The 127,949-nt window shown below is 50.5% G+C and overlaps 1 protein-coding gene across 5 annotated transcripts; it reads right to left on the bottom strand.

Moving 5' to 3' along the window:
- Positions 1–11,533: 11,533 nt before the first annotated feature.
- On the bottom strand, positions 11,534–103,400 carry PPFIA1 (PTPRF interacting protein alpha 1). 5 transcript variants are annotated; one of them, XM_035013490.1, is made up of 30 exons: positions 103,235–103,400; positions 101,739–102,002; positions 66,990–67,091; positions 66,469–66,633; positions 65,575–65,649; positions 65,113–65,214; positions 64,725–64,946; positions 63,149–63,295; positions 61,690–61,824; positions 60,640–60,714; positions 60,181–60,264; positions 57,318–57,449; positions 55,933–55,995; positions 48,154–48,233; positions 45,095–45,230; positions 42,686–42,909; positions 41,727–41,958; positions 35,961–36,112; positions 34,892–35,064; positions 34,617–34,710; positions 28,785–28,866; positions 28,478–28,678; positions 26,773–26,835; positions 20,949–21,124; positions 20,759–20,856; positions 18,600–18,775; positions 17,855–17,923; positions 16,263–16,428; positions 14,085–14,155; positions 11,534–12,888 (listed from the first exon to the last, which is right to left on the bottom strand). In XM_035013490.1, the coding sequence occupies exons 2-29, from the start codon at positions 102,000–102,002 to the stop codon at positions 14,097–14,099; spliced, it is 3,747 nt and encodes a 1,248-aa protein (XP_034869381.1). In that variant the 5' UTR covers positions 103,235–103,400; the 3' UTR covers positions 11,534–12,888; positions 14,085–14,096. The 5 variants fall into 5 exon arrangements, with proteins under 5 accessions (XP_034869381.1, XP_034869377.1, XP_034869378.1 ...); XM_035013486.1 differs by lacking the exon at positions 60,640–60,714 and having other exon boundaries at positions 103,235–103,399; XM_035013487.1 differs by lacking the exons at positions 14,085–14,155; positions 60,640–60,714.
- Positions 103,401–127,949: the final 24,549 nt, after the last annotated feature.

Here is a 127,949-nt window from a genome sequence, read left to right as displayed (position 1 = left end):
TTACGGAGTGAAGTGCGGGGGGCGCCCGCTCGGCCTGTGCTCCAGGGCAGCTGCTCCCAGGGGTGCTCCAGGATTCCTAGAACTGCCCCGGGTGAGAAAGGGAACATGAGCTAGGCAAGGTGGACTCGCAGGAGGTGGCTGTAATGGTCAGTCAGCTAGGGTGCTAGCCTCTTCATCATCCACCCATGCGACCATCGCTCCACCCACGCTCCATTCTTCCACCCACCCATCCACGCATCATCCATCCATCCATCCATCCATCTGCCCAACCTTCATCCATCACCCACATCTTCCATCCGTCCACCCATCGCTGCATCATCCACCCGTCTCCCTCCATCCATCCGCTCTTCATGCATCTACCCATCCATCAGACATCTCTCATCCATCCATCCACCATCTATCCATCCAGAGAAGGCCATATATGTATCAAGAATAGATGGTCAGCAAAATAAATATGGACCTTGTTCTCAGGGACCTTCCAGCCTAGAAGGGAAGTCAGGCATAATCACACAGATAATGTAATTAGGAAACAAGATGAATGCTGTAAAGAAGTAAAAAGTGTTGTGAGGGGCGCCTGGGTGGCTCAGTCTGTTAAGCGACTGCCTTCGGCTCAGGTCATGATCTCGGGGTCCTGGGATCGAGTCCCACATCGGGCTCCCTGCTCTGCAGGGAGCCTGCTTCTCCTTCTCCCACTCCCCCTGCTTGTGTTCCCTCTCTCGCTGTGTCTCTCTCTGTCAAATAAATAAATAAAATCTTAAAAAAAAAAAAAAGTGTTGTGAAATTGTACCGGGGAGAATGTGGGACCTTAACTCACCAGAGAAGGATTCTATGGGCAATTAACATTTGCACCAAGATCTGAAGGCCAAGTAGGAGTAAGGAGGTCAGGCGGGAAGAATTCTCCAGGCAGAGAAAACAGCATGTGCAAAGGCCCTGAGGCAGAAGAACTGAAGAAAGTTGGGTAGCAGAAGTAGGGTGATGAAGCAGGGCAGTGGGGGAAGATGGGGCCAGGTCATGTAGAGGTTGGCAGGGCACAGCAAGGACCTTGATCTTTATTCTAAAATAAATGGGAGGTCCTTAGAGGAAGTTAAGCAGAGAAGAGACATCATAAAGTTTGAATTATAATGAGATCCCTCTGGCTGCTGTGTGGGGAATAGATGGGAAGACAGCCAGGTAGGAGCCTAGGACAGCCAGTTCAGGCAAACCTGTGGTAGCAGGTAAGATGGAGAGAAGCGAGTAGATACAAGAGACATTTAGAAAGTTAAATTGTCAGGTCTGAGGATGGATTAGGGATGGGGAAGGAGATGTCAGGTGTCAAAGGATAATTTAAAAAAATAAAGTGATTTTCATACGCATATACTGGTAAAGTGAATGCATGTCAAAGATTTTATGTAACCTAATAATGAACGAAGCAATAAGATGTTGCAGCTTATCGAAGGAGAAGCCAAGGGACTGCTGAAATGAATTCGCAAAAACCAGTCTATCCATAGGGCAATAGTCAACTGTATTTCACTACACTCAGCTAATTTGTGTATCTACAGACGAGAATTATTTGCATTGCTGTCTGTTTCCTTCCGAAGTATGATATAATGCAGGCAAAAACAAAGGCACACAGCCCATGGAGTCAAATGATTATCAGAGGCTCTGAGTTCTGTTGAAAGAATATCCAATAACCACTTTTGTCATTCTAAAGTCTGAAAGCTCTCCTTACAAAAGGACGGCCCTAGCCCCTGCATAGATGCTCAGACAAGGAAAACGGAGGGAGGTGAGGAGGGGGAAGGCAGAGGCACCCAGCTGGAGGGGTCAGTCAGTATCCTGACTTGGTACATTTGAGGCACCATCAAGTTGAGGTGATGTCAGCGAGATGGCTCTTCAGCAGGGGCTTTAAAAGTAAGCAGGACAGGGGCGCCTGGGTGGCTCAGTTGGTTAAGCGACTGCCTTCGGCTCAGGTCATGATCCTGGAGTCCCTGGATCGAGTCCCGCATCGGGCTCCCTGCTCGGCAGGGAGTCTGCTTCTCCCTCTCCCACTCCCCGTTTGTGTTCCCTCTCTCGCTGTGTCTTTCTCTGTCAAATAAATAAATAAAATCTTAAAAAAAAAAAAAAAAAAGTAAGCAGGAGAAGGATGTAAAAAAAAAAGGTGGGAAAGGGGTCCCAGGAACAGGGAGACATTCAAGCAGAGGCACAGAGGTGGGAAAGAACCAGATATGCACGGGGAACCGCAGGGGTCAGAGAAAGAACTCAAGGGTTTTCCCGTCCATCATTACTACGCACCAAGTGCAGCGGTGTGTGGGTTGCTCCACGGACTAAAGGGAAAACTCCCTTTTGGTGGTGTCTTCCATAGAGGATTTTACTCCCCGAGGACAAGAGCGGGTACTCTGGCACAAAGGTTGTGGAGGTTGAGGACCTGACTACAATCCTCGCTTCGCCACCTACTAGCTGCACGACAGTGGACAGTCACTGTGCGTTTCCATGCCGCAGTCTCCCCAGCTGTGCACCTAGCACCTGCATCCTGGAGTTGTACTATGGAGACCGAATGTCATGTTATGGGCCCCAGGCCGGGCATGCAGGGAGCGCCCAATAAGCGCGGGCCCTCAGGTGACAGTAACAGGGGGAGAAAGTTGGTGAGGCAGAGGAGATGGAGATCCGAGAGGCCGGCCAAGCACCCCGCCTCCTGAAGCCACACAGCAGGTGGGCAATTATCCAGAGCACCCTCGTTCACTAGGAAAGTCGTAGATTCTGCGCCTGGGTTTCCCAAACATTTCCCGCGCACCTTCCTGTCGTGCGACTTGCGGGAGGATCCTCACCTAGGGCCAGGGAACCGCCCCCGACCCAGGCCTCAGCCAATCAGCACGCCGCAATGCTCTGGCTCTGATTGGCTCAGGCGTGGGCACGTGCTCCAACCTGGCCCAATGGGACTTCGCCTAGGAATGCGGGAGCGCCCCAGAAGGGCGTTCCTCCGGAAGTGAGGGTCAGACGCGGGCAGCGTGGCGCCTGGCGGGCTTCGCGTCTGGACCGTGGCTGGTGCGTCTGCGCTGCGGCCGCGCCGTCCTTCTCCCGCAGCGCTGCGGGCCCGCGCGCTCCCGGTCCCCACCAGAGCCCGAGCGGGGGCCGAGGGCCCTCCCTGGGGGCGCGGGACGCGCGAGCCAGCGCGCACCTGCTGGGGCTGCCGCATGGGCTGGGACCAGGACCCGGAGGCTGGCTCTTAGTCGCGGCCACGAGGGAAGTGGAGGCGTGAGCCCGCCCGCACCCCTTCTGGCTGCGCTGGAGGACAAACCCTTCTTGCGCCTTCCAGCCTCGTGGCTGCGTCACGCCATTTGCCTCCGACCGGCTGCACGTGACCCCTGTGTCTGTCCCCAAAATCCCGCGGCCCCGCTCTTTTTTTTTTAATTTTTTTATTCTTATGTTAATCCCCATACATTGCATCATTAGTTCTAGATGAAGTGTTCCATGATGCATTGTTTGTGCACAACACCCAGTGCTCCATGCAGAACGTGCCCTCCTCAGTACCCATCACCAGGCTAACCCATCCTCCCACCCCCCTCCCCCCCAGAACCCTCAGTTTGTTTTTCAGTCCATCGTCTCTCATGGTTCGTCTACCCCTCCGATTTCCCCCGCTTCATTCTTCCCCTCCCGCTACCTTCTTTTTTTTTTTCTTAACATATATTGCATTATTTGTTTCAGAGGTACAGATCTGAGATTCAACAGTCTTGCACAATTCACAGCGCTTACCAGAGCACCTACCCTCCCCAGTGTCTATCACCCAGTCACCCCATCCCTCCCACCCCACCCCCCACTCCAGCAACCCTCAGTTTGTTTCCTGCCATTAAGAATTCCTCATATCAGTGAGATCATAGGATACATGTCTTTCTCTGTTTGACTTATTTCGCTCAGCATAATACCCTCCAGTTCCATCCACGTCGTTGCAAATGGCAAGATCTCATTCCTTTTGTAAATAAATAAAATCTTTAAAAAAGGGGGGGGGGCACCTGGGTGGCTCAGTTGGTTAAGCCGCTGCCTTCGGCTCGGGTCATGATCACAGGGTCTTAGGATCGAGCCCCACATCGGGCTCCCTGCTCAGCAGGAAGCCTGCTTCTCCCTCTCCCTCTGCCTGCCTCTCCGCGTACTTGTTTTCTCTCTCTCTATCTCTCTGTCAAATAAATAAATAAAATCTTAAAAAAAAAAAAGATCTCATTCCTTTAGATGGCTGCATAATATTCCATTGTATATATATACCACATCTTCTTTATCCATTCATCTGTCGATGGACATCTTCCGCTGCCCCACTCTTAAAAGGAGAGGTGGGATTGCATTTAGGGCCCACCGGAATAATCCAGGATAAGCTCTTCCAGTCCTTACCGAATCCCATCTTTGCCGTTTGAGGGAATATCCAGGTGCAAGGGATTACGACATGGACTTACCTTTTTTTTCCCCTAAAGATTTTGTTTATAAGTGATCTCTATACCCAAGGTGGGGCTTGAACTCACAAACCTGAGATCCGGAGTTGCATGCTCCAGGGACTGAGGGAACCAGGCGCCCTGGATTTACCTTTTTGGAGGCCACCATTCAGCCCACCACAAAGGCTCACGAAAATGTTTTGTTGTTGTTGTTGTTTTAAAGATTTTTATTTATTTATTTGAGAGAGAGAGAGCGAGAGCTGGAACACAAGCAGGGGGAGTGGGAGAGGGAGAAGCAGGCCTCCTTGCTGAGCCAGGAGCCCAATGCGGGGCTCGATCCCAGGACTCTGGGATCATGACCTGAGCTGAAGGCAGACGCCTAACGACTGAGCCACCCAGGCGCCCGAAAATGTTTTATTTTATTTTAAAGAGTTACTTGTTTGTGTACGAGTTAGAGTGGGGGGAGGGGCAAGGGGAGAGAAGCAGACCCCACTGAGCCAGAGCCCTAGCAGGTCTACCATCTCAGGACCCCCAAGATCATGACCTGAGCTGAAATCAAGAGTCAGACACTTAACTGACTGAGCCACCCAGGTGTCCTGAAAATGTTTTAAAATCAGAAGGAAAAAAATTGAACTTTTACGTTGAGGAAAACATACGTAGTTGCTGTATTCATTTTGATACCAATACATTTGTAAAAACATAATTTTCCCCCAGAGGAAGGAGTCTACAGTACGAAGTGCATAGGGCCCCTGAAAATCAGAGCTCCAACCAGCTCACAAGGAACCCAAATCTGACAGCAAAGTGATTAAAAAGAGTAAAAAGCCAGGTAATCGAAGGCTCCAAAAGGTGATTTCTTGTCTGAGTGACTGGGAAGGAGGAGGGTATTGTAGGCTAAGTAGGGAAATTAGAACCGGAGTAGGGGCCTGACATTTAGCAACAGCCTGGCTTTATCAGGCACCATTGTGAGATTTAAAAAATATATAGAAGGTGTTTCATTTTTTCCCCTCAAAACAGCTTTGTGAGTTGAAAATTATTTAAGAGCAGGCTTTTAAAAAATATTATTTATTTGAGTTGGGGAAGGGGGAGAGGGAGAGAGAGAATCTTAAGCAGACTCCATGCCCACCTTGAAGCTCAACACAGAGCTTGATCCCACAACCCTGAGATCATGACCTGAGCCGAAATCAAGAGTCGGGCACTTAACTGACTGAGCCGCCTAGCCCCACAAGAGCAGTTTTATTGAGCTACAATTACATAAAATACACTCACTTAAAATGTATGATTAAATATTTTTTCATTGTTTTTACTTAAATTCCAGTTAACATACAGTGCAATACTAGTTTCAGGCGTATGATACACTGATTCAATAATTCCATACACCACGTGGTGCTCATCACAAAGGTGCACACCTTCATCCCCATCTCCCACCTACCTCCACTCTGGTAACCATCAGTCTGTTCTCTATAGCTAAGAGTCTGTTTCTTTGTCTTTTTTCCCCCCTTTGCTCATTTGTTTTGTTTCTTAAATTCCACATCTGAGTGAGAGCATATGGTCATTGTCTTTCTCTGACTGACTCATTTCACTTAGCATAATACTTAGTTCCATCCATGTCGCTGCAAATGGCAAGATCTCATTTTTTTAAAAAGATTATTTATTTGAGAGAGAGCGAGCACAAGTCAGGGAAGCAGCAGAGGGAGAGGGAGAAGCAGACACCCTGCTGAGCAGGGAGCCTGACCCCGGGCTCAATCCCAGGCTCCCAGGATCATGGCCTGAGCTGAAGGCAGGCACTTAACCGCCTGACCCACCCAGGCACCCCAATCTCATTCTTTTTGATGGCTGCGTACTATTCCATTGTACATACATGCCGTCTTAATCCATTCATCAGTCAGTGGACATTTGGGCTCTCTCCACAGTTTGGCGATTGTTGATAATGCTGCTATAAACATTGGGGTGCGTGTGCCCCTTCAAATCTGTATTTTTGTATCCTTTGGTTAAATACACAGTAGTGTGATTGCTGGGTCATAGGATAGTTCTATTTTTAACTTTTTGAGGAACCTCAATGGGAAAATGGGAAGTCTCCAGGAACCATGCTCCTGCGTCCACCCCTCTTTGCAAGGGGACTGTCCTGGTGTCTGGGTCCCAGAAAAGCGCAGAAGGGGTGGCTTACAAACAATAGAAGCTTTACTTCCCAGAGCTCTAGAGGCTGGAAGTCCAAGATCAAGGCGTCTACAGAATTGGTATCGGGAGAGCCGGCTTCCTCGTTCACAGACGGCCACCTTTCGGTGGATCCTCCCATGACAGAAGGGGCAAGTGAGCTCTCTCGGGTCCCTTTTACAAGAGCAGCGGTGTGAGGTCCCCCCCCGCAGGACCTGAGCGCCTCCCAAAGGTCCCACCACCAAACACCGTCACATCGCACATTAGGTTCAGTATATGAGTTTGGGGGGGACACAAGCGCACCCTCCGCAAGGGCAACCTAGCTGTGCTTCCCATCCAGAGACGGTTGGAGTCTGTCTCTCCAGCCTCTCGCGTCCTGGCCGGGCTCGTGACTTGTTCTCGTCAGTATGATGTGGCAGGAGATGACGTGGTGTGAGTTCTGTGGACAACGTCAAGGGGTCTGGCCCTGGGGCCCCCTTCGTTTCTGATCTTGTGCTCCTGGAGCCGGAGGCTGCGCTGATGTGAGGCAGCATGGTGGGGTGTGAGCGAGCCACGTGAGCGGGGACGCCCCCCCCCAGCCTGCAGCACGTGGGGGAGTCCGGGAAAGAGCAGCCCAGGGTCCACCCGGGTTGGCGAGCCACCAAGTCAAGAGAAACCATAAATCGTTGTTTTTTTACCATGAAGTTTTGCGGTGGATTTTTACATCGCAGCAGATAAGAAACCACAGCAGATGGTGATCTTTCAGTGGATTATGAAATCAATTTTCTGGGGGCAAAGACAGCATACAAAATAGAAGGCAGCAGAATAGAACATGTAAGTGCGTGTGGGACACAGAGTTCCAATCATCTGCTGCCATGTAAGAAAGCACCCCAAGAGTTCACGAGAAAAACCAACCAGCGTACCGTGCTGGGACGTCGGGGATGGCAAGTTTGGACAGGGCACAGGGCAGCGACTCATTTCTGTTTCCAGTGGAGCCTCGGCCGGGCTGGCTCAGATGCTTGGCCGTATGTCTGAGGCCTTGGTTCTCACTGTTGGGGGAGATTCTCGCTCTTTCTCCCTGGCCTGTCTTTGGGGACCGGGATGTCCAGTGTGGCTCCCTCACTTATGAGCTGGGCACATACAACGGGATGGGAGGAACCTCTGGGGTCTCACCGTCCACGGCCCCTCCATGCGGCTCGCTTGGGCTCCCTTACAGCAGGGTGGTTGGTCTCTGGGTGGTTGGACTTCCTACTTGGGGGCTGGTTTCTGTAAGGCTTCTGATGGCCTCACTTCAGTGGCCCCTGAGCGTCACCTCTGCACGATCCCGTGGTCAGCCACGCCGGTGAGGCCGGCCCAGGCTTAAGGGGAGGGCTTAGACTCCACCTCCAGATGGGAGTTGTCACAAAGGACCTGTGGTCCATCATAACGGGGGACACCCTTCACCAAGTCTAACACATCACTGCTTCCAGGACCCATTCTGCCTTCACACATATCAACCCAGGCGCCCCTTCCCCAATATTATTTTTTAAAGCAAGTCCCAGGCACTGTATTATTTCATCCATAAATCCCGGGGAATACAGTCGTACCACGTGCCCTTTGTGTTGTAATCCCAGCAATCCACTTGGCTGGCAATAAGTAATGCTAAAATTCTCATTGCCCTTAAAGAGATGCCAGTAGGTAAATCCTAAGACTGATTGATGAGCCAGGAGCCCACACTAAGCACACGTTACGTAGGAGGAAGGCAGGAGGGGAGGAGTGGGAACAAGGACAGCGGCCGCTGCTGTTCTTCTTGAAATGATGAGCCTGCTGTTACTTTGCTCAAAACATCAAAGGGACGCCTGGGTGGCTCAGTCGTTGGGCGTCTGCCTTCGGCTCAGGTCATGATCCCAAGATCCTGGGATCGAGCCCCACATCGGGCTCCCGGCTCAGCGGGAAGCCTGCTTCTCCCTCTCCCACTCCCCCTGCTTGTGTTCCTGCTCTCACTGTCTCTGTCTCTGTCAAATAAATAAATAAAATCTTGGGGCACCTGGGTGGCTCAGTCGTTAAGCGTCTGCCTTCGGCTCAGGTCGTGACCCCAGGGTCCTGGGATCGAGCCCCGCATCGGGCTCCCTGCTCAGCGGGAGGCCTGCTTCTCCCTCTCCCTCTGCCTGCCGCTCCCCCTGCTTGTGCTCTCTCTCAAATTAATAAGAATCTTAAAAAAAAAAAAATTAAAAAAGAGGGGCACCTGGCTGGCTCCATCAGTGGAGCATGCGACTCATCCATCTTGGGGGTCGTGAATTCAAGCCCCACATTGGGTGTAGAGATTGCTTAAAATCTTAAAAAAATAAAAATTAAAAATTAAAAAGAAAATCGGGTGATGGACAACTGATGACTCAAATCTCTTCAGCCCTATAGGTTGTGTCATGTCACAATTCCTCGGTGACACTGCTTTTGTTTAATTAAAAAAATTTCAAATTAATTTACATTACTTTTATCTTAATTAAACATTATAAATATTGCTTTTGTTTAATTTTAGGAGAGCATTCTGGGCCGTGGAGCGGAAGCCAGGAAGCCCCGGCTGGTGGCTGCCCCTCGTCGCGAGCAGAGAACCGTGTTCTGTTGGCTTCCTCGGAAGAGGGCCGGTGAGACCCGTTTAAAGTATTCAAGATGAGCCCCACCTCGGCCCGGCCTCGGGACAGCGGCCACGTGGGGGCAGTCCGGGTGCCCTCGCACAGCTCCATCTGCATGGTGCGCCCCGAAACCCGTCCGGGGGGCCCCCACGTGCCTGCATGTGTGAGCAGTGGCTCTACGGGACGCAGGCCTCCCGCAGCCTCCCTCCCGCAGCCTCCCGCACCCCGGCACAGCCGGCATCTGGGCGGGCCCTGGGCACCCAGGCGGGCGCTGCTTCCTCCCACCAGCGGGCGGACCGTTAGCTGGGGCGTCAGGGTCTCCCCTGCACGTCCAAGTGGATGCCCAGAGCAGGTCCTCCACAATAGCCTCCAGGTGGTTATTGAAATTGCTTTTTTAAAAAAAATTTATTTATTTATTTTTTAAAAGATTTTATTTATTTATTTGACAGAGAGAGACACAGTGAGAGAGGAGCACAGGCAGGGGGAGTGGAGGGGGGAGAGGCAGGCTTCCCGCCGAGCGGGGAGCCCGATGCGGGGCTCGATCCCAGAACGCTGGGATCATGACCTGAGCCGAAGGCAGGCACTTAACGACTGAGCCACCCAGGCGCCCCGAAATTGCTTTTAAATAGAGCAGAGACACCCTCCCCACTTCAACACCATCAATTTGTGGCGGGGCGGTGCTCGGCACGCTCAAGTTCAAAGATCAACCAGGAGTAAACCCGTCTGCACGCAGAGGTCCCTTGATCATCTTACAGTCCTCCGCTCTCTCCCCCGCCAGTCTCTGAGCCACTCCCTCCCCGAATCTCCGCTCACCCTGCCCTTTGTGTGACCAGTCCTGTTCCCTGGGAGGGTGGGGCCCGTCCTCCCCACCCTGATGCCACCAGAAGAAATGTCTGGGGTGAGGCAGGCTGACCAGCGGCCCCCCGGCAGATACCTCTCTGTCCAGACCTCGGGAACCCGTGAATGGGGCTTCATTTGGAAAAGGGGACTTTGTAGATGCAACTAAGGCAGGGGAGCTTGAGACCGTCCTGGATTCCCCGGGCAGGCCCCTGACCAGGGCTCTTACGGGGGGCAGAAGGTGAGCGCGGCCAGGAGGACGGCGTGGAGCCGGTAGCCACAGGAGCTGCAGGACCCGCCCACGTACACAGGACGGAGGCAGCACACAGCCAGGAGCAAAACCCAAGCCCAGTTACCTTCAGAAGCCCCGACGCGAGACACGAACGAGGAGCTTAGGAGCAGCGGTGGAGGAGTCCTTAGTGGGAGCGCGCGCGGGGCGGCGGGAGGACGGGGAGCCCGGGGACATCTGTGTGGGAGGCGCAGACCCGAGCCGAGCCAGAGCAGCAGAACCTCCCAGACGTCTGCTTGCTGCTCTTTCTCAACTGACGTGTGTCTTTCAGGCATAAATGGAATCACCAAATCTTTTAAATAAAACACCCGCACCTTAATGAATCTGTGGCGAGTTGGGTGTCTAGAAAGGCCCAAGGCTTGCCTGGCTGTGGTCGGGGACAATGGAATGTGCGGTTTAAAAAGCAAGGGGGCTCTGCACTGTTCCAGATCTCACACTTAACGTTAAGAAGTAGGAAATGCAGAAAATAAGGCTTCCCCTGAGCTCGGCAAGCTCAGCCGCACAGGTTCGACACAGGAAGACGCGAGAGAACCCAGCTGTGCGCTGGCGGAGACGGAGACGGGCCGGGCCGGACTCACCCACAGAAGGAAAACACGCTCGTCCGGAGCCGGAGCGGTCAGCCCTGGTGGCGCAGGCAGAGCGGGACGGTGAACACCAAGCCACGGTCTTTGCAGGGCCCGCCCCACGGGCCACAGTGGGTGGTGTCAGCCACTGGGCTCAGCGCCCACCCCCCCGGAGACCCCCAAAGGGGGTCCCGGAGTTGCCTAGCCCTCCGAGCTCTTGCGTGAGAGCTGGGGCGGCGGCCATGCGTGAGCCACCCCCCAGGGAATCCACTTCCAGCCCTGCAGGTGGGTGGGCCCCGCCCGAGCCGGCGCACCTGCCCCCTCCCCTCTGCCCGCTGCAGGAGGCGCCCCCCACCCCGGTTCCCAGGGGCCGAGAGAAGTGGAGGGACGCAGCCCTGGGCACCTCTCGTGAGGGCATGAGGAGAGCAGCAGGAGAGTAAAGCCCACACGGAGGACGGCCCGGGACGAGCAACAGTGCTGAGCACATGCACAGGCCCCCGCACACGCTGCCCCCGCCTCCTCTGGGCCCTGGAGGGGCCGGTGAGACCGTGAGATGGAGTCGCTGCGCCTCCGAACCGAGGGCACAGACACCCGGTCCTCCTGTGGCTGGCACCGCATCCTGCACCTCGGGGCTGTTTGGGTCTCCGAGCTGCTCTGCACGCTAGACGCCCGGGGCCCGCACGGGGGAGCACGGAGGCGGCGAAGAAGGGCAGCTGGTTCTCAGTATCCTTTATTGGCAGTGGAAAATGCTTCAGGACTGTATTGAAAGACAGCAATAAATAATACTGTGATAAAAACAGTTCAAAAGTAGACTGTACATACTTTGTTACATAATCAGAAGTTCACAAAAGATTAATAGAAAAACAGGACGGTAACAGTGAATTGTACAAGTAAATTAAAAGCAGAAACCAAATGTAAAGACATGCCGTTTCTATCTATGTCTCAGCTGCATAATAAATAATGCACCATGATCTGAACACATTTCTTGCTGGCTTTTTAATATGCCAAGTAGAAAGTAAGAGTTACATTTGCTACTTATACAATCCAAAACGGCTATCTCATCAAAATCTAAAAATGTACGACTAGGTCCATTCTTTAAACATGTTTACAAACGAATGTAAAAAGATGATTTACATAAGAACAGTAAGGCCTTTGTTAGAGTTGCACGACATTATTTCCGGGGGGGACGGGGGCGGGGGGGGGGGGACGCAGCGCTTCCTGATTGGTCCTCTAAGAGTTCTCGCCAGCGAGCTCCGCACCAGGAGGACGCCCAGGCCCCCCCGCCCAGGGCCCCCCCAGGCTCTCAGGGTCCTCAGCTCGCGGCTTCAGCCAGTCGCTAAACACGAGCTGCCCGAGCCCACCGGGACGAGCCTATGAAGAGTTCACCGGTCCTAGGAGATTTTCATAGTCTTTCCAGTCCAAATTTTCAGAAGCTGATATTTAACACCAGATATTTTTAATCTGTTCACGCTATGGAATAAAGCATTTCTTGCTAGAAAAAGTATAGTTAAGGTCAGTCATTAAAATACAACAACAGTTGCTTGAAATGAAGTCTGCTTATTTCAAAATGATTGTTGTAGAGCTAGGTTTTGTTTGATAACACAGCTGTGTCATGATTTTACAAATACGGTAAAATCCTTCTCTCTGTCAGGGTTTATTAATAACAAATTAAGTAATGATAATTACAATAAATGCACAATTTACAAAAGCCCTATATTTGTTCATAGGATTTATACATACAAGCATTACAGTACATTCATTTGAAAGACTAAATTAGATATAAGAACACGAATTGATTTGAAAGGATATTTATAGCCTGGATATACATGAAAAAGTAAGTAACTATATAAATGAAGTCATAAGTTTACATAAATATAAGAAACATTAAGTTCTAAAATATTTTCTCTATAGTATTCATGAATTTTTCGCTAATTAAAAACTCTGTAATAAAATATCTCAGGGTCCATATAACAAGTATTAACAGATTAAAGATTCCGTTGCATTTTAAAATGTAGTCTTTGTGGGATTCGAAGTGGTGCATAATCATCTGTAGAAGTAGTGCGGGTAAACTGGAAAAGAAAAACAAACAAAAGAATCAGTCTTAAGCCACCTGAGCAGTGACGTCCCGGCCGGGCAGGCCCCAGCACACCTCCCCTCCCGCCCTGTGCTTTAGCCCCTGAGAAGCCAGAGGAAGCATCAAGCACTTTGCTTATCAATGACTGACTTCATTTTGGCCTTTGATTGATTTCATTTTGGCCTATGTCCAAAAGTAAACAATTTTTAAAAAGGATGGAAAAAACAAGTATTCTTTTTTTTTTTTTTTTTTAAGATTTTATTTTTCAGTAATCTCTATAGCCAACGTGGGGCTGGAACTCAGGAGCCCGAGATCAGAGCTGCCTGTTCCACCGACCGAGCCCGCAGGGAGCCCCCAGCAATCACACATTCTGGCTGAGACAGGAAAACACTGAGCGCAAACAGAGCTCCCCCAGGGCCCTCGGAGCAGGGGGAAGAGGGCCAGGCTCGCAGGCCTGCACCCGAAATCTCAATCCACAAACTCAGCCCCTCTTGTGCTAATGCACTTGGTTTTTGTTCTGGGTTTTTTTTAGACCAACCCCTTAGGGCGCCGGGGTGGCACACTCGGTGGAGCGCCTGACTCCTGGTTTTGGCTCGGGTCGTGGGACCGAGCTCAGCATCGGGCTCCAGGCTCAGCGCGGAGTCAGCTTGAGAGTCCCGCTCTCTGCCCTCCCCCACCGCTCACGCGTGCTTGTGCATGTGCTCTCGCTCTCCCGCAAATAAGGATCTTGGAAGAAACCCCCATCTCCCAACTGAGAGGCTATCGGTGTCACACGGTGGCTACGGTCTCATGAAACTTAATACTTCGGGGCCTGATTCATTCAAGACCGCGTCTGTAAAAGCAGGCCGGCCAGCAGCAGTGGCCCGGGCGTCCCACCAGGTGCACGCAGACGCAGAGGCTGTGACCCGCTGGGGACAGTCAGCTAAGAGCCAGGTGACGCTCTCTTGCGCTCTCCTGCCTCCCCCCGCCCCCACGAGACAGTAGCAGACGTGGGGGCCAGCATCTTTGTGTTTAAGGAATGGAAAGAATGGAAATACATTTCTTCCCTTAGGAATCAGTGACACACTAGCCTCTCCAGGTTAAGCGTGAGCATCCAGAACACCAAAGTCCCCTCCACGGGCGCCGAGGGCTTGTGCGCGTGCGTCCGGCCAGCTTCCCGAGCTCGCGGGGCCGGCTCTCCGGGCTACTCACCTACAGGGGGCGTCAGCAGGAGTAAGTCCTGACTGTGGCCGAATCCAGCCTCTGCGGTCCTGACACGCCACCTGCTCCGACGACCACGACGGGAGGCGTGCAAACACAGCATGCAGTTAGTCTCAGCGCCGCGCGGCCGCTCGAGCGCACACACGCACATTCACGCCCACGGCAGCACCCACGGAGGGGAACTGAGTCACCGAGTGGGCTTGTCCCCACCCCCCGAGCAGCCCGGGGTCCGTGGGGCAGCAGGTGAGGGGAAGGCAATTCCTCCACACACATCTGCACTGGCAACAACCATGAACACGGTGACTGTTTCTCCCGAAAGCCTCCAGACTTACAGACTTTTCTGGACTTTTTTGCAGCCCAGCAGCAACGTGAGTGTTACCAGCGCGCTAAAGGGAGTCGGGTGCCCGTCCCGCTGCCCACCCCCCTCCCCCGTCTGTCTGAGAAGGACGGCCTTACCCTCCCGGCAGCGGGTGCGGGACGATGACCGAGCCACGGAAGCCCAGGCCCAGCCTCCCTTCCAGCCAACAGCGCGCACCACAGATGCTTTTGTTCTATCAAGAAACCGCCCGGGGGGCTCACTGGGTTTTTCCAGCCCTGTAGCAGCTGTGGGCTGCTCCCAACTACAAGCCCTGTCTCCCCGCAGGCTGCCGGTTCCCTGCCCCGGGGCCAGAGAGCACTCGGAGAGAGCGGGAGGCCTGCCAGCTGGGCCGGGTTTCCGCCTCCGCCTCCGTTAGCAACGGGGTAAGAGCTCACCTTCCACGGGCTACGCTCCCTACGCCTTTTGCCACGGTTATGTTTCATTTACCTGAACTGTAATCCAAATGCCGCTGTTAACATTTACAATAAGGAAAAGGCAACTTGTGAAATGAAGCTGAGGAGACCAGGACCGCAGGCCAATTGCCCAAGAAGTCGAAGACTTAAGTTACAACTAGAATCCATAGAAATTACCTACAGGCTTCTTGAAGGAAAATGCTATTCTTTTCCAAAAAGTTGGGTTTTTCCCTCATTAAGCATAATATTGAAGTCTGGCGAAGAGATGCAGTTTTTTAAATAAAAACACTGCCCGATAAGTTGCCCTCACTCAAAGCTCAGCAAGGCTTTATAGAAATTACTTTTCTCTGGTTTGTACGTGGGCAGCGAGAGCAGAACTCACAACCGAGGTTCAGGCAGAGCTTAGGCAGGAAAATGGTAAAAACCACACCGGACAACTTCCCTACAGCCCGTCTACCCACGTCCACCGAGAGTGAGCGCGCGGCCGCCCGTCACAGGCCTACGACACAGGGCCCCCGCGGCCAACACACACAGCACTCGGGACGTGCCGGACACTTGCCAAGAGCTTCCCGCAAAGGACTCGCCGCCACAAGCCATCAGTGAGGAAGACACTCGTGCGACAACCAGTCTACAGATGGGGACACTGAGGCACAGTGCTCAAGGTCATGCGCCTCCTGCACGGCAGAGCCAGATACCAGCCCAGGCAGTGTGGCCCTCCATCCTGTCACTGAGTGGGACACGGTCAGAGCGGAGAGGTCCCTCCGCAGACCTTGGCCAACTCTTCACTAGCGGTGGTCTCGAAGCAGAGGGACCGTCCAGGGATAACTGCACCCTGATCTGACACAATGACCCTACAACTGGCGCCCTCGACAAGACCAGCCCTGCCCTGTGAGCACATCCGGGCTCCCCTTCTTCCTTTTCCCCGTCCTCTTACAACGTAACAACACGGACAAGAGAGAGCAAGGACGAAGGTGGGAACTGTGCCGATTACCACGGACTCAGTCACTCCTCCAGCGCGGAGAGAAGTCCTAGGGGTAGAGGACGTGGTCTGAAAGCCCCTGTGCTGCTCTCCGAGGGCAGAGCCCTCGAGGGCCACACGAACACATCTCTGCAAGTGTGGACGTCGGTCCAACGCTCTGAGGACACACACGCTGCTTAGCTTTATTAGTTGGAAGAATATGCTAATGTTCAACCAGATAACTTAAAATATCTGTACCATTGTTAAACTTTTCTACACAGATGTTAGGATTAATTTTACAGCATGTAAACCTGGGCATGCAACAGCACCCACACGCTTGCTACGTATTAAAGAGGTCATCGTGACCCTTATTAACGTTCCAGCCAAAAAGCTGCTCGTGCTGCCGACAGGTGGCCGGGGGAGCACAGTGCATCACGTACCGTCCAGCTGCATCTTCTTTGGCTGCATAGAGGGGGAGGACAGAGAGGAAGTGACCCGGAAGTTTGCGGGGAGAGTCTCTGCTGACCCAGCAGCTAAGCCACGAACGTCCTTTGGTCTAAACTTTTTCCTCCAAGAAGGTGCCCTCCTAAAGCTTTTATCATCGTCCTGGTAAATTAAAGATCAGAAAACAAGACTGATTTTAAAATACAGGACAAAATACACAGTAAAGTTACCAACCCTTTAAAATGTCCTTGTCCCTGCATTTTTGTTCACATGTATCTAACCCCATTCTTTTTCTTTTTCTTTTCTTTTTTTTAAAGATTTTATTTATTTGAGAGAGAGAGAATGAGAGAGAACACATGAGAGGGGATAGGGTCAGAGGACGAAGCAGACTCCCTGCCGAGCAGGGAGCCCGATGCGGGACTCGATCCAGGGACTCCAGGATCATGACCTGAGCCAAAGGCAGTCGCTTAACCAACTGAGCCACCCAGGCGCCCTATCTAACCCCATTCTTTTTTGATTTTTTTAATTTATCTGACAGAGAAAAAGAGAGAGCGCACAAGCAGGAGGAGCGGCAGGTAGAGGGAGAGGGAGAAGCAGACTCCCCCACTGAACAGAGAGCCTGACTCGGGGCTCAATCCCAGGACCCCGGGATCATGACCTAAGCCGAAGGCAGACGCTTCACCGACTGAGCCCCCCAGGTGCCCCTCTGACCCCATTCTTGATAACCATCAGACTCCCTGCCCAGACTGGGAACTTCTCAGAGTAAAAGGAGACAGGGCCACCCTCATGCTGGGACCCCAACTGGGCACAAATCAGGACAATGCTGGGCCACCTGGGTGTGCTCTGTCTGCCACCATGTGTCGCTTCTTATCCTGCAGAAATCACCTTCTTGCTATGTAAGATACTGCATTTTTGTCTTCAAAACAGTCTTCAGGCTGGGACAGGCCAGCGATGCCCGTCAGGTGTCCCGTTCCCGCCACACTCAAGTGTTCGCACGGCGACGGAGACGGTAACACGTCACGGTGCGAGAGGACACGAGTCATGGTTTCGAATGAGGAGAAATGAATGTGTCCTGTGTTTTTAAATAAACTTCTGAAACATTCTGCCAGAGCACAGGGGGTCCTGGATGGGATTGAGGTATCCAGTTGTCCCAAAACACAACTTACAGACTATGCCTCGGCCGCAACCAATGCTTTATGATGCGAAAAACATTTTTGAAGGATATCAAAAGTTAAATAGCAGAAATTAAAAAAAAACCTCCCCATCTTAGTGAAAATATTGCTTTCTTAATAGCTCATTTGTTAATAAATTAAGAGCAAAGCTTAACTTGTAAAGTAAAATTGTCTCCACATTTGGAAGAGTTATCCAGACTACACGGCTCCTACAAATATATTAATTTACTTTATTTATTTACTTACTTATTTTTAAAGATTTTACTTTTAGGTAATCTCTATATCCGATGTGGGGCCCAAACCACAACCCTGAGATCAAGAGTCACACACTCTACCAAGCTGAGCCAGGCTGGTGCCCCCAAATGTAACAATTTACATTTAATGCAAGTTTAAAAATCATTAGGCTGAAAACTTACTTCATCAAACCTTCTGTCAGTCCCCATGACCAAAAGGTTGTTAAACTCTCTTTCCAAGACAGCACGAGCCTGAAATCATAACAAAACAACCCCCCTTAGTGATATGCTAAGGATGTTAGCATATCACAGTTATTTTTAAACCAAGACTTAAACAAACAAACAATAACTCAAGGGATGAATGCCGTGAACATCACAGGGTACTTTAAGTCAGGGGTTTTAATGGGGAATGCATTCGCGGGCTTTGGGCGGTGGGACCCGTGAGCTCTTGGGACATTTTGTAACAAGTGTGCCGTGGGGGCCGCTGCTGGTGGGGAGCTTGAGGGTACTGGCAGAAGATATACATGTTCTGTAGAAGAATAAAAACATTCCTGATTCTCCAATGAGCCCATGAGTCAAAAAGGACACAGGGAAATGAGAAACAGAACTCCTGAGACCTGCGTGCGGCACACTTTCGTAAGAGCGTCTCTCTCTCTCTCCCCTCTGCCGCTCCACGAGCACCCGGTGTGGACGCAGGTCTCCCGCAGGTGGTTTACGCCAGGACTCCTGCGTGCACCAGGACATGGAAGGACAGGCAGACACGAGGAGGAGCTAACAAGTACTGTGGGCTCTGAGCCGCCGCATCGTGTTTGAGGCAGGGGAAGAGAGGACTGGCTGGCTGGGGGTTTGGTTACGCTCTCTCTGCCTCCACTCAGATGCGGAGCGCAGCGCTGGTCGGAGGGCGGGGTGCGGGCGTGGCCGGCATCACCTGCGTGTTCTGTGTCGGGATCTGCAGCAGGAGCGCCAGGGCGTTGGCATCGAAGGTCTCATCTAAGGCCATCAGCGCGCCGTGAACGCCGCTCTCAATGAGATTGTTGGCGTATTCTTTAAGGCCGATTGATAGGATCCAGCGAATCACTCGATCATTGCTCCAAACTAGCACATCTGCAGACGAGTGAAAACAATGCTCAGAGCGGCTGCAGGAAGCTCGTTTCACCGCGTTCGCCCCATAACACAGGATAAAGATCCACCCGCAGGCCCCGAGCCTCCAGTTCCCGACACAAGACGCAAGCCGCATGGGCCCCGGGGGCGCTGCCAGGTGGGCAGACGGCCTCGGCTGCACTCGCACACTGCCGTCCTGGCCCTTGGCTTGTCCAATGGAGACCGTCCTACTGGAACTCACCCTTCGAGTAAACCCTGGAGCAAGGAAGTTATTACACACACCAAGTTTCTAGAGAATAGAAAGCGACGGGGCCCAGGCTTCGGAAACCAAAAGGACACACCAAGAACCTGAACGCCCACCAGGTACGAATGTGCACCACCTACAGACTTCAGGCCTTCCGAAATACTCTCCTCCCATCAGAGGCATTGGCCCTGGAGCCGGGCACCTTGTGATTCAACGCAAACCCCTCACTTACAATCTCAAAGACTTTCCTGTTGTCGCACTTTAAAAATACAGAAATTGGAAGATATTCTCCAGCGTATTAGAGACTTGGGGGAAGATCTTGTATTTATGCAAAGTGATAAATTATTAAATTTGCTCTAGTAGAGATCTAACAATAGCCACCCTGTAAAAGTACATCCAGATGATCACCAGTTATTTTCAGAGGCAGCTTTTGTCAACTCTGAAAAGATTTAAGATGGAAATACAAAACAAATGGAACAGATTTACGTATCTCATTTCCCACCTCCTTTTCTAGATAAAAGGACAGATACACACACACACACACACAGCCATAAAATATATAGAGATCATTACTATATTTATATGTTAAACGTATTATGTGTATATAGGACATGTATTACAAATGTTAGCTTATGGTTTTTCTTGTGATTCACACTAACTCAATCATGGCTAGACTATCCTTCTAATGGACCATCTCCCCAACCGTATTTTTATCTTTAATTTCTGTCTTAATAAAGACAAGAGATGAAAAACAGCACTTAAAGGACTGTGGTTGTAAGGATTACATAAATTAACCTATATGCTTAGAGTTGGTCAATAGGTCTCATCTGCTATTACCATTCTTAGTGATTTCTTTGTACTGAAAATTTGGGGAGATTTTACTTGGAGCTTAATCGTTAACGTCTTATTTCAAAGCAAACTACTACACCTGCTCACTGAGAGGTGTCCTGGGTGGGTGGCTCCCCAGCAGAGAAGAGCATCTGCTGTCTCCTGGCTGAGCACCCTTGTCCCCTTACACCCCCGGCCTATTTTCTATCTGAAATACCTCTGCCTGCCCCCTGATGCCAAGAAGAGGCTCCCACCCTGTCTTCAGGGCCCAAATGCCATGTTAACCCCGCGCTGCTCCCTCAGCCACGGGAGCAGAACCACACTGTTCTATTCCGGGCCCCTCAAGGACAGACAGGGCAGTATTTTCCAGACTTCCACCAAGCAGCATACGGTGGGGGCCTGTTCACCTCTAGCTCTGTTGCTATCTAGCGCTGTGTAGCAGCATTTCTGAACAAAAAAGGACATGTGTTGTCACAAGGGGAAATGTCTGAGGTCACAGGAAAAATGCTTACCTCGAGACCCCGACCTTACAGACTGACATCAGCACAAGGAAATGGGCACAGAGGAGGGTCTTTAGAGGCACACAGTTCATCCCTCCCTCCTCTGTAATGATGCCAGACTAGTTTTCTCCACGTAAAGCCTTTCCTGATTTTTGTTTATTTTATTTATTTTTAATTTCTTTTTAAAATTTTGTTTTTAAGTAATCCCTACACCCAATGTGGGGCTTGAACCTATGATCCTGAGATCAAGAGTCGCAAGCTCCACCAACAGAGCCAGCTGGGCACCCCTTGTGATCTTTTTAACTTATTTTTAATTTTTTTCCTTCCAGTTTTATTTTTTAATAGGCAGTCATTGAACTGTTAGCACCGTGGGAAGCAGAAATATGCTGCATCCATTACACATAATGTACTAGCCTTTTATTTCATTCTGGCTTTCTTCTCTTTTTCTCTCCAGTTCTTTTCGGTCATAATTTAACCTCCGCAGGCACATAATTCCACACTGGAAACTGTTTCTATTACAAAAAAAAAAAAAAAAAAAAAGTTAGCTGTGGCAACAGTGCAAACTCCCTGAGCTAATTGGTCAGGACCATCCTGTGGGATGCACCTGTGGAAACTGTCGACCATCTTCAGCTGCCCGCGCAGGTCCTTCTTGGTCAGGTGGTCCAGCATGCGCGCGTCCACCAGGCACTCCATGAAGTAGCTGCGGTACTGCGCCAGGCCCAGGCTGGGCAGCCACTCATTGCCAATCCACTCGTGGTTCATGTCCCCGTAGGCGAGGGTCTGGTTGCAATAATTAAGCACATTAGTTCAGAAGAAAAGCCATGGAAGAGGTCACAAGGGTCATTTAAATAATTTTTAAACTGGATCTTTCAATCTGTTACATATTCTCAAAGGCTAAACTAATAACATTGTTTTTTATAATTTCAAAATAATTTGATCTATTTACTCTTAAATTGTTAGTAACATTTTCTACAAAGGGAATTATACCATGAACAGTCTATTACTTATGCTAATGAATTTAACATATTTACCAAAGCACAATAAAACTGGTTACACATTGTCTCTCTGAGCTAGTTTTCATGTATAATGATACAACCACAAAGAACGATCACGGCTCATGAACAAGTTTGAAGGATCAATCCAAGTCTACTCAGTAAAAATATCTCTGGCTGGCTTTCATTTTATTTTTAACATTTTGTTTGTATTTCCTTAATAAAACACGTTAATTTCAAAATCAGGTTTAAAAAAGTGAATTAAAACACAAATTGAAAGGAGATGAACACGTTAAGACTGAGAGGAGAGATGGTCAGGAGACCTCCCCCCCCTCCCCATTGTTTGGTAACGGACTGAGCAGCTGAGCCAAACAACTGGCTTGCATGGACAGAGAAGCCCGGAAGCAGTAGCCTCAACTAACCCAATGGATGTGAGAGAGCACTTCACCCAAAAGCAGCGCACACGGAATATTCTCCAACACAGACAAAGCTCCATGTATGCAAAGAGACTAAAATCATGCCAAATATATCTCCTCTGACCTCAAGAAAATTAAATTAGAACTCCATAATAAAAGACATCTAGAAAACTCCCAAATATTTGGAATTAGCATACTTCCAAATAACCCATGTGTCAAAAGAAGAAATCACAGGGAAATGGGAAAATATTTTGAACTAAATGAAAATGAACATGCAAGGGACACCTGGCTGGCTCAGTCAGTGGAGCATGCGACTTGATCTCGGGGTTGTGAGATCAAGCCCCACACACTGGGTGTAAAGATTACTTAAAAATAAAATCTTCAAAAAAAAAAAGAAGAAAGAAAGTGCACACACAATCATGAATTGTGGGACACAGCTTGAGCAGTGTCTTGAAGGAAATTTACAGTATTAAGTACTTATAAATGAAAAAAGGTTATAAATCAATAAAGTAAGGTTCTACCTTTAAAAACTTGAAAAAGAAGAACAAATGAAATCCACAGCAAGCAGAAGGAAGGAAACAAAAGCAGAAATCAGTGAAACAGAAACAAAAAAAATGACAGAAAATAAAATGATGAAAGTAAAACCTTCATAAACATCACTGAAATTGACGGGCCCCTACCCAGAAAGAAGAAAGTTAAATCACCAACATCAAGAATTAAAGAGGGGGCATCAGTACAGACCCTACAGGCACTGAAAGGGTAATATGGGAAAACTGTGGACAGCTGTAAGCAACCTGGACAAAACGGGCAAATTTCATGAAAGACATAATCTGAGAGCCACTCAGTAAGAAACAGGTAACCTGTACCTGAACTTGAATCTGTAGCTATAAACCACACAAGCACAAACACACATGATGCACATACACTCAATCTCTACTCTAAATGCCTTCACTGGTGAACTCTACCAAACATTTATGAAAAAATTACCAATTCTACAGAAACTATTACAAAAAAGTGAAGAAGAAATATCTAACTCATTCTACAAGAGCAGCATTGTCCTGACACCAAAACTGGACACATTTCAAGAAAATTATAGACCAATAAATATCCCTCATAGACACAGAAGCAAATTTTCCTTAACAAAGTATTAGCAAATCAAATTAGTAATAAATTAAAAGAATAAGATATTAGGACAAGTGGGGTTTATCCCAGGAACATAGGTGGGGTCAATATTTGAATGTCCATAACAGCCAAACTGTGGAAAGAGCCGAGATGCCCTTCAACAGATGAATGGATAAAGAAGATGTGGTCCATAGATACAATGGACTACTACTCAGCCATCAGAAAGGATGAATACCCAACTTTTGCACCAACATGGATGGGACTGGAGGAGATTATGCTAAGTGAAATAAGTCAAGCAAAGAAAGGCAATTATCATATGGTTTCACTTATTTGTGGAACATAAGGAATAGCATGGAGGACATTAGGAGAAGGAAGGGAAAAATGAAGGGGGGAAATTGGAGGGGGAGACGAACCATGAGAGATTATGGACTCCAAGAAAAAAACTGAGGGTTTTAGAGGGGAGGGGGGTAGGGGGGTGGGTTAGCCCGGTGATGGGTATTAAGGAGGGCACATACCGCATGGAGCACTGGGTGTTACACGAAAACAATGAATCATGTAACATGACATCAAAAACTAATGATGTACTGTATGGTGACTAACATAACATAATTAAAAAAAAAAAAAGAAAATCAGAGAAATTCACTGTATCAAAGGACTAAAATGAAAAACCAGAGATGTGGGAAAGGTGTGTGACCAAATCATTACTCATTCATTGAAATCTTAGCAACCTAGGCACAGACAACAACGGCCTCAACCTGATAAAGGGCTTCTACAAAAAATGCAGATCTGACAGCACACTTAGTGGTAAAAGACTGTATGCATTTTCCCTACACTCAGGAACAAAGTTAAGGATATCTGCTCCCACCACCTTCATTCAACACTGTACTAGAACTCTCAGCCACGGTGACAAGGCAAGAAAGAGAAATTAAAGCATGAGTTGGAAAAGAAATAAAACTGTCTGTATTTGTAGATCACTTGATTATCAGTATTAGAAAACAAATACAGAGCAGCTATCTGAACTAAAGTGAGTTTAACAAAGTTGCAGGATGTAATAAGATCAATATATAAAAGTGACCTGTATTTCTAAATACTAGAAATGAGCTGGAAATGGACATTTTAAAAATACCATTTATAATGTCATCAAAACCGATGAAACCCTTTGGGATAAATCTAACAGAATATGTGCCAGATTTGTGCCATGAAAAAGAAATCAATACATTACAAGTACATGCATACACATCCAAACAAAGGTACCGGATGTTCTTCAGTCCAAGAAGGCTAAGTTACAGTCACAGGAATTCTGTAGTTGCCTTACAGAATCCTTGGAAATAGTAACTCTCAACTACCACGATGTTCTGGCTTGAAAATACCACCTCTAATCTATTATTTACACCAAACAAGCTAGAAGAAATGACTCAAATTTCAACAAGAGTGCTCAAATTCAGTAGAAAAAAACTGTTTCACTACTTTCTCTGAACAACCTTGAGTGAGAAAAGCAGCAAACATTTTTGGAAAATTGTCACGATGTCATGTTTTCTCATTCTTTCAAACCTCACTCTCAATATCACACACCTGACAGAGTGTGAACATTCATCACTGCTTTCTTGCCTCTGTTTATGTATTCTTAATTGGACAGAAAATGCAAAGGAATTTCTAAAGAGACAATTCCATGGGAGCAGAGCCCTCCTTAATGTTGTTTACTCATTACGTACTTCAGTCCCACTTCTTAAGTGGTCCGTAACATGAGCTCCCGGGGGAGCCAGGCTCAAAGCCAGGAGACCCACACCTCCTGGGCTGCCATCACAGCCTTCTGAAAAAGCACAGGACAGGGATCCCTCTTGGTCAGAGAACACCTGGGCTGCGAGAAACTGCCACTGCACAGGCTCTATTGTTTCCAGCACTGACATGATCACAAATACCATTCTGTAAAATGGGAGGGATGATGGCAGGTGTCAAGAGCAGGCAGCTCGGTTTGCACAGACAGCACACTGATGTTACTTGCTAAGTGAATGCATCGATGACTTGACCACACCTTGTTGTTTTCTTGCCCTGAATGCCCAAGGGCATCTCAAACTCGCCCTTGGTGTTAGAGCCGGTGACTACGTAATAGCACGTGGAAGGCGCACTGTCCGACTTCTGCCCTTCGTTCTCCTCCCATCTAGAAGAGGGATGGAGCAGAAACCGTCCTTGCTTACGCTGAAGGCCGATGCTGGCTAATTCTGGTGTCACTGGCATGGCTCATCCTTGTTTATGTTTCCACTGCAAAGAGCAAACGTTCAGCTGGTTTACCTTACAAGTCACGCCCCGATATAGGGAATCTCATACCGGGGTGCTGCCAAAGTTCTCCTTCTTAATGTAAAACACTGATGTTTAAGCAATCATGAAATGCACCCTTTTTAATTCACTGATGGTCATTATTGGCCCTGTAAAGGGATATCTGAGCGGGCTAAATGATTAATGAGGATATTTATCTGGAGTAGTGGCACAGAGTGCCTAAATCAAAGGGCTGGAGAGGGAGCTCACGGAATATTATAGGCACTCTCCTCTTTTGCTTTTTAAAAAAGTGGTAACATCGGTTTGATTTTAGGAGTACAAATAGAGGAAAACAGTGGTTTCAACCATCAACTGGAAATGAGAAAAATTCAGATTTAAGATTAGTTTGATTTTCTTCAGCTGTACCATGATCCTTCTGAGATCCTTGACAATGATGCCATTAGTAAGAGCCTCGGGAAGAACCTCCTGGCCGCGCCCTTGCAGCCTCCGATCTGGCGCTAAAACAGAACAGCAAGTCAGGCAGCAATGGGGCTAGAAGCACACGTAGGGAACCACTGCTTTTCATCAAGCTGTCTCAAATCAAGGCTGCGAAACAGTCGTGACAGAGCTTTTTGTGAGCTGAAGAGCCAGGAAGCTGAAAATTCGAATGTACGTTTTACAAGGAGAGGCTTGATTTCTGAGAATCCCACAAGTGAGAAAGCCTCTCGACCAACACAGCAGCAGGGCACCACTTAGTAACCCCTGATAGACAGGCGGGGACAGTCCCCGTGCCAACTCTCGTGCTGGGTATGTACCCAGGAGCTGCCAGAGCCATGGCACACCGTACGACAGCCGTGGGGCTAAACGAAGTAGTCTCTGTCACACAGAGTTCACCACCACGGTGCCACATGAGAAAGGTTCAAAATTGTCCATGAGACGTACTCTTTAATCCTATGCTTCACTCTGACTAACGCTTTAAGTCATCAATGATATTCTGCACAAATTAAGATGTTAAAAATGTCAAGAAAAGTCAATTACAAGCTTTCATACTCCAGCTCTTTTGCTGCGGTACATAGAGTGAAGAGTATATTATAGAGAGTCTCCAACCTGAGCCCAGCTTCCCTCCTCATCCTCCTGGTGTTACGAGGTTAGGAATGCAAAAGAACATAACTATTAGTATTGGTGAGCTTAGTGATGCAAGCAAATTAACATTGTAGGGAAGGTGCAGAGTGACTTGAGTGAAAAAGTAAAAAAAAAAACAAAAAAACCAAAGCATCATGCAAAACTCATGCAAAACCAACAATTCCAATTTCTCATGCAAAGAGCCAATTTCCCATGGCAAGCATGTCCATATAAGGAGAAAACTAGGGCCAGAACATGAAGACTGACCGCCAAACTGACGTCTCTCCTTAAAGGAGATAGAAATTAAATCTATTCTAAATAGAGCGAGTCTACCAATTTTAAGGTCCTGAAAAAAAAATCTAAAATAGAATTCCATTTCACATGTTTAACTAATACCTAATGGAAATACTTATCGGAACAATTTAATGTGAAATGACATTTTTGCTTCCCAAGGGAAAGCCGAGAATCGTGCCGTTCGTAGGTGGGGAGCACTGGGGGAGGTGGGCTCGGGGCTGCGACTGACCGTTTGTGACGTGGCTGTGAGCGTTTCCATCTCTTCATGCGTTAACCAGACATTTCCTGTGGTCTAGGGTGACCCCAGTGACCAACCACATCCAGGGCAAGGGAAGCAGTAACAAAGAGGAAAGGTGGCAGATACGTAAGCCTCAGGCACATAAAAGGAGCAGGTGGAGGCAAAGGCCATTCTTCTCACCTTTTCATTTTAGATGCCCGTATGGAAAATGACAGAACATTAAAACAAGCTCACCCCCTTCATAAAGAATAACCACACCATACGAATACTGTGCTGTCACTAACCCAAGAACAGCCCATAATTCCTAGCGCTTCATTTGCCATGCTTACCACCTGAGGTATGTAAAATATAAAAACAACACATTTTGTACTTCTGAAAATTGTGAATGATTCTCAACTAAGTCTTACTCGATACATTTACAGTCTTACCCGAACAGAGCACAACAAAGAGCACAGTCCCCAGGTCTAGCTTTGGACTGTGGGACAACAGTCCCCAGCAGGTGCTCTGAGGTGACTGGGCCACGCGGACGGGACAACCTTGTCTGGGGAAACCCAAGAGGCAGGGCACAGGGCTGAGTGCGTCCGACAGAATGGCCAGTGACTTCAAGGAGCCAAAATCCTGGCCCCCCTGAAGCGCCACCACGGACCTGAGGCCCATCACGGCGCCGTGCCGGCCGCCGGGCCCCTCCGGGAGCGGGCGCACCCCGTCTCACGGTGCAGTTCCCTGCTTGGGGAGGCTCGCCGTGCCTGTCGCTGACTCCGTCCAGGAGCAGCAGCCTTCACTGGACAGTTCATAAAGACTTTGGGAAAACCACCCTACACCTTCATTTCTAGAAAGGTCACTTTAACTGGAAACAACCGGGCAATGGGGACCTGGTCAGATGCTGTGACAGAACATTCCCAGCACAGAGCTCCCTGGGCCGCAGGTAAGAGCACAGACTGACGGTTCATTCCGACTCCTCCCCTAAGAAACAAAGTAAAACAAGCCAGCTGGCAGCCCCTTTCTGGGTAGAGGGGCCGCAAGCCCCGAATTGGGCCCTAACCTGCTGCTCGAAGCAGTATGTCTGTGAGGCTCTTCGGTCTCTTCACCGGGTTTTCCCTCAGAGCAGATCAAGAGCAGAGCGGGGACTAAGCCAACGTAAAGAACCCGCACTCTACAGACCAGGGGTTGGCCTGTCTTGTCTCCCAGGAACCATCCAGGTTTGCATTAGGGTACTGCCGCCCACTCCATGAGGGGGACCCTCCGTAAGGACGGTCGCGGTCCTCCCACGTGGAGCAGAACCTCGCGAGCACAGACAAGGCTCGGCGTGCACCTGCAAATTCACAGGCTGCTTCGAGCTCAGAGCCCCCAGGGCCTCTGGCTCCCGGAACGGGCCCAACACGCCCCTCAGTAGAACACTGGTCACAGTCTAAGTGGGGAATCGAAGCTTTCTCCCCTTCACTTTCGGTCAATTCATATTAAATCAGAGATAGTTACTTTTCTACACTTTTAAAAACTTGTATTTCTATATCACAAAGCCACTGCAGCCAAGCGGTTGTAAGAACATTCAGGAAAGGATCTGTGAACCACCCAACCGTCACCAATTAAAAGCTGTCATGTTTCTGAATGCTAAACCTTTAAGTTGGAACACTGGTATGTTTGTAAGAACCGCAGAGGCAACAGAAACAGCAGGTACACTCTTTCTGCAGACACATACCGTTCTTGAAGTAGGAGGGGCTGACGGGCTTGTCAGGGACATGATTTCCTGAATCGCCAGCCTCAGCTTCAGCCTGTGCAGAGGGTTGCTGATGCCGATCTCACGCTGGATCTCTGTGTCCGACAGGGCCGACATGATGGCCCCACTTTTCACATTGGCACGGCAAGCGGCCACGTACCAGGCGGGCATCCCAACCCACAGCTGGAGACAAGAAGCGTTAAGGCCAGAAGGTTATGCACAGCGCACGGATGGATGAACACACTCACATATGGAACATACGCCACCCAGGAGGAAAAGAAAGATATACCTCTAGCCAAACAACAACGGTCGGTCCATCCCACTGTGCAAAAGGCAAACCTTGTCTCCGGGCTTCCTCGAGCAATTCATGCCTACAAATAACAAGAGATTCAGCATGAAAGACCCACCAGCACATGCGTATATAAAACAAGCTGAACAGAGCTATTCTCTTTACACATTTCTAAAAGTATCCTCGAGTCATCTCCTGGCAGAGACTTATTGCCAACATTAACAATCCCAGCAGTCTTCATGTCCAAGGAAGGAGAGTCAAGGGACTATCTGAATAACGAGGAAAACTGGGTAGGAGAGGAAGCTGCAGCCGGGGAGAGCGAAGAAGCTTCTGTGAGGGCCTCAAGGGTTCCGCATGGACAACAACATCACAGAGTTTCGCACCAGGAATGGTCTGATGTGGCCAGTAAGTCATGGGCCGGGTGCTGGCTGCTTCCAGTCTACAGTGCTATTTAGGTTCATCAGGTACTTAAAAGTTAAGGTGCTACGTCATCCTGTGGTTTCACCCCCAGGCTTCATACCCAGAAAATTTAAATCCCAACCATGCATATCAGCGCACACAGGGCAGACCGTGAGACTCAGATGTCGTCAGGAGCCAACACCCACAGGGTGGCAAGCAGGAAGCATCGGAAATATTCTGTAGGCCTGGCTCTAAGACCCCCCAAACCATGACTTCACCTTATCAGCATCTTTAAAAAGGACTGTCTACTGACAACGTAGTTATGTAAGGGGCAACACAACAATCTTTATGAATCTTATCTTACTTTTTTGTGTTGTGTACTTACAAGGCTTTCTGAAAGACACTAATTCTTCCTAAAAATGAAAAGCCTCCCAGAGAAGGTGGGGTTGGACTGGGGGCGGTTTAACCTACGTGCCTGGGCATCCTGAGGCATTTTTCAATCCCTAGGTCACTTTTAGTGTTATTTCTCTTTAATAATTTCTGCAGTCCAGTGAGTCTTTTATTTCTAAAAATATACATAGGCTCTTTGATATATTTAAATATTATTAGACTTTTCCTGAGACTGTGAAATCGATGTAAAATTAAAGCTCAAAATGTTTCACATAAAATTTCAAGTAAGTGTTCCTTTAACCAACCTTGGGTTTCCTTGGAGTAACAGATATTGTAATTATGCAGGAATGATTACATCAGAGAATGCAACAACTCTTTTTGTTCTTTCTTTAAAGGAAGCTCTATGCCCAACATTGGGCTGGAACGCACCACCCTGAGATCAAGAGTCACATGCTCCATCACTGAGCCAGCCAGGTGCCCCAGAAGGCGCCCCAGAAGGCAAAAAATCTTAATAGCTTGAGGGGGGAAAAAAAAAAAGGCAACCTTTTCTCATTAAAATAAGCAAAGCTATTCATAAACCAAGAAGAAAGAGAGGCCCCCAGGCTGTGGGCATCCTGCTCCGTGGCCCGAACACTGCATAGAAGAGGTCAGAGGAGGGGCCTCTCTGGGTGGAGTAAGTCATCAACGTGCTCAATTAAATGTTGACTTCCGTGTTCTAAGGACAAATTCTCAAAGACAGTATCTATATTTTACGTGAACACTTACTTAAGCCAAATGAGCCCTATGATCAATACAAGTATTTCCTTGGCCGATGGGCTGGGGAAAGGCCTGTGCTGCCGAAGCGTGGTCAGGTGCTAAGTCCTAAACAGCGTGGCCCAGCCGAGGAGGGGCTCTGCCCCAGGCCAGGAGGCCTCTCAGAGGCCCTGCACTCTCCAAGTCCACTGAAGAGTGACCAAACCCAGGGCACTCTGCCACACTTTGTCTTTTAATATGAAATAGTTATTCAGGAGCACCTGGCTGGCTCAGTCGGTAGAGCGTACAACCCTTGATCTCAGGGTTGTGAGTTCAAGACCCACATTGGACGTGGAGCCTACATAAAAAAAAAAAAATAGTTATTTGTTGTAAACAAGGACTATGAATCCCATGACCTGGAGGTTGGTGCACACGATTCTGACTTTACCGGCACCTTCCTCCTGGCAGTGGCCATTTGTGCATGGAAAGCCTTTTCTAGCATGGATGTGCTTTGAGCTCGGGCCCATGGTCCTGCTGAGACTGAGATGAGGCAGTGGAGCCAGGACCATGCAGCAAAGGGATGCAGGAGCCCGCAGGAAGGTGGGGCCGCCGTGGGGTGGCTGAGCCAGGCCTCTGGCTGTGCTCGCCTGCCTCCCCTATCAGTGCACGACGCAGAAGACTGAACAACAACTGGACCCAGGTGGGAACACTGGCACCCCTCCCTTCTCGCAGGGGTGACTGCTCCCCCTCACATGAAGCAGGCCTCCCACGTGAGAGCGGATGACGCGGAGCCCCTGGACACCGCGCCGACGGGGAGGGCACGCCCAGGACGCGAGGGCCAGCTCCACTGCCGTCCTGTCACCTGTCACAGGTACACACCCCTTCCCCGCCGGATCTAGGGACTGTGTTTCTTTCGCTGGCCACTGGGAACAGCCTACTGCACACAGCCAACTTCCTTCATTTGTGGCTGGTATAAATTAAGCGGCTGTGTAAACTTACGAACTTGCCCGTTTACCCAGAGGGTCACTCTAATGAGTGACAGAACCATCTGGTTTTCTCCTTCTTTACTACGACTACAAAAACAAGCATGATAGGTAACAGTTTACTGGAAGGAAATGAGGGATTCTTGTCCAGGTCAATTTCCCAGAAAACAAAACTCTTCTGCCACCAGTTCCAGAGCCTCAAACACAACACGTGAGGTGGTGGGACTCTGAAATGTCCAGCGCTTCTCTGCACCTAACTCTGTGCTGAAGAACCTGGGTTACGAGCCAGTCTCCTGGAGGGGCGAGAAGACTCGTCTGGCTTCTGCTGTCATTTACCTCCTTCCTCCGCTTTCGGACGCCGCATTCCCCGCTGTGGCTGTGTCCTCCTTGGTGTATGACCCGGGAGCCCAGCCGGAGGGGCTGCCCCCTCTGCGGAGGAAGATGGAGGAGCCCTGCACCTGCCACAGGGATGCCAGTGATCCCACCTGGGTCCCACTGGTGTTCACTGACAGGGGAGGCCCTCGAGCATGGGCAGAGGCCTGGCTCAGCCACCCCACGGGGGCTGCAGGGTGACTTAGTTGCGACCTGATTTCCCTCTAGACCCACACACCTGATTTTCCAAACGCCTGTTCTAACAGTAAACTGATGCGGAACGCCAAGCCTTACAATGAGAGTTGCAGGATAAAGACATTTAGAAATCTGCTCAATCCTGTGGGGAGCAGGCGTACGTATGTGAGAAGTCACGTAACCTAGGACAGATGACACGTGTTTTTAGAGTTAGGACATAAATACGACAGTAAAGTTGCCTTTCCTAACAAGAAGCATGTGAGCCTTTGCTCATCAAATACGGTATGACAACAGGCATCGTGCCTCATCTTTTTTTGTTTGTTTTGAAGATTTTATTTACTTGACAAAGAGAGACACAGCGAGAGAGGGAACACAAGCAGGGGGAGTGGGAGAGGGAGAAGCAGGCCTCCCGCTGAGCAGGGAGCCCGATGCAGGGCTCGATCCCAGGACCCTGGGACCATGACCCGAGCCGAAGGCAGACGCTTAATGACTGAGACACCCAGGCGCCCCGTGCCTCATCTTTCTGAGACCGGCACCTCGGATGCAGGCGTATGGGGCCCTACCCACCCCCCACCACGGTTCTGCCAGCCACACAGAGCACCGCTCTCAAAAACCCGAGAATAACTTCTGACTCCCGAAAAACTTAACTACTCATAGCCTACTGCTGACTGGAACTGTTATCAATAACAAACAGTTAACACACATTTTATATGTTATATGTATTATAGGCTGCATTCTTTAACAAATTAAGCTAAAGAAAAGGTTATTAAAAAAATCATAAAGAAAATATACCTACAGTGCTATACCGTGTTTATATGTACTGCATCTAAGTGGACCTGCGCAATTCAAACCCGTGTTGTTCAAGGTCAACTGTACATTCTGCAACTTGCCATGCATGACAACAGAGCATGGAGTATGACCCACCCTTAGGTACTCAGTTATAGCTATGGTAACACAGAACCAAATCCATCAATTTGAATGTCTCAGCTCCAGAAAAACCTACACACACACACACACACACACGTGCACACGCACACGCAGTGTGAAATTTAATCACATGCTGGGGCAAGTAACTCCATAAAGGCTGTCCTCATACGGCCAAGTACTTTAGCATACCTCCTGACAGTGACAAAATAAATGCAGGAAACCGAGGAAACGTTTGGCCAATTTATGCTCCTATGTGAAATACACATTTCTGGGAGCAGTGGGGTGGGAGAGCCAGAGGGCACTGCCCCAAACCTTACTGTTTTCATTACAGAAAATACAAGATGTGAAATAAAACACATCAGCAAAATCTAAGGGACAGAATTTTCCTAGCGTGGTTCCAGGAGCAAAAGGCCTAGCTTCAATATTAAATTTCACACAGCCAAATGGCAACTCCCCAAGATATTTTAAAACATTTTTATACAGTTCAAAGATAGCAACATTCAGATCAGACCACTGTTAAGCGGTTTCTACAAATTTCCATTCCCAGAGAACCAAAACACTGAGTATTCCTACGGTACTGTGAGCAACAACAGAAATAATAGCATTTCACCTGAAACAGAATCCACGGTATGTCAGTCAAGATCATTTTTATGACTTCTGAAAAGAAAACTAAAATGAGGCACATTTCACTAAAGAGAAACCAGCTGGCAGCTCTGGGGGCTAAAGGGGAGCCAGCCTCTAGCAGAGAGGGTCCCGTGGGCTCAGGCGGGACGTGCGGCCCAGGCTCCAGACCAGTGCTGGCTCTCAGGGCAGCCGAGGGCAGCCGACGCCTTTCCCGTTCTCAGGTTTATCTCAGAGCCCACCACGTCCTGCCTCTTGCCATTGGCCCCATCCTCCTCCCTGGGCTCACGTCCTGCTCCTCCCCACTAGACCACACACCGCCTTCCTCTGTTGAAGAGCATCAGTTTTATTTTTCAGTTGTCAGATCACTGAGATATGGTCCCAGCTTGTCCAGTTCATCCACTTAACTCTGGTTTGGGACATGATGAGCCAACACACAACGTGCTCTGGATCAGAAAGTCCCAGAGAAACGTGTCAGCACTGTGTCTTCGCGCCCCTATCCTGAGGCATCACACCACCAGAGATCCTCGACAGGAAACTGTCCCCACTGTTATCACTCATTTCCAGAGTCAAGACAATTTAGAATTGACATGTAAAAATAGACTACAAAACTGAGAATCTATTTAAGATAAAAACTCAGACTCTCCTGGGGAAGGAAAGAAGGACAACACAGTGAGGATTTCCTGACAGATGACTGGTACAAACAGCAAATTCTGCATGCTGGTGGCCGAGTCTTCACAGTGGCTGTAGTCCTACGGACAGTCAGACGTACACTTAGTGCATCTTGTGTGGAAAGTACCGCGTGTGTATTTACAAAGACACAGACGTGTATCTCGTGCTCCCGAAAGCAGGGGAGGTAAGTGCCCCCCTTGCTCCCACGTACAGAGGAGAAAGCGGAAGCGCCCAGAGCCCCAAGACGGGCCAGGGCCAGAGCTGGGATTCAGAGTCAAGTGCTGCGAGGCCAAGCCCCGAGGGCAGACCTCGACACGCGCTAAGACAATTCCCAAGGTGGGCCGGGAACCCACGTTTGAGTCCTTTCAAAACTTCCTAAGTGCTCTACCACCTCCAGGAGGTACCGTTTAATAAAGGCCTCAGGTGCATCTTTTTGGACACGCTACACTCAGCTGGATGGCACATTTAATAAATAACCGTTGGTTAAAAATCAGGTGCAACTGACAGCCACTCAGTGAGATGACAAATAAAAAATGCTTACTTTTTTTGAAGTTTACGATTTTTTTCGGCCTGTCCTCCCAATTTGCTGAGCCCCAGGGCATCCTGAGAGGAGTTTTCTGTCTCTGAAGCAGCAGCTGTGGGGAAGCAGAGGGACTGAAGCACCGGGAGGAACGGACGCGGCCCTGCGCGGGCTCCCCCCGTCAGGGGGGCGCGTCCCCAGGCGGAGCGCGAGCAGTTCCGAGCGCGCCTCTGCCCGGGCGGCCGGCTCACGGAAGTGCCCGCGCTCGCCCCAGCGGGCACGCCTGCGCCACCAACCTGGTCCCGTGGGCTCCTTGCCAGCGTGGCCGGGACGGCCTTTCTCTTTCTTGCCGAACAACCGGCCAATCGAGGACTTGATGCCCTTCTTCTTGGGGGCTTTGTGCAGCGAGTCCTGGCTACTGTTGCTGCTGCTGGGGTTGCTCACGGGGCCGTCCTGTGAGCCTGTGGAGCTTGGGGACAGGAAAGGATCTTGAACAAGCGCTCAGCACAGCACACCATCCCACACACCGGACCCAGAACGCTCGGCGTTTTTAATATCCCTTCATGCTTCATGGCCAAACGTGAGGTCTCGCCTGCACAGAGTGCGTGAGAAGCACAAGCTCCCGTCAGCAGTCCCCGGGAGGGCTGTCCCCGGGAGGCTGACACCGTCTCCTTCCCAGGGAAGCTGTGGCGTCAAGCCACAGGGGCCGAGAGCTTGGGAAGGCGCTCCTACAGACGCCGGCCCTCCGCCCCTCGGGAGCCCCGAGCTCCTCCCCGAGCAGGCCCTTCCCGGCAGCCGGCGAAGGTGGGAGCAGGGCCACGGCCCGGAGGCGCACGCAGCCCTCACTGAGCACCGCCTGGCGTGGAACAGAAACGCAAATGGTGCTGGTCTGGAATGGGGTGCATGAACAACACAGCGGCTACGGAGTGGCCTGGGTGTGAGCACAGGGCGGGGCTCTTGGACGGCCCGGAAGGGCACAGGGCGCCGCCGACAGAAGGAACCGTCGGGAGCCCACGCTGGCACAGCTCCCTCAGGAAGGGAAAGTTCTCCACAGTCAGTGTGCAGACTCTGAAAACGTGAAGTTGTCCTAAAAGCGCTGACACCATTTAGCCCCTTTCTTTCCAAACTGACTTTTGCGCAAACAGCCATGCGTCTTCTGCCCGATCCCCACACGGCTCCCCGAGCTCCCGCGGGCATCCCAAGAACATCGTTCACGTAAACTCCACTCAATTCACTGGTATTTCTTTAAAATCATTGTTCTGACCTTTTTTTCTCCCCCAAGAAAAGATCAAGGATTTCTTAAAACTGCCAACTAGCACTGGAGAGTGTTTCCCGTGGGGTGCGCAGCGCCCGCGCGCGCCTTACTTTCTGACGTCCCTGATGTCCTCGTGGCTGACCGTGTGCAGCGCTCCTTTGTGCAGCCTGTCTAAGCGGAGGGATCTTGGGGAGGAAGGGGGGGACGTTTCACATTTTATCGTTGCCTTGTCATCTCGTACCTCTTCGCGGGAAGCCGGCAGCTGTGGGGGAGATAGGGAGACCAGTTAGCGACACTCCACCACAGAACAATCGCAAAGGCTCTAAACTGTAGCCGTAACCTTATTTGAAAACCTCGGGGTGTACAAAGAGCCTCACATTAGCCTGAGGCTGTGCTACGGGGTGGTCCTGTTTACAAGCAGCAGCCCGTGGACACCCCCGCCCACCTGCATGTGAGTGTAGGGCGCCCCTCTTCCCGAGCCTCCTGGCAGCCCGCGGCTCACCCTCCCCGGAACCCTGCGCTGCCCACCGTGAGGACAGCCACTGAAGGGGATGGCAGAGACCGGGGCCATGCCCCCAGCCCCATCACTATAAACTGGGCCCTCAGGAGCTCTCCCTGACGGAGTGCTGAGAAGGAACGCATTTATCCCCTGATGCCATTCAAAACAAGCACCGGTGAGTGCAGAACCCTCTCGTGCAAAACTGTCCACAGCTTCTTGTTTTGGGGGGAAAAGGAAATAGCCTGTACCATAATCCATCAATTCTAGTAATGATGCAAGCCGTGGAGTCCCTAAGGTCAAGTTCAAAGTGAATAGGCACCCCCCCTTCCACCCCACACAGGTGTCTGGCCCACGTCTCTCAGTGACGTTATAACCTGAGGATGGATGTGTTCCACAGGGCAGGGATGAAGTGGCCCTAGGCTGCCATCACGACAAGATGACCCCCTTCAGGGTCCCCGTGTTACTTTCCGTGCTGCATCTGTGCGGCCTCGGGCAGGAGGGCGGGGCCACAGTGTGGCCCGCGCTTTAACCCCACCAGGCAGGTCTCACTCACAGATCTGGGCTCTGTGGCTGGCTAAGGCAGGGCTGGGTCTCATGAGACATGCGTGGCAGACCCTGTACGAACAGTGAGACTGGGGCAGCCGTGGTGCTCTGTGACAGGACCTCGGCAGCTGCGCAGGGGCTTGGGGACACCCGTGTGCCTTAGCGCTGAGCGGAGCTGAGCTCAGGTAGGACACAACCGTAACCAATGGCTGGATAGTCCTTCATCCTTCCCTGATCTCCCATCACCGTCATCAGACAACAAAAGGTTATGTTAACTGGTTAGAAATTATCAACATAAAATTTAACAGGGACAGATTTCAGTAACAGGGATAGATTTCAAATCCAGGTTAAAGCAAGGATTTGTAAAAAAATAACAAAAAAGAACGGGATGGGGGAGCGACACTTGGGGCTGTGCGGACAATGAGGTCAGCAGAGACACAGTTCCAAGTGCTAGCCTGCCCTGTGCCGCAGCCCGGGCCACACGGCAAGCCCCAGCCAGGCCTGCCCTTCCCCGGCGCTCCCGGGGGAAGTGCACCCCGCCCAGCACTGGGGCCACCAGACTTGTGGCCGCCTCAACTAGAAGGGGAGTCCCCACGAGAGCTGGACTTAGCTTAGCACGCACCAGCGCCAGCACGAGGAGGAAAAGCGGGGGGGGGGGGGGGGGGGCACGGTGCACGGCACGTGCTGGCCTGTCCGTGCCGACCCGGCACTCTGCATGTGCACCTGCTCTCATGCCCCCCAAACCTCCAAACTATGCCCCTCCAAGCAGCAGTCCGCGAGCTCCAGTGACCACAAGCAACAGGAGCGGCTGTCCCGCCTGGGTTCAGGAGCACGCCCCTTCTTTCACTGAGAAAGTCCTGCTCCCAAGAAAACTGCAGAGCCAAAAGCTAACAGACTCAGGCTGTGCTGGGCCCCGCTCTGCTGGGGGCTCCCGGTCTCTGCGGACGGTGTTTACAAAGGCGTAGTCTGTGGCCGGCCTGAGGAGCAGGATCCCCTGGTCCTCCTCACGTAACCGGAGAGCAAACCAGGGCACCCAGAGGGTGAAGAGCACACCCGGGTCACAAGACAGTCAGTGACAGAGCTGGAGCTTGAACCCAGGAGTTTCACTAAATGGCCACACCGGTCTGCGCAGCGGAGGGGCTCCCCCGGCCGCCGCCCAGCTCCTAGCACCGAGCCCCCGACCTGGCAGAGGCGCCGCCCTGTCAGTGCACGGCCAGGCGGGGTTGGGGTGGGGGTACACAGTCCAGGGAGCAAAGCACAACAGTTACAAGGAAGACACTCTGGTCAAGGGATCTGTCCCCTGAGGAGTCGTACCTCCTCTGAAAATGGGGAGACCCGCCCCGCGGTCATGTGTACAGAGGAGAAGCCCCGAGGCCCGTGCAGGAGGTGAGCAGACAAATCCGTACCGCACCGCGGACTCAGGCCCCGGTCTCCGCACCTGGGAAATGGGGTCACAACATAACCTGTGCCTCACGGGGATGCGTGCAAGGGTCAGGAACAGGCTCATAAAGCACTCAGCGCAGCGCTGGGCATACAGCAGGGGCTCACTGCTGCTGGCTAGGATGGTGGTGCCCAGCTCTAAAATCTATGGCTCTGCTTCCATAATTTCTCTTTTTGAAAACGATTATGGGGTGGGAGGATGGGTTAGCCTGGTGGTGGGTATTGAGGAGGGCACATTCTGCATGGAGCACTGGGTGTTGTGCACAAACAATGAATCATGGAACACTTCATCTAAAACTAATGATGTAATGTATGGGGATTAACATAAGAATAAAATTAAAAAAAAAAAAAGAAAACGATTATGTCTGGGGCGCCTGAGAGGTTCAGTCAGTTAAGCGTCTGCCTTCAGCTCAGGTCATGATCCCGGGGTCCTGGGATTGAGCCTCACATCCGGCTCCCTGCTCGGCGGGAAGTCTGCTTCTCCTTCTCCCTCTGCCTGCCTCTCCCCCTGCTCGTGCTCTCTCTCTCTGACAAATAAATAAAATCTTAAAAAACCAAACTATGGTGTCTGGTCTAACTAAGTATACAGCGAGCAGACACCCGTGAGAGAAAGGAGAGCGCCCCCGTCTGTCGCGGTGCTGTGGGAAGACCAGCTCGGCTCACGAGGGCAACCGCCACGCACTCCCTTGGACGCACGTGCTGGGCGCTGCACTAGGGTGCGCTCCTGGGGAGTGAGGGGCACTCTTCCATGTCACAGACAAACAGAGGAATGTTCAGCTACTAAAAATTTTACCTTTCTACGATGTTTCCTTAAATCACTAGGCTGATAGAGGCATGCAAAGAAATGAAGAGAAATCAGATTTACTGCACATGCTGAAGTTAGAAATTCAAGGACCAGAACAGGCAAATATATTAAAAAAAGAAAAACAGGACAGATATAAGTGAGATAAAACTTGTTCAGGAACGACATAACTGGAAATAGAACTTTTTCTTACGACAAATTTAAACATAACAGGTTATTCAAGATTTACTAGAGAAATGCTATAAATTATTACGTGGGGAGATAAATTCCATTTTAACACACACAACTGATTAAAATACGGCATTCTGCGTAACACAGGGACCGAACAGCTGTGTTCTAAACTCTTCTTGAGTCTGTTTTCCTTACTGAAAACCATGCTGCACTTTTATAATATCAACCTCCTGATGCCGAAGTTCCCGCATACCTACTCCAGCACCCAGCAAACCTGCTCTGGGGAATGACCTGCGGGACGGTAATGTCAAATCCTCACCTGGAACTGATTTAAACCTTTCCAAAAATAAGTGCATTGTATAAAGCAGAGTGCCCTGTGCGGATCTGTAAGAACAGGCACCAGCCTAACAGCACGTGGCACCTCTACCTTCTATGATTCCGTACACATGAAAACCAGTCTGTGAAGGCAGAAAGTACACATGCCGGTAAGTTGATGAGATTTCCAGCTGAATACAAGCATCAAAACCAGAACGTAGGGCGCCTGGGTGGCTCAGTCGTTAAGCGTCTGCCTTCGGCTCAGGTCGTGATCCCAGGGTCCCAGGATCGAGTCCCGCATCGGGCTCCCTGCTTGGCGGGAAGCCTGCTTCTCCTTCTCCCACTCCCCCTGCTTGTGTTCCTGCTCTCGCTATCTCTGTCAAATAAATAAAATCTTTAAAAAAAAAAAAAAAAAAAAACCAGAACGTATGCCGTTTGTGTCAGGCTTCCATTAATCTATGCTTAGCGCCTTAGTTCTTTATGTTCGAAACACTTACGAGTTACGTATCTCCTACATAGCTCTGAGTAAAAACACTCCTGACTCACCTGTATCATGCCCTTTTCCACATCTATAAAACAGTGACACGCTAATTAAAACGTTATCACTACCGGGGGAAGGAAAAACCCCAGTATTTAATGAGAAACGAAGATCAGGCAGAAACCACACTAATGAGCCATGACTGACCACACACACACACCATGGACCACAGAGTCCCTGCCACCTGTGCATGTTGTGGAGGGCATTACGGCAAGGGGCCGGATGAACCAAATACCGGCCGGGGCAGGAGGCTGAGGTCTGCACTCACAGTGAGAAACCAAAGGATGAGACAGGACACCGAAACCAGCCACAGAAGCAGATACACTGTCGGCCAGCATACACAGAATCACAAAAACGGGGGAAAAAATAAACACAACTATTCTTTATAACTATTCTTACAAACTCTCTGGAAGGAAGCATGAAAGCACAAAACCATCAAACAGTTGAAAATATTAGTTAATTAGCTAATGATGTGAATTATAAAAATAGCACGTCGGAATACCACAAAACCGACTCGCTACCGCTCCAGATGCCGCTACAGTGATTCGTGGCTGATTTAATTACATGCTGGCGACCAATGCGGCTAAAAACAAGAACGGACAGGAAAGATCCTGACAGACAGAAGTGCAGTTGAAAAGCAGAATGCTGAAAACATGAGTTTGTGTGGGAAGCCAACGCGCTCATAAAACCTAAGCTACACACACAGGGAAGTTATAAAACATTCTCTAGAGCTGCACACTTGTCACGGAAAACCACAGGGTCACTGCATTTCCAGACCCTGACGAGCAAGGACGGCCCAGGCCTCTGCAGGAAGCCGTGCAGGCGTGCGGCTTGCGCTGGGGCCGTCCTGGCCTCACACACACAGCTGGCGTCAAGCATGCGGTCGAGCGCATCATCGAGAGAACCAATTTAAGCTTTATTTTTTTGACTGTGCATCCTGTACCCTCCAGTTAGGCATCTCTAATGCAGAGGACAGCAGTGACTCCCTCTGTAAGTTTTCTACACACTACGAAGACTATCTGCGTTGACTTTTATGAAACCATCTATTCCTAGAAGAATATTCCCCCTCGAGCTGCACGGGCCCACGGTTACACAAATAAAAACTCTGATGAGTTCATGATGACATGCTACACCAGTCAACCAAACAATACAATTAACTTGTCCCTGTGCTATTGCTGAGTGATTAAACACTAGCCAGTTTAAAATATCTTGAACCTGGGGCGCCTGGGTGGCTCAGTCATTATGCGTCTGCCTTCGGCTCAGGTCATGATCCCGGGGTCCTGGGATCAAGCCCCGCATCGGGCTCCCTGCTCGGCGGGAAGCCTGCTTCTCCCTCTCCCTTTCCCCCTGCTTGTGTTCTCTTTTTCGCTGTCTCTCTCTCTGCCAAATAAATAAATAAAATCTTAAAAAAAAAAAAACAAAAAAAACCTTGAACCTTTGAGCGTAACAAATGAATCTGATTTCTTTCTGGGTAAAAAACCAGACCAAAGCGTATCTGTTGAGTCTGAGACGGAAGTCAGGGGCTGGGGTGGGGAGTGCATCAGCCAGAAGAGTTGGCAAATACTCACTAGAGTCATGACCCCGAGTCTGTCCACCTCCCTGGCGGGGCTGTGCGGGCCCCTTCGCGGGGTGGAGCGCCCGCTGTGCGGAGGGGAGGGGCCTGTGAGCGTGGACGTGGGATGTGGGGGGGCGGTGCCCACCGATCTGAACCGACCCGGGCTGTCTAAAGTGCCGCTGCCCACTCGGCTCTCAATCTCCTCTGCCCGCTGCTCCGTGCTCTCCTTCTCTTCTTGTATCAGCCTAGAACAAAAGCGCACAGTCAGCCTGGCTCCACCAGCAAACACATGAATGCATTTGCCCAACAAATCTCTGCTTGCTTCGACCATATTCCCATCAACAGACTCCAGAAACACTTGCATCAATGCTACTTTACCTTCTTAGTAGACTCGATTTTAGAACACCACGAAGTAAACCTTCCACTGAGTCCTACAAAGTTGCTTCCCATCATTTGCGTCTGATTTTACTTATGCACACTGAAATTCTGATGGGGGCCTGCTGGCAACTCTCTTCCTGCACAATGGGCTATGTGAATCTTACAATTCTTAGAGCAAAGCTGTATGTTTATAGATCAAATTCTTCAACTGGAAATCGGGAACCCTGACATAATTGAAGAACCAATCCATGATGCAACTGGGAATTCCCAAACACTTAGGTGTCTAGATCAGATGAAAAGGTGGAGTGATTTTTTTTAAGGCTGAATTCAAGCTAAAGTCTTATTTGATGGAATTTTCAGCCAGCCTCCTCTGAGTTTCTGGATTCACATCAACCATTGTCTGCTAATTTGGAACTCGAGGTGAACACTCTTCTCCCCTGGTTAACTGTTATAATCGAGGGCAATCTTGAAACTTAATTCTTACAATAGAACGGAAGTAGTTTTATTATCGCGGGACACTGAGAGAGCGTTCACAGTATTTGTTCCAGACTTTCTGAGTGTGAATCCACTCCCCAGAGACACGCTCGTCTGCACCTGATCTCTTTGTTGATGGCATCCAGCTGTTCCTGAAGCATCATGGCCAGCGTCTGGGCATCGGCCTGCCCACTGGGCGACAGCAGAGTGGCCGAACTGAAGAGAGCGTCCCTGTCATCTTCGCCATCAGACACGTCGACATCGCTCTCAAACGCGTGTGCCACATTGGCCAGCACACTAGCTTGCTGGGCACGTTCCCAATCCTGTTCATTCAGAGTCTGTACCTATAAATAAGAAAACTGAATCTCAGCCAGGACGGAGAGTAACAACAGCAGTTACAGAAACTTCAAGAAATCTATCCGAAACTCTGGAAGTTTCCAAACGGGAGCCCCCAAGAAATGGGGAACGGCTGTCCCTCCGAGCTGCTGACATCTGCGGGGCAACAAGCAGTATCTGAGGCGCAGGGCGAGGGGGGCGGCCTATCGCCTAGACTGCCTGCAAGGCTCACGCCCGCGGTGGACACATTTCTGTGACGTCATTCACGGGGTGGGACGACCAGCTCAGAAACAGAATCTGAAAATTAAAACAGGATCTCGGTGCCAGTCAGCCACTCTCATGGGAAGTAAAAAACCCATGAAACCCCTGGGGGCTGGGCGCACCTCAGTGGCCCTCATGTCTCACCGGTGTCCCAACGTGGGGGACCTGGAGCTGCCCGAGGCTCCCGCCCTCCCTTCCTGAGGCTGAGCGGTGAGGATGCAGCACGTGCCCTCAGGCGGCAGAGGCGCCGACACGCTGAGCCCAAACCCCCCCGGTCCGAACAAGCAGGTGCTTGCAGGCACCACACACAGGACCGACCGCACACAGCGCTGTGCGGGGGTGCGAGCAGAGGCTCTCCTGGGGCTTTCCTGCCCCCCTCCCTCCACACCTGCCGTGCCCCTCCTCACTCTCAGCGGGGCGCTGCCCCCCATCCCCGGGGACAGCCCTACCTGTAGGCACAAGGCCCGGCCCTCACGTACCCAAGGATGTCATTCTGCCCTCTCTCTGGATAATCAACTTTCTACCAGTTCATTCACATCAGCCTAAAAATGTTTTCTCCCTTCTCTCTCCAAACGAAAACCGAAACCACTGAACTTTTACCCCAGGGCTCCTTCCAGCTACCATTGCGTCTCTGCTCCCAACCAGAATACCCGCTCTCCAGAACGCTGCCCCTATTCTGTCTACGCATCCTCGCCTCCAGACACTGGAGCTTATCGCAAGTGGGCTCCCCCAGAACTAGTCCCAGCTCGCCAGCTCGCCCCATGCTACCAGTCCACCACTGCCCCTGACCTCCACGCTGCCCGGCCCAGCGGTGGGACCGGGCCTGCCGCTCTCCCTTCCCCTGAGCACCTTGCGCACTGGGTTCACTGCTCCGTCTCCACTTGTGCACTGGGGAGCACCCGGAGTGCTATCCTTGGACCTTGGGTCTATCCACAGGCGCCCACTTGGTGACTTTATCTTGCCTGTGCCTCTAGATGCCACAAGTGTGTCCTGGCCTCAATCCTTCTCTCCAGTCAAGGCCTCCTCAGGCCCAGACTGGAGTATCCAACTGCCCACCCGACATGTCCCCCCGGGTGTCTGATGGGCCCGCCGACCTGTGTGCTGGGCCGAGGCCCCATGCTAGCCTCCACGACCCTGTGGTCTTCCTCACCTCAGGAGACAGACTTCCTGCTGTGGAGAGGTCCCGTGGCGAGGACCTGAGGCCTCCCCCCACAGCCAGGCAAGGGAGCTGAAAGCGCACCCTCCAACCCCAGGTGGGCCTTCCGGTGGTACAACCTCAGGAGACCCTGAGCCAGAAACACCCTGCTAAACCCTCCTAAGTTCACAGACACTGTGAACTACTGACTGTTCGTTCTAAGCCACTAAGCTTCACAGCAAGTTGTTAAACAGCAGCAGGTAACTGACAGATGTACGCATCTGACTTTCCCTTGCCTGGCCTCCCCTCGCTGCACGCAGAGGCTGTGCACACAGAAGGCCCGGCCTCTCGTCTGTCCTTACCGCTGCAGCCCCGGGGCTACCGTGACGCCTGGCCCAAAGTCGTTCAATGAGGACGGGCGCTCAAAACACAGACACGTCTATAAAGACACATGCTGCTGACCAGACAAAAGCATGAATGCAAACTTCCAAATGTGAATTCTTTTTGCTTAAGGACGAACACGTGTTTACTCTTAATATCTCAAAACTGTACTAATTAGCACTGTGCCGTGCTTAACTGTAGGTCATGCTTTATCCACATTTCTACTCTTTAAAAAAGAAAGAAAGAAAGCCCTAAAAGTAGATTCTTAGCCCGCAAAAGAAGAATGGGGTGAGGAGAGAGAGAAAGTGACCTATCGGCAGTGTGACTCCAGAACAGCCTCCAAGCCAGGGGACAAGGTAGGTGACTTTCACGGAGGTGGGGGGGCCCGAGAGCCCACTGGGGACGGAGGCCCTTGCCTTGGAAGGCTCATCTCGCAGAGCGGCCAGACGGCCCTTCTGGGGACGCCGCAACACCGCGCTGCTGCTGTAGGAGTCCATGGGGCCGTCTGCCACAGGGAACCGGAAATCAGGGACACTGCCCAAGTGCGGTCGGCTGAAACACGGGAAAAAAAAGGTCATTACTGGAAGAAAAATGACTGTGAGCTTTGTCAGCCAAGCCAGAACCTGTCAGTTTGGATTTCACAGAAAAAGGTCTCCAAGGAGGGCATCTGTTCCCCTTGCTCCTATAGCCCACTGCCCACGCTCTGTGGAGAGTGTCTCTGTCCCAGCAGGTGCAACACCTGGACACCCAGGAAAAGCAGGGCAGATGCCCTGCACAGGCAGGTGAGCGCGCCACGGCCCAGCTGTCTGGGAGCCAGAGGGTGGACGTGCTCTCCAGCTCAGAACCCAGCCCTAGGCCCGCTGTCCTGCATCTCCGCGCCCCCTTCTCTCCCAGGAAGCGCACTGACCCATCACGCTGGCCTTCAACTGCCAGCGTCCCATGGTGCGAGGCCTAGCGACCACAGGGATCCCTGCACCTGCCACTGACAGGCGCTTTGAGGGCGCCGGCGGCAGAAGCCTTCCGAACCCCAACTCACAGCTTACGTGAACTGTTCGGGAGCACAGCTGGTGCTTCCGGGTCAAAAGCACAGACCTGTGTGCAGTTAGACGGACAGACACCCACTGCCTCGGCTGGAGAAGTCCAAGGGAAGGCAGATGGAGCCCTGGGCACCTAGGAGGGAGATGCTGAAGCGGGCCGTTAGCAGCTCCCCTCAGGAAAGGCTCTGGACAAGAACTGGCCACAGAGGCGAAGGAGGGCGGCAGCTGCCAGCCCGCACGCCCGGCCTCGGCCTCACCCCCTGCGCCCTGACCCCGGCACGGAGTCCAGTGGCTCCTTGCTCCCTGGGAAAGAGGAGCGACTGTCTTCGTTTTCAGAAATCCTTAAGATCCTGGGCGACAGGACCCACTCATCTGATTAAGGTCAATTCAAGAGGGGACCCCTGGTGCCTCCCCACGTGGTCCACAGACAGGGCCCCTCCGACAGGCTGCCTCCTCCACCTGCGCTCCACACACCTCCCTGTGGCTTTTAAAGGAACGTCTTCGTCCAGTGTGCCGGACGGTGCTGCTGGCCACAGCCTCCCTTCCCCTCCTCTAGTCCCTGCTTCCTGAAGCCGTCCGCCTGCGCTCAGCAGGAGTTCGAGCACGGCCGCTTTGGGGCCACGGCACTTCGCAGAATTGGCGGGAGCTACACGCACAAAACCGCCCGAGTGTGATGTGCGGTGGTTCACAGATCCTCCGAAGGTCACGAGTGTCACTGAATTCTGACCCCTTTCCAGGGCTCACTTCCTTCCGAGCCCGCCACCCTGCATCCGGTCGTGTCCCCAAGCTCTGTCCCATCGGCCCCAACTGTGTGTGGAAGCCTGTCTCTGCAACCTAGACTGTATCTTCCTGCTGGAGAAGGTCACGCCAACAAGACCAGGGGGGCCGGGCTTGCCAGCTGCCAGCCATCTTTCCAGTCCTGACCCCATGGCCTGCCCGCGCTTACTGCGACACTTCTTCCGTCTCAGCTCCTACAAGCCTCTCACCTGCCACCGGGGTGAGACCTCTACATGAGACTGCTTGGAACACACCCCTTCCTCCGTCAGCCTCCTGCCCACGGTCTTCGGACCACACAGCCGCCCGTGGCCGTGGCCGCTCCCTCTGCCCCTCCATCCTTCAGGGCTTTGCTAGCACACACAGGACACGCAGATACGCGCAGACTTCTCTGTCGTCACACCATCCCACGGTGCCACCCCTCAGGTGCCCGCCCGACCCCTTCCCATCAGGACTCCAACTTCTGCAAGAGTGGCGGGTGCTGTGCCCACCTCGTCCTCCTCTGTTTGCTCCCTCGGGCCTCCTCACACACGTATCTGCAAGCCCTTGAGCAGCGACACTCAAGACCCTGGCCTCTCACCAGCGAGGCTCTCTCTCAGCAAACCTGCTCTGTGCCCTGATCCTGCACACCTCCCTCTCTGGACACACACTCGCGCTCCTCCAAGCTCTCCCTCCGGTGGTTCCACAGACAGGGACAGCTTCCAGCTCTGCCTCTCTGTGACTCTGCCTTCCCTGATGTGTCCTTCTCCTTCCTACATACAGGCTCAACGGAGACAGCCGCGAGATACCCTCGACCTTCCGGAGAGCCCACGTCTGCAATCGCAGAAACAGCTGCGCAGCCTGAGTACGCCTGCGATCCGAGCAGGAGCCGGCTTCCTGCAGACTAGGGAGGGCCCATCAGCCACTCCAGCAGCTCTCATTCAAGTGTGACTCTCACGTGATGACTACGTCCTACAACGGGGCAAACAAACCTTTCAGCACCTTCACGGCACTTACACTACCTGCAGGATGCGGGGCAACCTGCTAGGCCCACGGGCTGGGTGACCTGCTCCCACAGCCGCCAACTCTGAGCTGTCCCAATAGGTTAAGGCGACTACACATCATTCTCCTTCAGTCCCTTAAAAAATGTAGAAAACTACAAGCGCTAGGCCAAGACCATGAATGTCAAGGCATCCCCACAATTCTGGCTGTGCAGCCACTCCCTTGGTGACTTCAGCGACCTTGTGGAGGGGCCTACCGCGCCCAGGTGCAGAGGGCCCTCATCTGACAGGCTGGGCTCCGTTCCCCTGGCCCCACACCAGCAGCGCCACACTCCGGGGGCCTGCAAATTCACCTGCCCACGCAGGAACTAATCATCCCCTACCTTCCAAACCTCCGTCCGCGGCTGTGAGCTTGGTCGATGACAGGACTCCCAGTCCCCCTAGGTGCCCAAACCTAACCTTTCCCTCTTGCCTGCCACTAAGCTAGCTACCAGCTCCATATGACCAAAGGCACACTCTTACAGGCACACACAAGTGCTAAAGCAGGTATGTGTGAACTGGTTCAAGTCAGGCCCACAGTTCATCTAGTCTGTATTTACGGGCTGGTTCGGGTCATACGCACGGCAAAGGGAAGCGGCCCTCGGCCTCATCTGGAACATCTCCGTGAACTGGTACATGTCATACCCGTGATGAAGGGGCGTGCCTCTCAGTCTTGTCTGGTCTAATTCAGCTCTCAGTGCTTCCACATTTAGGACAAGCTGATCCTACAAAAGAGCAAAGGACATCCACTGTAGCCATCTCTTTCAGGATTCAAAATGATCTGTATCAACAGACTCTTTTTTTTTTTTTTTGTAGTTTTTAATTTTATTATATTATGTTAGTCACCATACAATACATCATTAGTTTTTGACGTAGTGATCCACGATCCATTGTTTTCGTATAACATCCAGTGCTCCATGCAGTACGTGCCCTCCTTAATACCCATCACTGGGCTAACCAATCCCCCCTCCCCCCTAGAACCCTGTTTGTTTCTCAGGTCCATAGTCTCTCATGGTTCATCTCTCCCTCCAATTCTCCCCCCATTTTTCCCTTCCTTCTCCTAATGTCCTCCATGTTATTCCTTATGTTCCACAAATAAGTGAAACCATATGATAATTGGCTTTCTCTGCTTGACTTATTTCATTTAGCATAATCTTCTCCAGTCCCATCCATGTTGATGTAAAAGTTGGGTATTCATCTTTTCTGATGGCTGAGTAATATTCCATTGTATATATGGATCACATCTTTATCCATTCATCTGTTGAAGGGCATCTCGGCTCTTTCCACAGTTTGGCTATTGTGGACATTGCTGCTATGAACATTGGGGTGCATATGGCCCTTCTTTTCACTACATCTGTGTCTTTGGGGTAAATACCCAGGAGTGCAATTGCTGGGTCATAGGGTAGCTCTATTTTTCAATTTTTGAGGCACCTCCACACTGTTTTCCAAAGTGGCTGCACCAACTTGCATTCCCACCAACAGTGTAAGAGGGTTCCCCTTTCTCCACAACCTCTCCAACATTTGTTGTTTCTTTCCCTGCCCATTTTGGCCATTCTAACTGGTGTAAGGCGGTATCTCAGTGTGGTTTTGATTTGGATTTCCCTGATGGCTAATGATGATGAACATATGTGTCTGTTAGCCATTTGTATGTCTTCTTCAGAGAAGTGTCTGTTCATCTCTTCTGCCCACTTTTTGACTTGATAGTTTTTGGGGTGTTGAGTTTGAGAAGTTCTTTATAGATTTTGGATACCAGCCCTTTATCTGTAGTGTCATTGGCAAATATCTTCTCCCATTCTGTGGGTTGCCTCTTTGTTTTGTTGACTGTTTCCTTTGCTGTGCAGAAGCTTTTTATCTTGATGAAGTCCCAAAGGTTCATTTTTGCTTTCGTTTCACTAGCTTTTGGAGATGTATCTTGAAAGAAGTTGCTGTGGGCGATGTCAAAGAGGTTACTGCCTATGTTCTCCTCTAGGATTTTAATGGATTCCTGTCTCACATTGAGGTCTTTCATCCACTTTGAGTTTATCTTTGTGAGTGGTGTTAGAGAATGGTCGAGTTTCATTCTTCTGCATGTGGCTGTCCAATTTTCCCAGCACCATTTATTGAAGAGACTGTCTTTTTTCCATTGCATGTTTTTTCCTGCTTTGTCAAAGATTATTTGACCATAGAGTTGAGGGTCCATATCTGGGTTCTCTATTCTGTTCCACTGGTCTGTATCTCTGTTTTTGTGCCAGTACCATGCTGTCTTGGTGATCACTGATTTGTAATATAGCTTGAAATCGGGCAACGTGATGCCCCCAGCTTTGTTTTTCTTTTTCAACATCTCCTCGGCGATTCGGGGTCTTTTCTGATTCCATACAAATTTTAGGATTGTTTGTTCCAGCACTTTGAAAAATGTCGTTGGAATTTTGATCGGGATGGCATTGAAGGTATAGATTGCTCTGGGTAGCATAGACATTTTTTTTTTTTTAAAGATTGTATTTATTTGACACAGAGAGAGAAAGCACAAGTAGGCAGAGAGGCAGGCAGAGAGAGAGGGAGAAGCAGGCTCTCCACCGAGCAGGGAGCCGGATGCAGGGCTTGATCCCAGGACCAAGGGACCATGACCTGAGCCGAAGGCAGGCGCCCAACCGACTGAGCCACCCAGGCGCCCCTAGCATAGACATTTTAACAATGTTTATTCTTCCGATCCATGAACATGGAATGTTTTTCCATCTTTTTGTGTCTTCTTCAATTTCTTTCATGAGTGTTTTGTAGTTCCTAGAGTATAGATCCTTTACCTCTTTGGTTAGGTTTATTCTGAGGTATCTTATGGTTTTTGGTGCTATTGTAAATGGAATCGTTTCTTTAATTTCTCTTTCTATAGTTGTGTTGTTAGTGTATAAGAAAGCAACTGATTTCTGGGGCACCTGGGTGGCTGTTGGTTAAGCGACTGCCTTCAGCTCAGGTCATGATCCTGGAGTCCCGGGATCGAGTCCCGTGTCGGGCTCCCTGCTCAGCAGGGAGTCTGCTTCTCCCTCTGACCCTCCCCCCTCTCATGTGCTCTCTCTCTTTCAAATAAATAAATAAAATCTTTAAAAAAAAAAAAAAAGAAAGAAAGCAACTGATTTCTGTGCATTGATTTTGTATCCTGCCACATTACTGAATTGCTGGATGAGTTCTAGTGATTTGGGGGTGGAGTCCTTTTGGGTTTTCCACATAAAGTATCATGTCGTCTGCGAAAGAAGAGAGTTCGACTTCTTCTTTGCCAATTTGAATACCTTTTATTTCTTTTTGTTGTCTGATTGCTGTTGCTAGGACTTCTAGTACTATGTTGAACAATAGTGGTGAGAGTGGGCACCCTTGATGTGTTCCTGATCTTAAGGGAAAGGCTCTCAGCTTTTCCCCATTGAGGATGATATTCACTGTGGGTTTTTCATAGATGGATTTTATGAGCTTGAGGAATGTTCCCTCTATCCCTATACTCTGGAGAGTTTTAATCAGGAAAGGATGTTGTATTTTGTCAAATCCTTTTTCTGCATCAATTGAGAGGACCATATTGTTCTTCTCCCTCCTCTTATTAATGTGTTCTATCACACTGATCGATATGCAAATGTTGAACCACACTTGCATCCCGGGGATAAATCCCACTTGGTCGTGGTGGATGATCCTTTTAATGTATTGTTGGATCCTATTAGCTAGGATTTTGTTGAGGATTTTGGAATCCATATTCATCCGGGATATCGGTCTGAAATTCTCCTTTTTGATGGGGTCTTTGCCTGGTTGGGGGATTAAGGTAATGCTGGCCTCATAGAATGAGTTTGGAAGTTTTCCTTCTGTTTCCAGTTTTTGAAACAGCTTCAGTAGAATAGGTATTCTTTCTTCTTTGAATGTTTGGTAGAATTCCCCAGGGAATCCATCAGGACCTGGACTGTTGTTTTTTGGGAGGTTTCTGATCACTGCTTCAATCTCGTTACTGGTTATTGGCCTATTCAGGTTGTCGATTTCTTCCTGTTTCAGTCTTGGCAGCTTATAGGTTTCCAGGAAGGCCTCCATTTCATCCAGATTGCTCAGTTTATTGGCATATAGTTGTTGATGATAATTTCTAATAATTGTTTCTATTTCCTTGGTGTTAGTCGTGATCTCTCCCCTTTCATTCATAATTTTATTAATTTGGGTCCTTTCTCTCTTCTTTTGGATAAGTCTGGCCAGTGGTTTATCGATCTTATTAATTCTTTCAAAGAACCAACTTCTAGTTTCATTGATCTGATCTACTGTGTTTCTGGTTTCTAATTCATTGACTTCTGCTCTAATTTTATTTATTTCTCTTCTAATGTGTGGCTTAGGTGTCATTTGTTGCTTTTTCTCTAGTTCTTTAAGGTGTAGAGTTAGTTGGTGAATTCGAGATTTTTCTGTTTTTTTTGAGTGAGGCTTGGATGGCTATGTATTTCCCCCTTAGGACCGACTGCCTTTGCAGTATCCCATAGGTTTTGGACCCATGTGTTTTCGTTCTCATTGATTTCCATGAATTGTTTTAAGTTCTTCTTTGATTTCTTGGTTGACCCAAACATTCTTGAGCAAAGTGGTCTTTAGCTTCCAAGTGTTTGAATTTCTGCCAAATTTTTTCTTGTGATTGAGTTCCAGTTTTAGAGCATTGTGGTCTGAGAATATGCAGGGAATAATCTCAGTCTTTTGGTATCGGTTGAGACCTGATTTGTGACCCAGTATATGGTCTATTCTGGAGAAAGTTCCATGTGTGCTCGAGAAGAATGAGTATTCTGTTGTTTTAGGGTGGAATGTTCTGTAAATGTCTATGAGATCCATCTGGTCCAATGTATCATTCAAAGCTCTTGTTTCCTTGTTGATTTTCTGCTTAGATGATCTGTCCATTGCTGAGAGTGGAGTATTGAGGTCTCCTACAATTAACGTATTGTTATCAATATGACTCTATTTTGGTTAACAGTTTGCTTATATAGATGGCTGCTCCCATGTTGGGGGCATAGATATTTACAATTGTTAGATTTTCTTGTTGGTTAGACCCTTTAAGAATGATATAGTGTCCTTCTGTGTCTCTACAGACTTTAGTTTAAATCTAATTTGTCTGATACAAGAATTGCTACCCCAACTTTCTTTTGAGGTCTGCTGGCATGGAAGATGGATCTCCATCCCTTCACTTTCAGTCTGGATGTATCTTTAGGTTCCAAATGAGTCTCTTGTAGGGAGCATATGGATGGGTCCTGTCTTTTTATCCAATCTGCAACCCTGTGCCGTTTTATGGGAGCGTTTAGGCCATTCACGTTGAGAGTGATTATCGAAAGATATGAATTAATTGTCATCATGTTGCCTGTGAAGACGTTGTTTTTATAGATTGTCCCTGTAAATTTCTGTTGTAGATCACTCTTGGGGTCTTTCTCCTTTTATAGAACCCCCCTTAATATTTCTTGCAGGGCCAGCTTAGTGGTCACATATTCTTTCAACTTCTGCCGGTCGTGGAAGCTCTGCATCTCTCCATCCATTCTAAATGAAAGCCTTGCTGGATAAAGTATTCTTGGCTGCATGTTCTTCTCATTTAGTACCCTGAATATGTCTTGCCAGGCCTTTCTGGCTTGCCAGGTCTTGTGGATAGGTCTGACGTTACTCTGATGTTCCTCCCTCTGTACGTAAGGAATCTCTTCCCCCTAACTGCCCTTAAGATGGTTTCCTTGGTTCTAAGATTTGCAAGTTTTACTATTACATGCCAGGGTGTTGGCCTGTTTTCCTTGATCTTAGGAGGGGTCCTCTCTGCCTCTAGGACTCGAATGTTTGTTTCATTCCCCAGATTAGGGAAGTTCTCAGCTACGATTTGCTCAAATACATCTTCTAGCCCTCTCTCTCTCTCCACTCCCTCCGGGATTCCAATTATTCTGACATTGGAACACCTCATGGTGTCACTTATTTCTCTGATTCTATTTTCATGGATTCTGAGTTGTTTTTCCCTGGCCTCCTCTTTTCCTTTTTTATCTATTATACTGTCTTCCAGATCGCTTATTCTCTCTTCTGTCTCAGTTACTCTAGCTGTTAGATTATCTAGATTGGATTGGATCTCACTGATAGCATTTTTAAGTTCTGCCAATTCACCTTTTATTTCTGCCCTTAGAGACTCTATGTTGCCATTAATTGATTTCTCCATTCTAGCCATTGTCTTCACAATTGCTAGCCTGAATTCCATCTCTGACATCTTGGTTATGTCTGCATCCATTTGTAAATCTGCAGCATAAGTCATAATCTCTGAGTCTTTTCTGTTTTGGGGGCTCCTCCTCCTAGTCATTCTGTCGATGGGTGTTTGAGGGAATGTATAGAGTCCAAATTATTGACCAGAACCCAAGCAAGATGCACCTGTTTTCTTGGGACCTTAGGGTTGCTGGCCTCTTGTTTTCCCAGCCTGTCTTCTGCAGGAGGGGTCTCCCGCGCTGTTACTCAGGCAACCCTGTTTGGGCAGAGTTGCCCTGCGCCCCTGTGGCGGGGGATGGGCTCAGTGGGAATCAGTCTCTGGGGCTTTTGTTCTCAGGCGCCTTTCCCTGGCGGCTTTCCGCGTCTCTTCCACGAGTCAGAGCAGAAGAGACCGTTTCCAACCCTCTGCCTCAGAGCAGAGAGACCTCAGTCTGTTCTTCAGTGAGCTCTCAGGCCACACTGTCTCCGTTTCTGTCCGTGCTGCTATAAACTGCAGCATCCTGGGTTGTGCGCCCCTCCGCAGCGCTCCCAGTCCTGCCTCCAGGTCGGGGCGCGTCTCTGCCCTTTGTGCTTCTAAAACTGCCAGCCGCTCCCAGTTCACGTGCGCGCGACTCCGCCGCTTGGGGTTTCCAACCCGGGGGTTGCAGTTCACCGGTGCGACCCCGGTGCACCGGGTTTCCGTCTCAGAGGCTGCAGTTCGCGTGCGCGTGACTGTCGCTCTGGTTTCTGTTTGGGGGGGCTGCAGTTCACATGCGCACGACCCCGCCGGTCTGGTTTTCCACCCCGGGGGCTGCCTTAAAGTCCTTTCCCAACGCTACCGGTCTGTGAGTCTGTGCCCGTCGGCAGTGCGCGAGGCTGTCACTCACCGGCGGTGTAGGATCCCCACGGCCAGGCACCCTCCCGCTGCCGTTTATCCTCCGGTATCTGCCCGCAGGATCACAGCTCTCTGCTTCGTACCTCACAACCAACTGCCTGCGATATTCTGTTTGTAGAGATCCCGATCTTCTTACATCTCAGGCTGGTTTCGTGGGTGCTCAGAGGGGTCTGGTAGTTATCCAGCTCAATTCCGGGGGCCAGCTGAAATAGGGTCCCCTACTCCTCCGCCATCTTTTTCCTGCATCAACAGACTCTTAAACACAGAGCACACACTCGTGGTTGCCAGAGGGGATGTGGCTGGGGTGGGGGTGGCATCGATGAAGGGGATGAAGAGGTGAAGACGTATAAGCTTCCAGTTCACAATCAGTAAGTCCAGTTCACAATCAGTAAGTCACGGGAATGGAGAGTACAGCCCAGGGCACACGGCCAGTGATCCTACAGTGATGCTGTTTGGGGACGGGAGGTGACCGCAGTGGTGAGCACTGAGTGACGTACAGACTCGTGCGTCCATGTGCTGTACACCCAAAACAGACCGAACGCTGTAGGTTAATGATGAGTCTATTACAAAATATGGGAAAATGATTTGCATCACATGTGCTCAAATGCTGAGCATAACCACAACAGGATAAATTTAGCAGTTACAAACACCCAACATTTAATTTTGATCAAGTTTTCTCCAAGAGTCCTACAGTAAACATAAACACTCAGATCACCAAATTAACTGCATAAACCCTAGTGGACAAAGAGTTGTTAGGTCTCAGTCATAGCCAGCTTTTAGAGGATAAACACCAAGCCATTAATAATTACTAATTCTGTAGCAAGAAGAACTTTTTGGGTGGTGGGGAGAACGATGCTCACGCTCTACTGTGCATACTTCTCTGTTTTGTTTTTGTCTTGCACAGAGCATTTGTAGCCCAGCCTCACTTCTGTCCACGCAGAACAGTGAGCAAAACCGACAGAACTCTTAGGTCACCCAGTAGCTCGCTAGCTGTGCGGCCCACGCAGTAGCCACGTGCCATATGCACGTATCGGGTTAAGTAAACTTTAACTTCACCCGCTTCTCTTTACGGTTGTAAATGCAGCTTCGGGAATATTTTAGATGACACACGTGTCTCATGTTAACCTCCTGCTGGTCAGCACTGCACTAGATGAGAAGTTTACAGGAACAGTTCGCTTTCGAACGAACCAGAAAGGACTCGAATCCTGAACCATGCCCGCATAGGACCGCTGGAAAGCTCATGGCAGCGGACTGCCGCGGGGGTACTGTGACCCCTGGAGCACATCTGCAGCCACTGTAGCAGCCCTGAACTCTGCTCCACTCATGTCTCAGCGGCTCTCCAAAGGATTTAGAGAGGAAAGTACCTTATCATGTTGTGCTTCTTCCAACTGCTTCTTCGCAGTTTCAACTTCTCTCAATAGAGAATTCTGAAAAACATATAGACAGTACTTTACTGTTGGTTCTTGAAAATGTTCCACGTAATACAAGTATGGCCATGCCTCTGTGTAAGATAATACGGTACCACAGAAAAGTAATGGGTCACAGGACCACACCAATGAGCAGGCTTACACGCCCACAGAGCGAATGCGGACAGTGATGTCACAATCTTTAACACTGAGTCCGTGTAAAATTTCTTCACCCATCTATTTTCTAAATGTAAGAATGACGAGTTCACGGAGTAATCTTATTTTAATCAGTTAAACCAGTTTGTACTAGATTTTAGGCTTTGTAATTCATCAGTTACTTGGGAATCCTGACGTAAGTTTCAAATGTATAATTCAAATCTAAGATAAAGACATTCCTACATGAAGGCTGGCCCACTGATCAAGGAGAAGTGCGGTAACCACCCTACGTGGTAATTATGCATTTCATAATGGGTTTTACGTAAAACAAATGTGTCATGTAATCAGCAGTGATCACTGGTGTCTCCGAAATGAGCATGACTCCAAGTGCCAATCTCAGGGAAGATTCTGGGGCCCATCTTTAGGGACATGGCTGTAGCCAGAATAGATTTTATCAAGCTGGAATCCAACTGTTGCCATCAGAACTTCTCTGACATAGATTCTAGGACACTCCTTCACTCCGGTTACAGCTCAGGTATTTCCAAGATGACAGCTGTAAGAGCCCAGGCTCAGACTTTTTCCAAACCAGATGAAAAGAGAGAAGGCAGGAGATGGAAAAGGAGAATGTCTGTTTTCAGCTGATTAAACCCCTTATATAACACTAGGCTCCTACACTGTCATCTTCATAAGCGGGACAGAAATTAGCCCCCGAAGCAAGAGCATCGCGGCTGAGGGATGAACACAGTTTCATGCAGGGCTGGTGAAGGAGGTGACATCCGGCCACTGCCCAGTGCTGGAAATCAAGGGTCACTGGCACACAGCCACACCCACTTGTCACCTACGGTCTATGGCTACTTTTGTGATAATTATTGACTAGCATGAGGTTATTTTACACATATTCACAATTAATAAAAGCCTATGATACTTACAATTCTGGCCCTTTACAGACCCAGTTTACAGACTTCTGCTCTAGACTGAGAGTAACACACACATGTCAAGTGAGGACAGGACACTGGAAGTCAATTCAGTGAGTGGATAACAGTCTGTCCTGTTTCCACGTCAAAGAATAATTTCTACTTTCTGTAATGTCTGTCACCCACTGTTCTGCATTACTCCTCAGGAGCAGAGTGTGAACACTCTCTTTGTGGAGGGTGGGGGCCCCCCGGGGCATGTTCTCAATGTCCCACCTTGTCTTCCAGAGCAGCCATTCTCTCCTTAAGATGAAGCTGAAGCCTCTCATTGGATTCAGAAAGAAGCTTGTCAACAGTGTCTGATAAACGCTTGTTATGTTCTTCATTCATTTTTTCTCTCTGCCTTGCCTAAAAGAGAAGAAACAAAAGTTTACAAACTTCAAAAAAAGGTATGATCAATAGTTTAGCTATTGTGGATATTGCTGCTATAAATATTGGGGTGCAAGTGCCCCTCTGAATCACTATGTTTATAGCTTTTGAGGTAAATACCCAGTAGTGCAATTGCTAGGTTATAGGGTAGCTCTATTTTTAACTTTCTGAGGAACTTTCATACTATTTTCCAAAGTGGCTGCACCCGTTTGCATTCCCAACAGTGACAGATAAACGGATAAAGAAGATGCGGGGTGTGTGTGTGTGTGTGTGTGTGTAATATTACTCAGCCACCAAAAAGAATGAAAGCTTGTCATTTGCAATGACGTGGACAGAACTAGATAGACGGTATTATGCTAAAGGAAGTCAGTCAGTCAGAGAAAGACATACACCATATGATTTCACTCATGTGGAATTTAAGAAACAAAACAGATGAACATAGGGGAAAGGGGGGAAAAATAAAACAAAACCAGAGAGGGAGACAAACCATAAGAGACTCTTCACTCTAGGAAACACACTGAGGGCCGCTGGAGGGGAGGGCGGTGGGGGGCTGGGGTAACTGGGTGATGGGCATTAAGGGCACGTGATGTCATGAGCACTGGGTGTTACATGCAACCAACGAATCACTGAACTCTACCTCTGAAACTAGTAGTACCCTATGTTGTTAACTAAATTGAATTTAAATTTAAAACTTTTTTCAAAAGAAAAAGGGTATGATCAGTATTTCCGAAGTGCCAAAGACCAATGGTGTGACTCGCTCGTGTGCCGCCCGGGCTGGCCTCTCCCACTGCCATCCCTGGGCCACTCGTGCACCAGCACTGATGTATCGGCAGAGAAATGCAGGGACAAGTCCCCAAGATCATTAATTAGAAGGTCCCACTATTTCTGTTGAACAAAGCACTCATGGGGCCGCGGGAATGTCACGAGTTATTAACTCTCAGATGACTCGGAAGGCAGATTTACATGCAGGAACGAGCATATTTTTAAGGGGATCAGCTTATTTACACACGGGAAGGGGGAGGAATTTTCCCGTGTATAAACAGAAGCTTGGGTCTGGTTTTGTGGGGGGGGGGTAATGAATCAAGTTACATAGCAAAATTTCAGAAAATTTTGGAAAAAATTCAGTGGCAACAGAGACTTTCACCTGTTTTTCTTTATGTTCTTACATCACCCAAATGTTCTGTAATGAAAACTTACATTCAAAGATTACAACTAATTGCCTCAAGGAATTTAAAAATGCAGTAACAAAGTTGATAGGTCTGTGTTTATCAAACCATCATCCATTTCCTGGTTTAAAGAGCTTGTGTTTGCCCCCTCTCCGGAAGGAAGACGAAACCTGAGGCGTGGGAACAAGAAGTACTCAGGGCAGCAGTTAGGACGGTCACTGAGAGCATCACCTGGGCCAGGGGACAGGGCTCAGGGGCTTGTCCCGGGTGGACGGCAGGGGCGACGGGATAGAGATGGGCCCTCCAGCCGCACTGCCCACGTAGGAGGAGTGAGCCCACAAGGAAGCACCACAGACTGGGCAAGAGAGTCAAATCCTCTGTGCTCTGGCCTCATCTACAAAACATGGGTGCTGGCACCTGTCTTCTTGCAAGGATGAAAGAGAGCACAGAGAATCACGCCTCGCCCACAGCAACTACCATCATTTGGAAACGACCCAGCACACCCCACAAGAAGGAATCAGCATTCGAGTATTTTTAAAGCAAAACAGCTTAAAAGTTTACTTTGAATTGCCTTAGTTATAAAAGAATCCCCATCTCAACACCTGTCCTTTCAAACGACAATCCAGTCCTGAAAAGTAACGAAGTGCACCCCCGAAACAGCCAAAGTCTAATTCTCTAAGAGGCGAGCGCCTGCCTGTGTGCACGCGTGTGCGTGTGTGACGGGGGGCAGGGGCTGACCAACACGCAGTCCTGTGATGGGAGTCAGAATCCTCACTTCCCAGAAGCTCGTGTGGGACCCTCGGCAACCACTGGCCAAGCACATACATTTCTGGTGAAAACAAAACCTGATGGCCTTGACTGACAGCCTATGGCGAGGTGCCAGCTGCCTGGGGCCACGGCCCAGTCTGTTCCTGGTTTGTCCACACTGACATTTGAGCAACTCCTCCAGCAAAAACTCTCCGGGGACTCAACGGACATGAACGTCCTCTCTATCACAGCTCAATTTCGGGTTTCCTCTTCTTAGGAATATCCGTCCTGACCTATGCCTTTATGTCTGGAGCAATACTTCAGTATTTTAGGATGGAGGTCAGGCCCGTGACCTGAATTCGGGACCTCAATGTCATGTCCTAGGCGAGCAGACTGATCCTCTAGGATGACGCGCCTTCCCCTAAGTTTCAGGGGCCCCCAGCCAGCACCTCCAGTTTGGTTGAGGGGCACCTGTGAGATCCCACCTGCACGTGGAGCAGTTCCGCTGACAAGCTCGTCAGAGCAGCGGGACGTGGGGTCCCCGCACCCTGGCAGCACTGCCCAGGGGGCACCGCTCTCTTCCCCCGCTACCAATGCTGACATAACACTGTTCATGTGGTGGGTGCCCCCACCAGCAGAAAGCTCGCGGAGGGGGCCCCTAACGCTGCACCTAACGGAATCGAGAAGGGGACCAGCATCTGGGTGGGGAGAGGCGGGGAACGAGGCACCGCCTCCCCCTACCTGAGCCCTGTGCTCAAGCGGTGCGCGGCGTGCAGCCTTTCTGCTCGGACACGTACCCGCTGCAGTTCCTGGTTCTTCTCCTCCAACTGCGCCTCCATCTGGCGGAGCCTCTCCTCGATGTTGCCGTGCCTCTCCTCGGCCTGTCGGCAGAAACACCATCAGCTCGGCGGGCGGCCCCCCGTCAGTGCCAGCATGCTGTGCGCGACCGCGGTAGCCACAAGCACCACATGCTCTGTGCGGGCTCTCCCACCGGCTGGCGTGGACATCCTCTCCTCCCGCCGGGAACACACCCTGTGCGGCCTCAGGCATCACAGTGTGAAGCAGCCGGCCTCCCCACGCCGGTGACCGAGGCCCGGCCGGTGCTGGTGACGGACTCTGCCAGAGGAGAGGGGCTTCTCCCCGGCCCGGCCCCGTCTCCGGAGGTGGGGCTTTCTCCCCACCCTCAGACGGCCTGTGCTCAGTCAGCATGAACAGCAGGAAGCAGCAAGCACCACAGAGCAATGCACACATGCTACCTTCCTAAGCTGGGAAGTGAGTTCGAACAGTTTAGCTTCCTTAGCAGCAGAGTTTCCAGAAGACAAAAGGTCAGACTACAAGGCCGACCAGGGACAGGAGAGATGACAGGGGGAGAAAAGAAATGGAGACTTTACACGCAGATCACCAAGGAGAGGCTGTTACAGCTGTTAGCAATGACCTCGCTCTCAGGAACGGTCTGGGGAGTGCCAGATGCCGTGTGACTGACCGACATCACCTGTCAAGAACAGCACCTGGGCCTGTCCTGCCCCCTTCTCACCCGGGCCCTCAGCAAACTGGAGCCAGGTGAGATGGAAGTACCGAAGGGCGCGCTCCCACAGGCTCCCTGGGCCCCGGAAGGACGGACTGTCTGCTTCCTCTTCCCACGTGGACCCCCCAACCCCAGCACCTACCACATCGCAGCTTGACACTGCGTCCTTGCCTGCTGGCGACCCCCGCAGATGTGAGGACTGGGATGGCAGGGCTGTGTCTCACACACGCCCAGCCCGTATTCGTCGAACCCATGAATGAATTACTCAAAAATTCGTTTATTATAAATTTACTTTATCTTTAAAAGAGAATAGGACTTTCCTATTTCTGGGAAAATTCTTTTTTTTTTTTTAAGTAATCTCTACACCCAACGTGGGGCGGCTTCACCTCACAATGGTGAGATCGAGAGTCGCACGCTCCACTGGCTGAGCCAGCCAGGCGCCCCTACCCTTATTTTACCCAATTTTATCCAAAGCCTCTATCTTGAGCTTTGAGTTGTTGACTTAATAACTCTGAAAAGCAGTGAACCTTAGATCAAGCCCACCGGAAACAGTACACATCCCTGACAAAATTGGAGGGAAATTAATGTAGGGATAACAAAAAAGGGGATGATTCCTGACATTTAAAAAGCGTTCCGATCTCAGACAAAATAGCACTGAACACAGATCTTTCACGGATTTAGGCACACTGACATGAGGAACGAGGATAAGTAAGGCACACGAACCAACCACCGTCAAAATCAAAACCCCGCCATGGGACCCCGAACGAAAGCCAGGCAGCACCTTGGAGAGCGCCGCCACCCTCTGGGCCAGCTGGGCCTCCACCTCGGGGAGCGTCTCGGCCTTCCTCAAAGTCTGCTGCAGCTTCTGCTCCGCCAGCTCCAGGCGCTCTTGTAACTGCCGGTTTTTATCCTCAGTCTAGGAACGGAAGGCAAAGCATCAGAATGTGGCCAACCTTCTATCCGTTTCTATTTTTAATAAAATGAAACAAAATCTAAATGCAGAGATCTACTAAATTAGTTCTGACAGAAGCCAACTGTTTTGGTAGCTTCTTCAGAGTAAAACTTTTCTTCCTGCGAGGAATATACACCCACTTTCCTGGGCTCGATTTCAATGTGCAAAACACCTCTTGCCAAAGTATTGCTCTTCTTAAAGATCTTCAACGAAGTCTTTAAAAAGCAAAAAGTTCCCATGCATTAAAGAAAACCCATACTCTGTAGAAGCTTGCTCATTCTTCTTGACAACTTAAGGAAAGAAGGGTTCGGTCCTAACCCTGCTTAAAAAGTAATCAGACTCCTTGTCTTTCGCAGACCATGGGCGTGTGAACCACAAGAGAGCTCACACCTCCTCTGAAATATAGACCTTCTAAGAGGATGCCTAATGAAATGCTAGTCAGGTTATTTTCGTAAATGTATAATAATTCTTTAAAAACACGCTCTTCATTCTAAAATATTTTTTTCAATGAAGAAAATTTAGACAAGATTTAAAAGCAATTTGAAAAATCATGTGTAAGTTGAGGTTCCTGAAAGGCAAACATCTGCTTACATGCAGCCTCCTTTCTTCTGTGCGCATATCTCTGTGTTTATGTATACACACCCTCAGAAGATACATCATACTGTATGCAGTATTTTGTCATCTACCTTTTACGGTCATTATTTGGAACATCTTACATGCTCTTAAGTAGCATTCCACAAATGTAATTTTTAATGGCTTCCTAGTATTTTACTTTTTGTTATTATCTTGGGTTCATTGATACACTTTACAACGTATCACACAAACTCACTTTGTTTCCAAGAGGCTGGATTTGCTTTTCCTGTTTAACTCTGGATGACCTGAGACTACCCAAGCAGAGAAGCCAGCCTGGCTTCCCAACCCACAGGAGGCTCCCGTCCACACGACAGACTGCGTTTCTGCACCTGCCGTTCACCCCCATCCCAGGTACCAACAAACTGCCAACAGCCTCCACGCTCTTGGCCACTCCTTCCTCCTTTGGCAAAAATGCTAACAAGCAACAGATTAACATACAATGAAAACAAAACAGAAGAAAGAATCGAGGTTACATAAAATCCTAAATAATTAAAAACTTGCAAGTTGAAGTAACCCACATTCTTGAACATAATTTTCTAAGATCATAAAAACTTTATATTGAGACTTGATTTCCAACACGAAAGTCACAGGAAAAAGGTCCTGAACTTTATTAGTAATTAATAAAAGTCGAACGAAGTTCAACAAAAGCCGCTACCTGCCGATGCATAGAGTCTTTATTTGCAATCTCATTTTCAAGTTTATCATTGAGGTCGTGCACAGAGGTGGCTTCGCGCTGTGCCGCGAGGTAGCGTTTTTCAAGAGTGGTGATCCTCTCTTCCATGTCTTCCTTCTGGGCCATGGCCTACATCAAGTATTTCAAGGGGAAAAAGGCAAATAATTAAAGGCTAACAACATCAATATAGTCCAGACACAAAACCTGGACTAGATCCTAATTTTCAAATCAGATATAAAATCAGTGTCCTCTAAATTGAGAGAGATGCCAACTGTGTCCAATATGAATGAAAATATACCTACCTCAAATATCCCAAGTATTCCCCTACATGACCAGTAAAGACTGTTTTAATACTACATCTGGCCACTCAGTTTACCAAGCTTATTCCTTCCCACACGACGTTACAAAAGAAATGTGGGATCAGATATCCCGACACTGCAAGACTGCCAGGAGCCGAAGGTGTGCGCAGTGAAGGTGCAGCCCCTACTGTCCCCGATACAAGTGGGCTCTCCATAGATCAGGGGGTGGCCTCTCGACGGACAGAGCAGTGAGACACGGCTGTCACTTCCCTGTGTAAAAACTGGATGAACTCTCCTCCGATCACCACAAAATGGAAGCAATACTATTAACAAATGGAAACAAAACTCCAAGTCTGATATAATTGGATGCGACCTTCTGAAGCCTAATCCTGCAGCAAAATTCTATCACATGGTATCTGACACTGAAAGTGGGCCCACAACTTTCTGCTCTGCCCTTCCTGTCCTCCACCCTAGAGATTCATCTTAGGCCCCTCCCTGTTTACTCAGGAACTTATGTCAGCAAAGTCTTAACATTAAAAGTGATGAGTCTTAAAAAAAGAATTTCAAAATTCTTTGCATATTAAACTCTGCTGCAGAATCTCCTACCCTTGCCAAAGAATAATTTAACTAAGTAGGTTATATAATTTCTGCAAATATTTTCATTTGTTTTAAACTCTTCCGTGAAATTACCCACGCTAAGCTACTACACAGAAAGTAAGCCTGTGCATCCACACTCAAGGGTGTCAAAGGGTCTTCCTGGGGGTGGGAGGGGGAGGGATGACTGTCTACAGAGGACAGCTTACAGTGAGTGATGGGAGGCGGCGCCAGAGAAAGTATCCTGCCCTTGACCTGTTTTTGTAAACACGATCAGATTCTCATAAATCACTCTAAATGCAGAAACGCTTGCCAGAAATAAGTATATGTCTACATGTTTTTACAGCCCGATCCTGATGACCCAGGTGTGAGCAAATCCCACTCTCACTGTGTGTCTGACTGCCAATGTTCAAGAGCACAGAACCCTTCTGGGAGCAGCAGGTGAGAAAGCTAGAAGGCAGCCAGCACCACCCCCTCCCACATCGCTGTCCGCTGACTAGCAGCACAACAGATACTGACGTGTGTCCCTGAATGAAATGTGAGCCTGCCAAAGAGTAAGTTCAGACAGCCAGACTCTGCAGAGGGGAGACGTCCACACACAAGGGTCCCACCAAACACCCCACATTCAGCTCGACGACAGCGCGGCAACGTCTACTGTCACTCACTTCACGAACGTCGCGCTGCAGTTTCGTGTTCACTTCCTCAGACTTGATGAGGTCCTTCCTAGCGGTGTCCAGGTCCTCCTCCAGCTCTGCCACGTGACTAGAGAGAGTGGCCAGGCGCTCCTTCATCTGGCTCTGCTCCTTCGACTGCTTATCTATGATTTCCTGGAGCTCGATGACTTTGGCAAGGTCTTCCTCATGGCTTAAAGAACCGTCGGAAGATCTCTGGTGGGGGAAAAATCCTTAAATAGCCTTGTTTGCTGAGCTAGGGAACAGACCACTTCCCGGAAAGAGTCAAGTCCCATGGTCTATGCCGGCTGTCGGCTTCCACCACTCTCAGGAGCGCGCGGAGGACATCAGGGAAAGACAGAGAGAAAGCCTAAGCACTTGCCTTTCCATTTGTGCTTGGAGTATTTTCTTGTTCGTGGTTCATGTCAAGCACTCCGTCGGTTAGTGTTTTCTTCTGATTATTCTGTTCTTTAAGAATCATTAGCTAAAAGCAAAGAACTGAATGTGAGGGTGAGGAGATAAAGAGAAACTCCTCTCAGAAAGATGCAACTACAAGCTGTAAACACGGGACGGGAGAATACACGGCGATGTTGTCTAGCCTGAATACAACCAGGTCAACAACTAGGTTGGTGCTATCGACGGGACGATGGGAATGTAAGGGACCGTGTGACTCGGCAGTAAGAGTCTAGTGCGCTGGTCACTGGAGTGGCCCGCGAGGGTGGCTCGCTGGTCAGAAAGACCAGTGACGCCTGATGGCCAGCACTGAAGGCTTCATAATGGTAAAAACAAGGCATAAAAACTAGAATCCCTCTAACCAAATCCTCTGGTGATTTATGGAGCTTACCTCTTTGTGTGTAGCCCCCAGTTCTTCTTCTAACAAACTACACCTTTCGAGTGCTACTCGTAGCCGCTCCCTCACCTGCAAACAGAGGGGTGGGTGTGTATTTGTTTAATTGCTTCTTAATGTACAGTCACCCTTGGGTCCTATTCTCATAAGGTAACATGACAGAATGACTTCAATGTCTTTCACTGATGTTAATGGCAAGAAAACTGGCTTGTTGGGGTGCCCGGGTGGCTCAGTCGGTGAAGCGTCTGCCTTCGGCTCAGGTCATGATCCCAGGGTCCTGGGACTGAGCCCCACATCGGGCTCCCTGCTCAGCAGGAGGCCTGCTTCTCCTTCTCCCTCTGCTGCTCCCCACCCCTACCCCGCTCATGCACCCTCTCTCTTTCAAATAGATAAATAAGATCTTTAAAAAAAAAAAAACTTGCTTTGTAACAGCTTTAAATTTTACATTTGAGAGAAGTCTTCCCCTAAATAAGTTATATTACCCAATTCTTAATGGCAAATCGATATACCGAATATAATAAATCTTAACACATTTACACCAACTGCTACTTTTTAACCCTACAAAAGTCTGTCTTCGGGCGCCTGGGTGGCTCAGTTGGTTAAGCAACTGTCTTCGGCTCAGGTCATGATCCTGGAGTCCCGGGATCGAGTCCCGCATTGGGCTCCCTGCTCGGCGAGGAGCCTGCTTCTCCCTCTGACCCTCCCCCCTCTCATGTACTCTCTCTCAAATAAATAAATAAAATCTTTAAAAAAAAAAAAAGTCTGTTTTCTTGCAGAATAAGTGTTTACAGGAGCCCGAGAATGTTAGAAGTGAACTGCAGACACACGCACACACACGAAGCGTGTCTCTGACAGCGCGCCCACACCAAGAACCACTGGGGCTCAGGGCACCTTTTCGTCCAGGGCTTTGTGGTGCTCGAACAAGGACTTCAGGGCTTTGAGCACCTCCACCTCGCTGGACACGCCCGCCGGGGACTGTGCCTGCCGCTTCACCACTGTCATCCGCAGGGACCGCTCATGCCTGGACACGAGGCACTCCAAATGCTCCAGCAGCAGCTGGTGGGACAGGCCAAGGTAAAACCATGTTTAAAGAGCACTTGCAACTTCATACGTCAATTTGGGGCAAAAACCCCTTTCAATCGCATGCTAGACCAAATGTGAATCCTTTCAATTCAGTCTAAAATTAGAGAAATGCACCCTCAAATGAGCTAAAATAGCATTAGTTCTCATCACGACTCAAACAAGGTACGAGAACACTGAGCTCATCAGTCAGGGTCGACTCCACGGGGAAATGTCGACAAGGTGTTTAAAAGCCAATCGAATGGATGGCGCCTGAGTTTAAAGACAGCAACAGTGCTCCCTAGGTGACCCTCAGACAGCATTCCAATAGTGAGAATGCACCTACTACTGACCCTGGTGTTGTTTCTTTCCGCCTTCAGTTCCGCGATCTCTTCTTCTCTCTCCAGGAGCTGCTCCCTGCAGACGTTGAGCTCCTTAGTAAGTGCTGCGAACTCCTGGGGGAGGGGGCAACAAAAACGGAGGGAGACAGTGGGGGGTCTTTAGCCTCTGCAGCCCTCCCCGGCCCCCACGCCCACCAGCCACCCCAGAGCCTTGCACGCACACAAGCCCCCGCCTCATGACATACCTGAGTCCCAGGTATTTTACGGAGCTCGGGGCCTGACACCCAAGGGGACAGAGACATTTTCAGGTGCTTTGCAGATACGCAACTCAGAACCTCTGCCGAGGGGAGAACGGGGCTGAGAAGGCCACCGCTCATGCCCAGCCTCCTGTCCTAAGCCAGTTCCTGTCTGCGAAGACCACAGGGCTTGGAGCGGCCCCAGCAGGAGGCTGACAGCACCCAAAAGCTGGTCTGTTAGCCCTAACTGGCTCAAAAGTGACCCTATAAAATAGACTTTCCACAAATGCTGGTAGGCCTCTGAGGGACAGCTGAAGATTTATTTCTGTAGTCAGAGAACTTTCTAGAGGAAGTGTCACTGAGGTGATGCCAGGGTCCCCCGCATCCTGCTGTGGGGTTGCTCTCCTGCAATACTGAGTGCTGCCCTGGGACAAGACACAGAGGCAGGGTCCAAGGAAGAGGACACACACTCTCCAGTCCGTTTTTCAACAAGCAAAACTCCTCTGAAATAAGTAATGTCTTCTGCCAATGAATCTCCATATTTTAAGAGTTTTCTCTTTAAAGGACAGAGGAGGAAATAAAGGTTCACTTAACAATCTGACATTCAAAATACAGAAAGTGATTGATTTAAGCAATTCTAGAAAATCAATTTATAAACAAGTGGCATACCTCAAGTTCATTCATAAATTAACCCTTTGCAACTCAAAGGGAACTTGACCACGGAATGTACAGCATTCCCTATGATCCGACTTCACAAGGCTGGTCCACAAAAGCCTACTGAGCCATGATACAGAACTGAAACAGAGCTGACCCGTGAACAACACAGGCTTCAACTGTGCAGGTCCACTTCTATCTGGCTTTTTTCAATAAACACACTGGAAAATGTTCTGGATCTGCAACAATTTGAAAAAACTGGCAGATGAACTGAGTAGCCTAGAAATGTCAAAAAATTAAGAAAGGGGCACTTGGGTGGCTCAGTCGGTTAAGCAACTACGTTCAGCTCAGGAAATGGTCCCAGGGTCCTGGGATCGAGCCCCACATTGGGCTCCCTGCTCAGCGGGAAGCCTGATTCTCCCTCTCCCTCTGCTCCCCAGGCTCCTGCTCTCTCTCTTGCTCGCGTTCTATCTCAAATAAATAAAATCTTTAAAAAAACTGAAGAAAATAGCATGTCATAAATGAATAAAATATATATAGGTACTAGCCTATTTTATCATTTGCCGCCATAAAACATGCAAATACTCACAGTCCCATACATGGTGCCATTTGCAGCCAAGAGAAACGTAAACAAATGTGAAGATGCAGTATTAAATCATAACTGCATAAAATTAACTGTGGTACATGCTGTACAGTGTGATAATTTTGTGCCACCTCCTGTTGCTACTGCGACGAGCTCAAGTGTGGCAAGAATCTGCTAAAAACACCATGATGCTAATCCTCTCCTGTAAGCAGTTCCATTCTCCAGTACATTGTGTATCGCAGTAAAAAGTGATTTCTTGTGGTTCTTGCGTATTTTTGGTTGTGTTTACTGCAACACCATAAACCCTGAATAACACCTTGGGACTCACACGAAGTGCCCTCACTAGTGCAGCTGGGAGTGCTCCCCAGAAGCAGAGAAAAGTCAGGCGTCACAAGAACAAGGTGAACTGCTTGACACGTACAGCAGACTGAGGTCACAGCTGCGGCTGCCGCCAGGTCGAGAGAAGAGAATCCAGGCAGGTCGTGAAGCTGTCACTGCGGCTACGCTGGCAGACACAGAAACCATGCAGTTCTGGTGAAATCCCTTTTTGTCTCGTACTGAAGATGCAGCCCTTCTCTGGATGCAGGACTGCTCTAGGAAGGTATGCTTACGGACTCCAGTATGAATCTTCAAAAGGGGAAGTCATTATGTGACAACTTAAAGCCAAAGGAAGGTGACGGATCTAAAGCTGGAGAATTTCAATGCCAGCAAAAGATGGTCTGGTAATTTTAGAAAGAGGTTTGGCCTTAACACATGTGAAGGTAACAGGAGAAGCAGCTTCCACCATCAAGAGGAAGCGGACGATCCCCCAGACACCACGGAGAGAATCACCGAGACACTGGAACTAACGTAACACTGCATGCCAACTATACTTCAACCGAGAAGAGACGAGACGAGATGAGAAAAGGCGAGAAGAGACGAGGAGACGAGAAAAGGAGACGAGAACAGACGAGACGAGAACAGACGAGAAGAGATGAGACAAGAAGAGAGACAAGAAGAGACGAGAAGAGAGACGAGACGAGAAGAGGGAAAATCACTGAGGACAGGATTTTTCATGCACGTGGAAGTGCCCTCTTTTGGGGGGACATTTATTCGTGAGGAAGGCAGGAAGGGGCGAGCAAGCTAGCGCATGTGCGGGGGCAGTTTGTGATCAGGCTGGCCATATCTACGAAGCTAACCCCGGGGGGCTTAATGGGAAGACACAGACACCAGCAGCCAGTCCTTTGTGCAACAAGAAGACCTGGATAACCAGAACCTTTTGTCAGGATCAGTTCCACTGATGCTTTGTCCCTCACCTTGGGAGGTACCCTGACAGTAAGGGAGTGCCTTTTAATGTTCTTCTGATATTGGACAATATCCTGGCCACGCAGAACCCCACGAGCTCGACATCGAACATGTCCAAGTGGCCCATGTGCCTGGAGCACAATGTCTCTAATGCAGCCTGTGGATCGGGGGCCATGAGGACCTGCAAGGCTCATTACACACGATCCTTTACGAAAAGGACGGTCAACACTATGAAAGCAAATCACAACAGAGAGAACACCTTGGAAGTCTGGAAGGATTACACCACCGAAGATGCTGCTGATGTGACAGAAAACGTCGTGAAAGCCATCAAGCCCAAAACAATAAATTCCTGCTGGAGAAAACGGCCCAAATGCTGGGCGTGATCTCACAGGGTTTATGACACAGCCAATGTGGGAAATCATAAAAGAGATTGTGGATATGGCAAAAAAGCTAGGGGATGAAGGGTTTCGAGATGTGGATCTTGGAGAAATTCAAGGGTTCACAGACGCCACCCACAGAGTTAACAGAGGACGACGTGACGGAGAGGAGAGCTTCCGAACCAGCGCCGGGGGGTGAGGAAGGAGACTCAGAAGACGCTGTGCCAGAAAACACAGTGACATCAGGCACCCTGGAGAGGGCTCCGCTTGTTCAAGACTGCGCTTGACTTCTTGTACCACACGGACCCGTCCATGGTGCGGGCACCGGAGCTAAAGCCCAGGGCGGGAGTACCAGCAAGACATATACAGACATTTGTAGAGAAAGGAAGAGGCAAAACACGTCAGATAGAAATGTACTTCCAGAAAGTGACACCAGGTGTGCCTGCCTCCCCTGGGACAGCAAGACCACCCCCCCTCTGCCTCCTCCACGGGAAGGCTACGAGGAAGAGGACCTTTATGATGATCCGCCTCTACCTGATGGACAGTAGACAACCATCATGGCGCATGTACACTTATCTGCTGTGTGTGCAAATCCAGTAAGTGTGCAGGGACAAGGTGAGTGAGATTTAACATAAAATTAATCATGTGCCAGTTGTTTTATAACTTTGCTTTCAAAGAATTACATTACCTCACAGAATGCTTCTCTCATCATTGGAGAAAATGTGTATCAGCCTATTACCACAATTGTTTTTTAATGCAGACTACATTATGAGTATGTCTGTAATACTGTAGGCTATAAAAGTTTTATGACAATTCATTCATCAGCGGACAGGCGAGGCAGTGATGAAGTAATCGTACTGATGACACTGGGTCACCATAAAGCAACCACACATAGGACCACATGAATCGTCAGTCTGTAAATAAAGAGGAGCCTTTCACATTATCTTCTCGTTTCTGATGTCTGGTGTTAGTAACTGTCACATCTGCGTGTTGCAGAAAACAGTCCTGCCGCGGGCACTGACGAGTCATCCTGTAAACGGACGACACAGCCATCGATGCAGCTCAGTGCTGTCAATGTATTTTCCTTGTAATTTTCTCAAAATTTTTTCTCTAGCGTGCGTACTTTGCTCTAAGAATACAGTATATAATACATACAACACAGAATCTAAGTGTTAACCGAGTGCTCGTGCTACCAGGAAGGCCAACAGGAGGGTCTCAGTAGTTCAGTCTGGGGGAACCCAAAGTTAGACTCAGATGTTTGACTGTGGGCAGGTCGCACCCCTAACCCCAAGTTGTTCAAGGGTCAACTATACTCATCCATGGGGAATGAAAAGAACCAGGCAGTATTGCTATAATCAACAACAGAAAAGAGTAAAATTGCAGTATTTTCTCTTGGATGCGGTTATTTCAAGGGGACAAACCGGAGGGAGTGGGGAGACAGGTAATTTATAGAGACTGAGCATTTTCACGGGTATAATAAGCTAATGGTCATTTTATCTAATCTACCTTCTAAATCAGAGTTTCTTCTTCAAAAACCCACAATTATGGGTGATCAGCTTCCAGCTTCACAGCATGAAAAGCCCTACACACCTACATAAAAACAACTATTCAAAGCCTCCAAAACCATCCAGTGGCACACAACAAATGAAGAAATATCTATTCAAAAAAAATCTACAAAGATTCAGTAAGAAAGGTGAGTCTGCAATATTTGAACCCAAACTGACCCCCCCCTTCCTCCCAGCTCAGGGAGGTGGAGATTCCCCTCCAGGGGCTGTAGCCAAGAACATAGGGTTCCCTCACCCCCCTAGAACAAGAGCACAGGGTTCCCTCACCCCCCCCAGAATAAGAGCACGGGGCTCCCTCACCCCCCAAGAACAAGAGCATGGGGCTCCCTCACCACCCCTCCCCCCAGGAACAAAAGTACAGGGGTCCTCTCACCCCACCCTGGAACAAGAGCATGGGGTTCCCTCACCACCACCCCCCGAGAACAAGAGCAGGGGCTCCCATGTCCCCCAGCCCCCAAGCCCAAGGGCTTTCAGTGTTTCTCATCATGCCCCAGCTGCCTGTCTCGTACAGAGGCCACATCCTGGGCACGAGTGCTGGAAAGGCAGGGGCTCCCCGGTTCTGCCCAACTCCACTCAGGGAACGGAGGCTGGAACCCTGGGTGGAAGGGGCAGGCTGAGAAGCCTGGGTCCTGGTCACCTTTGCTCCTGGTCTCGGAGACGGTGGTTGCAAGGCTGGAGAGGACCCTGGGCCCCAGGCTGCTGCCCGCCCTCCCCAGATTGCTCAGTTCCTGGAGCAGGGGTGTCGTTCAGACAAGCCTGCCTCTGTCCCTAGGCCTGGTGCAGAGATTTGGGGGGGGGGGGTAGGGGAGCAAAAGAGATAGCTCCTAATCTCTTCCCAAAGGAAATGGACTTCACAGGCCAGTTTAAACCCAGGTGCTCTGGAGAGCAGAGGGGTCGTACTGAACATCAAGTGGGCAGAGAGCAGCCTAGACGACAGGCTGGTGCGTGTGCAGGAAAGAGGAGGAGGTGACGGCTGCAGGAGGAGCCCTCCCAGGATTAGGACACACACCAAACACCGACTTCAGGTACAATTCTCAGGAAGGAGCCAGAATTTGATCAGTTTAGTTTGTAGAGACATTTATACCCCAGAGCATTGTTGAAAACAACAGAGCAACTGGCCTGCAACAAGAGGGGGTCTCACAGCTGAGTGTGGTCACCCAAGGGGACCAGGCTAGGGGCGAGGGAGGCTTCAGTGAAATCATCCAGCTATTCAATCAACTGGTTGCAATGTTAAATTTTATATATATTTCACCACGATTCCCTGACACGCACAAACACACACACACACAAACACACACACTGCTCTTTACAGACGAGGCTGTTTCTGCAATAGATCAGACAACTCTTGACTTCAGTATTTCAAGGCAGAGCCACAAACACAAAGAAATGACAGTAAAACTATATGAGAATAATCCAAACGTGTCCTCAAACCTGACAAAGGTTGTGTCAAGTGCTGGGCCGTCTCAGAGACCCAGCGGGGAGCGCTGAGAGGAGGGCCTGCAGCGGGGAAGCGGTGGGAAGGGGGGCCCTGTTCTCCCATTGGGTCCCGCTCTTTCATGAGCTGCAGAGATTCCTTTCCTATGTGCCAAAGTTAATTAGGCCAAATTCTTTGATTTTCATCTCCTCCAGTAAATAACTAGCTGACCATCAGGTCATTCAATGCCTAACGTTGAGAGATTTGCATCTAATCATCGAGATCTTGTATCAGAAAATACTGTTTGTGTTGCAGGTGAAAGAGAACCTGCCCCAAACTAGCCTCGGTGAGATCCGCGATCTTTCACGCAGTGGGCCTGTCCAAGGAGGGGCTGGCTGCAGGCTCGCCAGGCCAGGGCCACGGATTTTATTTGGTCGCTTTGTCCCCTGGTGCAGCAAACTGGGTCAATTCACTAATTCGGTCTCTGATTATGTCCGGCCCAAAGTGTATCGTGCTAGCCAATACCTTCTTCATGTATTAGATTTTAGATGGTTTTCTGCCATGCCCTCCTTCCCTTGTTTCACTTCTGTTTCTGTTTTATCATTTCCTGTTTCTCTTCAGGGATGTTCATTTATCTGGTTACGCATGTAAGCAGACTTATTTTGACAGTTTTGCTAGACTGCAGATGAAGTAAATGCATACTTCCGTAGGTGCTGACTCTGGGAGCTGGAGGATCTGGTTTCCAGCTCAGCCTGAGCAGGTTCTCTTGGTGGCATTCCCCTCCCTGCCCTGTGTCCAGCAACTGCCCCTCCGAGCATCCCAAGGCCTCAGGCCAGAACTCGGTTTCCATGGTGACTGAGGGTTCCTGCTGCCTGTTCCTTACGGACAGTGAGGATCCTGTGAGAGAGTCACTGGACAGTGTGGCCCAGCCCAGGGATCGCGTCCTACCCTCCCGAGGCCCACAACTTCCTAGAAAGCCCCAGTGTACCAGGGACAGTGACCTTACATGGGGAAGCCTTATCTAAACCCAGCTCTAAACAGCGAGTCTGCTTTTAGTTCTAATTCCTCTGGACACACCAAACCCTGTTACCCCAACCTGCAGGAGCCAAGTTTCCTGCTGCCCCTGCATGCTTGGTGCTTGGAGAGCGGCCGGCCAGGGAACCTGGCCAACTCATGCTTACCACACTGGGTTTCTATTCTGTTTCTGTATGAAAGGGATTTTTCTCTTGTGGGGGCCTGGCTATGTATTGGGGCTTATTTGTTTCTCTATTTAAATTTTACCTTTGCACTGCTGTTTGGAGATGAGCTATGTCAAAGAGTGAGTTTATGCTGCCATCCTGACTGGAAGCCACAGTTCATTCCAGCGATGGCTGCACACCCACTCTAGATGAACACCAGACCGGCGAGCCCGGCCCTCCTCAGGGTGCTGCTGCAGGACAGACGCATAAGCTAGCAGTGACCCCAGTGTGGTCAGGGCTCCAAGTGAGAAATGCCCAGGCTACCACGGGAGCGGCATGGAGGTCATCTACGGCGGGAGGCAGACACGCGGTTCCAAAGGTCTGCCGAAGGAGAGGGCGCTGCAGTTGAATTCAGAACAGGAACCGGCTCTCTGGCAGGTGAGAGCCCCTTCACAGAAGCACAGAGGCGTCTGGCAGCAGAGGAGGGTGTCAGTGGGCAGTGGCCCGGGCAGTGTGCAGGAAGGGGTAAGGGAGGCTGGGAGTGGGCAGAGGCCAGATGGAAGGCCCCTGCGCACCACGGTGAGGAGTCTGGATTTTATCCCCAAGGTTCTGGGAGTTGTCCCTCTACAGACTTTGAGGGCCCTGAACGTGGAGCGCAGGCGGTGCTCGACACAGAGAGCGTGCTTGCTCAGAAGGGTTTGCGGAATCAAAAGAGAAGGCCCCGGGAGCAGTGCTAGAGCGGGGCTGAGGAAGAGGTGAACAGTGAGAAGCCAGCTCCAGGCCCACAGATGGAGAACTGTCACAACCCTGGGAGAAATGAAGGTCTGAATCAAGACCCGTGTTAGAGAGCTGGAGGCCAAGAGAGAGTTTTCAAAACGGAACACAAGTAACCAACATGCCACTTGCTGTGCCCTTCATCAGTTTTAAAGGATCCCCTGTACGGAGGCGGGGCAAAAGCGGGGAGACCCATCAGGCATTGCCATAATGCAGGCAGGCCGGGGTGCAGGAGTCGGGCAGCTTCTGGACCGGGGGTACAGGAGAACCTGCTGACGGGTCCGAGAGTGCGCAAGGCCCAGGAGGACTCCAAGAGTTCTGGCCGGAGCAAGTGAAAGTCAGCACATCCTGAGAAGACAGGCCTCTGGGCAGGGCCCGTGTGCAGGGGAGATAGAGCAGTCGGGTCTGGGGCATGCTCCGTGTGGGGTATTATAAGACAGTCAGGGGCAGGATCAAGTAGAGAGCATGGCTCCCGGCCCGGAGCTCTTGGGAACGTCGGCAGAAGTGGGAGAGCGGTCTCACTGCAGGCAAATCACAAGGCACTGAGTGCAGATAAGAAGAGGCGAGCTTCAAGCAGGTACCTGACACCGAACAGTCGGGAAATGAGGGACAGAGTAGGAGCAGTTAGCAAGCAGGAGGAAGCCAGGAAGGGGCCATCTCAGGGGTCAAATGCTTCCAGGAGGACAGTCACCCGGCTGGCGGATGCTGGCAGACGAGTCAGCTGATGGATCACCGAGAGACGGGCCGCTGAGGCGGAGGGCCGCGGGGGCCGTGGGCACGGCGGTTCTGGAGCAGCAGCGGAGCTGGAGGCCTGATGGCATGGAGGTCAGCAGAGCATGGGAGGAGGGGCAGCAAAGCCGTGAGTAAGGGGGGGAAGAGAAAGAGGGCAGAAAGAGGAAGAGCCGGGGTGGAGAAAGGCCCTCTGTGGTGAGAACCCAGGGGAGAGGGGACTGACCGAGTGGCCACTCTGAGCAGCTGAGAGCAGAGCACCGGGGCAGCGCAGCGGGCGGCCTGTCCTGGGAGCGCACGGCTCCTCCACGGGGAGAGGAAGGGCTGCCCAGTGCGGGGGCACACACCCAGCCGGGTCGGGAGATGTGTGTGGGAATTTACGGGAGTCCTCCTCGGATTTCTCCCAGGCCCACTGGAAGTGGAATGCAGACAGGACGGGCAAGCAACACTGTGGAGGGGGAGTGAGAGCTGCCTGGGGTAGAGGGGCCCGGGGCCACTGGCCAGGAATGTGCACGGAGAAGGCACCGATGTCCTGCCCGCTGAGGACAATGAAGTGAAAGCTGTGGTGGGATTTGAGGCAGGGGAGGGAGATGGGGGGCCATGAGAAGGGCAGAGGGCCACGACACAGACACCCTGGTAGGGTCCCGCACTGTGGGTCCAGGAGGGTCGAATAGCCGCATTTTATTTTTATTTTTATTTTTTTTTAAAGATTTTATTTATTTATTTGAGACAGAGAGAATGAGAGGGAGGAGGGTCAGAGGGAGAAGCAGACTCCCTGCCGAGCAGGGAGCCCGATGCGGGACTCGATCCCGGGACTCCAGGATCATGACCTGAGCCGAAGGCAGTTGCTTAACCGACTGAGCCACCCAGGTGCCCGACTTTATTTTTATTTTTTTTTTTTTTTAAGATTTTATTTATTTATTTGAGAGAGAGAGAATGAGAGACAGAGAGCACGAGACGGAAGAGGGCAGAGGGAGAAGCAGACTCCCTGCCGAGCAGGGAGCCCGATGCGGGACTCGATCCGGGGACTCCAGGATCATGACCTGAGCCGAAGGCAGTCGCCTAACCAACTGAGCCACCCAGGCGCCCCGCATTTTATTTTTAAAAGTCTTTCTATTATGAACAAATCTCACTGGCTTTGAATGAAATACCCAGTGAACACGTAACAAGCAGACACCGAACCCTCGGGAGGAGTGAGATTGTCCTCCAAAATTCCAGTACGCTCTAGCCACAAGGAGCTGACCACTGCGAAGCCTCCTGGGTGAGCCCTGCATCCCCCCCTAGCCAGGAGGAGCCCATCACTCCCACGCCCCCAGGCTAGAGGAGCCGGTCCCTCCTGCAGCCCCTAGCTCAGAGGAGACCATCACTCCCGTGCCCCCGAGTTAGGAGGAGCTGGTCTCTCCCGTGTCCCCCAGCTAGGAGGAACCCATCACTGCAGAGCCTCCTGGATCTTGGCAAGGGGCTCCTGGAAACGGATGGATCACCGCCCGCCCCATCTGCACTCAGCTACAAGCCCCTCACTCCACACCCGCATCGGCTCACTTTTCCTGTAACTCCTCCAATCACCAAAACAAGTCTGAGTCTAAAGTCCCTTACATTTTTCATAAATCCCAAACTGTCTTTGTTCACCTATGAAGAAAATATATTTACTTCCCATCATTTTGGTTAAATATAAGTGTTTCTTACAATAAATTCAACAGCCCAAACCATTCTACAGTACACTGTTTTGGCTATGGTAGAAAACGAATTTCTAAAATTTGACAATTATGCTTACTCAAAGAAAAACATTTCTCTTTGGACAAAAGAATTCAAGTGAAAAAGTATCAAACAAATTTAAACTTAGGAGTTCAGATAAACATTCGACAGGAAATTCCAAAGTTTAAAAAGATTCCAAAAGCATGTTCACATGTGCACTGTTTGTATACTTGCTGCAGAGAAAACCAAATGCAGCGGAACCAGCCCTAAACATGAGCCATGAGTGACCAACCTGGTCAGCACTGATGGGCCTGGCAGAAGTACATTTTCTCCTCTTTAGAAAAAATGTGTATTTAAGAAACACAGTAAGCCAAACATACTACTAGTGACATTCTATTCCCTGTAATCAAAGTTTGAAGTATTTTTTGAAACTGAATAGATATGACAATCCCTGGAATATTCTCATTTTAATAAACTGTAAGTCTGAGCAAAGCAGGTTTGTGTTTGTTTGACATTCCTAGGACTGAGGACAAGAAAAGCAACATTTAACCATCAAATCAGTTTAAGAACTTGGTTTCACACAGTGCTTGAAAATGTTGATATTTGTCACTTCTGGACAAGAGGCTCAGACCCGGGTAACAGGTTCAGGTCATACAAACCGACGCTACTGATCAAAATCCACACTCAAGCCAATTTTAAATTAAGTCCCATGGGGCGCCTAGGTGGCTCAGTTGGTTAAGCGACTGCCTTCGGCTCAGGTCATGATCCTGGAGTCCCGGGATCGAGTCCCGCATCGGGCTCCCTGCTCAGCGGGGAGTCTGCTTCTCCCTCTGACCCTCCCCCCTCTCATGTGCTCTCTCTCTCATTCTCTCTCTCTCAAATAAATAAAATCTTTAAAAAATAAAATAAATAAAAATAAATAAATAAATTAAGTCCCATGGCTCAGATTCGACACTCAGCTCCCAAACTGACGAACACAGTCGTCCCAGTGGTTCCAGTAGGACGACTCTGGGTGGAAAGCAGGTGGTGCTTCGCCCCGCCCCCCCAGGTCCTGACCCCTCCCTTCTCCTGCCCTGCTCCCCTGGTCACCCCGAGTTACTTTTCCACAGCTTTTGGTTTCATTCTCCATCACTGACTCCATTTTACTTCTTAATGACTTTTCACTATTCTGCTAACCTGCTGAAACAAGAATAAAGTTTCACAGAAGGCAGATAATATATGTCCTCTCCGTGTAGGGACACAGAGTGCAACAGACAGAAACGGGCTCTAATTTAGCAAACAGAAAGGAACACCTGAAAAACTGACCTGCGAACAGGCTTGGATTATTTTCTGTCAGTAGAAGCTATCTGCCTCAGCCTGAGGCTTAAAAGCATGCCAAATTTTGAAAAGAAAACTGGAAGTTTATATACCAAAATGAATGAGCAAATCATAAGTTCTGAAGCCCCAGTGTCTTGATTAAAGGTATGCTCAGAAAGGTCATGTATAAGGGCGCCTGGGAGGCTCAGTCGGTTGAGTGTCTGACTCTTGATTTCGGCTCAGGTCATGATCTCAGGGTCACGAGATCCAGCCCCACATCAGGCTCTGCGCTCAGCGGGGAGTCTGCTTCTCTCTCTCTCTCCCTCTGCCCCTTCTCTTGCTCCCTTTTTCTCTCTAAAATAATCTTTTTTTTTTTTTAAAGAAAGGTTATGTACAGCTACCTATCTATGGAAACGAGAAGGGCGGGGACACAGAGAGAAAACAGCAAACTTCGCACCTTTGTAGAACGGGGGGCCCCTGGGCTCACTAGACTTACTCGGAGCCACTATGGATGCAGGGGCACCGCGTTTTCAAACACGGACTAGTATCTGCAAGCATCAAAATAAAATTCAAAAGCAGTTAAAAAATTCCAATATATAATTTATTTTTCCTTGTCAGTTTTGCTAAGCAACAGATACTGACAAAATTTATGCTCACACTGAGTATTTAGCGATGAAATAATCAAGACTGTATATCTGAATCCAAAAAAAAACATGGTGCAGAACAGTATTTCAAGGTGTTCTCAATTTGGGGAAAAGCAAACATATTAGTATTTTCTATATGTATATAAGACAAAATACAGACGGACACCCACCTGATGAAGGTTACCCACTGTGGCTGGGAAAGGGGGCTGGAAATGAGACTTTCAATTTGTACTCCTTTTTAATTCAATTTTAAGTATGCATTTTCTTTGTATTTAAAAAAAAAATACCAATCCTCCCTTCCTTGTTCTTCTTCCGAAACATGGCAAAACTACAGGACACGAGCATGATGCTCACAGACACACAGCTTTCCCCTGAAGTCACCAATTCTTTCTCTTGTGCTCTTACCAGTCCCTGCACCCAGGCTTCCGCCCCCGTCACTCCACTGCAAGAGCTCTGGCTGAGACCCCAGCGATGTCCTCATCTTTGCTGGTCCTGGGCCCGTTTCAGTACTTCCTCCACCTGCCTGATCGAGCCCCTGACTTGCTCCCTCCCACTCTCTCCCGCCTCAGCCTGTTCCCATGCTCTCTGCTCATCCCATACCTGCTGGTACTCCCACGGCTCCACCCTAGGTCCCCTGCCCACCCTACACACTGTGCCTGCCTGACCAGTGTCCAAGGTTGCCACCACCGCTCCCCCCCCACCACTCTGGGCAACTGTCTACCTGCCCATGATGCATCTCCATATCTTCCAGGTGGCTCAAACCATCTTCCCCAAACCGAGTTCCTCAGCGTCCTCCGGGCTCCAGTCCCCATCTGACTCTCCACCCTGGTGCAGTACAGGACTATGTCCACCCAGCCGTCCAAGCAAGACACCTGGGCACATTGCCTCCTTCCTCTCCATCCATGTTAACTGACTGCTGGCTACGCTAACTCTACTTCACGCCAGTATCTTCTGGACTGTCTCTGCTGCCTCCTCCTTTGCCTAGACCACCACGTCTCCTTGGTCTGGAGGGGTGGGTCCAGAAGTCAGCTCTGCAAGCTCTGTCCCTGCTTCTCTCTCCAGCCTCCTTGCTTATTGCTTTGTGCCTCATGCACAGTGTATGGTCCCAACTCACCCAGTTTCCCAAACACGTTTTGTTCCTATGCTGCTCCTTGACACACGGTTGCCCCTCTGCCTCAGACCTGTGAATTGGCCAGTCTTCCCCTGACCAGCTCCCGCAGCTGGTCTGCCCTGGAGGTTTCATTTCCGGTGGGGGGCGGGGCAGAATATGTATTTTGTTTTTTGTTTTGTTTTTCCCCACTGTACAGCCCCCTTCGGTGCTCAGCACCCAGCAGTGAGGAGGCTGGGCCATGGTTCGGGGATGCACGCGCAGGTACACTATGAGAGGCCTGCGGAGAAGGGCCCGCCAGCAGTGCATCAGCATGCATGAGAATACGTATTTTGAAGAGCTTCCGCAGGTAATTTACCATCCTTCTGTGTCGGGCAACAACTCACCTTTACAGCTTCAGACCGGTCTCCAAGTTCTCCATCTGGGTGACTCATCTACAAATGCAGGTAGCAGCACCTGCATCCTATCCCAGCCCACAGGTGAAATAACCAGATAAGCACACCAGCAACGGGCCAGTCCTCGAGGCAGGGCGTGGCCGACACTTGTCCAGCAGCCCCCTCCCCAGGCACTCCCCACACTCAGCAGAAGCCAGCTACTCCACAGAAGCTGGAGGCTGATGGGGTTCAGGGTTCAGACTGACTCAATCTGCCATACTGTTAAAATGATAACCAAATGTTAATTCGGTTCCTAATAGCATCCCCACACATGAGATGGAAAAGGAGCACATCATGCTCAGCGTTCCCAGTCTAGAAAGGACGCCCTGGGGTCCCAGCCTCCCCTCACCCCCTCCCATTACCTTCCAGACAAACTTTTCATGGAACAGCCTACGTTCTCCACCTCCACTTTCTGCGCATCTCGCACTTAAATTCTTGGAGCCTGTCCCCCCTTCTCCTCACAGCTCCCTACCTGCTCTCGGGGATCAGCAAAGCTGAGCAGCGCTAAGGACCTGCAGATCCCGGGCCCCCACTTCTCTCCCGCAATGGATCCTGTGCCCAGGATGCAAGTCACCCCCGGGCCTGGTCTTGTCTTGCAGAACTAGTCTTTGCTGAATACTGAGGTGCCACTGCTACCAATGTGAGCTTGAACTTGTTCTGTCAAAAAACTGAATGTGATTTTCATTTGGAGAAGAAAAACAAAAAAAACACCACCGTAGTGTTTTTTAAAATTTGTGGATGGACTAAGTTAAAAACATACTATGCCAAATGTTAAGAGCAGCTTTAACCACAACTGCTGAAACCCGGGAGCAACTGAGATGTCCTTCAGCAGGTGGACGGATGAACAAGCTGTGGGGCATCCAGACGATGGAGTAGTAATCAGTGATGAAGAGAAATGAGCCACTGAGCCAGAAAGGACATGCAGGAAGCTAAAATGCACCTTACTAAGTGAAAGAAGCCAATCTGAAAAGACTACATACTGTAGGATTCCAACTTTGACATTCTGGAAAAGGCAAAACTATGGAGACAGTAAAGAGATCAGGGGCTGCCAGAGGTCAGGAGGGAGGGAAGAATGAACAGGCAGAACACAGGGGATTTTTAGGGCAATGAAACTACTCTGTATGACAACATCTGTCTACACCTACGGAATGTGCGCCACCAAGAATGAGCCCCGGTGTAAACCAGCGACCGTGGGTGACGATGATGTGTCTCCGTGGGTTCACAGACTGTGACAGGCATGCTGCCCTGCTGGGGATGCGCACAGCGGGGGAGGCTGCAGGGCACATGGGCCATCTCTGTACCTTCCTCTCAATTTGGCTGTGAACCTAAAACTGCTCTAAAAAACATCAAGTCTATTTGGCCTGGCAGCTAGGGAGGGTGCATGCTGCTTGTCGCTACTTCCAAACCACTTCCATTTAAGGCCGAACCCGAAAATCTCGCTGGAGGCTGTGTGGTCTGTGTACCCGCTACAGGGGCTCCGCCAGGTGGCGAGAACAGAGACACACGTGACGGCTCGCCTGGCCTGCCCGCACTGAAATCTGATCACTTTCCATGACTTGTCTGGCTTTTCCCCTTCAGCATCCCGTGTTCCAGGTTCACCCACGGTGCAGCGCGTGGCAGGGATTCATTCACGTTTATGGCTAAATACTCCACTGTGTGGACACAGCATATCGTGCTTGCCCCTTCACCTGCTGATGGACATCTGGGTCACTTTCACTTTCTAGCTGTCACACAGAACGCTGCTGTGAACGCTCCGGAACGAGTTTTTATGTGGACTTATGCTTTCTTTCCTCCTGGTGCACCTAGGAGGAGACACATTTCCTTACAAGGTAAGTGAGTGCATCCTCCATTTCCATCTCTGACTTCCTGTTTAAATGTCCAGCTGGCTTAGCTATTGCTCCCTTCTTCTTTGGAAGGCATGTCTTTTAAGCAAAAGGTGCTGTCTCCTCATGGGCAGTAGGTATAAGTATTGCTTCACATACTTTTATCTCTCTGCTAAAGAGCGAACCAAACTATTTTTGGTTGTTGTTAGCATTTCAGTATTTGAACACAAGTAATTTCTTACAATAGGACTATTTGAAATATGAATGCGCACATATATTAGTATAAATCTGTATTTCATGTATTTTAGAAACAAGTGTATAACATTAGTGAAATATTCATGGACAAAAACATTACAGTTAAATTTTTATTTTTTTTTAAAGATTTTATTTATTTTTTGAGAGAGAGAGACACAGTGAGAGAGGGAGCACAAGCAAGGGGAATAAGAGAGGGAGAAGCAGACTCCCTGCTGAGCAGGGAGCCCGATGCAGGGCTCGATCCCAGGACTCCGGGATCACGACCTAAGACAAAGGCAGACGCTTAACAACTGAGCCACCCAGGCGCCCCTACAGTTGAATTTTTAAAACTGAGCCGAGGTGGCGGGGGGGCGGGCAGGGGAAAATCAAACCAATGTAATAAAAAAGCTAGTGCAGAAATCCTTCATTCAAATAGGAATGAATCTCCTAGGTAGAGTTTTTTTGTTTTTGTTTATTAACATTACATTATTAGCTTAAAAGAAGAGTTTCAGATAAATTAAAAACACCCAAAGGGTGCCTGGGTGGCTCAGTCAATAACGCATCTGCCTTCACCTCAGATCATGATCCCAGGGTCCTGGGATAGAGCCCCATGTCGGGCTCCCTGCTCAGTGGGGAGTCTGCTTCTCCCTCTCCCCACCACCCCCACTCATGCTCTCTCTCTCTCTGAAATAAATAAAATCTTCAAAAAAATTAAAAACACCCTAAAATAATAAAATGAAAACAATATGAAGTACATTAATGTCCACTTTATGTTTACATTGTTTCAAGCTTCCCAATATAGTATGTGCTTTTTGGCACTGTTCTTGCTCACTGGAGTATGAAATAATTTTTATTTTCAAATATTTAAGTTCATAGATCTATGCACATGCCAAGAAATTACAGTTACATAAAGAAACTGTCTTTAAAGTATGAGATCAGAAATGGCCTGCCTGACCTCCACAGTCTAAAGCCAAAATTAGGAATAGTGTAAAATCCATATTTCCAAAGAGATGTTTTACTCTCTAATTTATCAAGAAGGTATCTCTGAATGAATCAAAGGTCTCGGCACAAAACTATAACTGAAGGAACCTTATTGGGGAATTTCCCTGGGGCTCTGTTAGGCTTAGTAGACAGAAATACACAAACTTAAGAATGAGCAGCCCTTTTAATTTGGACAAATAACTTACTGAGCAAAGCAAGATGTCTGAGATACTATGCCAAGTACTTATAAGGTACAATATTAATTTCAATAACGTTATATTTGCTTAATGTTTTATGGTTTTCAAAATTGTTTCCTACCTTTTACCACATGTTATTCTTAGCCACCCTGTAAGGCACACATATTACCTCATTTTACAAATCAGAACACAGGCCCAGGCAGGTCAGTGATGTGCAAAGGTCACTGGGTTAATAAGTGGCTTGGGATTCAGAATTCAATACGGATGTTATCTTCAGGGGACGAGAGGATGGTAAGCACCCAAACCAAGTCCCCATGCCAGCAGAGTCACCCCAGCTCCGACTGTGTGTGAGGTGATAAGGGGGGTTTGCACACAGACGCCTTGCACCTACTGAGCACCCACTCGGTGCAGGCTGCTGTGGGTGGGGTCATTTCAGCGCTCACTAAACCTGCATATGCTACTGAGAAATCAACAGGATTTTTGAGTTTACATGTGACCAGTCTCAGAAGTAAAACACCCTGGCCAAGAGTTCAGTATACAGGGCCCCAAGGCTTGAAGTGGGGGACAGCGGGGTGGGGAGGGAGAGGGAGGCCACAGACCCTTGAGCGCTCTCTCTGTGACTCCTTCTGCCAATCGAGGATGACCATGATAAACACTCAATACTATTTTTTTTTGGAAGTTTTTATTTGAGAGAGAGAAGGCGAGAGAGAGCATGAGTGGGGGGAGGGGAGAGGGAGAAGCAGACTCCCCGCTGAGCAGGGAGCCCTGGGATCATGACCTGAGCAAAAGGCAGATGCTTAACCGCTTAACCCACTGAGCCACCCAGGCGCCCCACACTGAATACTATTTCATCTGTGTTTTCCTTAAAACTGATGGCATTTTTAAACAGTGGAGAAAAGATAAAAGAATAGAAAGTAAAGGCAGCCCCGGGCATCAGGCCCCATCCTCTTTGAGAGGTGGGACAGCCCCTGAACCTCAGTGGGCATCGATGGGGTGCCCACAGCAAGCCTGGAGAGACAGGTGGGGTGTGCCACAGGGAAGGTGGGGAGGCACTTCCCGACAAGGGAGCCGTGTAGGCCCAGGGGAGGGGAGCACAGCGAACAGACTGGTTTGGCCAGAATGAGGGGGTCAGGAGAAGAAATGGGGTGGGAAAGTGGAGTTGCACCAGAACATGGAGCTGTGAGTGCCAAACTGAAAGAGATCTTGCCCCTGCGGCCACCAAGGACAGACACTGCAGGAAACCTGGCCGCGCAAGTCTGGGTTCAGCCGAGGGCGGCAGAAAGTGTGCTGGGTGGACTGGAAAAGGAAGAAGGTGCGAGCAGAGCCTCACCATGTTGGCCTGAGGCACAAAGGGCCCAAGCTAGGATACTGGAATACAAAAGGAAGTAAAAATGACACTGGAAAAGAAAACAGGGAGAGAAACTGTGCTGTGGGACAGGGGGCTGAGAGAGGAGGAGGGGGGCTGAAGCCGGGGATGGGGGGGCTGAAGCCGGGGATTGGGGGGCTGAAGCCGGGGATGGGGGGCGCTGAGAGAGAAGGATGGGCTGAAGCCAGGGGGTGGGGGAGGCTGAGAGAAGGATGGGCTGAAGCCAGGGGATTGGGGGGGGACTGAGAGAGGAGGATGGGCTGAAACGGGGGACGGGGGGGCGGGCTGAGAGAGGAAGAGGGGGCTTAAGCCGGGGGGTGGTGGACAGGGAGCTGAGAGAGGAAGGAAGATCACAGCTCTGAACTCAACATGCAGCGGGGCATCTCTGGGCTGTGTGTAAAGGCCGTGACAAAAGGCGGGGCTGGGTGTGGAAGGAACATCACAAACATGGGGCTGAGGACACAAACGTAGTTTCCTCTACCAAAGGGGAGGCTAACCCCACAAAGTGGACGCATCTCCAAGGTAAGCACTACAGAAAAGAGCAGAGGGGTAATATATCTCCTAGTCCTGGGCGTGTTTTCAAATGAAAACAACCTCCACATGTCTCTGTGCAGCACGTGCTTCCTTTCCCTCAATTCTTTCCACAGAGGTTCCCTAACAGGAAAACCGTGGACACGAGCACCAGGCAATCTGAGCTCCCTCTAAATGACAGAGAGGGTTTTTTTTTAAAGATTTTATTTATTTATTTGAGAGAGAGAGAAAGAGAGTGCACAGGAGCGGGGGGAGAGGAAGAGGGAGGGAGAGAGAATCTCAAGCAGACTCTGCACTGAGCACAGAGCCCGACGTGGGCTCGATCCCACAACCCTGAGATCATGACCTGAACTGAAACCAAGAGTCGGCCGCTTAACCGACTGAGCCACGCAGGCGCCCCAATGACTGACGGTTTGTAAAGTTACTTCAAGCTAGCATTGCGCGTGTCGGGTCGCTTGCTGCGGACTCCTGTAAGCCCAGCAAGGAGGGAACCTCAAAGTGAACTGACGAGGGAGGCAACACGGGGAGTGTTTCAGCGCAGAGGAGACACGCGTTCCAAGTGAGGACTCGGAGCAATGTGCTCGCTGAGCGCCACGCAGCCCTGTGGGCAGCACTCGGAGGCCTCTAGGCCAGCCCACGGGCTGGAGCAGCCTGGGGCTGCCTCATAAACAGGCTGCCTTACTAACAACCACAGGGTCTCCGGGAAAACACCTCACTTCGTCAGAGCACCGTGCCCCTCCAGGAGCAGTCCTGTGCAGTGACACACAGGTCAGCGCTGGCCACTCAGGGAACGCGCTCGGAGCAATCTCTCAATTCACCACTGACCCTTGCTGGGAGCAAGCATCTCAGCAGTCGGCACAAGAAAACCACCTCGGAATGCACATTCCCTCTGACCAGGACATGTCACCGCTAGCACCGCCTACTCTGTCCTCCCCGGGCCTCACCACTTCAGGGGACTACAGACAGCAGAGGCCGCACCCCCATCCGTGGACCTTTCTTGTACCTTCTCCTCGAAATGCAGTGAAGGGCATCAGGAAAGGGAGTAAGGGTAAGAAAGGACAGTGATACAACAGAAGAGATGATGGAAGGAAGAAACTCCAATCCACCCAGTTCAATCCTTGTTTGCTAAGTGTTCTTTTTCTTCCCAGGGAAGTTGGGGCAGAGGGTAGACGGCCGTAGCGATTCTCCCTGATCATCCCTGCCAGGGTGCGCATGAACAGCGGCCACAGGGGTAAATGCTACACCACATCCTTCCGTTTTACAGGCACCACTGTCAATCCCGTTAGTCCTGCTGTTGCCATTTGTCACCAACTTTGGCCACCTAGCCTCTGTGCCCCCTTCCCGCCCTTCAGGAGCAGCGCGTGGCCCGGGGAGGCTGACAGCAGCCGGCGCCGGCTCTCCTAGCCTTCCTGGAGGTGGGGACGGCGCAGGGCAGCCCCAGGCCCTGGTCACGCTCGGAGCCCGACTGTGAATGGGAGGGAACATGCGCCATGCGGACAAGCGGCTTCACCAGAGCCTCCCACAGCAGCACTGGGCTCTCCCACCTTCCCAGAAACACTGCCAGCTACTCAGTCCTCACAGTACTCTACCCTCCTGCACCCACCACCCGGGCAGTGGGCAGCTAGGCCTTCTATCTCCATGGCGTGGAATGTCACCCATGTGGCGCAGTCGCGGCACACTGTCTCTCCGGCGGTACCCCACACTGCAGGCACCGGGGGGCGCTGAGGACCACGTACATCGTTATGTGTCCATATCGTTTGCACTCTCCCCTACTGGCCACAGCTCCCTCTGGGAATCAGAAAGAGAAGCACTCTTCACCATAACCAGACTTCCTTATGCGGCTCAGTGGGGACAGGCAGAACAGGGGCTCGCAGTCAGTGCTGTGACGCCGTCACGGGGGCGCTCATGCCACTGTCCCCACATCCCGGGACGCCGCTCTGATGGCGAGTGGCAGGGTGAGAGCCTGGCCAGAGCCCAAGCTCTGAGCACGACCCGCGGGTCACACCGCATGAGAAAGCTGTTCCGCATGCATCACTAATGTCGAGGTCCCGTGTGCAGGCGGCGCCAGAAGGGAGGATCCCCGCTGACATCCTGGCCCAGGACCACTTCAAGGCCAGGGTAAAGCAGGAGGTAAAGCCTATGAGGCGCGCAAACCTCTCTGTGCCCCCGTTTCTTCATCTGTGACACAGGGTACCTGCTTTCCGGTATTGTTTACAGTTCCAAAGTATACTTTACAGGATTGCGAAGAGGCTTCAGCGAGGCGATCCCTATCCGGAGGCTTTGAGGCCATCAACGCGGGCTATCATCTTACTGAACCTCCCAGACAGCCAGCTTCCTGGCCCTCGGACAGTGCCCCGCACGTGGCAGACACTCGTAAATGTCTGCTAAATAAAACTGAAGCTGCTGCCCCTCCCGTACTGACAAGGACACTGGAGGCTCAGGGATGGGGTCACGAGGGAGAGACTGCACACAAGCCCTGGGCTCAGGGAACAGACTGCTGGGCCACCCTGAGCTTGGGGCGCAAGGGGGAGTGGGTGGGAGCGGCCTGCAGACTTAGGCCGGAGCAGGAGAGATGCGGTGACATGCACCTGCCTGCCTGCTCTCAGCTATCCGTCTGCTTGAGGAGGGAGATGCACCTGCTCTGGGAAAATGCCGCCCAAACAGCAGGAGGATGGGAGGGCCAGCTTGCCCACCGCCTCCCTGCAGTGCGTGTGGGTGCTGGAGGTGAGGGGGCGGAGCCACAGCACAGGAAACTGCACAGTTTCTGGACCATTAGCATCACGGATGTCACCAGTGGGGCCCTTCACAGCGTATCAGACTGTTCAAATTAACACTCAGACTTGTCAAAACCATCTTCCCCACCACTTCTCTGTTTATTTCAGGGCAGGGGACACCCTGACCTGACCTGCCATCCATGTTTCCCCATAAACTATTTTGCAGGTGTGGGAAGAGTGTGCCCTAGCTTCTTAACAGCAGCTTAAGATATCAAGAGAGATCAATGGCCCAGAAATATGGATGAGCCTCACGGAGTACCTTAACTTTCATACACACAATTCAACTTCAGCATGCCACTGCCCAAAGTCAATTTTTATATTACCGTTGGCAAAGGTTTCAAACTACATAGGCAGGAGGGATAAGTAGCGCATTTGCAAAGCAGAAAAACTTGGAAATGCAAGATATGCTTCAAGTTCCCAAATTTATTTTCAGAGCAAGATGACATTTCCTACTCCAAATGAGAATAAGACCCTGACAGCCAAGAGCAAAAACTCCATGGATGGACCTTGCCTGCCAAATGAACCACAATCCCAGTCTGCAGAATTCAGCCAAGAGCTTGCTTCTAGCTACAGGGAAAAAACCTACAAAGTGGAAACATTTTGTCCACATCTCTAAATGAGCATTAGCAAGTGCCAACAAAGTTTTAGCTGTGCCTCATTTCTGAGAGTGAAACAGGACACAGTTACTAATGGCTCCAGAAGAACAGGCAAAACCCAGGACTAGCTCATGCAAACCAGGACACATGGCCACCCCACTGGTTAGAGGTGGGTGACTCAGTGACAGGGGGGACAAGACTCCTGAGAGTGCCTTTTTCTAGAGTTCTAACTGTTAAACCATGTAAATGCTTTAGGTATTTGGAAACAACTCCAAAAGAAAAATCCAAACCCTAAAATTAGGAATAAACAGAAACAAATGAATCTAATAGTATATCAAATTTCGTGTGGTTATGTGACCAATCACACTGCTTTAAAACCCATTACTCTAACTGTATCGTCTTTTTTTTTAAAAAAAAGATTTTATTTATTTATTTGACAGAGAGAGACAGCTAGAGAGGGAACACAAGCAGGGGGAGTGGGAGAGGGAGAAGCAGGCTTCCTGCCGAGCAGGGAGCCCGATGCGGGGCTCGATCCCAGGACCCTGGGATCATGACCTGAGCCGAAGGCAGACGCTTAACGACTGAGCCACCCAGGTGCCCCTCTAACTGTATCGTCTTATGACATATTTATTCTAAGATCCAGAAGAACTGCAAAGACATTCTAAAACTTCAGTCAGTAGGATGATTATACCAATATGGTATCAGAAGGCTGAAACTGCTTTATGTCCATCATAGGATAAAGAAAATAATGCTGACATCACTAGAAATTATAAGACAAGAGACATAAATATAAAATAAATCAGGAGGAAACTAAGTTTTAATTTGTGAATGGAATAGCAATATGAAATCCAGGTTTCTCTTTCAATGAATATTTTTGTCTAGCTCTGTCTCCAAAAAGGACCTAAAAGATCCTAACCCCAGCGACAACGAGCACACCTAGCTCATTTAGATTTCTGAACATCATTTCCCCACTAAAAGGAACCAGGGCTCCTCAGAGGAATGATTTCAGATCTGAGGCAGGAAAAACACAAAGTAAGCTGGGACAAAGTGTGCCAGAAAACAGTGAAATGTTCAAAGACTAATAGGCAAAAGGACACAGGAGCCAATATGAGGGGGACAACAGAGCATCTAAGGAATGATGATAATTGAGTGTGATCACTGAATAAACACAAATGCAAGTGTGCACAGCGATTACAAGGGGGAGAAGGACGACAAGGGGTGCTCTTCACGGAAGAGGGTCAGCCAGTCCGGGAAGAAGGACCGAGGGCTGGACAATCCCCTCTGCAGCTTCCAAACAGGACCCGGTCTGCACAGGACCGGGTGGACGATGCAGCCCCCAGGGGACTTCCTGTGGCTCCCCACAGGTCAGAGAGATCTGCGGTCACCCCGTAGCCCACTCCTACCTCCGACCACAAGAACGGGCTGCTGGAAACCATGAGCCTCCCCAAGCAGTGTCAAGCATGGAGGGAATGAGGGAAGGCTGGGGGGCAAAAGTGAGAGGCGTCAAGCCCCCGTTGGAAGGGCGTTACACAGTGTTCACACTTTCACATGGTCTGTAACTGGCAGGTGTCACTCCTAGGATGTCCTAACTAATCAGAAATGTAAATAGCAGGGTGCCTGGGTCGCTCAGTTGGCTAAGCGACTGCCTTCGGCTCAGGTCATGATCCCGGAGTCCTGGGATCGAGTCCCACATCAGGCTCCCGGCTCAGCGGGGAGCCTGCTTCTCCCTCTGACCCTCTCCCCTCTCATGCTGTTTCTCTCTCTCTCTCTCTCTCTCAAATAAACAAATAAAATCTTAAAAAAAAAAAATGTAAATAGCATAAGCATGGTTTCCTCCAGGTAAGAACACTTTCCTCAGCACAAGGAAAACTGCTCAGTCAGAATACAAGCATTTTTGAGGGTCTTCATACACAGGGCAAAACTGGTTCCCCAGAAAGAGTCTGTTACCAAATGACTTAGTGGTATCCAGCACTAAGGGCTAGCAAACAAAAGACAAGGTCAGTAAGAAAGGCCTTCCTCTCCGACAGAACAGCACATTTACAGAGAAGGTGCAGGAGGACAACAGATCTGCGCATGATGAGCTACCCACAACACAGCATGACTGGCACGGGGCCACGGGGCCACAGGACCAGGGGGCCGGGGAAGCCACCAGAGTCGTCCCCTCCTCGATTCCACCTGATGGAAGACAGTGTCCAAATCCCCAGAGTCCTCAGAGATGGCCTCTGAGACAGGAAAGGTACAGGCCACAGGACCTAGGGACCGGAAGGGGAGCAAGGCGCAGGAAAGAGGCAAAGCCATCCCCCTGGTTTCAGACCACCCGACCAGGTAGAGAACGGTTTAATTCACAGGAAGAGGCACACATGTGGGAAGTGATGGTTTTGATCAATGCTGAATTTAAGGAGCCCGAAGTCCCTCCAAATGGAGGTACATCACAAGGCGCTCAAGCAAGGCATCTGTGACCCGGAGTGGAGAGCATGAAGGAGAACGGAGGGCAGCGGAACCTCCCAAGGAAAACTGCCTCCCCGAGTCTGGCCTACACCCTGCAGCCGCGCCGTCCACACGTTTCATTTGCTCCAACTGAGCTCTACTTTCTCTACTCTTCTAGTTTTCTTTGTGCAACCACAAGAATATCTGGGCTAGGTAACTGTTACTATGTACTGAATATTCAGCACCTAGAACAGTGCCTGCCACACACGCAATACATACCCAAATACTTTAACGTATACGTTAGACACATACATGTAAATATTATGCACACTGCTTTTAACATTACCTGTTTCTGTATATTACACAAAAATATACACTGTTCTGTGCTTTATGAGATGGGTGATGTTAAGCTGTTTTAATTTTTGCCTAACACACTAACTTTACAGCTCAACCCATGCATTAGCAAGGACTACTCTAACCAGTGGTGTCTACCCTTCGTCCAGTCTTGTCTCCACCCCCAACCCATTATCCATGCAGCATCAGCACGAGATTTTTAAAAATTCAACCAGGGGGCACCTGGGTGGCTCAGTGGGTTAAGTGTCCAACCCTTAATTTCAGCACAGGTCTTGATCTCAGGATCTTGAGTTCAAGCTCCATATTGGGCTCTATGCTGGGTGCAGAGCCTACTTAAAAAATTCAATGAAATCATGCCAATCCCTCCCCCTGAGGCCACAATGCCCCTGGGCCCTCAGCAGTACTTAAAAAATAAAACGGAAAACCCAACTCTTGACATGGCTAGGCTCCATCCAACCACCAACTGACGCCTAGCTCCTCACCTTGCTGTTTCCATGGCTTAAATCAAGGCCAAGTTCGTCCCTGCCCCTCGCCTTTGTCCCTGCAGTCGCAGTGCCGGGAGAGTACGCTCTCAGCCTTGGCTCAAGCGTGACCCCTCCGGGAGGCCCCTCCCAGACCACAGTGTGCCAGCAGACAGCCTTTCCTTTCGACAGCTTCATGCTTTCGGGTGCATCTCACAGCGAGAACCGGTCTTGAGAAGGGGCAGGTATGCTGGCTTGCTGAGGACAGGCACCCAGAGGACACAGCCCAGAGCCTGGAACGGGGTAGGGCCATGGAGGCGCCCAACAGCAGTGGATGGCCCTGTCTTGCACAGATGATCCCAGGTGCAGCAACAGAGAAAGACGAGAAGACAAGGCTGCTCGCCGAAAGAGGCAGACGGAGTGTGTTGCTGATGAGAGGCGAATGGCCAAACACTTTGAAGGATCTGCTGAACCGTTTCATAAACCAGACAACGGAAGGAAGTAGTCTTCCAAGAGGGGTTTTCCAACTACTCCTACTGAAGATCAGTCCATAGGGGGGGACTACCAAAACTCAAGGGTATCACTAGACTCTACCCTTGCTGAGGAGTCTTTTAGCTCACTTCACCTCATCTGGATTACGAGGTAAAGTCTCCCTAACGTACTCACTAACTTAAGCTTGGCAAGGGGTCAAACCTTGCGAAGAGCACTAACAACGAAATTACGGTGGAGTGTTGCACCCCACTGTGCATTACAGCAGTGCTTGAGAAAAGCCTGCGGTTCTCTCCCCCAGAGGAGGCTGCAGGGCCGACTGCAGAGGCGTCCCTCCCCCCGTGTGGTGGCCAGTGTTAGCATCTCCCATGGCCGCCCTGGCCACAGGCCTGGCCCTGACTCATCCTCCCCGCCAGGCTCTGCTTCCACCTTCCTCCCTTGCCAATCCGCCCAGGTGCCAACTAGCAGACACCTCTGTGGTGACAATCAACGCACCTGCACGGGTGCCTTACCTGCCACTAAGTTGTGCTCATAAGACCTCACTCTTCAGGGTGCTCGGGAGTCCTACGAGAAACACTCTCCCAGGGATTCGGACTCTGGGCGAGACACAGGCGAAACCTGGGGTCCCACCCACAATTCAAGCCGAACAGATTCTCTTTTCTTGGAATTCTCTGGGTGAGATGTCTTTTAAGAAACTCACTTGTTGCTTACAAAAAGAGTGTGAAATCACTGCACTCAACTTGGAAGAATAAAATCTGCATTTTCAACTTTAAATGAAATTGGAGGGAAGACTAAATGAGCAGTAATTTTTAAAAACACTGATCAAACACTGTGATCAAGTCACAGAATAAGTGTCACTTAAGCCATCTCATCCTCCTTAGCCTTGTCTGCCACAGCCAGCCTGTCAGCACAAAGCCCACCCTGGGTCAGCACCGGGCAAGGGAGGAGGAGGACACCCAGGGGGCTGGGCCACTGCCCCCATCATCTTTCCATGCATGGCGGCTGAGCAGGGGCAAACCGGAGACTTAGATTAGGAAAAGAACAATGGGTACTACACAAGGACTAGTGGGTTTGGTTTCTCCTGTACCAAATAATGATGATTGACATTTTTACCATGACTTCTACATGTGCTTCAGACACGGAGAGCACGCCAGTCTCCCCCCGCTTCCAGTTATATACACAAACAGTCTTTAAGTCAACCCACCAAGAACCAGAAAAACTGAACACAATTTTAAGTCTGTTTGAAGGCATCAAAGAGATACCGAGGCAACCACAACTGGAGGGAGATTCCAAACAAAGGGACCCACTGAGGCGACCCTAATATTTACAGTACCACTCTCTCCCTCAAGGCATATGACGATTCTGATTTTCCTCAGGGATGGGGGGGGGGGGCAATATACCAATAAGCCAGAAAGAAAACATAGCAGAAAGCCAAGAAGAAAGTCTTGGCTAACAGAGCTCTGGACAGCTCCAAGGGTACAGGAAGACAAAATTCGAGTGCAGGCCTGACAAGTTAGCCAGGTCTTAAAGGTGAAGATCCCCGAGAGCTGGGAGGCACAGAAAGTGAGCCCAGCACTCTGCAAGCACTCCCCGAGAGCTGAGCCTTCAACCATCTCCTGTGCTCAGGAGACAAGAACTGGGCTTTGGGACCTGCCAAGAGGAGGGGCGCTGGGAAATGCTCCAGGCCTCCAGATGGAGACCCCGGAGGGCTACATGCTGGGGAGGGGGGCAGCTTACAGAGCTTGAACCCCAGTGTCAAGTAACTCACACTTGCCCCACTTGGGGTGTGTCAGAGGAGATGCTCAAGGAAGACAGCCTCACCCAGAGCCTCTACAGCTTTTCATACACAATATCCCAACACTCAGGAAGGAAACAAGGGAAGGATGGACAGATATAATAGCATATAGGCCAAAAGAAAAAAGAACAGAAACAGACCAACAGATGACACATATACTGGAGTTATCAGATGCACACATCAACTTTTCAAACATATACTTGACAAATGGGAAATTTTCAGAGAATCAAAAGAAATTCTAAACTGAAAAACATAGCAGTTAAAATTAAGAACTCAATTTGTGGGCTTAACATCAGAATAGACACAGGTGAAGAGAGAATCAGTGAACTGGAAGACAGGTCAGTAATTAAAAAATATATATATATATCTAGACAGAAGTCGCAGGTAAAAGTCTGGAAAACAAAAGAGCCCAAAAGACACATGGGACATGGTAAAAAGGTCCAATGGGGACCCTCAAAGTAGAGGAAAGACAGAATGGGGAATAATACCTACAGAGATAAAGTCAAAACTTCTCCAAAACTGATTAAAGAACCAAGCCATTGACTCAAAGAATGTCTGAGGCAAAAAGAAAATGTTAAAAGTAACAAGAGGAAAAAAGATACTGCCTTCAATGGGATAACAGTAAAACTGCCAGCTGACTCTTCAAGAAAAAGAGAGGAAGCCAGAAAATCACTGATTGGCAGCTATAAAATGTTGAACAAAAAAAACCACCCACCTGGAAGTCTATGCCTGACAGAAACATTCTTCAAAAGTAAAGGCAAAGTAAAGATGTTTCAGGCAAAAAAAAAAAAAAAAAAAAGAGAGAGAGAGAGAGACAACTCACCAACCACAGACATGAATGAACTAAAAGAAATATTAAAGCAGTTCTTTGGGGAAAAGAAAAGTAGTCTTTGACAGAAATATGAAAAAAACAAGGAGTAAAGAGCAACTTTATGACAAAAAGGGTAACTAGGAAAATAAATCTCGTTTTTTTTTTTAAGATTTTTTTTATTTATTTATTTATTTATTTATTTATTTATTTATTTATTTATTTGACAGAGAAAGAGAGAGAGAGGCAACACAAGCAGGGGGAGTGGGAGAGGGAGAAGCAGGCTTCCCGCGGAGCAGGGAGCCCGATGCGGGGCTCAATCCCAGGACCCTGGGGTCATGACCTGAGCCGAAGGTAGACGCTTAACGACTGAGCCATCCAGGCATCCCAAATCTTAATAAGTATTAACAGCACAAAGCAATGATGACAGGGCCAAAAACGATCTAAAATTTTAAAATATTACTGTGACAAAAACGGAGGAGGGGAGTTTAATGCCATTCAAGTGTCAAAGGAAACAGTAGTATCAGGGAAGTAGTAAAAGTACTAAATGAGGCCTAAGTTTAAACTGTGCCCTGCATCTAGGAATATATATTCCAACAACCTAACAGAGAACTATACAATTAAAAAACACTTCATACTTCTAAAAGAAAGCCAGAGAGAAAAAGAACACAGAACAGGTGGGACAAATAAAGAACAAGTAGTGATATGGCACCTGTAAGCCAATGTATCAGTCAGTATATTTAAACAGAGCAAACACTCCAGCCAAAAGATAAAGATCGTCAAATTCATTAAAATAAAACTAAGCATATACTATTCACAAAGGTATACCTTAAAATGTAAGCTCACAGACAGGTGAAAGTAAAAGATCCCCAGGTAAACCCTAACTAACAGAAAACTGACATGGCAAATACAACTATCAAATAAAGTAACCTCTACAGCCAAAACCATTACTAGAGACAAAGAGGAACGTTTCATGATAAAAGTTCCATCTACTAAGAAAACAAGAGTTCTAAATTTGAATAGACCTAATAACACAATCTCTAATTACATAAAAATTGATGAAAACAGAAAAGGAGAAAGGGCCAAATCCACAATCACAGAGGGAGACCTCAGATTCAGATCTCAGTAATGGACACAACTAACAACAGGGTGTAAGGCTGGGCTGTTCAATCTGTAGTCACATGTCGCAAGTACCTGAAATGTGGCTACTCCAAATTGAGATGCGCTCGAATATAAAATACAAACCAGATTTTAAAGCCTTAATAAAAGGAACGTAAACTATTTCATTAGGTTTTTTAATGTTGATTATACACTGAAATGATATTTTGGATATCTGTGTTAGATAAAATATATATATATATTTTTAAGATTTTATTTATTTATTTGACAGAGAGACAGCAAGAGAGGGAACACAAGCAGGGGGAGTGGGAGAGGGAGAAGGAGGCTCCCGCGGAGCAGGGAGCCCGACACGGGGCTCGATCCCAGGACTCTGGTATCATGACCTGAGCTGAAGGCAGATACTTAACAACTTAGCCACCCAGGCACCCTGATAAAATATATTCTTAAAATTATTTTCACCTCTTTCTTACTTTATTTAATGTGCCTACTAGAATCTGAATTACATGACTAACAAACTTCACCTCACTAATAAACACAGAACACTGCATTCCCACCAATACACATTATTTTCAAGTGCCCAAGGAACACTTAGTGAAAATGAATGTACACCGAGCCACTAGAAAAGCTCAACTCATTTCAAAGGATTGAAACTATGCAGGTCGTATTTAGGGACTGCAACAGATTAACAGTTTACATCCCCCCCCCCCCACCACCACCAATTCGTCATCTCCAAGGTGATGGTATTAGGACATGGAGACTTCGGGAGGTGACCAGGTCATGGGTGGAGCAAGCTCCCTCACCCCTGCCACAGAGTGAGGACAGTGAGAAGTCGACTGTCTATGAACCAGGAAACCGGGTCTTGACACTGAATCTGCCCATGCTTGATCTTGAGGACTTCCCAGTCTCCAGAACTATGAGAAATAAACTTCTGTTGCCTATTAGCCAGCCAGTCTGTGGTATTTTGTGATAGCAACCCCGAAAGAATAAGACAGATACCTTCACAGAATTAAGCTAGATATCAGCAAAAAGATAACTAGAAAATCCCCCTAAACCTTGAGAAGTGATATACTTCCAAAAAACTTTATGAATAAAAAAAGAATACCACAATGAAAACTAGAAAATATTTTTACATAAAAGATAATGAAAATTTGGCTTATCAAAACTTGTGAGATAAACAAACGTGCTTAAAGGGAAACTTATAGCTTTAAAATACATATACTGGAAAAGAAGAAAGGCTAAAAATCAAGCTAAGTATTTAGCTGAAGAAGTAGAAAAAAGAACAGCAAACAAAACACAAAGTAGATGGGGAAATAAAGGACAGAAATTAATGAAATAGAAAACAAATAGAAAAACAAATAGAAAAAAATCAATAAAGCCCAAAGTTGGTTCTTTGAAGGGACTAATAAAATTAATAATCCCCTAGCCAAGACTGATTAAGACACAAAGCACAAATTACCAGTATCAAGAATTTTTAAAAGGAAATATCACAATGGATTCTGCAGATGACAAAGATATTATGAACTACTTTACACTTATTACTTGGAAAGTTCAGGTGGCCTGGGCAAATTCCTAGGAAAAAAAAAATGCCTTATCTAAATAGATACAAGAAGAAATATAAAATCAGAAAAATCCTTTTTCCACATAAAAAAATGAATCTGAAATTAAAAACCTTCTCACAAGGAAAACCCTACATCAGCTGGTTTTGCCAATCAATTCTTCCAAAAATTGAAGGAAGAAAACATCAGGCTCACACAAACTCTTCTGGGAATACACAAGGAACACTTCCTACCTTGTTTTATGAGACCAGCACAGCCTTAATACCGAAACCCAACAAGGACAATACAAGAAAGTAAAATTGCAGACCAACCTCTCTCATGAATACACATGAAAGAATCCTAAGCAAAATATTAACAAATAAAATCCAGCGAAAAGAGAATACACAGAGACCAAGTTGGGATTATTGTAGTGTGGCAAAAAAAATTTTTTTTAAGTTAAATCACCACATTAAAAAAAAAATCACTTATCCCAAAAGATGCAGAAAACACATTTAAGAAAATTTAATATAATTTAATTCATGATTAAAAAAAAAAACTTAGCAAACTAGAGCAGAATTTTCATATTTTGATAAAAAATATCTACCAATAAAGCCACAGCTGGTATCATATGTGATGGTCAAATCCTGAAAGCTCTCTCTCTGGTATTGGCAGTGAGACAAGGACACCTATTCTCACCACTTCTATTCAACACTGTACTGAATATCCTACCCAGTACAAGAAGGCAAGAAAAATAAAAATGGTTATTGCATTGGAAAGAAAAAAAAAACTTATCAAAATACACCGAGAGAATGAAAGGCAAACACACACAAGACTGTTAAAAAAAAAATCTGCTATCCATATACGTATTCAAAAATATAAAAAGAACTCCTTCGAATCAATAAAAAACAAAACAGACAACCCAATCGAAAAATAGGCAAGAGACAATTATTTCACAAAAGAAGATATCCAAGTGGCCAATGAACACACACAGAGAAGTCCTGCCCCTGCATATATACTGGTCATCGGGGAGCAGCAAGCTCACGCCATACTCAGCTTCCTACCACTTGACAACCACCAGAAGCTAAAATGCAAGAACCGACAAAACCAAGGGTCAGACAGCCACTGAGTGCTCACATACCGTGCGTGGGGGGTGAACAAACACACACGCCATCACGCAGCGATGCTGCTGCTTTGAGTACACTCCACAGAAATGTATACATATCTGTACCAACAAACAAGCAAGAATAGTCAGGGGCAGCATTTGTGAATACCCATGCCCAGCAGAAAGAATAAACTATGGTATTTTCACACACCAGGGACTAGACAGCAATGAGAAAGAACAAAGCTACACGAGGCCAAACAGACGCATCTCATAAACATAATGCCGAATGACTATTTCATTTATATGAAGTCAAGAGCATACCAAACCAGTCAATGGCGAAAAGTCAAGACCATGGGTAGGTTTGGGGCACAGTTACGGGGAGTGGGTAGGAGGCGGCTTCTGGGAAACTGGTAATGTTCTGTTTCTTCATCTAGGTGGTGGTTACAAGCATGTGCTCACTAAGTGAAAAGTCTCTGAGATGTATACTTGCCATTGTGAGTTTTTCTGATTATGCTACAGTTAAGGTTTGTTAATGCATGTCATCACTTGCTTATACAACTTGGTCGTAGTACAAATGCCCTTACTCACATCCTGTCTGGCCACACTCTCGGCCACCGGACAGGAGTCAAACACCAGAGAAAAGGAAGGTCCGAGACAGTTTACCTAATGGTTCCCATGTTTCTGAAATGCTGGTCTCAGGTGCTCAGGCCTGGAGGGGAGGCAGGGAGGAGGGGAGCCCAGGGAGGTAGGGAGGTGGGGAGGTGGAGAGGCCAGGAGGCCAGGGAGGTGGCGAGGTGCTCAGGCGGGGAGGCAGGGAGGCCAGGTTGCACTCTCCACTCAACGAAGAGCTTCCAGGCTACATGACACTGAGCAGTAGCTAAAAACAAATCACTGAGCAATGGTGTGGGGTCACACCCTCCACTGCACAAAACTCCTGTCCCTTCTCTTAGGTCGTGTGTGCTCATTCTTTCAAAAATCTACATGATCAAATACTTAAGTATTTGACACGCACTTCGGTACACGGCCTCAAATTTCACTAAAACAAATAACAATCACAAAAAACAAACAAAAACCACTGAAAAATTTACAAGTACGCTAAAATCCTGATGGAGCATCATTTGGCCCATGCTTTTGAGCTCGTGGTAATAAAACCTGACCTACGCAAACTACATCATTTGTGAGGCTTGCACGAGAAAGACCGTGATGGTTCTCTGAGCCCACGGAAAAGGAGCATGAACGCCAGATTATTACTGCTAAAAAGGAAACGCAAACGCTTGGCTTATCAATCTTTCAGGAGAACCGACTACAGCCAAGAAACGCATTGGGGCTAGCAATTACTCATTTACTAATTTAGCACTGCAGACCGATGGCGGGAGCACAAGCGCGTACTTATGCAGGCCTACCTGAAAGGACCACAAAGGCGCCCATTATGGGTAAGTCAAGTGGCACCTAGGTGGCCGTGAATATCCAAGTAACCCCGGTGTCTCCCGCACACTCAGTGCCACTCGCCTTACACTTTCATGGGTGACATTCTCCCCTCACCTATCATTACGTTCTCACTCGGCTCCACAAGAAGAGGCTCTGAAACACTAGTCCAAATGTCATATACTCAGATGAACGACTTCGGTGTCACTTCAAGCTTACAATTCTCATCAGCCAAGAGAAAGTTCCGAAGGAATTAATCTCCATCTCATGTCCCCCACGACAAAGTTCATTTACAAAACACAGGTGTTCTTCTAAAGGTGGACTGTAAAAATATCTTTCCTGTGAGAGCAATCCTATGTGCCCATTAAATTGCATTAGAAAATGGGAGATACGTGGTAAAATCCATGAGAAACACACGTTCAGCAAGAAAGCCTGAGACAACAGAACGGAAGGCCCCACACAGCTTGGATGCCTCATGGCCCTTGTCCAAAATCTTCGGAGCACTGTCCCAAATCTAGACAGTTCCTTCTGCTGCCCGAGGAAGGGAACAAGAGTTACGAGGTGTTTAAAGTAAAGCGCACCACAGAGTTCCTCCTCCCTCAGAGGTTTAACCCTCGGGAATGCTCTCTGCATGTGACTTACGAAACCCAGAACCACCATTTCACAAACTTGTCTAAAACATGAACACCGTGAAAGATGATACCATAAAAAAACATTTAGAGAGAAAAAAAAAAAAAAGACTCTGTAGAGTTCCAGGTGAAAAGCATCCATACCTGTGGGAGCGCAGTATTGAGCTGCCTCTGCAAGGAGTCTCTCTCATGACCAACCTCGTGTAACTTCCCCTGGGTCAATGCCAGCGTTTCCTGAGTCTCTCGCAGCGTGTCCAGAAGACGGTCCCTCTCTTCTAGCATGGACACCATCAACTGTTCAAAATGTGAATCGGCATCTGGCTGCGAAGGGGAGCCGGACCCATGGCTCCCGCTCCCTCCTGGCGGGCCTTCTGCTTCACTGATGGTCGGCATCACCTCGCACATCATCTTGAAATAAAAGACCCAGACTCCAGTCATTAAGTGCAAAATAAAGGCTCCCACAAACCTGCAACTTTATAGCTATGTGTAGCTAATAAACTGAAGGTTGACAGACAGCCTCGTTATCCTCAGATCTGACTGTTACACTCCGAATAGAAGCGGGGAAAACATACACCCAGGAATCTTGAGTGCTGGGAACACACAAGATGAGCACATTAATAACCAGCGAAGGGTAGAGACCCCAGAGACCACCCCTCACATAAAGAACAAACCCTGTGGCACTTTGTTTGCAAAGCTGTACTTTCTAGCTGTTGGAAACAAGTGTGCTTCTGTAACCTTTTTTTTTTCCTATTTCCCGGTGGGGGAGAGAAAGTCAAACACATGCCACCCAATCATTTTTCAGGAAAAGCACAGAAGGAGCACACAGCCAGTAAAACTGACAAGTACAAAATCCATCAGGCATCTTACAGGAATGTGTGCAGTCAGCTCCCGAGGAGGACTGACGGCTCCCTGAATTCTCGGGCTGGATTTGGTGAGCGCTAAAAGGAACTGGATTCGTTAAGGGCCGGGAAAGGTGCTTTTCAACAGCTGCAAGGTGCGACGGTCAGGCAACCGAACTCATGTAAGTTTACGGCCGAAAAAAGGGGAAGGAAAGAAAGAAAGCTTTCACAGCGAACACGAAGCTGGTGCTACAGCCGCGGACGGCTAGGAAGGAAGGAAGGAAGGAAGGAAGGAAGGAAGGAAGGAAGGAAAAGCGAAAGGGGAGAACGGGGACGCTATAAGCGTCTCCCACATGACGCCGGCACGAGGGGAAGGAGGGCCGGTTCCCGCGGCTGGAGCCCCGAGAAGGCGATGCCCAGGACTGCGCGCCGGGCGGCGACACAACGCCCTCCGCCCCCTTCGCGCCCGCGCCGGGCGCCGCAGAGTCCCCGGACCCTGAGGCGGGGAGAACCGCTGACAACTGGGGCGCAGCCCAGGTCGCGGCGTTTCTCCGCCACAGGTCCTCGGCCCCCGCGCCCGGCTGGCCGGGCTGACCGGGCTGACCCGGGCGCCGCGCGGCCCCAGGAGCCCGTCCCTCGCGGCGCGTCCGCCGGGGGTCCTACCGGGGTCCCGGGCGCCCGCCCCCGCGCCCGGGGGGCTGACAGCGAGCGCCGCGCAGCCGCCGCGCGGAGGGGGCCGGCGCCCGGGGCCACCGCGGCCCCGCTCCGCCCCGAGCCTGCCTCGGTCTCCCGCTCCTTTACCTTGCTCGCCGGCGGGAGCGGGCGAGGAGGCTCCGCGGCGGCTCGCGGGCGGCTGCTCGCTCCGGGCGAGCTCGGGGCCCGACGAAGACAGCCCGCGCCCGCGCCCGCCGGCCCCGGGCCCGCAGCCCGCAGTCACTAAGGCCGGCCCGCGGCCGGACACTGGCGGAGCGCAGGAGGAGCGGGCCCGGCTGCGCGTCGCCGGCGTCAACGTGCCCGACGTCGGGCGCGTAGGCGCAGCGTCAGCGCCGAGCGCCGCCGGCCGGCCCCGCCCCCTGGGGGAGCGCCGCGGAGGCCGAGCGCGCGAGCACCGCCCCCTCAGGTGGGCGGGCCGGGCCCCTCGGGCGCCGATTGGCTAGGTGCGGGAGGAGCCCGGCCCGACACGCCCCCGACACGCCCCCGCCCAGGTGGGGGTCGTCTGCGCGCAGTAGCAGCTCCCCGAAGGCATCTGCCCCCAGATCTCCCCTTACAGCCGCCGGGGACGCCAAAGGCCGTTATCGAACGCCTGCTGTGCATCAGGTTGTGAGCCAGACCCTTACCAGACATCACGTCCACACACCTTAGAGGAGGGCGCGCCCAGGCGCGACTCACCTGCCGGCTGGCTCCTCGGGACCGGAGGCACCTGCTGGCTGCCTCCTCGGGACCGGAGCCTCTTTGGGACCAAACCTTATCGGACTCAGAAGGACGCGGTTTCTGCGCAGGGCCCACTCACCGAGCCTTACCTGCTATACCTGCGGAGGCCCAGGTGGGCCGCGTTTGATGTGGAGGCTCGTGGGCGCGGTAGGCTTGGGAGCCAGGCACAGCTGATTCAACTCCCAGCACATGCTTGTCCCCGCATTGTGGGGCTGGGCGACTCAGTGTCCCGTCTGTGGGATGCGACGATGACACAGACCAACCCAGGGATGGTATAACAAGTGGAATCCAACGCTGGCCAGTTTTATCTTTGTCCTTACTCATACTCATATTTTGTACTTAAACTCAAAAACACCTGTTTTGTGTCAAGTCCTGTGCTAGATCTTGCAGACACAGAGATGATAAATACACCTTTAATAAGTTAAAGCAGATGCTCCCCCCTCACGGTTTGTCACCTGCAGGATAAACTCTTTACAGGCCAAAATGTCAGGGCATTGCTGCCAGGCACCACTGGGCTCCTGTATGCGGGTGGTGAGGTAGCCAGGAACCCCTGAACTAACCCCAGTCTCAGTGAAGGTTGCATGGGGAGCAGGTGAACCCGTCCAAGGTGGATTCCTTGATTCCCACTGTGAGCTCACCAAGAACAGGTGTTACCTCTGATTGGCCTTTCTCCTAGGGTCCAGGACCACACCTTTCTTTCATTCATGTATTCAGTCATCGAATAAATATTGACCACACATAAATACGAATTTGCACCCCTGACTCAGGGTCTGGAATGGAGGAAAATTTCCAGCTCCCCTCAAGGGTACCAGCTTAATTCATCCAGCCCATATTTGCACCCCACCCATAAAGTATCTGTCTCCTAAGAAATCAACACAATGAGAAAATTTAGTTCAACCCTGTGGAATGTTCATTCCATAGCCAGGAATGGCCTAGGTTTCGGGAACACAAAGCTGTTTAAGAGATCACTTGGCCCAGTTCACAGCCTGGAGGGGAGAGGAGAAAGACTATTAGAATGTCAGGTTAACAAGTGTGTAACTTAGTGCCGTGGGACCACAGAAGACATAACATCTCAGCTGGGTCTTGAAGGATGAACAGTTCTCCAAGCAGAGAAGGGAGAAGCCCATTTGGTATAGATCCAGGAAGATGAGATCCCAGATTTCACTCATTTTCCTTCATTCATTCCATTCCCCCAGATTGCAAAATCATTAAGAGGAAAATTGTAAACAACTTAAATGCCCCCCCCCCCAAAAAAGAGAGAGATTGATTAAATCTTTGCACTTTCAGATGACAGAAACCTTGGTGGCATTCACAGTCATGTTTTCAATAACTAGCTAATGACCGGCAAAATTCCACATCTCAATTGTGGCAGTAGTCACACAACTATATGCCTTTGTCAGAACTCACAGAACTGTGCATTAGTATGGGAAGTATGCTCTAATTTTTAAAATGGAGGAGAAAAACCTAAAAACAAAACAAAACAAAAACAAGTTACAAACAAGTATAGACAGTGTGAGCCCAAATTCAAAGAAGAAAATGTGTTTAGATGAAGAACGTATCATGTAAAATTTCTTATCTTACATCTGAAAAACTCTAGAATGTTATTAACCAAAGTGATAAAATTTTAAGAAAACGAGTTTTACATGAAATAAAATATTTTTGAAAAACGAAATTAAATTTTAAGTCTCAAAGTTGTAAAAAACAAACATATATGCTTATATTTGACCATAGTCAATTAGTTTTCCACCTTTCTCCACATACACATACACTTATATATTCCTGGAAAGAGATATGTCACAATGTTGGCAGTGGTCTTTGCGGGGGGCTGTGGGTATTTTTCATTTCCTTCTTTGTGCTGGTTTGTGCTTCCAGATACTTCATCACGAATGCGCATTATTTCTATCATTAGGCAAGACCCACCCCCAAATGTTCCTTTAGTAAAACCTAGGCAAGCACGAATCATGAAAACTGGCTTCTGGGAAGCTAAAATGCCTTTTCTACGTGTCTATCTATAGAGCTCAACTAAATATTTCCCCAAAGTATCCGAAAAATATTTTAGAGATTGGGTGGCATCCTTGTAAGGAAAAAATGAACAGGGGAAATATTTTCGCTCCCAACTCTCCTGTTGAAGGTTCGATAAAGAAAACCCGGTAACATGGGAGGGGAGGGGATAGATAGTTCAGTATTAGACCCAGGGTTGTGTTTTCACAAATGTGCCCACCAGCTCAGCTCTCTGGATGATGTAGTTGTTTGTCAACCTTGAACATGACCTGGGCCACCTCTCCTCTCTAGAGATGTAAGCAGCTCAGGAGGAGCGTTCCTATAAGATCAGAGTGTGGCCTTGCCTCTGTCCTAGAGATCTGGGTGTGTCCCAAATCTATCTAGAGTATGGAAAACAAGCTAATGAAGGGGGGTGTGACAATACAGTTTGGCAAAGGTCTGAGCTGGGGGTGGGTGGCAGAAGATGTCACCCTCTGTTGAAGAGGAAGAAACTGAAGTCCAGTTTCCTTTTGGATCCCAAAAAGGATTCGCCCACAGGCACCCAGTTAGTTTAGAGCAGAGACGGAACTGAAGCCATGAGTGAACCGGGGGCTTTTGATTCCTGATCCAGTGGCTATGCTGTTGGGACCAAGGAGTGGTCTCTTTAAGGGACAACCAAAGAGTAAGCCTTCTATCAGTGGGTCTCCAGTGCTGCCCAAGTAGTCCAGTCCCCTTCGGAAGAGGTGGGGGGCTCTAGGCTTGGTGACTTCAGCTACTACATCAACCCTGCTTGGGTTTCCCATGTGTCCCTGCTGAGGTGGCAGGGAGTAAAGGAGGAGAGAGGGAAAGAAAGAGAAACATTGTACTTGCTTTTCTTGTTTCGTTCTCAAAGTAATTTGCAACCTGTCCTGTATCCTTCCTACTATACGGAGGAGGAAACAGAGATCCAAGTGGCTGGTGAGCTGGGAAGATCACCAATCAGAGTGTTCCAGTTGCCACGGCAGTTCTATTCTTCATTGTTAACCAGGTCTGGAATTTTGATCCATATGTGAGCCAGTTGGGAGGTTGGTTGAGGTGTGTCCATCCCTGAGAACACAGGCGGGAAAAATCACATTTGCAGAACATTTATGGAGACCCCTTCCCCCCATATAACCTCACTCGACCCTCACGGGTGTACAACAAGGACACTGAGACCCCACAGATGAACTTACCTACCCAGTTTATGATTCCACTGAAGCTGGGCTTGAACCTAAGACTGCCTCCAAAGACAGTTTTCTTGATGCTCCATCAAAAGGTGTCCCCAGGCCCCCAAAGCTGGAGATAAACCCCCTGGACCAGTGCTGGACCACCAAGATACTGATTCCGACGCCCACCGAGGGTCTATGGGCCACCTTGTCCCAGCACAGTGCCAAGCACAGGGAGTCTCCAGCTCCTGGAGCATCCCAAGGCTCCCCACATGGCTGTGAAGACTTCTGTCTCCTTCTTCTATATGATTATATTTTAAAAGCAAGTCATAAACTTCTTGCAACTTGTGTCTCTTGACAACTTCATTGTGTTCATCACATTCATAACAATGCCCAGCTATTGTAGGGAGAAGGGCCCATAGAGGTAGTTCAAGCCCCTGGAGCCCCAGCCCTTACCTTTACCTTGACCTCGGGCAAGGTACGTGGTAACATGTACTAAGCCTCAATACCCTCATCTGTCAGGGATAATAACAGCCACAGGAACCACCATGATGGGGCTTTGGGAGACTCATGGCTGGAAATTAGAGGTGACTGAGTGCCCTGGATGCCCATCGGGGTGACCTCCCTGTCCTTTCCCCTCTTTGAACGGTGCTTTCACACAGTAGTCATGAACATAGACTCTGGAGTCAGGTGGTCTGGTTCAAACCTCGGCTCTGCTTCTTTTGGCCATGGCTGTGTACTCATAGGCAAGTTGCTCGACCTCTCTGGGCTCAGTTTCCTCATTCCTGAAGTGAGGATGATAGTGCTGCCTCGGAGGGTGGCTGTGAGGGGTCAGTGAGTCAGGAAAGGCTGTATGGGAGATCATCACCAGCGGAAGTCCCTTGTATCTGGGCCTTGCCCACCCCCCTGGAGGGAAGCGGGATTGGTCCCAGTCCACTGGTACCTCATTCCCCTTTGTCCCCGACAGGCTGAGAGAGGGCCCAGGCCCCTGTTCTCATCAGTGCCACATAAGGGACAGCCTGCAGGATCTTCTGGGGTTTTCTTCTGTGGTGACCGAGAAAGCCCTGAGGCCACCGCCCTCTCCCGTTTGCAGCCTGCCCTGGAGGATGTTTGGCTGGCAGCTGTGAGAGCCACAAGACGTCCCGAGACACTGCCCAACGTGTTTCCAGACAGGAATTTCTTCCCACTGTCTCTCGGGAAGGTTATGTGTTTCCCGACCCCAAATAGCCAGAAAGACCCATCCAGAAATCCAGAAAGAAGGGGGCACCTGGCTGGCTCAGTCAGCTGGGCGTTGGACTCCTGATCTCAGTTCAGGTCTTGATCTCAGGGTCATGAGTTCAAGCCCCGCACTGGGCTCTATGATGGGCATAGAGCCTATAAGAAAGAAAGAAAAAGAAAGAGAAAGAAAGAAAGAAAGAAAGAAAGAAAGAAAGAAAGAAAGAAAGAAAGAAAGAAAGAAAGAAAGAAAGAAAGAAAGAAAGAAGGAAGAAAGAAAGAGAGAAAGAGAAAGGACAGAGAGAGAAAGGAGAGAGAAAGAAAGAAAGAAAGAAAGAAAGAAAGAAAGAAAGAAAGAAAGAAAGAAAGAAAGAAGAAGGAAGGAAGGAAGACGGAGTGAGGGAGGAAGGGAGGAAGGGAAGGAAGGGAGGAAGGAAGGAAGAAAAGGAAAGAAAACAAAAGAAAAAAGAAAAGAAAAGAAATCTGGAAAAAGGGAAAAGTATGGTAACTGTCTTCGTAGAGTTAAACTTGATCACCACGAAGGGGCTACTGGTTGGTCCAGTCAAAGCGAGGACGGGAAATGCTGCCACGTGGAGTCACCAGAAGGGCGAGGTTGACAGCGGAGAGCTGCAGACCAGGGGTGTTCCCGGCTCGGGGCGCGGGGGACGGTGGCGGTCTCGCTGGCTTGGGGCTGTGGCACGGGGGTGGGGGTGGGTACCTGCGCTCCGCCGGCCTCTGCCAGTGGTGACTCATTCTTGCAAATAAAATCAAAATGAATGAGTTTATACACACAGCCTACTTCAAACAAAGCCGATGAGTGGTGTTTTAAGGAATAAGCAGAGCAACTTAAATTGGCGACGGTGGTGCCTGCTTCCGCCTTGTGCTGTGGCTGGCGCTCGCTGAGGGATCCAAATGGTACAGGATCTGCGTCCCCCCCGTTACGCTTGCGGGCGTCTTCCAGGGTTCGAATATTCACCATACGCTACGGTTCCTTGTCAAGCCGATGAAATAGTTTCATCACTAAAAAATGGCCTCGTGGGTGAGACTTGAGGACATTACGTTGAGTGAAATATGCCTGTCACCAAAGGACACATTTCACCTAGAAGAGGTCCCTGGAGTGGTTAACTTCACAGGGACGGAGAGTGGATGGTGGGCGCCGGGGCCGGGGGAAGGGTGGGGGCCGGTGTCTCAGGGGGACAGAGGTTCAGTTTGGGAAGATGGAAAGTTCTGGAGGCGGATGGTGGGGATGGCTGTGCAATGTGAATGTCGGACCACTGAGCTCTGAAGTTAAAAATAGTTGAGATGGTTAATTTCGTGTTATACGTTTTTTACCACAATAATAAAAAAAAAGCAGCCAGGACTCCTGCTCTTGCCCAACTTGATGATGCGTTGTACAGACTCCTAAAGATTTACCGGTATCAATGCCCAGGGAAAGAAATTTTTCCACGACTGAAATATTTGTCATGAAACAAAGGATCAAGATTATCAGATAGGGCAGCTCACCTTTTAAGTATTAGACATTTGTGGAATTATCTTTAAGTGTTTTTAATGATTTGTATTTGGTAATTATTTTTTTGTTAATTCCTTCTTTAAATGTTTGCTATGATCAAATGTCTAACAGATGGAGGTCATTTTCACGTTATTAAAATATGTAATATTGTCAAAATAATGGTTTGTAATCAGAAGAAACCATGTGGGGGGCTCGTGGGGGGCTCAGTCGGTTAAGCATCTGCCTTCGGCTCAGGTCATGATCCCGGGGTCCTGGGATCAAGTCCTGCATCGGGCTCCCTGCTCAGTGGGGACCCTGCTTCTCCCTCTGCCTGTGACCATTCCCCTGCTTGTGCTCTCTCGAGCTCTCTTGCTCTCTGTCAAATCAATAAATAAAATATTTTTAAAAAGAAGAAGCCATGTATTTGTGATTTTTTTTTTTTTTTTACAGAAAACCTGTGAACCTGTGTATTCTGGTCACTCATCATTTAAAAGCACATAAATATAGTGTTCTGAAAGCTACAGAATAATTAAGGTTCCCAAGCCTTAAAGGTGAGTATGTGTTGGGAATTTGGGAACCATGATTGCTGCCATACCCGGGAAAGAGGAGCACCCTGAGAGGCCATGCCAAGCGGCCTCGCTCCATGGAACACTAGCTGAGCGTCACATTTGAGCATCTTCGGGTGAACGATCTGGTGCATGTCCAGGTGGAGAAAGATGAATGAGCCAAAAATCTGCATCTGCTTTGAAAACAGTGTGTGTTTGGGCCAGTGACAGCTCTTGGGACAGACTCGCATCGGCCGATCCCCTGAGTCAAGGAGAGGATTTGAGGGTACCGTGTGGCTCCAGGCTCCCCTCCAGCCTTCTGCGTCTCCCATTATGCGGAAGAGGAAATGAGCTTCCGGGGAGAAGCCAGAGTGGCAGATGGATGTGAACTCAGGGTCGATTAACTAACGAGTCCATCTGTCAAGCTAAGAGCTCTTACGTGCATTTTGGATCTTTGTCTTGGAGAGCCCGATTGTCAACCTTCACGGCTAATACCAAGTTAATTTAGAACCAAAGGCTTAGCATTTTATACATCAACAAATGGGGGAAGCTGAAAAACCTTTTGCTTGTGACTGGCGCCTGTGTATTAGTTTGCTAGGGCTACTGTCACCAAGTCCCTCAGTCTGGGCACTTTAAACAACAGACATGTACCGTCCCCCGGTCCTGGAGGCCGACGCCCGGGATGCAGATGCGGGCAGGGCGGGGTCCTCCTGAGGTCTCGCTCCTCGTGTGTGGACGGCCGTGCTCTCCCTGGGTCCTCCCGGGGTCGTCCCTCCGTGCAGGTCTGTGTCCTGATCCCCTCTTCGTGTAAGGATCCCGGTCATGTTGGATAGGGCCCGCCCTAGTGACCTTAGATCATCTTACCTTAAATCATCTCTTTATTTTATTTTTTTTTAAGATTTTATTTATTTATTTGACAGAGAGAGACACAGTGAGAGAGGAGCACGGGCAGGGGGAGTGGAGGGGGAGAGGCAGGCTTCCCGCCGAGCGGGGAGCCCGATGCGGGGCTCGATCCCAGAACGCTGGGATCATGACCTGAGCCGAAGGCAGGCGCTTAACGACTGAGCCACCCAGGCGCCCCTTAAATCATCTCTTTAAAGACCCCAACTCTAAATAGTCACATTTAGAGGTGCTGGAGGTTAGGACTCCAACCTAGGAACTCGACAGCCTGCTTCCGCAGGGCCCTTTTCTATCGACAGTCCTTGCCCACCTGCAGTGTTGCCTTCTTGCCTCTCCCCCACATTCCCAGTGTCTCGGGGTGACGGCTGACTAGTGTGAACTGGATGGACCGGGGTGGCATTCGAGGGCTGCAGGATGCTCTCTACTGCCTCAAGAGACTGGTAACAATGAATCTAGAAACACTCAAGCCGGGAGCAGATTCTTAAGTCCTCATTAGTAAATTATATTTTTCACTCTCACACCTGAAGAATATCTAGTTTTAAATTAGATTTATTGGGACGCCTGGGTGGCTCAGTCGGTTAAGCATCTGCCTTCGGCTCAGGTCATGGTCTCAGGGTCCTGGGATCGAGTCCCGCATCGGGCTCCCTGCTCCGCGGGGAGTCTGCTTCTCACTCTCCCTCTGCCCCTTCCTCCCCCTCCCTCCACCTGCTCTCTTTCTCATTCTGCTCTCTGATAAATAAATAAAATCTTTTTATTTTATTTTTTTTAAAGATTTTATTTATTTATTTGACAGAGAGAGAGCACAAGTAGGCAGAGTGGTAGACAGAGGGAGAAGGAGAAGCAGACTCCCCGCTGAGCAGGGAGCCCGATGCGGGGCTTGATCCCAGGACTCCGGGATCATGACCTGAGCCGAAGGCAGACGCTTAATGACTGAGCCACCCAGGCGCCCCAAATAAAATCTTTTTAAAAAACTAAAAAATAAATTAGATTTATTTATTTATTCTAGCGAGAGAGGGGCAGAGAGCGAGCAGGGGGAGGGGCAGAGGGAGAGGGAGAATCCCAGGCAGACTCCATGCTGAGCACGGAGCCCAACTCGGGGCTTGATCCCACGACCCTGAGATCATGACCTGAGCCGGACGCTCTGCCGACCGCACCACGCAGGCGCCCCTCTGTGCTCTTCGCTCAACGCTGGGGAGAGATAAGTTAGTGACGATTTGCTTGATGGATAGTTGGCGGGCGACTTCTTTATCTCAGCTGTTGACTTCCTCTAATTGTGTGTTCACAGTGTCTTTAGGGAGGAACCTGTGATTTTCTTGGGCTTTCTTGATTTTCACACATCTGATGCTTACTCCAGGCTGCCTCCTTAGGGAGCACGTGAGTTTAGGTCCAAATAGTTGGGTGGGTCAGATCCGATGGGAGAAGAAAGACATGTCCCTGTGTGAGGCAGATGTGTTTCCCACCAACGGAGCCTCACAGCCTGCTGCAGGCTTCCCACGCGGGCGCCCTCCTCCCCTGCCCACTGCCTTCGATTCCAGCCTTGCTTGGCGCCCGCGGCTTGTGCACCTTCTCCTGGCCCCATGATGAGGAAATGAGGGCTTCCAGTTTGGCCGAGATGGAGGGAGAACATTCTCAGAAGCTGCTGGCTGGGATTCAGAATGCAGGAAGGGAGAGAGGCCTGATCCTTGGACAGTGGGGGTGGGGATTTATTACTATTATTATTATTAGGGTGGAAATCTCCACCTATGAAGAGTGCTTCTCCTGAGCCAGACAAGGCTGCCGCGTCCCCGGGTCCTGATGAAGCCCCAAAGGCTGGAGGTCCCGGGCTGGACACGAGGAGCTGCTGTGGGAGGCAGGGCTGAGGGAAGGGGCATCCGAGCTCCTGGAGAAGCGAGGGCCCCATCCTCCCAATCAACCAGCCGACACCTGGACAGCTCCAACCGAACACAAACAACGCTGAGGTTGTACCGGGAGAGCTATGCCAATGGATTTCCAAAAGCGGATTCCCAGATTCCCAGAGAAGTGGGCAGACTCGCAGCACGGGTCCCGGGAACGCGCGGGCTGGGCGCTGCCTCCCCATGGTACTTCAGCTTCGCCGCCAAGGGTCTGTTCGCGAGAATTCATAGCGTTTTGCTGGGAGGCTTGGCTTTTTGCATTAGGCACAAGGAGAACGTGTGAGATCTCTACGAGGATTTGCAGTTTTCCCAACATGGGGAGTTGCAGAGCAGAGGAGGGAGGAGTCCTTCCCCAAGTCTGAGCCAAGAGAAGGTTATAGCAGGCAGGGAAGGGGCCCGAGGGGCAGCAGCCTGTCCCTCTGTCGTCTGTCCCTCCATCTTGATCTCCAGTATGGAGCAGCTGCTGCCCGTGGAAGCCTCCCGACCGCCCAGTCAAGGGGGCAGGGCGAGGGACAGTGACCGTGGCTTGCCTGGTCCTCTCGGCTGCTGGAGGAGAGGTCTGGAGTAGACCGTCTGGAGTAATCCCTTCCTCCTGGGCTGGTGGGGCGCCCACTGTGACCCTGCCCACGATGCAGTCTCCTTTGGGCCAGGCTAAGAAGGGTCTGGGTCAAGCACACTGGATCTCATGCATTCGGTCCACAGTGACCTCTGGAGGGCCTGCAAGGCAGGGGAGACGAGCCCTAAACAAGTCATTACCCTCCTCATTTCTCTAATGACAAGGGGAGACACGCCTCAGAGGACAGGGCAGGATGCAAGGAGGGCCAAGGGCTGTGGCAAACTGCACCGGACAGTCCAGGCTAGTCTGAAGGGGGAGGGTGGTGGGCAAGAGCAGGGTGCTGTGGGTGGCAGGTGCAGATGGGAAGAACTGGCCACCCCTCTCCCTGCCCATCCACATCCTAAACCCGAGCCGGCTCCTGAGGAACCTCCCAGCAACATGGACCACATCTCTCCTCCTCCACCCCACTGAGCAGCTAGGGTACCAAGGGACACAAGATGTACCCGCCCCCCCCCCCAGGACAGGTAGTGCCAGGGACATCTTCACTCTATCGGGGCCCTAAACTGTTTGATCAAGCACCCCAACAACTAAGTAAATTTTTGAGCACATTCCTCTATGTAGTGGGTGAACAGAAGCCCCTAAAAGATACATCCACGTCCTAAGCCCAAGTCCCTGTGAGTGCAATCTTATTTAGAATACAGGTCTTGCAGAGGTGGTCAAGTTAAGGATGTCAAGGTGAGACCATCCTGGATTTAGGGTGAGTCCCACATGGAATGGCTGTATCCTTAGAAAAAGAGGAGAGGGGCACCTGGGTGGCTTAGTTGGTTGAGCGTCCAAGTCTTGATTTCAGCTCAGGTCAAGATCACAGGTCAAGTCCTATGTCAGGCTCCGTGCTCAGCACAGAGTCTGCAGGAGATTCTGTCTCTGTCTCTCTCTGCCCCTCCCCCTGCTCTCTCTCTCTCAAATAAATAAATGAATCTTTAAAAAAAAAAGGAGCGAACACAGACTCGCCGGGGAGAAGGCCACGTGAGCCTCCCCAGGGAAGAAGCCCTGCTCACACCTGGATTTCGGGCCCCCAGCCTCACGGAAATGTGAGAGAATATGTTTCTGTTGTTTCAAGCTGTCCAGCGTGTGCTAGTTTGTTAGAGGAAGCGAAAACACCCGAAAACAGGTCTATTTATGTGTTTATCCATGAAACACAAACTCTCTATTAATATCCCATTCACTGTGAAACCAGAAAGCAGCGGGCCCCAAGCGGGAGGGGCACAGAAGGAGAGGAAGATAGACGTGAAATCGGGGTGGTTACCTGTGGGGCAGAGTGGCCGCCGGCCAGGGCAGGAGCCGGGCTGCTTGGTCCTGGCGTGTCTTACTTCTGTCTTAGGCGGGAGGGGACATGCGGTGTCCGTGCCCCTTTATTCTCCCCTCTCTGTTCTCTTGTGCGAATGAACTACTTCACGAAAAGGGATTATTTTCAACAGCGCAGGACGCGGAGTCAGATGCTCAGCTCATTTTCTGCGCGTTCTGGCCTGTGGCTTGGGGAGGTCTCCAGAGCACTCTGAGCCTCAGTTTCCTTCCTCACTGGTCATGTGGGGGGAAGTGGAGCGGTCGGTGTGCCTCGTCGGTCCCCCAGGGACGGGGTCGGACCCCGTGGGGAGGGCGGCATCCTGACGGCACGTCAGGTCCTTTCTAATAGGCAGGAACAGGGATGGCCCTTTTTGTCATAGGACTTAATGCCTTTCTACCATATAACTCATATCTTTGTGTAAATGCCGCGAACTCGGACAGAGGCGGGCCTCGGCCCTTTCGCTCAAAGGCTAAAATGCTCATTGAGCCACGTCTACATCCCTGTGGGTGGCTGAAAAACAGGTTCTCTCTGCCCCTGACCTACTTCTCGCCAGGTCATGTCAACTCTGGGAACGGGAAGGTGAGCAATGCTCCCGCGGCCCCCGCCGCCCTCTCTGGACGCTGTCCTCCTGGCCGGGCCTTTCACGAATATGTCCAACAACAGCCAGCACGTGCAGGGTGGCCCAGGTGGCCGGGGCAGGGGAGGCCATGGGACCCCCGGGAGTCCCCCAAGCGCTGTCAAGCTCAGCAAGCCACCCTGGCGCCAGGAAAGCCGGCCTGCGGGCTGAGTCACAGCACGTTCTTGCCTGGCTTCTGACACACTTGGAATAAGACCCACAGCTTGCCCGGCTCCAGTCCTCCTGGCCTGTGTGGCCCGCAAACCTGCCAAGCTGGTTCCTGCCCCAGGGCCTTTGCACGTTGCTCCTCCTTGCCCAGAACTCTGAGCAGTCCCTTCACATGACCGACATCTCCCAGTCCCTGAGTTCCCACACCATTGAGCCACCTCTTCCAGGAGGTCTCTCTGCCCCGTAGCCCCCTTTGTCCCCCTTGCCTCTCTGCTTCTGCTCTGTGTGGCACAGAAGCCATCTGCGTCATTCCTGGCTGGATGCAGTCCCAGTGGGGGAGGGAGAAGCTGGGAGCTTCAGGCAGCGAGGCAGTGAGCTTCGTCCCCACAGGGGAAGGGGAGAGAGAGATAACAGGCTGACCCCTGTCCCAGCTATTGCAAGCCTCTGATGTTGTGTGAGGCCAGGTGCTAAGGACACCAGGTGGGCAGGAAGGCATGGCCTCAGCCCTCAAGGAACCTAAATTCCATTGGCAGAGACAGAAAGCAGGGTAGGGAGACAGGGTAGAGGGTATTCTGGGAGCACAGGGGAAGTCACCACCATAGGTTCAGGGGAAGCAGGGCGGTCTTCCTGGAAGAAGCAGCGTTGAAGGCGGGACAGGAAGGGTGAGTAAGAGTTAGTCCTGTGAGGAGAGTGGGGCAGGAGGTCCGGGCGGAGAGACGAGCCAGCCCAAAGGCTGGGAGGCGAGCATTCTCCCAGGCTGGGGAGTCGACTCCACCCTTCATCCCTGCTTCCCAAAGATCTGGGGAAGAGAAATTCCACAAGAGGGAGAAGGGGCTCCTCCCTGCCAACCCCTCTCTGGGGCCCCCTTTCCCACGGCCTACAGCGGGCTCCACCCCACCCCAGCTACCAGCTCGGCCCCCGGGGAGTGTGGGAGGGCTCCCTCCCACTAGCCGTGCAGCAACTTGCCGGGGATAACAGCCTTCAGTCCCTCGTGGGAAAGGTCCTGAAACCTTCTAATAAAGACTGAGAAAATCAGCCCAGCCCAGACACCCTCACCACTATGGCACAAGTGAGAACCGGGAAAAGCCAGGAGTGGTTTCTCCAGCGCCTTCCCTGGACAAAGCCCATCTGGGGCAGAAGGTGGAGAAGGGACAAGTAGGCTGAGCGGCAGGGCCAAAGGTGTTTACAGATGTAATTAGTTAAGACGAGGTCACGCTGGAGTTGGGCGCGCCCTAAACCCAAGGAAAAGTAGGCGGAGCGGCAGGGCCAAAGTCCAGCTCCAGAAGCTCGCAACCACACGGAGGCCTGGAGGCACCTGGCTTCAGGTCCGCACCTGCCCCCCGGACCGCAGCACCCAGGCCTGTCCCCCATTGGGCGCAGGGGGCACAGGGCAGAGCTCTAGGCCAGGCCAGACCCCAGACAGCTCCTGGGAACCTCGGAGCAGATCCACGGGCCGGGGCAAGGTGGCTTCCGCGGTCCCCCTGAAACCGGCCGATGACGTTCCAGCCCGTTAGAGGAGGACGAGTGGCAGGGGTCAGTCCGGCCACACTCTCTGTGGCTCTGTGAGGCACTGGGTCTGAATCTGGATCCCAGCTCATCCCCCTTCCTGTGTGACCGTGGGTGGGTGACTCTGCCTCTCTGTGCCTCGGTTTCCTTAGCCACTGGGCAGGAGCAGTGATGGTGCCAGGCCACGCAAGGGAGGCGTGCATGCAGCGCCCCACCCGCCTGCAGCAAGGGGTCCACAGTGGGGCCGGTGCCTGCGGGGGATGGTGCTCCCAGGGGCCCAGAGCACACTCTCGGGAGGCTGCGTGCCCCGCAGGCCCGGCCAGGGAGCTGCAGAAGTCAAAAGGAGGCCTTGCGGACAGGGGTGGATGAGAGCCATCACGCGGCCGGGTCCTCTCTGCAAGGGTCCCTGCAGCCAAGTGTCCCTTCGAGGGGCAGGTCCACCATCATTAGGACTCCTCACTCCATGCTCCGCACGTGTGGCCCTGTCCCAGGGATGGAGAGTGAAGGTGGTAAGTAATGGGGTAAGCAGTGGGCAGGGGTGCCCTCTCCCATGATGGGGACCTGGGACAGATGACAGTCCAGCACCTGCCAGGAGGCCAGGCCCCAGTCGCCTGCCCGTTCACACGCACGCACTCCATATCTACTCCAGGTCCCGAGCCGCCTCTCCTCTCCTCTATACCCCCCGGGCAATGGCATCCAAATCCCAGGATTGAACAGTGATCCCCACCACTACCAAGTTCACACCAACCTAGAAACTCAGGATATGAACTTATTTAGAAAGAGGTGTTTACAGATGTAATTAGTTAAGACGAGGTCACGCTGGAGTTGGGCGCGCCCTAAACCCAGTGACTGATGTCTTCGTAAGAGGACTGTGTGAAGACACACAGGGAGGAAGGCCACGTGCCCCTGAAGAGGCAGAGGCTGGAGGGATGCAGCTGCGAGCCAGGAACACCCACGGTTGTTGAAAGCCACCAGGAGCTGGAAGAGGCGAGGGCGGATTCCTCCCTGGAGCCTTTGGAGGGAGCGCGGCCCTGCCGTCACTTTGATTTCAGACTTCCGGTCTCCAGATGTCGTTTTAAGGCACCTAGTTTGTGGTCATTTGTTACGGCCACCCTGGGACACTAAGCCAGTCCCTAGTCTGTATCCCGCCACGACCCGTCTCCTGAACTTCACACCCGCATTTCCGCCTGCCTGCCAGATAATTCTTCTCTCTCGAGATCTGTTCCCTCTCTGGCACTGCTCATCTGGGGGATTGCACCACTGGCTGCCCAGGCCAGAGCCCAGCCATCACCGGACCCCTCCCTGCCCTCCCCCTGCCCCCCAGTGACTCATTGAGCCCTGTGCATTCCATCTCCCGCGTCTTTCTTGGAGACCAGAGAGACGTGACCAAATGCAACCCTGGAAACTTGATGATCCTTGGCTTTCAAAACAAAACCCAACTGTAAATGACATCCCTGAAGTCACTGGGGAAGTCTGAACACAGACGGGACAGTACGTGCTGTTGCTGTTGAATTTCCAGTGTGACACTGATCCGTCGTTAACGTGGAAGGTGCCCTCACTCCAGGAGCTGCAGCCGAAGGGCCTGGCCAGAGCATCATCACGCCACGACTTACTTTCAAATGTTCAGAGAAAGGAAACCTCCCTGCCTTGCTATTTGCCTATTGAGAGAAAGCAAAAGAATAAGAAACATGTTAACGGTTGCTGAAGCTAGGTGGAGACAGTGCTTGTCAACTGTTCTTTCATCTTGTAGCAGGGTGAACATCTATGTCGTGAGATGTGGAGGGGAGAGCTCAGCCCATTCTCCTGAGCCCACTGCCCGTGCCCTGCTCCAGACTCCCACCACCTGCTGCTGTCTGGGCCATCTCTGCTCCAGCTTTCCAGCTGACTTCCTTGCACCATTCCTGCTCACCCCTGCCTCCAATCCACTCCAGCCCAGTGTCCACATTGCAGCCGCACTGATCTCTCCAAAACCAGAGCCTATCATGCCCTTCCTTGCTTGAAACCCTCCAAGCCTGTTCTCGGGACAAAGTTCAAATTCCTTAAATGGCCTACAAGATCCTTTGTTACTTCTCCAGGTCCGTAGTACTCTCCACCTACCTTCTCACCTCCTACCCTTCACAGGGACGTCCCTCATCTTCACCTGCCTGTAACTTTCAGGTATCAACTTAGAAATGCCCCCCTTTCTGCAAGTCATGCATCTGCACCATGTGCTCTGTACACGATCTATCAAAGCTCAGATGCTGTAAATACTTTCTGATGGCATTTCTCTTCCACCTGACAGTTATCTCCATGAGGGGAAGGACTGAGACCATATTGTCTTTATCTCCTAATGTATTGGGGCTGGGTGGGTGGATGGATGGGTGGATGGATGGATGGATGGATGGTTGATGGATAGATAGGTGGATGGATAGGTGGATGGGTGGATGGGTGGATGGATGGATGGATGGGGTGGGTGGGTGGATGGATGAGTGGATGGATGGATGGATGGGTGGATGGATGGATGATGGATGTATGGATGGATGGAAAAATGGATGGATAGATGGATGGATGGATGGGTAGATGGATGAATAGGTGTGTGAATGAGTGGATGGATAGATGGATGATAGATGGAAGGATGGGTGGATCGATGGACGGGTGAATGGATGGATAGGTGGGTGAATGCGTGGATGGATGGATGAAAGAGTACAAAGGTGCCAGGAGACCCTAGAGGAGGTGGGGGTCAGGTCTAACTGCAGGGGGCAGACTGGAGGACTTGAGGGCAGCATTTTGGTGACAGCTGCAATTTAATGATCACTTCCTCCTGGCACTTTACGTGTGATGCCTCCTTTCATCCTCATGGCAGCCCTCCCTTGGAGTGAAATGCCTTCCCTTATCGTAGGTCCCTTGTCATTGGTAATTAATATTTTGATACAAATTTTAAATAAGTATCACTGGCATTTGATATAGCATTTAAAAGGTAGAAAAGGATAGACAGTAAAAAACACACTTTCCCCACTGCTGAATCCCCAGACTGCTGTGGACATAGTAGGAGCTCAATAAACATGTATTGAATAGAATGACATTTTACATGTGAAGCAATTGAAGCTCGGAGAGGTTCAGGAGCTTGTCCAATGTCCCACAGCTTGCTAAGTCAGCAATGTTAGGGTCTGTAATTAGGGTTTGTAGTGAGTTTCTCTAACTCCAGACCTGCCCTGTCAGCCCAGGTGGAGACATGGGGTGGGGAGCAGAGGCATGGTGGGGTTCAAAGACAAAGGTTCAGAGGCATTAAAGTCATGGCACGTTCCGGGAGCAGAGAGGAATTTCGCCGGAGCCCCATTTCTGAGGCTGGAAGTGGCCCTGCAGCCGCTGTCAGGGATGAGGGGCATCTGAGCCCCTGGGCCCTTCCTCGCAGAGGCTGGGAGGTTGTAACGACTTAGAATTGACAGTCCTCGCTCCTGATTTGGCTTTGCCACCAAGGAGCTCTGTGATGTGAGCCTGCCTCTCTGAGCCTCAGCGTTTCCTTCTGTAAAATGGGACGACGTGTCTCTTTAGGGATGCCATGAGCAGTAAGGACAGTTTGCAGTGTCTGGGAGGCACACCGTGCACATTAGTCCCAGGGCCTCCTTTCCTCTGGGCCTCAATGACCATACCTCTGAAATGGGGGTGATTGCTAAAGATGGTGGTAAATCTGTGAGGTGTTCCCAGCTGAACCTCTGCCGCGATGGGGTGTGGGGCCAATTCTGCCCTCTGCATCCTTTTGCACATGTGATTTGCTTACAGGAAAGAAGTCCACAAGGAGGAGCCTTTATGGGGGTGTCAGGGGCCCAAGACCTAGGGAGGGGACGAGGAGCAAGGAGACTTGACCTCTCAGGAAAGGCCACACAGGACAGCAGGAGGGCGTTTGGAAATGCAGGATGGGGATTGCTTGTTGCGGTGAGTGCGGGTTCTATCGACATTTAGTGGGGGGGAGGGGCAGGGTGCTAGATCATTCTAGAATCCCATTTCAGGAGGGTGAAAAGGGTGGTACGGGATGCCTGTCATAGAAGGGGACACTGGGAATTTGACCCCCGCTGCAGCGTGGGTGGCCCTGGAGGACACTGTGCTGAGAAACAGGCCAGCCACCAGCGGACAGATCCTGTAGGATCCACTCATCGGCGTCCCTCATGCAGTTGGATTCACGGAGACAGAGTCAGACGGTGGGCGCCAGGGGCTGGTGGTCAGTGTGCAATGGGGACAGAGTCTCAGCGTCGGAAGACAAGGTTCTGGAGACAGAGGGCGCTGGTGGCTACAACAGTGTGAGCATGCTTGATGCCTCTTGAAATGGTTTAGATGGTCCGGTCTAGGTCACGCGCATTTTACCAGAATACAAAAGGCGGGGATTAGGTTCAGAACCACTGATCCTGACCCACATGCTAGAGTGGGGAATATGGGAGAACCTGGAGGTTCTGGGTGACAGGACCGTAAAGAAGGGTCTGCTGGGATCGAGGTTTTCTCTATCCAGATGGCTGGAGGATAGGGTGGGGAGGGAGACAGAGCGGCCTTTGCCCCATCCCTCTTCTCTCCACTCCAGGAGAGAGTCTGTCCCTTGATTCTTGTTCCCTGAGAAGGTTGGCACCCAGGGCTCACTGCCCCCTGACAGTGAGTCCATCTTGGAATTTGCCTTGCAAAGAGTCCTGCTTTGTCCATGAGAAAACCATAGGTTTCCTCCTAGGTGTGTGTCACTAAAGAAGGGGACTCATGTGGAGTGTCTGACCCGGATACTTTCCTGGGGGTGATCCCGCTCTACTAAGGAGCAGAGGCAGGGAATGCACGAAGCAAGGCTTCTTAGCTGCACGAGCAAATGTAGTTGTGACCTGCGTAGACCATCACATGGTGGACACGGTCACACTTGGTCGGCATCTGGTCTTCCATGGGCTTTTGAAAGACTCATGGCTTTTTCTTTTTTCCCGCCATGGTTGGTGAGCCAGAGAGAGCAGCTGAGTGGGTGGTCTCAAGCCGGGGGCACAGAGGACAGGGGGTGGGCAGGCATGTGTGAGTGTCCTCTGGTTGCTAGACCCCAAGCCCCCAGATGTGATGGCTTAGAGCAACAGAGGGGGATCCTCCCACAGTCTGGAGGCCAGCAGTCCTAAAACCCGCGTGTCAGCAGGGCTGGCTCCTTCCGGAGTCTCTCGGGGAGAACGTGCTCCACTCCTCTGGCCCAGCTTCTGGAGGGTGCCGAGGGTCCTTGGCGATCCTTGGCTTATAGCTGCATGGACCCAGCCCCTGCCTCCGCCATCCTACAGTGTTCTCCCCTGTGTGTCTTTCTGTCCAAATTTCATCTTCTTATAGGGACACCGGTCACCGGGTTTAGGGTCCCCCCTACTCCAGAGCGACCTCATCTTAACTTGGTTACACTGCGAAGACCCCATTTCCAAATTTGGTCCCATTCGGAGGTTGCAGGGGGATGTGAATTTTTGTGGAACACCATTCAGCCCAGCGAGGGAGGTGGTGGAAGGGACCCCAAGCTAGGGTTCCCTGCCTCTGTAGCCTTTCATGTTCTCCGTGACCAGGGACCAAGAGGGCCGGCAGGCCGGACGCCAGGAACGCTGTCCAGCGAGGCGTCCTCTGGCCCCTGCCGCTCGGTCTCCCTTGGGCAGAAATTCTTAACTCGGTGCCGCTCTGCCGGCGGGGCTGGGAATCACGCTGCAAGGCGCTGCCGGGATCTGCCTGTGGAGAGGCTGCCACGCTGGGGGTGGGGACGGAGCATCAGGTGAGCTCACCTGCTCGACGGGAATGCCCGGCTCCCGCGTGGGGGCCCCGCTGCTGGCCAAGTGCCCCACACAACCCTCTACCCAGCAGCCTGGCCACCCTGAGGGAACCAACAGGTCTTTGTCTCCTGACGGTTCCTGGGGGCCGCAAACAGGATGCGACCTGACCTGAGCGGGGGAGGAGGAGCGGGGGCGGGTTTTAAGAGCGAGCTGATAATAACGGGGCTGCCCTGCCTGCAGACATCACTTAGTGGGCACGTGGCAAAGCCTTCAGGTGTTTCCACCCACAAGCCCTCCAAGGCCAGCGTGAGTGTACTTTCCCATATGCTCTTCTGGAACTTTCCCACAGCCCCATCAAAGAGGGGACTCTCATTTCCCTCTCCTTGACCCTGGGCAGGCCGGTGACTCGCCCTTGCCTCGGGCCCGAGCACTGGGCCTCCACGTCGGGACTGGAGCCCCGCAGCCAGAACCACCCGCTGAGCCCTTCCTGAGTTCCATCCGGCAGGAACCAGGAGATGGGAGCGTGGTCAGGGCCTCAAGCCACTGAGTCTTGCAGTGTTTGCTTGCACAAACAGATCATGGGGCCGTCAGCCCATTTCTCAGCTGAGGAAGACGAGGCTCAAGAGCGGAGGTAAACTTGCCCAGGGCCACACAGCAAACAGACAGGAGAGTCCGAATCCAAAGCCAGTGTGCAGACCTCCAGGCCCGGGCTCCACAGTGCTAACATTTTCTCACTTGAACTTACCCACCAACGTGAGTAAGGAAACGCCACTGGAAGCCCCTTCTGCGGGACAGTGCTGGGCTCAGGTTGGGGACCTGGCTGGGAGGGGTGGAGGGCTCATTGCTTTGTTGGTCCCGTTTCCTGAGCACCTGCTGTATGCCAGGCTCCTGCTAGGGGCTCGGAAGTCAAAGGTGAATAGATTTCCCTGCACAGTTGTGCTGACAGGCAGGGTGAAGCTGTGTGTGGAGAGGCTCTGGCAGGTCACCCCATCACCCCCAGGAGAACAGACTCCCTGCCTGTCCGGCTTGTTGCTGTGGTGCCCTCGCTTGACACATAACAATAACAGCATGTCCTGGGGGCTTAGCCTGTCCTGGGCTCTTTTCTAAGGGCTTGATACATATTGAGTGATTTAACCCTTCAGGCCCATTTTACAGACTGGGAGGACTGAGGCAGCGAGAAGCGACATAACTCCCCGAGTGCCCCAGCCAGCAGGAGGCAGGCCTGGTGGCCTGGCTCCGGGGCTGATGCTCGTAGCCACAGACAGCAAGTGCTTGAGAAGTGTGCGTGAGATGATGAACCAGCATCATCTCTGGGCGGGGCGTGAGGAGGGGGCGCACGGCCGAGGGAGAGGCAGGACGTGGAGTTCCGGAGGGTGACGGACATGTCCGCGGTTCGGAGCGGGGCCGCTCATCACAGCCGAGCACACGGGCCCGGGGAGGGTGGACGGCCCGGTGGCCCCAGGTGGCACGTGGGGGCGGTCGGTGGGGTGCTGAGGAGGCAGGCTCTCTCCTGCCGCGCTGAGCCTCCAGCCTTCGGGGCGCGTCCGGCCCGCTGGTTTTAGGGAGCGGTGGGGTAAGGCACCTGGTACTAACCCGCTTGGAGTCACGTGGTGAGAAAGTCGCTCCCGTTTCAATTACTGGTCAGTCCTGAATACACGGAGACAGTCTCGGGCTAATGATGACTTATGTCTTCTTTCACAAAGACAACAGCCCTTGCGTCCAGAGCCTCGACGGGCAGCCGGTTCTATGGACAATTTCGAATATTGTTCTTTCCTTCATTTCTACAGTCACTGTCTGCTGACCCCAAGTGATACTGTGTTTCTGAAATCCCCGAACCACCATGGCTTCAGTGAGAGAAGTTTATTTCTCTCCAACAAATGCAGTCCTGAGATAAAACTCCGAGGGCTGGTGGAGAGGCTCCCCCGCCATTAGGAGCCCGGGCTCTTTCCTTCTTCCTGCTGTTTCTCTCATGGTCCAGCCGAGCTGCCAGTGCTCTGGTTATCATGCTTGCGTTCCAGAAGGAAGAAGAAGGGGCTGCTGAAGCGTGCATCCACCTGCTGCTCCAGCCACATGCTTCGGCTGCGCGGTGAGCTGGGAAATGGGCCTGGAATCTGGGCAGCCACGCCTCAGCTAAACACCAGGGCCCTCCCGGAAAGAAGGTGTGGACAGACGCTGGGCACACTAGCACCATCGGGCACAGGCTGCTTTCCTTTTGTGGTGGAGACATCACGCTTTCTCTTTAATTTAAAATTAAGCGAGGAAAGAGAGTCATTTTAAAGAAAAAGCTAAGTAACTAGAAGAGCAGGTGGTCCATGGCGAAGGCAAACCCGCCAAGCTGGTTCTAGGGTCCCTGTGATTTGGGAAAGGCGCTGGGACTAGGGAAAAACAAGACGGTCAGGCGCCGTCCTCAGGAGGAGGTCTCAGGGCCCCCACAGAGGAAGAGATGGAGGCTGGGGTCCGGGGAGGAGGCAGGTCCTTGCTCCAGAAGACAGACAGAAAGCATCTGAGCCAGGTACAGGAGCTGGGAGGCCAGAAGTGGGGGGTCAGGTGAGAAGGGGGTCCACAGGGAGCCAAGGCCAATGGCAGGAGGGGGTGGAGGCAGGGGCCTGCCGTGGGGTTTAAGAGGAATGAGAAAGGTTTGGAGCAGGGGCGGCGACCTTAAAGGGGGATAGGTCAGAGGTCAGCAGGTCGGAGGCTGCTGAAAGGAACCCACGGTCTGTTGAACTAGGCCCGTGGGCGATCCTACAGAAGTGTCCTACAGAAGTGTGTGGCCAAGGCCCAGTGAGGGCGGTCCGTGGGGCGCTGACCTTGTCTGCATCGCGCATCCCCTTGGGTCCTCACGGTAGACCTGTCCCCAGTCTGTCCCCATTGTACTGGGAGAGGACGCTGGTCCCCATGGTGTCACAGCATGTAAGCAGCAGAACAGATCCCCCCTGGGGCTCGGGGTCTGGGTCCGGCTGCTCCCTGATGCCTGGAACCGTGCCTGGCGCCTGAGGGTGACGGAGCAGCTGAGCCGGTAAAGGAGCCAGTGGGTGGGTGGAGGGAGGGCCCCACCGCTCTCCAGCAAGAGCTGCAGGGGACAGTGCCGCCCCTCCCTCCACAGACAGCCCCTGGGGGGGAGCCTTTGATTTTCCCAAAATAAAAGGGTGTGGGGACCGGAAGTGTGGCTCCCTGCCTCCACCCTGACTTCTCTGGGCGGGAAGCCAGCAGACGGGGTTATTTCCAGTGCTGGCTGGTTAGCGCTTTCAGCAGAGTATTTGTGGAGCACACATGAGCGTTATTTCAGCCTTGGGGGTACCCCTGCGCTGGGCAGGGACACTCCCCGGTGACAGCCTATGGTGACACCTTCCCTCAGAGCCCCTGGACAGGATGCAGGCTGAGAAAGGCTGCACCCCCGTCCTGGACTGGGCCACTTTCTGGGCCTGCCGCGCTGGTCAGGGCACTAGAAAGTTCTGCAGGGCAGGCCGGTTTTTGGTCTGGCAGAGCAATGGAAGCCCTCGCTCTTTCACCTTCTACTGCGAGACCTCCGTGCTCATCACCACCCCCCGCCCCTCCCCCGGGCACCTGCACTTCTCGCCTGTCCCAGGGGGAAAACCACTTCCCTCAACCGCAGTCCCAGGTTCCCCGTGAAGCTAAAACCAGAGGCAAGTCCTCCAAGCACCTTGGAAACAACCAAAGCTGCTGTAACAGCCTTAATTAATGCACCGCGTCCTTCCTGAGCCATAGCACCTATTTCTCCGTGTTTCCCCTCGTGACTCAGACCAAGCTGAAGTTCAGCCCCTAGCCATCTAGTTGTTTTGTTTTCTCATTTTCTGATGAACAAATACATTCATCGCCAAGAAAATGAAGCTCACATTTAATCATGTCATTGTCCTGCTACCGGTACATTACTGGTTCCTTTTTGTCTAGAAACTCTAGGCCTTTCCTTTACCTTCAGGCTGCAAACAGCCCCTCAGCCTGCCAGGAACCAGCCCCACTACTCTACGCGCTTGCTGCCTCCTGAACAAGCCCTCCCGATTTCTCGCCTCTGGGCCTTTCCACTTCCCATTTCCCCATACCTGAACCGCTTACCCTCTGGAAAACTCCTACTTATCCTATGAAGCCCAACTCAAAAGGCCCCTTCCTGGAAACACAGTTAAGTGTCCTGGAACTGGCATGGTCCTTGGAGAAGTTTGGGTTCTAGTCCGAGCTCTTCCTTGTGACCTGACAAATCACTCTTAGGACTGCCTTCCTGTCATTGTTTCTCTGTCTCTCCTGTTAAACCTGGAACCCCTCAACGACAGGCCCCACACTTTGTTCATCCCCAAGTCCTTGCCTCCCTGCCCAATGCTGAAGGCAGTCACCACCTCATGATAACAAATCAGTGATCAACTTCAGTGGGACTGCCAGGTGTTACGTGGCAGCCCTAGGGGAAGGCAGGAGTGCCCCAACTTTACCCACAGGAAATGCAGGGTTGGGGGTCCGATACCAGGGGGCAGTAAGCGCTTCCAGGCCAAGGCACGATCCCTCCCTCAGTGGGTCCCTCCCGTGCCCCCCATGGGTCCCAGCACTGGACATGGCATCATGAGGACTCAGGGCCCAGCTGTGGGGACTCCCTGGGTGTCAGAGGCAGCCAGTGCCACTTGCCTGAGGAGGCCGAGAGCCGAGCCGGGGAGGAAGGAGGGTGAATCATACCCCGTCTGTTTTACCAGTTGGGTGGCAGAGCCTCTCAGATTGACCTGAAACCCAAACAGAAACCAAACCCACTGAGAGTGTCGTCACTAGCCTGGGGGACGGTGGGCTCAGTGGTCCGGGGGCCCAGAGGTACCTACCTCCCCAGGACACACCTCTCCCTGTCCCCCACGGCTCTGGGCTTGTGGGGGTGGGAGGCCCCAGAGGCGCTGGCACCACCATCCGTGGCCCTGTGAGTCCTGAGCAGCTAGGCCGGGAAGAGGTTAGAGCTGGGGGCAGTTCCTGCTTTAGG

Source organism: Mirounga leonina, unplaced genomic scaffold (genome assembly GCF_011800145.1).
Source record: "Mirounga leonina isolate KUSES-001 unplaced genomic scaffold, KU_Mleo_1.0 Mir_166, whole genome shotgun sequence".
NCBI lineage: Eukaryota > Metazoa > Chordata > Mammalia > Carnivora > Phocidae > Mirounga > Mirounga leonina.
The sequence above is the reverse complement of the archived record's forward strand: the minus strand, read 5'-3'. Positions and strand labels throughout refer to the sequence as shown.

Bases quoted from the DNA above. Each gene is read 5' to 3' on its own strand.
- PPFIA1 (XM_035013490.1), bottom strand. From the start codon at position 102,002: ATGATGTGCGAGGTGATGCCGACCATCAGTGAAGCAGAAGGCCCGCCA. The intron at 60,265-60,639 runs GTAGCATGTGTG...TTCTGCCGACAG, and splicing joins TCACTTCCCAGCTTAGGAAG to GCCGAGGAGAGGCACGGCAA. The intron at 36,113-41,726 runs GTGAGTATTTGC...TCTCCCCCACAG, and splicing joins GACTCGGGGTCATGACTCTA to CTGCCGGCTTCCCGCGAAGA.